Source organism: Ipomoea nil, unplaced genomic scaffold (genome assembly GCF_001879475.1).
Source record: "Ipomoea nil cultivar Tokyo-kokei standard unplaced genomic scaffold, Asagao_1.1 scaffold0317, whole genome shotgun sequence".
NCBI classification, from domain to species: Eukaryota; Viridiplantae; Streptophyta; class Magnoliopsida; order Solanales; family Convolvulaceae; genus Ipomoea; species Ipomoea nil.
In genome coordinates this window covers 4232253-4376431 of record NW_017616745.1, presented here as the reverse complement: position 1 = coordinate 4376431, position 144179 = coordinate 4232253, and the positions used below count along the sequence as shown (strand labels likewise).

Here is a 144179-nt window from a genome sequence, read left to right as displayed (position 1 = left end):
ACATCGTGATTTGAAACCAAGCAACGTACTTTTAGACAAAGATATGAACTCAAAAATATCCGACTTTGGCTTGGCAAGGATTTTTATGGTTGATCAGACTCAAGGAAATACAAGTAGAGTTATCGGAACATAGTAAGTTTTATATATGTAGTGATGACTAGCATGAACTTAGGTTCTGTTATTCCAGTTGATTCAATTCATCATCTTAATTAGGAATTGAAGCACCATTAATCATTAACTCTAGCTTGGTGAAGAAAGTTAGAAGAGTATATAGTGTAGTTTTTATTATATCTGATTCTTTATTTATGCTTTGGTTTTGCAGTGGGTACATGTCTCCCGAATACGTTGTGCATGGCTTGTATTCTGTGAAGTCAGACGTTTACAGTTTCGGAGTTTTACTCTTGGAGATTATAACTGGAAAGAAAAATAGTTCTTTCTCCTGCTCCACGGAATCATCATCAACTGGAGCTCAAGATCTTATTAGCTATGTAAGTATATTAGAAACTCCATAACAAAAACTGAAATCTTAGTTGAATTTATTTGAATGTTACTATGTAGGCTTGGAAACATTGGAGGGAGGACACAACAGTAGACATGGTGGATCGAAGTCTTGGAGGTTTATATTCAAGGAATGAAGTGATCCAATGTATCCATGTTGGTTTGTTGTGTGTTCAAGAAAATGTGGATGAAAGGCCAACAATGGCGAATGTTGTGTTGATGCTACATAGTCATTCTGCTACAAGGAGGGCACCTAATCCGCCTGCTACATTTTCCGATGAGATGACGATTTCGGCAGGACAGGAAGCGGACCAGTCAACCAACAAGTCACCGCCATTGTCGTCGGTGAACGAAGTTTCCATATCAGACCTCTATCCAAGATAGTTCCGGAACTTAACAGTGGAAGTTTTCCTATTATTGGACCTAGGGTTCTACGTACATTGTAACGTATATCATGAATAAATGTTCGTTTTAATATATTGAAGGTTCATTATTTGTAAATTGAAGGTTCATTATTTGTGCATTATCAAATAATGAAATTTCACTACACATATAATGTATCTTTAAAAAATAAACTTTTAGTGTATTAATTAAAAATGTATTTTTAGTATATATTTAAAAAAATATATGTACCTTATGTCACTAGTCTACCTTACGATGTAGATCATTGTCTATGGTACGTATAATAAATTGATCGTTTATTTGAGTACGTGTTGTCTTTCAGTTGACAAAAAGAATTGGTATGCCCGTTCATAATAAAGGGAAAATGATATTTTTTCTTATTATCCTCTCAATTATTTTAAAAGTGATATTTTTTATATTTCTATGTTAAATGAACTTTTGAATTGTTAAAAAAGGGCAAAATAGATATTTAAAATCACTTTCTTTTTCTAACAAATTATTGTTTATATGTGAGAATCAAAATAAATTAAATGTGAAAAGGAATAAACATCATTTACAAATATTATAATTATAATTTTAAATAAATGCTAGCTACAGAATTAAGACTTAAAACATAAATAATTTATTATTGCTAAATTTGTGTTTAAGTCATGATAGGGAATATACTCCGATTTTGACTTCCCTATACGACCGTGCCCTCGTTTTGTAGTCGAGTCGGGGTCATATGATTCGGGTCATGGTCAAAGTGAGCAGGTAAACTCTTGGGCCTATATAAAAGGCATTAGGGCATCCTCAATAGTTAGGATTTTGATGTGGTTTTTGAGGAGTTTTTGTAAGTGTGATTAGGAAAGAGAAAATGAGATGGAAATAAAAAAGGAAAAAAAAAAGCTAAATTTAAAAAAGAAAATAGTCAAAGCTTTAATTAACGCGCCCAACTGGCACGTGCACTGCACACGCCAGACTGGGCGCTACTTGGCCTTCACGCAGCCTTGGCTACAATTCTTTATTTAATATAATGGACCCCACCACTGACAAAATTCACTAAATAACAGAACACTAATCCTTCTCTCTCGTATTTCTCTCTCATCCACCTTGTCTTTTTTTTTTCCTAAAATACCGTGCACAACCCCCCTATTGGCCGGGGTTGCTCTTAGGCCTTTATTGTAGGGGTCTTCTCTCCCTTTCCACGACACTCTCTTTCTTTCTACACTGTCTAATGCTTAATAAAAAAGGGCTTGGAGAGTACTTTTGGGAGTTTTCCTCTCTTCTCTTTAGCTGTTCATACACATGAATACAAGAATCAATTCGTATACACTCCAGATAAGTAGAACAATTTAGTTCTATCAAGTCTTAATTCTATTCCTAGCATTAACTCACTACACCAAATCAGGCATTTAGCGGCGGTTTTTTTTTTTGCGTTTAGCGGCGGTTCCAAACCGCCACTAGTGTGTTTAGCGGCGGTTATTCAATCGTGTCTAAATAGTGTGTCGCGAAGCATTTAGCGGCGGTTTTCAACAACCGCGGGAATTAATGAAAAACTCATTTAGCGACGGTTTTGGGTGCATTTAGCGGCGGTCTTGTAACCGCCGCTAAATAAATAAATAAATAAATAAATATATATATATATATATATATATATATATATATATATATATATATATATATATATATTTATTCGAATAAATTTAGCGACGGTTACAAAACCGCCGCTAAATATATATATTTATTTGAATAAATTTAGCGGCGGTTGTGTAACCGCCACTAAATATATATATTTATTTGAATAAATTTTAGTGGCGGTTAGTAAGTGTTGCTAAATATTTGTCTTGATTTATTTTTTAAAATATTAGAGGCGGTTATTAAGTGTCACTAAATAATTTTTTGTTTTCATAATTAAGTCTCGCTAAATGTTTTATAATTACATTATTATATTTTTATAACTATCATTTAATTATATTTCTTCAAAATCTTTATATTCAAATGCGTATTGCAATCACAAATAAAATCTATGTACCCATTTAATTGAAAAAAATCAATTGTAACTAATATTTATCAAATAATAATATTCAATAGTATTAAAAGAAGTAGCTTCTCAGCTTAGATATTTCTTCCATGGTCTTTAACTGTAATGCATTTTCATTCCCTGACAGTTCAAAACATTATTCTTCAAATGTAGATACAGGCAGCCTTTGGTGGATAGACCAACATAATCTACAATCTCAGTCCTTGACATCTTTAAAACCTCTGGTCATATTTATGAAGTTCTGCATTCACTTTCTCCTCATCCCACATAAACCCCTGGTCATATTTATGAAGTTCTGCATTCACTTTCTCCTCATCCCACATAAACCCTTGAATGTATGTTCTACAAGGAAGATTAAACATATTCAATAATTTAGGATCTTTAATCCATTAGTAAGTTGTGTAAGAAGTTTGCTGGTGAAAGCAACAGAGGTAATCACCTGAACCCACTCAAAATAGCTGACAGTAAATCCACCTGAGTTTGCATAGATGTCTGGTAGAATCACAACTCCTTTCTTTGCTAAAATCTGCAGAATACATTACATTATCTTCATTTATCAATGGGTTTGAAATTCTTATTACACCTTGATCCTACACTACCCAAACACAAAACCAATGATATAACAATGGTGAAAACTTAACAGCAAGATTTTTTTTTTTTTTTTTAAACAGCAAGATTGAATCAATTTCCTAGGTATGCTATCTTAGCAAAAAGGAAGTAAATCGCAAGAAGTGTATCAACTGGCCTACAGACCTCCAAATGCTTAAAGCTACACCTCTAACAAAGCAAACCTCTCAACTTATTTATAAATGCATGTACTTCCAATACATGACACTATTTATCATCAATCACGGAATAAACAAACTTGAGAAGGGAAAATTACTCAGAAACAGTTGGAAGACATATATATATATATATATATATATATATATATATATATATATATATATATATATATATATGATGATGATGCAAGCAGACACATACATACATCTTAATATGGATGGTTGGTTAATAAATTAAAGTTGCAATACTACCTCAGGAGCCATCCAGGGAAAGCTTCCAACATCAGCAGAAAAATCACCTTCCAGACCCTCCTTGGGCTCCCAAAGTCCCCAAGCTTCACACTCTTCTTGCTTTCTGATAGAAAAATATTATCTGCAATCCAATAAGATTAATTAGCTTGATGACTAATAAGCAAAATAGCTAGCAGCAAAAGTTAGGCCCGCAGAAAATTACTTACTGGGCTTCAAGTCGCGATGAATGATGCCATTTTCATGTAAATATGTCATTGCGCGAGAGATTTGTAATGCCATAACATCCTTAGACTTTCTATTTCCAGAAAGCAGATTATTTGCATAATCGAGTGAGTTCTTCTACTCTAGCATACCTACACATCAAATAAAAAACAAATTTCCGTTTGAGTTCAGTTGAAGGGTTAGTGATCTCAAAGAATAAAACAGAAATGAACAAAAAATAAGAAGAAAAATAGTAAAGCTCTAGGAGAGTAAGCATGTTGACCTGTACAATTTAATCATTATCTGCTCTTTCAATTCCGCTATCAACAACAGTGGTTATTTCATCATTTAGTTCTTCTCTTGTTAACTGCAAATTTTCAATCTCATTTAAAACCACAGGATTTTGGTTTTCACGTGAGATTGAAGTACAATCATATACGCTACTGTCTGCATTTTCACCCATGTCAAAAAAGTCTCTTGGTTTGAAAGGTATTGCAACATTCCAATCTTTCTCCAACTCATTAGTGACATAAAACACCATCTGAGCTTGTTCAGCTAACACATATGGTTCATCATCTATACTATCTCCAACATGTATTGTTCTAGAGAAGTTAACTTCGGTGAAGCCATAATGATCTATTCTTGTCCCTCTTGGAGTAGTCGTATCAGCCCATATACACTTAAATAGTGTAACCACAAATTTGCTGTAGTAATTCAGTTCAATGATGTCAACCAATTTTCCATAATAAGCAACATCTCCAAAAACCCCATGAGTATCACGACTACTTGCAACACTTGGAGTTCCAGCAATAACAAATACTCCACTATTTTGAGACTTCAGTCCTTCTTCTCGGTTCACTGTTCGAAATCTTAAACCATTAATGTTATACGAAGAAAATCTTCTAGCATGAGTAAGTGGACCTCTTGCTAAAAACATAATGTCATCTGGCACTTGCTCTTGATTGTCATTATTTAGGATCTAAAACATAATGATATTGTATTAGTAAATTAATTTTGAAGTAAAATATTGATTTGAGGTGAAATTCTTACTCTCTTTGCAAACCAATTGGAAAAATCTCTATTAACTATTTTTTGAATCTCCGCAGAAGATCTCGTCCGCCTTCTTAGTCGTCTCTTCGTTAAAACTGTAAATTCCCTGTATGTGATAACAACACATTTGTAACAATTGAAATAATATGTTATTTCTCACCAAAATACAAAAGTTTGGATGTTACTTACTCAACGTATTTGTCAACATGTTTGCAATTCATTAGCACATATCGATGTGCTTGTTGTTTCTCTATATCAGTTAGTTGGAAAGTTAAAACACTGCCTACTGGTCGACCAATTTGTTTGAAGATATTGCTTTGAATATTTTCAGCATAAAATGGCACATCATCAACACGCCTAGATCGGTTAAACCTTGTTTCAACCCCTTCTAAATACCTTGAGCAAAATGTAAGACATTCTTCAGCAATATAACCTTCAGCTATTGAACCTTCTGGGTTTGCTCGGTTGCGTACAAAAGACTTTAAATGTCCTAAGTGCCTAAATATATAGAAATAAGACATTAGTAGATGCATTTATCGATAATCTAATAAAGAAAACTTTAAATATCCAAAATTTAGTCACCTCTCAATGCTGTACATCCATCGGTATGGAACAGGACCTCCAAGCTTAACCTCATCAACAAGGTGAACAACTAAATGCACCATTACTGTGAAAAGTGATGGTGGAAATATCATTTCCATATGGCATAATGTTAGCACAAGTCGACTTTGAAGGTTATCAAGCTCTTTGACATTTAATACTCTACTACATATTTGTCTGAAAAAAGAACCCAATTCTACCAAAACCATACAAACTTGATCTGGTAATAGATTACGTATGGCAATTGGCAATAGATGTTCCATAAGAATGTGACAATCATGACTTTTCAATCCATGTATCTTGCGATTCTTCAAATCAACACATCTTGAAATATTACTTGAGTAACCATCTGGCAGTAATACACTCTTTAGTGTTGCAAGAAATACATCTTTTTCTATATTTGTCATTGTAAAACAACTTGGAGAGTATTTTCCATTTTCATTAGGCCAAAGGTCATCTCTTATACCCATTGACACTAAATCCATTCGAGCATTTAGATTATCTTTTGATCTTGCAGAGTCATTTAGCAAAGTAAACAACACATTGTCAAAAACATTTTTTTCAATATGCATGACATCAAGGTTGTGGCGCAACAAATTGAATTCCCAATAAGGGAGTTGGAAAAATATACTTCTCTTCTTCCATTGTTGCGTATCACCATCTTCAACTCTTCTCACTCGTGATCTTTTCCCCTTCTCAGTCATTTCTAGGTTTTTCCCAAATGTAATATTGATATCTGCAAGCTGATTCAAAACATCTGAACCTGACAACATCTTTGGCGGACTTCTCAAATCTTTGGTTCCATCAAATTTAGAGTTGTGATGTCTATACCGATGAGAAGACCCTAAGAACCGACGATGACCCATAAAACACCACTTCCTACTATGTGGAAGGCGATTTGGCAAAAAATCAAAGTTGCATGAGGGGCATGCTAGCCCTGTATGTGTATTCCACCCAGATAAGTTACCTAGCCCAGGAAAATCACTAATGGTCCACATTAGAGTTGCATGTAGTTTAAAAAACTGACCCTGTGAAGCATCAAATGTTTCTATTCCAAAACTCCACAACTCATTTAACTCTTTAATCAATGGTTGCATGTAAATATCTATATCATTCCCTGGCATCTTTTTCCCAGGAATAATCATAGACAAAATAAATGAGGTTTGTTTCATACATATCCATGGAGGCAAATTATAAGGAATTAAAATCACAGGCCAAGTGCTATGAGTAGAACTTTGATGTCCAAATGGATTGAAACCATCCGCAGCTAACCCAAGTCTAACATTTCGTGGGTCAGCAGCAAATTCTACATGGACTTCATTAAATCGCTTCCATGATTCAGAGTCTCTAGGATGTCGCATCAACCCATCTCTGTTACTATCCATAGCATGCCATCTCATATTCTCAGCAGTTTTAGAAGACATAAACAACCGTTGCAACCTAGGCTTAAGAGGGAAGTAACGCAACACTTTAGAAGGTTTCTTTTTAAACTTGCTACCACAACGCACATCACCACCATTCTTCCCGTTTGGTTGTTTCCATCTTGAAGTATGACATACTTTGCATGTTTCTGCATCTTTATCATCTCCCCAGTATAGCATGCAATCATTTGGACATGCATGAATGCTAACATAATTAAGACTAAGTCTATTGATGGTTTTTTTTGCCTCATAGAAAGAATCAGGAAGCCTTGCTTGTTCAAAAGCATCTTTTAACAATTCAAAAATCATAGACATTGCTTTATTGCTTATTCCACCCAAGCACTTGATGTGGTACAACTTCAACAAAAATGATAATTTTGAGTACTTGCTACACCCTTCATACAACTCTTGATTTCCATCTTTGAGCAACTCATAAAATATTTTACTGTCTTCACTATCCTCTCTAGGTAATACTCCATCCCCAAGTAGTGTTTGTTGTGATGTTGAAGGTTCATTTATACCATGTGAAATATGTGCAAAAGCATCATGAATGATATTTACTTCAGGATTCTCAATTTGCACATTAGTAGGCACAACATTAGGAGTGCTACTAAAAGTGTCTAAAGATCCCCCTTCACCATGCCAAATCCAATTAACATATCCAGGTACAATCCCATCACAAATTAAATGTTCTTTCACGTCAAATTTATATAACCAATACCTAAATTTACACTTTACACAAGGACACAATATTCTTCCTTCAATACATCTATGCTCAATAGCAAAATCAATTAATTTGTTTACCCCTTCTATATATTCCAAAGTATTTCGCTGCAAATTAACCCAAGATTTATCCATGCATAATCTCTATATGAAGATTTTTCAAACTTTAGTAGTTTAGCATACAAGATCTACAAAGAGAAAGAAAGATGAATTGTCATATGTATAGAATGATGAGACCACATATATGCATATAGAGAGAGAAAGCGGAGGATATATCGAGAGATTAATTTTAGGAATGCATCCTGCTTTCTAATGTGAATTGCTTTATATGTTGTGTTGTGTTGTTCCAACATTGAGATGTGGGTGAAAAGATGGAAATAACCCAAAAAATAAATTAACTTATGATTTAAGATGGTTAATGAAAACAGCCGATAAAATGGTTACTTGCATTTTATCTTATGATTTAAGTTTTGTTGTTAAAATAGCTGCGGTTAGTATAACTGCCACTAAATAAAGAACATGCAGAGAGAATTTACTTCAAAGAATCACAAATAATTAAAAGGAACAATTGCTGAAAAATGGACTACTAACTTGAACAAGGCAACAGATTCATGCTTATATATATATATATATAGAATTTTGATGCCAAAAAGGGAAGGAAACTCACTCAAGAATGTATTCAGGTTCATGCATAAAGTTTTTCAACCCTGCTTCAAACACATTACGTGCCACCTGCATGAATACACAAATTATAAAATACACAAAGGGGCCAAAACATAAAAAGAACCAAAAAAAAAGTTCCAAACCTCATTTAAAACTTAGACACACTAGAATTGAGAATTTGAGGAATTAGTTCACCTTAGCATATATCCTTGTTAAGACAGAATTCAACAGTAATAAAAGAACAGATAATCTTACCATATAACCTTAGTCTGTAGAACAAACACAGATAACTAAAAATGAAAGAGATAAGAAGATAACTTGAGAAGTGGCAATAAAGATGCAATCTTGGATAGCTTTTGTATTCCAAGTCTATAGGCAGTAAAAAACATTAATAACCCCAAAGAAGGAATAATTCAACAGTAAGATTAACAACTATAAGTCTTGTTTAAATCACAATGATACCTGCACTCGAGGCGTTTTTTAATCCTTGCTAGAATAAGATGCAAAGAGTATTAACTGCAAAAGCACACGTACCACAAAAATCAACGCGTTAGCTATGTGTAAAACAGAATAGACATAATTCTTGATATAAGAAGTTTCCTTCTAAAGCAATCTAAGAAAACAATCACCAAGAAACAAAGCAAATTATTATTATTATTTTTACACCCCATGTATAACACTTGATAAGCAAAATATTAAAGTAACTGTAATGTTAGAAAATGACTTTTGTATTCGAACAACATATTAAATAGTTCAGAGTCAGGTCATTTTAAGTAAGAATCAAACTCTACAAATTAAATTAAATATGACTCTAACCGAGTAGAGAGTAGTCTCTAGTATTACCCTATCAAAATTTCATTTTCAATCAAACTGAAAGCAGGGGATGGGTCTAACATTTTTATCCAATAGAATGGCTCATATGTTTATGGTCTACCAAATTAGTATGATAAACAGAAAATGCAAGGCAAGTAGGGAGTTTATTTTCGGCTAATTTCAACTGAAAACATGTTTAATGCTGAACTTTTGTAAAGATAGGAATAGAAAGAGAACTCACCGAGGAATCCTTATGCTTGTGGCTTTTACTTTTATGCTTTTCTCCTGACTTCTCTGAAATGGTATCATCAGTCAGTATGACTATGACTTTCAAACCACACAGCACCAATTCATAGGAGAATAATTTAATTTAAGCATACAGATTATATAGAAGAAAAAACACAATTCCAACCAAATTAGCGAGATTGACACTCAAAATTCAAAAACAAATCGGCAGCTCACTGAAATTTCACGCAAAAGGATAGGAATTCATAGAAATTTGATTTACTACAATTCCTACAAAAAATATATAAAAATACATGCCAATATGATTGGCTTAAGCTGTTTTTGTAGAATTGTACAATTCATGCCAAATGCCAACTCTAAATTAAAATTGCAGTTCCTGCAACAAATACAAATGAAAATTTTCTTTATCAAGTACTTTCAAAGCTCTTGGAAAATGTGAGGAACAACACCCTGTAGACAATATGACAAACACCTTGAATGCAATTGCTACAAAAAAACTAATCTGTTAACAATCCTAAATTAGCATAAGAATTCAAGTTCCAATAGAGAGAATCAATCAAATTGCAAAAAACATTCAAAAAGAAATTTAAAATAATCCTCAAAAGATAAAAATAAATTCATAAATTCTCACACACACTGTTTGAGAACAAAATCAGTGAGAAATTCACAGGAGTCACAAACCTTACAATGACGCCGTGGAGCAAATTAAACAAAGGAGATGCCGACAGGTCGGAGCAGACGGAGGGTCTCTGGCGAGTGGACTGGAATTTTTCCTCCCTTTGCTTCTGCTAAATTAGTGTTCGTTTGTTGTTCTTCTTCCTCGCAGCTGCTCTTCACTCAACGTTGAAAACCCAATATCCTCCTAAATAATATATATCTATATTAGAAATTAGAAATTACTTTTTTTAAAAATATTTTAGCGGCGGTTATGATGAACCGCCGCAAGTAAATGACACTAACAATTAATTATTTAGATTTCTATTTTTGCTACCAATTAGTTATTTAGGTTTCTTATATTAAATTAGCGGCGGTTTCTAAACCGCCTCAAAATAGTCATTTAGAGGCGGTTATGTATAACCGCCACTAAATATATGTCGCTAAATAGTCAGTTTGTTGTAGTGACTTAAAAGAGTTAATGCCATATGCGATTCTTTGAGTATAATTGTTTTGTCATATTTAGCCCTTAAACTTTCAACTTTCAAATTTTAACCAGCTGTGATTCTCTTGGAAGGACCATGAGTGGTTAAAATTTGATAGTTGAAGGACCATGAGTGGTTAACTTGGATCACGAATGGTAATAATTTGAAACTGGAAGGATCACGGGTGATCAATTTGAAAATTATTGACCAAATTAAACGTGAAAAATCACTATATTCGGAGGATCCATATAGTATTAACTGAAAATTGCATGTGAATCTTGAATGCAGGAGAAAACCTAACTGGTTCCTACTTGTTTTTTAGAACGAATTAGCCATCTGTATCTAGTACTGTATTAGGAACATAATAAATAATAAAGCAATTCAAGAAAAGTAAATTGAACCAGAATATGTTCACGCAGTTCGAAAAATCACTCTTACATCTGCGGGGCCACACACAGGTGAAATCCAACTCCACTAGACTTCCATACAAAAGCTATGGCCTAATCTTCAATACCAACAATCATCATCATCTTCTGAGTTGGTATACTTCGTCACCTTTCTTGGACCTGTCTATAAGACTTACACAGTTACACTTCTTGAATAACACCAAACTACAATACAACTTTAACCTAAACAGCCATCTATAATAAATGAGTCTGAAATAATTTAACAGACTTTTAACATTAAAACAGCAGGGCCAATATTAAAACAGCAAGGCAATTATATAAAAACTTCAGGGAGGTTGGCGTGATTTTTCTTTTTTTCTTCTTTTCAGCTTCAAAAATTTCTGAAGATTAGTCTTCTATTTATACTTGAATTCTCTTCACATAATCTTGCATACACTTCCCTTGAATCATGGAGAAAGACCCATCCATATATTCACCCTACAAAATCTCATCTTTGCTTGAACAATTAAAAGCAAAAAATTCATCTCCATATTTAACGGCCCCTGGCATAATTAATTAACCAACTAAAACCTTATTACATTAGACAAATATATTGCCAAGCTAATATATTAATTTACTTACCATCTCTCCGGGCCCTTTGACAATTATTTGTCAAAAACATTCTTTAAGACAAACAAGTAAAATTAATCAACATAATGTTTTTATTTAAAAAAATGCCTTAAGATATGTTGTGTGACATGCAAAGCAACAAATACAATTTTAGTAATTAATTAATTATGCCAAAAACATCTTCACCATTAAGAATATCCATCATCCAATATGCACCCAATCAATCCAATCAATTTGAGATTGTTTCATCATCCAACTAATCAATTCAAGATAATATTCATCAATTAATTAGCACATAGGGCACACGAACAACATCAGACACGGTCATGACCGACCACATAAGAACACATAGAAACAAATATATAAGACATATGAGGAATAGCAAGTTCAGATTCAGACAAAGAAGAAATGTCAACAACAGAAGATTGATAAAATAGTAGAGGTTACCGACGTCCTTGATATTGATGATTTTGTCTTTTTGGCTTCCAAATTTGCAATAACTTGAATTCAAAACTAAAAGTGAGTTTGAAATAATTTAAAGACTTTTAACCAACTAAAACCTTAATTACATTAAACAAATATATTGCCAAGCTAATATATTAATTTACTTACATTAAGTATTCTAACTTAAAATTATAATTATAATATAGCAATATTGTTGTTGTCTAGCCACAACCTCAGACGTTCTCTAGACTAAGGTGTACTAGCCGGGGGCAAACCTACAAGTAAAGTTATACGAACATAATAATTTGGTTAACTAACCTTACAATGTGAACTAGAATCCATGTTAATTATATAAAATGTTTTGAATCGTGGTCCGTAGAGTCGTGATTTTATGGAATAACAATAAATAGTCCTCCACTATAATTGAGTAGGCTATACTTATTCAATAAGGTACAAGAAAGCATTTAAAAGTTGACTGACCTCAAGTCCTCTCAGCTCCTCCCTTCACGCTGTTTCTACTTTCTACGACAATAAATTTAAAAGAAAAAAAAAAAAAAAAACCGACTATGCATCTTCTTCAAGGGATCGGATATATAGTTTATTTTAATAGTGATTATAATTATATACCTCAGAATATGATGATAATGATTTTGTTTTGGTTGTTGATGAACCTCGTCACTAAAGGTAGATCTGATAATTTTGGTATGCGATATCACTGCGTAAACACAACTACTTACACTCCTAACAGCACCTATAGAGCCAACCTTGATTCCCTTCTCTCTAATCTTTATTCCAATGCCACCCGAGACGACAATAATGGTTTCTACCACACCACAGTCGCCGCCGGCGCTTCCAACGCCACCGTGCACGGCTTGTTCTTGTGCCGGGGCGACGTCTCCAAGGAAGACTGCGGCCGCTGCGTAGGAGACGCCCGTAAAACCATATTGGAGAATTGCAGCGATGCCAAGACGGCTATTATTTGGTACGATTATTGCATTTTGCGATACTCGGAGAACTCCATGTTGGGGATAATAGATGTGTCGACTTGGTTTACCGTGAAAAGCAAGGATAATGATACTCGACCAAATGGGTACATGCAGTTGGTCGGAAACATGTTGGATCAGATAATCGCTCGAGCAGCCAGTGGTTCCGACAAGAAATTTGCGGTGTTGTCGGATAGTTTTAGGGTGTATGGTCTTGGACAGTGTACCCCTGACCTTTCTAACGTTGATTGTCAGATATGTTTCAGGAATGTTATTGATATGCTGCCTCGTTGCTGTTTTGGAGCCGTAGGTGCTATAGCGGTTTTCCCAAGCTGTAACGTTAGGTATGACCGCTACCCTTTCTACAATCTCTCCGCCGTGGCAGCACCGCCACCGCCACCACTACCACCGACTATGCTTTCGAATTCCGCTATTAGCAAAGGTAATTGAACTTAGTGTGGTGATTCTTTAAAAATGTTGGGTGGAGATCGATGAATGACTAAGTCTAATACTATGTTTGTACTTGATCTAACAAGTGGTATTAGAGGCAATTCACAGGTTAAGGGAAGAGGGAAATAGAAAAATAAAAAATTCAGAAAATATCTTTCAATTAAAAATTTAGTTGTTTTAAAAAAATTAAAAATTAGTTAAGAGAAAATTGCATTTTTAGTCCATAAATTATAGGATAATTGTAGAATTCGTCCCTAAGTGTTGGTCATACTCATTTTTAGTTCCTAAGTTATTATTAGCGTTGCACTTTTCGTCTCTTTACTAATAAAACATTAGAGGCAAAATCTGCAATTTTAATTTAGTATAACTCATGGACGAAAAGTGTAACGCCAATGATAACTTAGGGACGATAAGTGAGCATGAGCGACGCTCAGAAACGAATTCTACAATTACCTTATAACTTAGGGACGCAAATTGCAATTTTTCCTTTAGTTAATTAGGACTTAGGAAGACATTTTTTGCCAAATTAAGTCTTTTTTTTTCTTTTTATGTTGATGTATTAATATTTTCTTTTAACTTTATTTTTGTAATATCTAAACCCGTGAAAATCTGAAAATAAGTCATTTTTCGAATTTCTAAACAAATTTTAAATGGAAATTTGCACAAATTCTATATTCCAAATTCAGTTTTTTATATAGAAAATTATGAGTAAGGTCCATTTTGATCTATTGATGCAGGGAATAGAAGAAAAGTGACTATTGCAGCCTCTGTTGTGTCAATCACTGGGATATTACTCTTCGTTTTATGCTTCTGTTTCTTGAAAATGAAAAGAACAAAGAAGGCAGCTACTGGTAATATAGTACCAGATTACCAATTGAGTTCCTCATCAATCTGCATGTTCTTGTTAGTAATACAAATCTTTTTGCCATTATGTAGACATGACTGACATTCCAACCAAGGAGTCAGCACAATATGATTTTAGTACAATTCAAGCTATCACAAATTGCTTCTCCCCTGATAACAAGATTGGTGAAGGTGGATACGGTGTTGTTTACAAGGTCAAAGTCTAATATTTTAATGTTCAAGATTATATTTGGGGGTTCATTTTAAACTTATGCATTTAATTGTTTTGTACTGATTATTTTATTTGTGGTGCTCGATCAGGGAAGGCTTCCAAGCGGGCAAGATGTAGCGGTGAAGAGGCTGTCGAGGGGATCAACACAGGGAGTTGAAGAATTCAAAAATGAGGTTGCATTGGTTGCCAAACTTCAACATAGAAATTTAGTAAGGTTGCTGGGATATTGCTTGCACCGAGAAGAGAAGATACTTATTTATGAATTTGTTCCCAACAAAAGTCTTGATTACTTTTTATTTGGTTAGTTTCAAACTCTAAATCTTTCCAATTGGAGATTTTATCGATTGAAGTAGATATATATATCAAAATAATAACATAACTTTGGGACTTAAATTTTGTTAATTATTATGCAGATTCAGAAAAGAAACAACTATTGAATTGGTCCATCCGTTACAAGATCATAGGAGGAATAGCCCGTGGACTCCTTTATCTACATCAAGATTCACATCTCAAAATTATACATCGTGATATGAAAGCAAGCAACGTATTATTAGATGAAAATATGAACTCAAAAATATCAGACTTTGGACTTGCAAGAATTTTTATGGTGGATCAAACTCATGGAAATACAAGTAGAGTTATTGGAACATAGTAAGTTACTTTAATTTTCAGAAATATATGCAATAATATCAATTGTGAATAGCATGCACTTAGATACATACACTATCATTTCAGTTTAATCAATTCATCAACTCAGGTAGTAGCATTAACCATTCTTGCCCAGAAACTTATAACAATAGTACGTTGTTCTTGTTTGATTTGATGTTTTGCAGTGGATATATGTCTCCCGAATATGTTTTGCATGGCTTGTTCTCTGTGAAGTCCGATGTTTTCAGCTTTGGAGTGTTACTCCTGGAGATTATAACCGGAAGGAAAAACAGTTCTTTCTCCATGGATTCAACTGAAGGAGCTCATCAAGATCTTCTTAGCTACGTGAGTATATTAGAAAATTAAATCCACAACAAAAACTAACAATTAATCACTGTTAGTTGAAGCACATACATACATTATATTTTAAACTGGTTAATATAATGTTGCAGGCTTGGAAACATTGGATGGAGGACAGAGCATTAGAGATGGTGGATCAAAGTCTTGGGGGATTGTATTCGAGGAATGAAGTGATCCAATGTATCCATGTTGGGTTGTTGTGTGTCCAAGAAGATGTGGATGAAAGGCCAACAATGGCGAATGTTATGTTGATGCTGAATAGTAATTCCTCAAATAGGAGGATACCTAATCCACCTGCATTTTTCAACGGTAGAAATAATATGATGATTTCTGCAGGACAAGAGGTGGATCAGTCCAGAAAAAAGTCACTCCCATTGTCTGTGAATGAAGCTTCCATTTCAGAGCTGTATCCAAGATAATATAATTAAATATGCATCGATAGATCTTACAAGATCGATTTGTTGTACACCCAAATCAAAGACTTGCCCTAAATTTCTATCCTGTGACATACAAAAATACAAAAATATGATTAATCAATAAAGTTATCCTACGATTCTTACCCAATTCTCGTCTTTCCTAGTGCAAAAATTAATAGGTGTGTTCTAATCCATTTAAGCATCGATCATTAAGAGAGAAAGTCGTTCACATTTAATTTAATTTGTAACACTCACTCCAGCTCACCCGATTAACCGACTTACCTTGATATAGCTCAATTGGTCACTACTGGAAATTATAGAATTTCCGACCACCTGAAAGTGATCTTAAATCAAATCGAAAGTAAAAAGTGGTCGGAAATAGCTATAAAGGTTTTTCCTGACACCAAAAGTGGTCGAAACAAGACTTTCGACTTGATTTAAGATTATTTTCAGGTGATTGGTAATTTCATAATTTTCAGCAGTGGGTGTTGGTGACATACCCCTGGCATAACCCTCTGTTGATGGTGCTAACATCCCCTTGACATAGCCCCTATGGACATGCATGTGTTCTAGTCTATTATCTTTGTACTTATTGTACTAATTGTAAACCGATTTATGGTGGACTTGACCTAATAAAACTATTAGTAATAAATGTTAGAAAAATAACTTGTCATTAAAATTATTGTATTATAAATGAAATTTATATTAATAAATTATTATTTATAAAAATAAATTTTTATAAAAATTGTTGTATTATAAATGAAAATTATATGTATATGTATTTTTTTTTTATTAAATTTAGACTTATTAGTATAAAAAAAATAAATTGTCTGTCACGTTTAGGAACCAAACTCGATATCAAAGTTTCCGTCCACTCCTGTAGATATCAATTCCTATACTAGCTTTAATTTCCACCATAAATGAACAACCTACCTCAGTCTCTTCAAGTCTTCGTCTTTTAAACCATAAAACACGGTATACCAACAATTAATGATACAACTCAGGGGAAGAACGAAATCCTTTGACAAGTATGCATTGAAACACGTTTCGCATAAATAGCTCGATTGGTCCTTAGGTGATAGATTATAGGTAAGCAGGATTAATGTCACGGACTGTTTTTCTGTGACTGTGTTAAGACCTAAAGAATGTGAAAACGGCCAACTGGTTAGCAATGCCATGCAGGTGAAGGAGGCGTCAATAACGTTAAGGGTTGTTCTGCCTTAGAAGGTAAGGTCTGACCGAATTAGGCATGTCAGCCAATTAAGTTTGGGGAGCCTGTGTCGCTAGTCTTGGACTTGACTATGAAGGGAACTGATGCGATTCGAAGGGCACAACTGGTTAGGAGCGGTTGCTACTTCCATGATGAGCCCATGGCACGACGAAACCAGATTGACTCGTATGTGGGTAAAGACTGATCCGCAGGCTGTGAAGAGTCCCAGGATGTCGCACGGACGCTGTGTACTGCGCCGAACTCTATGCGCGTGTCATTAAGCCCTCTATAATTTGACCACCCTGCAGTGGTGATTTATCCCCTTTTATGAACAAATATGCAGTGAAACTATTGTGTTCCCTAATCTTTTATCGAAACACTTTCCTCCAATAACCATTTTTTTTTGAAAACCAATAACCACTTAATTAAGCCACACTAAGATTAATTTTGTTCGTGTAAGATATAATCTATTCAATTCTGAGACTAATTATAAGAGTAATTCTGTCCGTACCAAATAAGATTCGCGACATCTCATCTTGTGAATACTTAATCAAATACTGTCTGCACGGACTTAGCTCACTGATTCAATAGACAGTATTTAGAAGAGACAGTAATCCTGGTTGCTGAACCATTAAGTCAGGGTAATTTACATACTCTCAAATGTTCTATAGATCAGGGTGTGAGACCCTTAGAATTGAAGGTTCAACCTAAACTCCTGTCTACTCCTTCCTTCACGCTGTTCCTACTATACGACAATAAATAAAACAACCTACTGCTACTACTATACATATGTACTTATGTTGCTGTGATATACATACGTATACACCATCACGCAATACAATGATCACAATTTGGTTTTTCTTGTTGATGAGCTTCATCACCATCACCATCACCAAAGGTAGCTCTTCTCTTGATCTAAGACATCGCTGCCCAGATAGACTTTATTACACTCCTAACAGCCCCTACAAAGCCAACCTTGACCTTCTTCTCTCTAATCTCTATTCCAATGCCACCCGAGACAACGGTTTCTACTACACCACCGTCGGCCCTGGCGGCGCTTCCAACGACACCGTGTACGGCTCGTTCTTGTGCCGGGGCGACGTCTCCCCGGACGTTTGCCGCAACTGCATTGGAGATGCCCGTAAAGAGATACTAGAGATTTGCACCAATGGAACGACGGCTATGATTTGGTTCGATAACTGCATGTTGCGTTACTCGGAGACGTCCATGTTGGGGAAGTTCGACCAGACGACATGGTTCACGATGAATAACAAGGATAACGATACTCAACCAAATGCGTACATGCGGTTGGTGGGGAAAATGTTGGACGAGATAACCACTCGGGCTTCCACTGGCTCCGACAAGAAATTTGCTGTTTTAGAAGCTAATTTTAGTGTGTTTGAGACGGTGTATGCTCTTGGACAGTGTACTCCTGACCTTTCTAACGTTGACTGTCAAATATGTTTCAGAAGTGCTATTGCATTGCTGCCTCGTTGCTGTAATGGCGCCGTGGGTGCTAGAGCTGTGTACCCTAACTGTTACGTTAGGTACGAGCTTTACCCTTTCTACAATCTCTCGGCCGTGGCCGCACCGGCGCCCCCTCCTATCCATCCTCCTCCTCCTACTATGCTTCCCAATTCCGCTAGCAGCAAAGGTAAACTTGATATAATTTGGTGATTTTTTATACCCTTTACTAGCACTGCTGGAAATTATGAAATTTTCGACCACCTGAAATTGATCTTATATCAAATCGAAAGCAAAAAAATGGTCGGAAATAGTAGCAAAGTTTTTCTGGATACCAAAAGTGGTCGGAACAAGACTTTCGACTTGATTTAAGATCATTTTCAGGTGGTCAGAAATTTCATAATTCCCAGCAGTGTAACCTCTGCCTAACAATTCCTGCAGCTAAAACTCAAACTCGAATCCGTGACTTAGTTCTAATACCACTTGTTAGAATCAAGTAGCTTGTTAGAATCAAGTAGCGCATTATATTCGATCTAAGCTATAAGTTTTGGTGATAAGCACTTGTTCTAACAAGTGGCATCAGAATCGGATCCCAGATTTTAATAGTCCAAGCAAGAATTAAAAGGGTACATTGTGCAGTTATGGGAGTTGAAATTGTTGTGCGGAGGCAACTATTTTTTTTTTTTTTTTTTTTTTTGAATAACGAAGGAAACCAACAACTACTATTTTAGGGTGTGCACATTGAATATAGTATATACAGCTGGTAACACTTACAAGAAATTTGTACAAATTCTGCAATCCATAATCTTGCTAATTGTTAGAGTGTATCTGTGATTGAGGATTAATTATAATTTCCGTTTTCAAGGTTAATAGAAAATTATTAAGGTCCATTTGGATATATTCATGCAGGGAATAAAGGAAAATCTTCTGGAAAAGTGATTATTGCAGCCTCTGTAGGGTCAATCACTGGGATATTGCTCTTCGTTTTATGCTTCTGTTTCTTGAAAAAGAGAAGAGCTAAGAAGGCCCTTTCAGTGAAGGAGACAATTGCTGGTAATATAGCACCAGATTGCATGTGCTTATTATCCATTGTTCTTATTAGTAATACATATTAATTAAATCCGTTTGCCATTTATAAATCATGTAGACATGACTGAGATTCCAACAGAGGAGTCGGTACAATATGAGTTCAGTACTATTGAAGCTATCACAAATTGCTTCTCTCCGGATAATAAGATTGGTGAAGGTGGATATGGTGCTGTTTACAAGGTATAGTTTGATTTTGTCTTTTAATGTGCAAGACAACAATTTAGACTTATAAATTTTAATTGTTTACTGACTATGACCCTGTTTGGTAAATGACGATACTCAGGGAAGGCTTCCCAACGGACAAGAGGTAGCGGTGAAGAGGCTATCAAAAAGTTCAACACAAGGAGTTGCAGAATTCAAGAATGAGGTTGCATTGGTTGCCAAGCTTCTACATAGAAATTTAGTAAGGGTGTTGGGGTTTTGCTTGCAGGGAGAAGAAAAGATACTTATCTATGAGTTTGTTCCCAACAAAAGTCTTGACTACTTTTTATTTGGTTAGTTTCTGACTAGAAATTAAAATAGAGATATTAGAATAATAACTTGAATTTTTTGGGTTTAATAAATTAAGTTTGTTAATCATTATTATGCAGATCCAGTGAAGAAGCAACAATTGAATTGGCCCACTCGTTATAAGATCATAGAAGGAATAGCTCGTGGACTCCTTTATCTTCATGAGGATTCATATCTCAAAATTATACACCGTGATTTGAAAGCAAGCAACGTGTTATTAGACGAAGATATGAACTCAAAAATATCTGACTTTGGCCTGGCAAAGATTTTTATGATTGATCAAACTCAAGAAAATACAAGTAGAGTTATCGGAACATAGTAAGTTTTAATTCTCACATATGTTTGTAATCTAAATTGTTTATTCAACTCACATCTCAGGAAGTTCCATTAACCATTATATTCTTGCTAAAGAAGCTTAGAGTAGTAGTTGTTCTTGTTTGATTAATTACATCCTATATTTATGCTATGGTTGTTATGTTACAGTGGGTACATGGCTCCCGAATATGTTATGCGTGGCTTGTTCTCTGTGAAGTCAGATGTTTTCAGTTTCGGAGTTTTACTCTTAGAGATTATAACCGGAATGAAAAATAGTTCTTTCCCCAGCTACATGGAATCATCTGGACCTCAAGATCTTCCTAGCTATGTGAGTATATATATTAAAAAATTCATCATAACAAAAACTGAAAATATCTGTTTTAATTTGAAGCACAAACATTTTATACTGGGTTGAGCATGGAATTGGTTAATGTTGCAGGCTTGGAAGCATTGGAGGGAGGGCAGACCCTTAGACATGGTGGATCAAAGTCTTGGAGGATTGTATTCGAGGAATGAAGTGATTCAATGTATCCATGTTGGGCTGTTGTGTGTCCAAGAAGAGGTGGATGATAGGCCAACAATGGCGAATGTAGTGCTGATGCTAAATAGTTATTCTGCTACAAGGAGGACACCTAATCCACCTGCATTTTTCACCGGTTTAAGTCAGATTTTGGCAGGACAAGAGGCGGTTCAATCCAGAAACAAGCCAAAACCATTGTCATTGAATCAAGTTTCCACTTCGGAGCTCTATCCTAGATAATTTTAGGCTGAAATATTTTTTTTTTTATACATTAAGTTTATTTTTAGCCTACGCCAGACTACTTATAAGTTCTCATAACTCAAGAGTGGTTAGAAGAGATAAATCGCAAGTCATAAAGAATCCATCTCCACCTTTTTATCAAAATATAAATATTAAATTAAGTGATCGACCACTTAAGCTATTCAAGGAATCGACTGAAATAGTTCTTTCCTGATTGATTTGTTGTACACCAAATCAACGCTATTGTCAGTGTCAATGTCAAAGTCTTCCTAAAGATGGGGTACTTGTTTAACGACAAAGTCTTCCTTCAAACTTTCTAAGTTAGTGGGACCCATTTCTTTCAAGATTGGTTTATTGTTTATACTTATATATAATTCAATCTATCTTTCTTTAATTTGCGATTATGAAATTTGAATTTAATTTGTCAAATCAATAATAGTTTATAACTTTACCGCACGTACAAATGAATCATTCTTGGAGAGTTATAATTCAAGAGTTCAGGAATGAGGTTAATCTGATGTAGTTGCCAAGTTTTGACATAGAAATTTGGTTTTAGACTTTTGAGATTTTACAATGAAGGAGAAGAAAATAAACTCATTCATGAATTTGTGCCCAAAAAAAATGTTAAAAGAGAGATTTATAGTGTACGTTAATTTGTGTATGTTATCAAACTATAATATTTATTTATAATTGAGTAATTTTGTAATGATACATTTATAATGTATCTTAATTTCTAAGATTTATAATGTGCACGTGTCAAGTGTAATTATTAGAACTCTACTTTTTTGTTTCCCAAGAGTTCATTTGTGCTGATGATGGAGCTCTCGGAGGCAGCTCCACCGGTCCTACGGCGATGGCAGCGCAACGTGGTGGCAGATTTGGTGGCCAGCAGTCATTGCAGGGTTGTGGTGCCCGTCGCGGCCGTGGACATAGGCAGTGTGGCGATCGACCTTATGTGTCGCGGTGCCAAATTTGCAACACTCAAGGTCATACGGTTAGTTGCAACCTGTTTTCAACAGTACAATTAGTATAAAGACTGACCTCATGTTACAATTGAGGGACACTGATGAAGTGACTTGAGTTGATGAAGAAAAGAGCTGAGAGCTGCTGCTGTTTTTTCTTAAGCTTTTCCCTTCAGGGGTTTTTTTGTCTTTTCCATCACAATTAGTTATAACCGTTTCTTTTGCCTTTGTTGTAATAAAAGGAGCTCTTGGCTCTAAATGTACTGTGAGACTTCATTCCAGATTACACACTTCTCTCTTCTTCCAATCACATTCTCTCTGTTTCTTCACCTTCAATGTAGCTTCAACCTTTTCATCATGGTATCAGAGCTACGCCGGAGCTACGCCGCAGTGGTGGAAACTAATGCCGCTGGAAACGACCGATCGATGGAGAACGCAGGAAGTTCTCCGAACCAGACGACCGCAAGTCCAAATCAACGCGGCGAGGAATTTGATGATCCCCTATATCTGCACGCAACGGAGAATCCAAATTTGAGCCTGGTTTCGCCGCCGTTAACTGAATTGAATTACGCCTCTTGGAGTAGGGCAATGAGAATTGCTCTGGAAGTGAAGAATAAGCTTGGTTTTGTTACAGGAGAGATTCCAATCCCTAATGAATCCGATTCCAGAATTACCTCATGGAGGAGGTGCAATCGTATTGTGTGCTCGTGGATTTTGAAATCAGTGAATCCTAGCATCGCGGACAGCATTATGTATTTCGACAAAGCTTCTGATATTTGGAAGGCACTCCAGAAGAGGTATTCGCAATCGGATTCACACAGAATTTCGGAAATTCAGAGTGAGATTTTTAAGAACGTCCAAGGCAACATGTCCGTGAATGAATATTTTACTAAGTGTAATGCCTTATGGCAGCAAATGAGTTCTCTCAGGCCTTTGTTGCTGTGTGAATGTGAGCCGAGGTGTTCATGTACTTTAATGAGCAGGATGCAAAAACAGAAAGAAGAAGATCAGATAATCAGGTTTCTAGAAGGCCTAAACGAAGAGTATGATAGTATTAAGGCTGGAGTTCTAGTTATGGATCCAATTCCGGAACTAGAGAAGGTGCTCAATATGACATTGAAGATGGAAAGGAAAATCAGAGGGGCAATCAATCAAAAGTGCAATGATATCAGTCAGTCCAATGCTGTCCAAAACCAAGCAGATGAAGAACAATCTGTTGCAGCAGCTACTACTTTCAACAATAAGAAGAAGTTCTTTAATAACAGTGGGAAGAATACACCTAAGTGTACCTATTGTGGTATGACTGGTCATACCATTGAAAAATGTTACAAAAAGCATGGTTTCCCTCCTGGATGGGTGCAAGGCTATAAGTCCAAGAACAAATAGTTTCAGGGAATGCAACAGACCTCAAATGCTTCAAGTGCCTCTGTGAGCCAAGTGGGAGATATTGGTATTTCTCATGATCAATTTCAAAAACTTTTATCTCTTTTGCAGAATCAGAACAAAGGGGATCAGGCTTCAAATACTGCTGCTGTGACAGTGACCACACCTGGAATCAGATCAGAATTCAGAGAATCAAGTGGAATGCATGATGGAGGTAATCTCCATTTTAATTCTCATGTAGGTGCTGTTTTAAACTCAAGCATTATGTGGATTCTAGACTCAGGAGCTACAGATCACATTACTTGCTCCCTAGATTATTTTGAGAACTGTCATAGAGTTTATGGAATATCTGTCAAACTTCCAAATGGTGAGACAGTAAAAGTCACTCACATAGGACAAATCAGACTTGATGAAAACATATTGCTTCAGAATGTGCTGTTTATTCCCTCATTTGCCTTCAACATTGTTTCTGTTAGCAAGTTGACTAAACAATCAGATTGTAAGCTTGTCATAGGGCCTGATTCATGTGCTGTTCAGGGACTACTTGGAATGGTGGATGGTTTTGCTAGACAAAAGGATGGGTTGTACTTAATCAGTAGTCCTCCCATGAAGAAAAGAATTCAAGTTGCTGTTGAGAACACTGAGAGTCAGTGCAACAATTTAACCATTGAGATTTGGCATAATAGACTAGGACATTATCCTATTACCAAAATTCCCTTGTTGAATGGAATAAAACCTGTTTTCATTAATAAACAGTCTGAATTTGTATGTGATGCTTGCCATTTTGGAAAACATAAGAGGTCATCCTTTCCAGTTAGCAGTTCTAGAGCTGAGAAAGTTTTTGATTTATTGCATATGGATGTATGGGGGCCTTTCTCTGTTGCTTCTTTGAAAGGGGAACATTATTTTCTTACTATCATTGATGATCATAGTAGATTCACTTGGCTGCATTTGCTAAAAAATAAAACAGAAGTTAAGTCTAAGTTTCAGGCCTTCTACAACTATGTGTATACTCAATTTGCCACTAAAATCAAGAAAATAAGAACAGATAATGGAACTGAGTTCTTTATGGATGACTTCCTCAATGAAAAGGGTATCATCCACCAGAAATCATGTGTATATACACCCCAACAAAATGGAGTGGCAGAAAGGAAACATCAGCATGTTTTAAATGTGGCTAGGTCTATAAAGTTTCATTCTGGGCTGCTTGACAAATTTTGGGGCCACTGTGTGTTGCATGCATCCTACCTCATTAATAGATTGCCTACTGAAGTGATTGATGGAAACACACCTTTTGAAGTTTTAACTGGAAAACAGATAGACTACCAACAGATGAGATCTTTTGGATGTTTGTGTTTTGGTGCCACTGTCTCATCAGGGAGGACCAAAATGCAATCTAGGGCTAGAAAGTGTGTCTTCCTAGGCTTTCCAGCTGATGTCAAAGGTTACATTCTCTATGACCTCAATGATAAGGTTGTATTCATATCCAGGGATGTTAAGTTTTATGAGCAAACTTACCCTTTTAAGAAACAGGTTCTGGAAATTGCTGCTGAGCCTGATAAGGGTGAGATATTTGCTCCTTCATTGCCCCTTGTCCCCACTTCTCTTGACTCAGAGTTTAATCTCCAAGGGAGGCCTACTAGCTCTAGACACCTTACAGAAGACTTTGTGAACAATGACTCAGAATATTTGAACAATAATGCTGGTGACAGATACAGTGATGAACAGCTTGGTACTGAGAGTTCTGAGTCCACAGCTCATGCACCTACTGAGATGGTCAATGAAACATATGATGAGGCAAATACAAATGTAAGTCCTCCACAGTATTCTGTTGAGCAATTGCAGCCCAGAAGAACAGATAGGCAGAGGAGAGTTCCTGCAAAGTTGCATGATTATTATTGTCACACCATGGTGGGAAATGAACCAAGAACAAGGACATCTCCTCATCCCATTAGGAATTTTGTTTCTTATGACAATTTGCCTCATAACTATAAGTGTTGCATTTCAGCTATTTCTGCCACACAAGAACCACAGTCCTACAGTGAGGCAGTACAACTTGAACCTTGGAGAAAGGCTATGCAATCAGAAATAGAAGCCCTGATTCACAATAATACATGGACCTTGGTGGACTTGCCTCAAGGGAAAACACCAATTGGATGTAGATGGGTGTATAAGATCAAACATAAGGCTGATGGTTCTATAGAAAGGTATAAGGCAAGGTTGGTTGCAAAGGGATACACCCAACAGTTGGGCATTGACTACCTTGAAACTTTCTCACCTGTGGCTAGAATGACCACCATTAAGACATTCTTAGCAGTGGCTGTTGCTAAAGGGTGGGACATCCAACAGCTTGACATCAACAATGCATTCCTACATGGGGACTTGGATGAAGAAGTTTACATGCTATTACCCCCAGGTTTTGAAAGTGATAAGCCCAAACAAGTTTGCAAGTTGCTCAGGTCTTTGTATGGCCTAAGACAAGCCAGTAGACAATGGAACATTAATCTCACAAAAGCTCTTCTGAGTGATGGTTTCCAGCAATCCACAGCTGATCCCTCACTTTTCACTAAAACTTCTCATGATTCTTATTTGGCTTTACTTGTATATGTTGATGATATACTTGTGGCAGACACAAATCCTAATCAGATACAGGCACTGAAGCAGAAGTTGGATGCATCTTTTAAGATAAAGGATCTTGGCAAACTGAGTTATTTCTTGGGGATTGAAACTCTAAGAACTTCCAGTGGTCTCAACTTGTGCCAAAGGAAGTACACCTTAGAGATCCTTGAGGAAAATGGTTTCCTAGATTCTAAACCTGCCAGAACACCTTGTGTGGCAGGACAGAAACTCATCAGCACTGAGGGAGAAACACTTGCCAATCCTGAAGTTTACAGAAAACTAGTTGGCAAACTTTTGTACTTAACCAACACTAGGCCTGGCATTTCTTATTCTGTGCAACAGTTGAGCCAGTTTGTTGATAAACCCAAGGATGTTCATCTCAGTGCAGCTCATAGAGTACTAAGGTACCTTAAAGGGTCCCCAGGAAAAGGCTTGTTTTATCCTTCAAAGTCTCAGATTCAGCTCAAAGGATTTTCTGATTCAGATTGGGCCACATGTGCTGAAAGCAGAAAATCTCTTACAGGGTATTGCATCTACCTTGGGGATTCTCTTATTTCCTGGAAAACTAAAAAGCAAGCTACTGTTTCAAGATCTTCATCGGAGGCTGAATATAGAGCTTTGGCTTCAACAGTTTGTGAGATTCAATGGCTTGTGTACTTGTTGGCTGATTTAGGAGTGAACACTAACAGTCCTATTCATGTTTTTTGTGATAACAAATCTGCCATTGCTATAGGTGAAAATTATGTCTTCCATGAGCAAACAAAGCATATTGAGATCGACTGCCATGTGGTGAGACAAAAAGTGAATGAAAGGGTGATCAAGTTGATGAGTGTTACCTCACAACAGCAGCTTGCAGATGGATTTACTAAAGCCTTGCCTAAGATGTTGTTTGAAGATTTCCATGGTAAGCTAGGCCTTCATGATATTCACGCTCCAGCTTAAGGGGGGGTGATGAAGTGACTTGAGTTGATGAAGAAAAGAGCTGAGAGCTGCTGCTGTTTTTTCTTAAGCTTTTCCCTTCAGGGGTTTTTTTGTCTTTTCCATCACAATTAGTTATAACCGTTTCTTTTGCCTTTGTTGTAATAAAAGGAGCTCTTGGCTCTAAATGTACTGTGAGACTTCATTCCAGATTACACACTTCTCTCTTCTTCCAATCACATTCCCTCTGTTTCTTCACCTTCAATGTAGCTTCAACCTTTTCATCAGACACACTCTAAAACTTTGTATTAAGACTCTTAACAATACAAAACTACTTTTTATAATTATTCCGATAGCTTTTATATCGTTAGTGGCTACAAATTTTCATCGTCACTCAAAAAAAAAAAAAAAAAATTACACATACCTTACTATTTACTCTAAAATTTACTTATATTGACATAATAAATATACTCAAATTATTAAAATGAATAAAGAGTAAATTCCATTTTTAGTCCTCGACTATTGTGGCGTTGCCACATTTACTCCTACTCTTTTAATTTTGCCATATTACATCCTCGACTTTAATTTGATTGCCAATATTGATTCTCCGTTAAAATTTCCGTTAACCTACCGTTAAGAATAAGGTCAATAATGTAATTTAATAACTTGTCTCAAATACATATTAATGTAATATTTTTTATTAAAGTGCTATGTAATTACATCTGTAAAGTTTAAAAATGTAGGACTAATCGCGTGTCTGTTGAATTTTTTTATTCTCATTTTATTGTCAAGGATCTTCGAACGAGGATTTCTCTACTGCGGGGAGTGAACCATAAGGGTGTCTACTATGGACCAGTTGCTTCTCACCCAACAGTACATGCTACGCAGTTGTCCTCTCTGTCTCAGTGGCACCAACAGCTTGGCCATCCGTCTAATAAGGTGTTGCAACGTTGTAATGTTCCAGTCTCTATGTCGTCTCCGCGACAATTCTACTGCTCTTCCTGCAATATTCATAAAAGCCATAAATTGCCCTTCACAAAAAATACCCTTGTTAGCACTAAACCTCTGCAGTTAATCTATACCGATGTATGGGGGCCTACTGGAAAGTCTATTGATGAGTTTTACTATTATTTAATATTTGTAGACCACTTTTCGAAATACATTTGACTATACCCCATGAAGCGTAAGTCAGATGTTTTTACAATAATTACTCAGTTCAAACAATTAGTGAAAAAATTCTTTGGCTTTCCGATTATTTCTATTTACTCAGATAATGGGGGAGAATTTGTAAAACTTATACCGTTTCTGAACACTCATGGTATTTCTCATTTCACCATCCCACCACACACTCCTGAGCATAATGGTGTCGCAGAGCGACGACACATGCATGCATGTTGTTGAAACCGGTTTGGCCCTCCTTCACTCCACATTATATCCCTGTCGTCCTCGTACTGGACCTATGCCTTTCAGGCGGCCTTCTACCTCATCAACCGACTCCCCACACCGGTCTTAGGTAATCAGTCTTCGGTTTATGTCCTGTTTCATCAGTCGCCTAACTATAGTAAGTTACAACCTTTTGGCTGCTTATGTTTCTCGTGGGTGCGTCCTTATAACACCAAGAAGCTATAGTCGAAGTCACGCCCGTGTGTCTTTCTTGGCTACTCCAACACTCAATCGGGTTATAAATGTCTGGATCCTAATTCCAATCGTATTTATGTATCTAGGCATTGATAGATACCCCAGATTAGCCGCCTGGACGGGAAGGTCAGGCAAGGCAGTCGGGTCAAAGTATTGTTCAATACTTAGCGTGAAGGGGATTCCTGGGACCCTTCCCGACCATTATACAAGACGTCCGACGGCGGCAGCTGCTCATCTTTCAGCAACCAATCTCAGCAGTCGGTGTGTCCCCGGACGGGCTCTCGGACGAGGCTCGGTTGGGGGACCAGCCTCAGTAGTCGGCGTGTCTCCGGCTGAATACCCTAGCGGATTCAGATGGACGACCAGGCTGCGAGGGCGGTGTGTCCCCGACCAGGCACCACTTTGAACCCGACCGAGAGACCAAGCTACGTAGGTGGAGTGTCCTCGCCTGGATGCGATGACCCCAGAAGATACTCCATGGCGGCCAGGCATTCCTGACTGGGCGCATACCCAGAAACGAATATCAGCAGATTCTACGGAAGCAGTCTCTGTCTGTTTAAGTAGCTTCCTTAATTAGTCTAGACGGTTTATGGTAATAAGTAGATGGCTGCATCAGCCTTACGTCAGCCCTACCCGTCTCTAGGCTTGACGTTACGTCAACTATACTTACCATATACGAGCCTCGTGCTCATGTATAAATATTCCTCCGGGATCACCATGTATCGGATCGGCACTCTGAAGGGCAAACCCTTTATCGCATTATTCTCTCTTTCTTTTAGATATTCTATCTCTTGTTTTCATCATCTCGTAAACACATCTTTCGGTAGTGTTGGCCTGCCGAACGGCCATCGAGGCTGTGAAAACCAACAGGCATGTTAGACTTTTGCCTCGTGTATTTCCTTATAACGATTTGCAAAAAGCGTCTAGCAGCTCACCATTTGATTTGCATGGTTCCGAATTATGCAATATTTTGTTAAAATCATCCTCTTTGTCTACACAGGTCGAGATCATTCCCCCGGCTGTGCAATCACCCACGCCGACCTTTGTGGCTTCTCCAGGTACGTCTCTCTCTAACATAGTTGACTACCGACAACCTACTCTGGTGGGTGTTGCAACTCCAGTTCCGACTCCAGTTCCAACTCTAGTTCCAACTCCAGTTCCAACTCCAATTCCAACTCCAATTCCAATACCGTCAACTGCGTCCACTTCGTCGTCCCCTACTATTCCACAAAGTGGCCAACATGTAGGCCAATCCGTGTCTGACTCCCAGCCCGTCACCACCTCCGAAATTTCTCAGCAATAGAATAATCTACGTTGTTCTTCCTGGGAGCGTCGTCCTAATCCTAGATATTTTGATTATGTCATTAACCAAATCACGTCACATCCCTTGCCTCCCACTTTAGAACCTTCTACCGTCGCCCAGGCTCTTAAAGGCGCTCGGTGGAGGAAAGTGATGGATGAGGAGTTTGAAGCGCTCCAACGTAACAAAACGTGGCAATTGGTTCCCCGCGAAGCAGCTGTCCCGATTGGCTGCAAGTGGGTCTATCGTGTCAAGCGCAAACCGGATGGGTCGATGGATCGGTATAAAGCACAGCTTGTCGCTAAAGGGTTTTTGCAGACTGCTGGCTGGGATTATTTTGAAACATATAGCCTAGTCATGAAACCAGTGACCATCCGTGTGGTTTTGACTATTGCCTTGAGTAACCGCTAATCCTTGCGTCAGTTAGATATTAATAATGTGTTCCTTCATGGGACATTGCATGAGGAAGTGTTCATGGAGTTGCCACAGGGTTTTGTGGATCCTTCGTTCCCATCCCATGTTTGCAAGCTGACTAAAGCTTTATACGGTCTTAAGCAGGCACCTAGGGCGTGGTACTTGGAGCTCTCACAGTTTTTATTGCATTGTGGTTTTTTGAAGTCACAAGCAGATGCCTCCTTATTTATTTATTCTGCCCAGTAACATCATTATCTATTTCCTGATGTATGTGGATGATATTATCCTAACAGCTAAAGATGCTGCTTGGTTCGATCGGTTTGTTTACACGTTATCCGCTCAGTTTGTTCTTAAAGATCTTGGTTCTTTGCATCATTTCTTGGGTATTGAGGTCGGTCCAACGCCTGGTGGTGTGTTCCTGTCTCAAAGTCAGTATCACGGATATTCTGTTCTGGTTCAAGATGGATGCTGCAATGGCTGTTTCAACACCATTGGTTACCACGGACAAACTGCTTCTTGCGCAATCTGGTACTGTGCTGGGTGATGTCACTCAGTTTTGGCGTCTCCTTGGCTTGTTGCAATAACTTGTCATCACTAGGCCAGATGTGTCCTATGCGGTCGGACCCCTTCGTCTCCGGCTAGCAACAGAGACGAAGGGCTGGAGATGAAGGGGTCCCCTTCGTTTTTGGCCAGACTTTTTTTTTAAAAAAAAAATTTAAAATAATTATTTTATTTTTTTTGAAAACAATTATTTTATTTGAAATTATTAAAATAAATTTAAAAATTATTTTTAAATACAGTACCCGACTGGTCAGGAAATAAAATTAGGAAAACATGCATCCGAAAAGAGGGTCAAAATGCTTAGTATGATAATAAAAAGGGAAAATTGTAAAAAATGCCCCTCTATAATATGCCAATTATCAATGTCACCCCTGAATTATGAGTGGTGTAAATGTTGCCCCTCAGTTATCAAAATGATGCACATATAGCCCCTCCCGTAACGGACCTGTGGTTCCCCACCGCTGTCCATCACTGGTACTTCGAATCGAGGGAGGGAAAAAACAACTAAATTACATATTTACTCCGACTTAACGGTGTCATACACTAACGGGGAACCACATGTCCGTTACGGGAGGGGCTATATGTGCATCGTTTTGATAATTGAGGGACAAAATTTACACCACTTATAATTCAGGAGTGACATTGATAATTGACATATTATAGAGGGACTTTTTTACAATTTTCCCTAATAAAAATAATAAAGTACAAAATAAAACATACACATGGTAATCCAATCCATGCAAAAATTTCAAATTTGAAAATGCAGGTTTATTTCTTTTGACTGAGTGCCAAAAACAAATCTCATAGGGACAAAACAAACAATATCATTCATGCTGAATTTTCAACTGAAAGACAGAAGACTTGTAAATAAAAGGTCCCGCTACCTTAGACAATTACACATCTTAGGGAGACATTGACACTAACATTATTGTTGGAAGGATTATATTTTTTTTGCTTATAACTATCTTGGATACAGCTCTGAAGTAGAAACTTCATTGGCAGACAATGGTAGTGACTTGCTTCTAGACTGATCCGCCTCTTGTCCTGCTGAAATCATCTCAATTCCATCATTGAAAAAAAAAAAACCTTACACAATTACAACACATCTTTGGGACTTTGGGTAGAGTCCACCAAGTATTTTCGTTTTGCTTATAACTATCTTGGATACAACTCTGAAGTGGAAATTTCATTCACAGACAATGGCTGTGACTTGCTTTTAGACTGATCCGCTTCTTGTCTGGCCGAAATCTTCTCAATTCCACCGTTGAAAAATGCAGGTGGATTAGGTGTCTTCATTGATGCAGAAAAACTATTGAGCATCAGCACAACATTCGCCATTGTTGGCCTTTCATCCACCTCCTCTTGGACACACAACAACCCAACATTGATACATTGGATCACTTCATTTCTCGAATACAATCCTCCGAGACTTTGATCCACTATCTCTAATGCTCTGTCTTCCCTCCAATGTTTCCAAGCCTGCAACGTTAATTAGTTTATAATGTGAATATGTGATTCTTATTTAGTTTTTTGATATGGATTTTCTAATATACTCACATAGCTAAGAAGATCTTTAGCTCCAGTTGATTGCATGGATGAAGAATTGTTTCTCTTTCCCGTAATAATCTCTAAAAGTAGAACTCCGAAACTGAAAACATCTGACTTTACAGAGAACAAGCCATGCATAACATACTCGGGAGACATGTAACCACTGCAAAACCATAACATAAATAAATGATATAATCAAACAAGAATGACTTCTAGTTGTTTTATATGTGTTTATGAAGAATAGTACTTCCTCACGTGATGAATTGATACTGAAATGATAAAATCTAAGTGCACGCTATCCACATTAGAAATTTCATACACTTCTGAAAATTAAAAATTAAACTTACTATGTTCCAATAATTTTACTTGTATTTCCCTGAGTTTGATCAACCATAAAAATCCTTGCCAAGCCAAAGTCTGATATTTTTGAGTTCATATCTTCGTCTAATAGAACGTTGCTTGCTTTCAAATCACGATGTATAATTTTGAAACGTGAATCTTCATGTAAGTAAAAGAGTCCACGGGCTATTCCTACAATAATCTTGAAACGAGTGGACCAATTCAATAGTTGCTTCTTCTCTGGATCTGCATAATAATTAACAAATTCAAGTCTTCAAGTTAGATTACGTTACTATTAATTATGATCTCTCAACTTCAAAATTTATACTAACCAAACAAAAAGTAGTCAAGACTTTTGTTGGGAACAAACTCATAGATGAGTATCTTTTCCTCTCTATGCAAGCAAAACCCCAGCAACTTTACTAAGTTTCTATGCAGAAGCTTGGCAACCAATGCAACCTCATTCTTGAATTCAACAGCTCCCTGTCTTGAACTCATTGATAGCCTCTTCACTGCTACCTCTTGTCCGTTGGGAAGCCTTCCCTGAGCAGTACAACGTGAGTACCACCAATACAACAGTCAGTACTAATAAACAATATATAATTAAACTCAAAGTCTAGCTAATCTTGCAAACAAGACAGGATTTGTATGTACTATACCTTGTAAACAACACCATATCCACCTTCACCAATCTTATTATCGGGGGAAAAGTAATTTGTGATAGCTTCAATAGTACCAAAATCATATTGTGCCGACTCAGTTGGAATCTCAGTCATATCTACATGACATATAGATTAAATGACAAACAGATTTGTATTATATTACTAACAAGAACAGATCAATAGACGAACCCAATTGATAATCAGCTAGTTATATTTATATATATTACCAGTTGTTATCTCCTTCACATGAGAATGGGTCTTCTTTTCTCTTTTTATTTTCAAGAAATAGAAGCATAAAACGAAGAGTAATATTATCCCAGTGGCTGACACTACAGAGGCTGCTATAACTTTTGCAGAAGATTTTCCTTTATTCCCTGCATGAATATAAAGAATGTTGAGCATATAGTCATTAATGTGCAATCCAACTATCAGCTTAGGCTTTTAGTTGAGATGGAGCACATGGCTTCAATTTGGTATACCAAAGGTCATGGGTTGGGTTCAAATCTCAACGCCACCCATAAACGATTACGGTCCACGTGTGAGGGGCGTGTTGAGCATATAGCCATTCGACCTTACTCATAACTTTAATTTTTATTTACCTTAGCGTGAAAACTGAAATTAATCCTGACTTACATAGACTCAAACAAGCTAGCTAGCTAGCTAAGGAATGAGCTTCAGGTTACCTTAGCTTGAAAACTGAAATTAATCCTGACTTACATAGACTCAAACAAGCTAGCTAAGGAATGAGCTTCAGGTTTACCTTTGCTACTAGAGGAATTGGGAAGCATAGTCAGTGGTGGAGGAGGCGGGGGGATAGGAGGCTCCGCGGGTGCTTCCAAGGCAGAGAGATTGTAGAAAGGGGAGAGCTCATACCTAACATTACAGCTTGGGTACACAGCTCTACCACCTATGGCTCCATAACACCAAATAGGCAGCAATGCAATAGAACTTCTGAGGCATGTCTGGCAGTCAACGTTAGAAAGGTCGGGGGTACACTGTCCAAGAGCGTACACCTTCTCAAAAACACTAAAATTAGCTTCTAACACTGCAAATTTCTCATCGGAATCACTGGATGCTCGAGTCATTATCTGATCCAACATGTTTCCCACCAATAGCATATACGCATTTGGATCAGTATTGTTATCCGGGTCTCTCATCGTAAACCTGGTCGATTGGTCTAATATCCCGAACATGGACTTCTCCGAGTAACGCAACATACACTTATCGAACCAAATTATAGCCGTCGTTCCATTTGTGCAAAGCTCCAGTATCTCTATACGGGCATCTCCAATGCAGTTTTGGCAAACCTCAGTGGAGACGTCCCCCCGGCAGAAGAACAAGCCGTACACGGTGTCGTCGTTGGAGCCGCTGCCGCCGACTGTGGTGTTGTAGAAACCATTGTGTCGGTTGGCATTGGAATAAAGATTAGAGAGAAGGGAATGAAGGTTGGCTTTATAGGTGCTGTTAGGAGTGTATGTAGTTTCATTTGGGCAGAAATATCGATTACTAAGAAAAGAGCTACCTTTGGTGATGAGGCTCATCAACAAGCAAAACCAAATCATGATCATCATCGTATTGTGGTATCTCAGCAACATATAATAATAATAATAATAATAATAATAATAATAATAATAATAATAATAACATATATCCGGTGAAGAAGATGCATGGTCGATCGTTTGATTTATTGTCGTATTGTAGGAACAGCGTGAAGGAAGGGGTAGACATGATTTTAGGTTGGTCAAATTTTAAGGTGTATTCAATCATGACTTTTGTAGATTTTTAAAATGATTGATTTTAATAAACTTTGATTGACTTTCATAGAGTCATTCAAAACTTTTTAAAACTTTTAGACTCTATAAAAGTCTATATAAAAAACATTCATAAACTTTTATCAACTTTTTAATTCAAAAGTACAAAAATCATTCAAATTCTAAATTGAATTCATCCTTACAAACTTTCAATGATTTCGATTCTTATCATTTATAATTTTCTTACAAAATATATTATAATATATCATTAAATTTTTCTTATTATTATATAATTTTTCACCCACATCAACATTCTCAACATTATTATTTTTATTCATAGTATGCTGAGACTTATATGCTAATTACTTATATATTATTAATAAGAATCAATAATAAAAAAAAACTATTTAATTAAAAATTCATAACAATATTGAACACTAAAATTTATAGTAAAAGAATTGATCTAATACAATATTTAAAAATATAATGACAAGTTGCATAAAAAAATACAATATTAATAATTAATAATATATATATATAAATTATATTTGATATATTGCTAGACATCAATCAAAGAACTATTACTTGCAATAATAGCAATTTGAGACTGCGAGCAACAACAACAAGATGTTATTGCTTGCAGCTCCAAATTGTTGTTGCGAACTTTGCTATTCGTAGTAACCTGTTATTAAAAAAAATTACAAATCTAAACATAAAAAGAATAAAAATAAAAAAATAAACAAGCAATAATGAAGTAAAAATAATATTATTTTGAATTTTTAGAGGAAGATTGTAAAGTTTAGAAGAGAAAAAAAATTAGTAGAGTTTAGGTATGATGAAAATATAGGATAATGAAGAAAAAAATAATTTTATTGAATTTAGATAGGTTTATAAAGTTTAAATAGGGAGAAAAAATAGAGTTTAAATAGAGAGAAAACATTCAGAGTTGGTAGAAAGAAAATTTTGAAATCTTGGGGTTGATGATTGGATTTCAACTATTTATATTTAAGAAGGAAAAGTCTACAAAAGTCTTAAAATTAAAAAGTCTACAAAAGTTCATAACTTTTTGACGGATAGGGGATTGTGTTAGCGAGTTTGACCAGCAGATTGCATTAGCGGTTTATAAAAAGATACCGCCCGATTTTTAAAGACTCTTTAAAAATATTGATTGAATACCGCATAGCTTTTAAAGACTCCTTAAAAGTTTGAATTGAATACCTCCAAACTTTTAAAGTTCGTAAAAGTATTCAAAACTCTATGAAAGCCAAGATTGAATACACCCCCTTAGCTTCCTTGTAATTTATTTAATATTTTAAAAAAAATTAATGAAGACATTACAGTGTAAGCAAAAATGTAACTAAGTCCCTTTAAAAGAACTGCAAACCATTAAGCCTTTTAAAATTGCACAATAATATGCCTCTGAAGCTTATTATAATGATGATTCCCAATCGTTATATCGTGTACCATGGCGCACAATGCATTGTGCGCCCTGCCCTACCCAAAACGACGTTGTTTTGGTGCATTGTCTAAAAAAAAAAAATTCTATTTCGAATATACATAAATTCATAATAGAATACACATAAACTCATAACTGAATAAACATAATCTAATAGGAAAATATTTAGTGTACTCTCATTTTAAACTCCTAACTTGTACTCCCTCTCACATTCTCTTGATGTAGACATTTTTCTCAGACCCACATGATGAAAATAACCAATCTTGATTTGCCACCTTAGAGAGTACAAATGAGGGAGTAGAATTTTGGGAGTCTATGTAGTAGAAATCAATCTAACATGATGCATAATACACAGAAACTCTTAACTAAATACACAGTAACTCTTAACTGAATACACAGAAACTCTTAACTAAATACACAGAAACTCTTAACTGAATACACAGAAACTCATAACACAATACACAGAAACTTTTAACTGAATACACATAATGAGGTTTGGGCCGTTTCGACGGACGGAGTAACGTCACCAATTGAAACACGCGCATTTTGTGCATGGGCACAGATTGCTATGTCCGCCGTGGTGCACGATATAAATTGCCAGTTATTCCTTGTCTGGCTTAAAAGTCATAATTGGAGACCATGTAGAAAGCCCAAAAATGATGAAAGGTCTGGATTTAATATAAAAACTAAAATTTAACAGCAATTATATTGTGGACCACGGTCCATAAATCTTTATGGACTATGGTCCAAAACGACAGACACTATAGTGTATCTAAACTGACATTGTCTCACGTATTATTTTAATTATATTATTATCAAATGAAACTGCAATTAAATTGAAATGAAACTGTAGTTGTGTTGAAATTAAAATTACAGTGTATACAAAATGAAACTGAATAACAATTTCACATATTTGAATGTATATTGTCAAACGAAAGTGTAGTTATATCAAAATGATACTGTAGTTGTGTTGAAATAAAACTGCAGTGTATATTTGATGTCTGGACCATAATGCATTGTGGACCGCCGGCCACAGTATAATTTGCCAAAATTTAACCGGTGGGCTCTAGGAACAGGTCTGGTGGGTTTAGGATTAGGCATGATTTTTTTTTTTTTTTTTTGCGTGTTCCCTGTCTCAGACAATCGTTATACCCTGCACCACGGCGCACATAGCACTGTGCACTCCGCGCCTCCCAAAACGATGTCGTTTTGGGAGGCCCGATAGGGAGTTGACGTGATTATGTGTATTTGTTTATACAATTATGTGTATTTGTTTATACAACTATGTATATTTTTTTTATACAATTATGTGTATTTATTTATACAATTATGTGTATTTTTTATACAGTTATTTAAAACGACGTCATTTTGTATCAGGACGTACAATGTAATGCGCGCCCTGGCACAGATATAAATTGCCTGTCTCAGAACGTAAGCGTGGTTCACGGTTTAAAAAACGAAGACTTGAGGTTGTTTGCTCATTTGTGGTGGAAATTAAAACTATTAAATGATATCGATAGGAGTTGTTGATAATGCGTTTGAAAGGGGTAACGTGTCAGAGAATTCGAAAATAAATGTTGCATAAATTAAATGAGTTAATTATCAAAATGGTCATTTGACTATAGCGAAATTATCAATTTGGTCCTTGACTATTTTTTTTAACCAATTAAGTTTGGTTGGTGGGTTTTGCCCATAGGAATGAGTATGAAAATGATTGTTGTTGTTTGGTTGATAGGTTTTAAGAACACTACTATGGGTTTCGAATATCCCATCAATTGAAAAACTCATACCCAAATAAAATAAGGGTTTCATTCCCTTATACATTCTCAAGCACTACTATTAGTAACCATTCTCATTCCACCCTATTACCAAACATGTTAAATACTTCCACCAAAACCCATTACCATTACCAAGTATTTGATACCCATTCCGATTCTGATTCCTATGTGCGAACCAAACACACCCTAAATTTCTCAACTTTAAAATTTTTAACCAATTTGGTCCTCCGTTCATTTGACTGTTAGTCAACCGTTAACTTGGGACCAAATTGGTAATTTCGCTATTGTCAAGGGACCATTTTGGTAATTAACTTTAGGGGTAGGTAATTCGGTTTAGTTTTCTCGAATCGAACCGTACTGAACTAGTTTGGTTCGGTAATATACCGAACAAGTGAACGGTATTGGATTCTTGTATAACGAACGGTTCAATAAATAACCGATCCGAATTGTTCGGTAAAAAATTGAACTGAACGGAATACCGTTTGATTTTTTTTAAATATAATAATAATAAAAAATAAATCCAAGCCTCTTGTTGTTTGCTCTGCCGTTCAACTCATGAGGAGCACGCCTCAATCTACCAGCCCACACCAACACATGTAGATAATACTGCGCGCCCTTATATTTATCCCGATATTCTCGGGCGGGCAGCCTTTACCGCTGGCCATGACCGGCGACTGGCCGCCGGCCACCTCAAGCTACGGCACGGCCAGCGGGGGTGGTGCGCCCCCAAGCATGTCAACAACGGCTCCCTTTCCTGAGGGGGTGCGAGGCGGTGCATTGCGGTGTTCGGAATGGTGTGGTATGGTGTGGTGGAGTAAGGTATGACATTGGGGTTGAGAATCGACCCTTCCGGCTAGCGCATGGCCAGCGATGTGAGTCTAGCGGACTCCCCATGGCATGACGTGACTAGCGGGGACCATGCGCACCATCGGCGCCCCCCGCGGACCATTGGCAACGTCACTGGCTAGGGGTGGTAGTGAGAGGTAAGGAGGGGTGGTAGAGAAGGTGGGAGAGAGGGTGGAGACGTGAGTGAAGGCATGAGGCATGCATGGGACACGTGGAAGACAGATGCGGAAGGATAGTTGATGTTGTACACTTGTCAGCAATCCAGAAGGTCATGCATACTATATAAGGCATCCTTCCCTCCCTTCAAGGGAGGCAACGAAAACATGATAGACACCCTAGTCTAGTGGTCTCTAGTCTATACTCTCACCCAGCCACCTGGGTTCGATTACCATCAGTAGCATAGTTAGCTATAGCCCACCCCGTGGGACTTATTCTTTGTATTTGGGCCTGTATATTAGGCTTTGTACGTAATATTTTGGGCTTAGCGCCCCGGGTAATAAAGTCACTCTTTTCCTACCCACCGTTCTATACCTCTATACCCGGTTTATGGTGGATCCGATCCTAATAAAACCACACACACACACACACACACACACACACACACACACACACACACACACACACACACACACACACACACACACACACACACACACACACACACACACACACACACACACACACACACACACACACACACACACACACACACACACACACACACACACATATATATATATATATATATATATATATATATATATATATATATATATTTTGAGTCTAGTGAGACCACCCCAATCAGGTGAGATCATGAGATTCCATCTCATCCATTGATAAAGTTTCAATTGATGGATATGATTGAAAGTCAAACAACAATTAAATAAGGATAGATTTGAAAGACAAGGATGAAAGAGTAATTGTATTTTGGTTTTTAATTTTGGTTATATTTAAAATAGAATCTTACCAGATTATTAGGGAACCTATCAATAGTAATATTTAATTATATTTTGTACATTTGTAATTTTAAATTATGGAAAATTTTACGGTGGTGTGTGCGTGGGTGTGGAATGGTGTGTGCGTTTTACTGTAACAGGGCTCGTACACCATGGCGTACTGGTTTTTTTCATAAAATTATGCGTTTTGGTATGTGCGTATCGTGATACACGCATGTACATGTGTATATGTGTATACATGAAGAATATATGTATGTGTGTGTGTGTGTGTGTGTGTGTGTGTGTGTGTGTGTGTGTATACTAGTTTTTTACGCGCATTGTGCGATTGGGATAATGCCCAATGTTTTTCTTAAATAAGTATTTTAAAGTATATCAAGCAAGATTATATTAGAATTGTTCATGCATAGATAATTGAATGTTGAATTTGCGTATTTAAATTGGTAATTCTAAGTTTACAAATGCAAGATAATATAGTCAAGATTGATTATAATTGTCAATAAAATAATTGTATGGGTATGGTTGAAACCAAATACGGGACATAAGGGAGAGCAAATAAAAATTAAAGTATAAAATATTAAATATATACTAATATTGTTTGATCAGGGATTTCGGCAGTAGGATTTGTGGTTAGAGTTCTATTAAGACTTTAATATTGGAAATAGATTATGTTGTAGTTATAATTCTATATTAGACTTTAATATTAGAATTAGACTAACGGTACTTAATGAAAAAGTTAACCGATCGGATAATCATATAATTAAGGATAAATTAGAAAATCTCAAAGAAAAAAAAATATTAAAATCTGAACTATTCATTTGATTTAATAATTTGACGGTCATTTTTTCTACCCAATGTTTGTTATTAAATAAACATTTGAAAGTATATAAATGCAAGATTATATATGAGAAGTTCAACATAAGTAATTCAATGTCTAATTTGTTTATTTAAATATGTACTTCATAGTATATGAATACAATGTAATATAGGAGATTCATTATAATTATTACTAAACTTTTTTTAAATAGTAATTAACCAAGTATTTTTGTTGCAAAGGGTTCTAATATATTTAATGAATGCACATATATACAAGATTAATGAATGAATCAACGGTACCCATCCTTTAGGTGTTTTGCTCAGTGTTCATTTAATTCAACCATTATTGATGAATAAATTATTATGGATAAAGAAATTCCTAATTTAAGGAATTTAGATGTAGTAAAAATTAAAAATTTTTAATTATAATGTAACCCAAAGATATTGGATGATTAGTAATGTATGATGTAACCCAAAGATCAAAATGCTAAAGAAAGTGTTTTGGTTATTCAACAGTTTGAAGCAACAATTTGTTCCAAACCACTAAAAATATAAACATTGCAATTTACAATATTTTCACTTAACGTTTTTGAGAATAATTTCCTCAAAACACATCTATATTTAAAAAAAAAAAATTATTATTAAAACAATTAATAATAATAATAATAATAATAATAATAATAATAATAATAATAATAATAATAATAATAATAATAATAATATTATTATTATTATTATTATTATTATTATTATTATTATTATTATTATTATTATTATTATTATTATTATTATTATTATTATTATTATTATTATTATTATTATTATTATTATTATTATTATTATTATACCCTTAGGTCATTTTAAATGTTAATTTAAACAGCTAATTTTTTCAAATGTCTTTTTACCAACCGTTGATAAAATTCGCTTGTCAAATCCGCTAACGCTAACCGCTATTCCCCTAATGTCAAACAAGGACATTGTGAGATAGTTTCTCACTTCAATTTGTTGTGTGATTTGAATACTCTCTTTGTCAACAAATCCCTCAAGTGGTTAATATAATTGGTTTTATTAATTTAAATTTTTTAATGGGATTAATAAAATACTTGGTAAATAAATATATAGCATTATTTTGTATTATAACTTTGATATTTAATGAAAAAATAGTGCACAAAAAATATAATAGACAATGTAGTGAATATAATCAATTGATGAATTTGAATGTAAAGAGAATTTTTACATTGGAGAAAAATAAAGACAATATAACTAATGAAATTATTTCTCTTAATTTTTTTTTTTTTTTGAAAGTTATTTCTCTTAATTAATTTATTGATAATGAATAATTTTTTTTAATAAAGACATTATAGCGAATATAATCCGTACCTCCAGCCGATAGCCGTAGCCAGAGGACTAATCCATCGTCCCTACTGTCAGCACACTAAGTGGTAGGGGACAACCTCATACTTAAGGGACGAGGTGCTGAACCACCACCCTAACCATGTTGGTTGAATATAATCAATTGATGAATTTGAATTTTGAATGTAAATAATTTTTATATTGGAGAAAAATAAAGACAATATAACTAATGACATTATTTCTCTTATTTAATTTATTGATAATGAATAATTTTTTTTGAATAAAGGTATTAGACACATAATTCTAAATTAAAGAAATGCATATGTATTATTTTTTTGTTGTAGTTACTAAATTATTATTTAATTTAATAAGAGTAAAATAGAGTATTAATTATGCCAACTTTGATTGGGATGTGGTTCGAACCTAAGACCTTTCTTATTGAAATCAATGAGTAAGTTAACGGCGAACTAACAGAAATTAACGGAAAAGATAATATTTAACGGAAAAGTTAACGGATAATCATATTTATTAAGGATAAATTAGGAAATCTCAAGGAAAAATTAAAATCTGATCAATCTGAGCCATTCATTTGATTAAAAAATTTGACCGCCATTTTTTCTACCCATTATAGGCCTAACTCTCTTGGGCTCTTATTAGTATATATATATATATAGTAGATAATTTATTGATAATGAATAATTTTTTTAATAAAGACATTGTAGGGACAATGTAGCGAATATAATCGATTGATGAATTTGAATTTTGAATGTAAAGAACTTTTATATTGGAGAAAAATAAAGACAATATAACTAATGAAATTATTTCTCTTATTTAATTTATTGATAATGAATTTTTTTTTTTTAGTAAAGGTATTAGACACATAATTCTAAATTAAAGAAATGCATATGTATTATTTTTTGTTGTAGTTACTAAATTATTATTTTAATTTAATAAGAGTAAAATAGAGAACTAATTATGCCAACTTTGATTGGGATGTGGTTCGAACCTAAGACCTTTCTTATTGATATCAATGAGTAAGTTAACGGTGAAATAACAGAAATTAACCGAAAGGATAATATTTAACGGAAAAGTTAACGGATAATCATATTCATTAAGGATAAATTAGGAAATCTCAAGGAATAATTAAAATATGATCAATCTGGGCCATTCATTTGATTGAAAAATTTGACCGCCATTTTTTCTACCCATTATAGGCCTAACTCTCTTGGGCTCTTATTAGTATATATATATATATAGTAGATAATTTATTGATAATGAATAATTTTTTTAATAAAGACATTGTAGGACAATGTAGCGAATATAATCGATTGATGAAATTGAATTTTGAATGTAAAGAATTTTTATATTGGAGAAAAATAAAGACAATATAACTAATGACATTATTTCTCTTATTTAATTTATTGATAATGAATAAATTTTTTTTTTTTGAATAAAGGTATTAGACACATAATACTAAATTAAAGAAATGTATATGTATTATTTTTTGTTGTAGTTACTAAATTATTATTTATAATTTAATAAGAGTAAAATGGAGTACTAATTATGCCAATTTTGATTGGGATGTGGTTCGAATCTAAGACCTTTCTTTTTTTAAATCAATAAGTTAACGGTGAACTAACATAAATTAACGGAAAAGATAATATTTAACGGAAAAGTTAACGGATAATCATATTCATTAAGGATAAATTAGGAAATCTCAAGGAAAAATTAAAATCTGATCAATCTGAGTCATTCATTTGATTAAAAAATTTGACCGCCATTTTTTCTACCCATTATAGGCCTAACTCTCTTGGACTCTTATTAGTATTGTAGATAATTTATTGATAATGAATAATTTTTTTAATAAAGACATTGTAGGACAATGTAGCGAATATAATCGATTGATGAATTTGATTTTTGAATGTAAAGAATTTTTATATTGGAGAAAAATAAAGACAATATAACTAATGACATTATTTCTCTTATTTAATTTATTGATAATGAATATATTTTTTTTGAATAAAGGTATTAGACACATAATTCTAAATTAAAGAAATGCATATGTATTATTTTTTGTTGTAGTTACTAAATTATTATTTAATTTAATAAAAGTAAAATAGAGTACTAATTATGCCAACTTTGATTGGGATATGGTTCGAACCTAAAACCTTTCTTATTGAAATCAATGAATAAGTTAACGGCGAACTAATAGAAATTAACGGAAAAGATAATATTTAACGGAAAAGTTAACGGATAATCATATTCATTAAGGATAAATTAGGAAATCTCAAGGAAAAATTAAAATCTGATTAATCTGAGCCATTCATTTGATTAAAAAATTTGACCGCCATTTTTTCTACCCATTATAGGCCTAACTCTCTTGGGCTCTTATATATATATATATATATATATATATAGTCCGGATCAGGTGAGGACCTAATCTTAGGTGAGGACGTGAGGACGTGAGGACTAATCTAGACCATTAAATCAGAATGATGTATGATTGAGATTAAAAGAAACAAATCACACGGATTAAGAAAACAAATCCCTTTAAAATATTAAAATATATAAATTTAGGGTAAATTAGTCTTATTAAAAGATGTGCATTCCTATACAAAATGTTGTGCATTCCTATACTGAGTGTTGTGCATCAATAAGTTCATTATTGTGCATTCGAACCCCGCCAAAAAATCATACAGTGAACATCCAATGTTCTACGATGCATTGAACTATGTGCTATAATGCACAACTCCCTAGCCTATAGTGCACAACTTACAACACTAGGTTGCACAATCAGCCCACACGAATGCACAATCGTACTACCCAGGCATTTATACATATACACGACAATCCAAATATAGACAATATTATACTCAAAAGAACAAGCAAAAAAAAAAATAAAAAATACTAATTAGTTTGCATGGGCGAACACTCAATCAATGATGAAGAAATCGCGGCTCCAAATTGCAACGGTGATGATCCAAAAAAATAGGAAACCAATTTGGCCAAGGATTATACTTGCGTTCACACTTACAAAAATAGAAAAAGACACTATTATCCCACTTTAACAAAAAAGATCAATCCATGTCATCTCAAGAACTCAAATCTGGACCATCCAAATAAAAAACAAACGCACAAGATTAGTCCTCACGTCCTCACCTAAGATTAGGTCCTCACCTGATCCGGATTATATATATATATATATATATATATATATATATGATGTAGCAGAAATAAGATGTGAGCTCGGGTGTGTTATGTCTTCCTCAGGGGATTGGGGGATATGACACGCAATATGCAATCACAAGAAACTAGGCACTAGCATATGGAAATCAACAAGAAGCTAAGCAAACTACATGTTTAAGGAAATGATAAGACTAACACATATACACAAAGATAAACACAAAATAAAGAAATATGACTCAAGCTAGGGAGCATTATCATCTAGATGCTTTAACAACCAAAGGGATTAGGGAGAACAAGTAACCAAGGAATCAAGCGGGATTAACAACCAAACACTTATTAAACAAACACAAAAGGCTCAACGGGGACAACTAGCAGTAAACACATGTGTAAAGGGTAGGCTTGAAAGGCTCGGGCTAAACAAAAATGGTTTAAATCATTTCTAAACATGCAAATCTTAGTCTTCACTTGGAGAGTAATGAGGCAAGTTTTAGCAAAACAACCATGACCGGAATCTCACATAAACCTTCACTAGTAATGCACAACACACTAGATCAAGAATTTATTCAATTATTAAGTGGTTAACAAGGTTATTGGCAAGAGAATAGATCAATCATGAGTTACCCCTTGGCTCATCAATCACAAGTTGAATTGCAACAAGTTTCACCAAAACAAACCACCAACCAACAAAGAGGAAGTAATCACAACTTTAAGCAAAGAAAGACAATTTACCAAACATTATGCACAATGAGTCATCCAAGCAAAGTTTTAAAAATTTTTAAAAATTTCCCAACTTTTGTCCTCCCCCCACACTCAGAAATTACATCGTCCTCAATGTAAAAGACAACAAAGATCAAAGGGGAAAGGATACCACAATAAGCACAATGCGCACAATCTCTATTATCTACACAAGGTAAAGCATTATACACAATTAAAGAAAGTAGAGAAGATAGATGCGACTCTCCTAATGAATCTTCTTATGCCAAAGAATCATCATGAAGCCTTCTTGGAATTGAGCATACTCCTTAGTGTCATTCGTAGAGTCAAGACCATATAGACATAAAAGCACAAGTGAAAGCAAGAAATATCAAAAATAAAAGTGTAAAGATAAAAATAAAAAAGAAAGTAAAGTACAATAAAATGAAAGATAACAGGTGGTGCCTCCCATGAAGCGCTAAGTTTAACGTCGCTAGCTTGACTCAACCTCTCAAAATCAACCATCAAGGGATTGAAGGAGAAAAATTCCCATCTTTCTATCAACTTTTACTTCCAAGTATGTTTTCAAGTGATGCTCATCAATAAATTCCTTGGAGCTCAAGTTCATCACTTCAAAGTTTAAGACATTATGCTCATCCAAATCAAACTCCAAGAATATTTCTTCCTCAAAGCCATTTTTAATCCATAAGTCCACCAATGATTTCTTCCTAAACCTTGGATCAAGATAGTAGCCATGAACTTGATCCTTTTCTTGATCTTCACTTTTCTCCCCTTCATCATGTTCCTCATCTTTGGCAAAGTAGGGAGAATCTATATATATATATATATATATATATATATATATATATATATATATATATATATATATATATATATATATATATATATATATATATATATATATATATATATTATTGAAAACCATGTGTTAACATTGAAAGTTGGATTATCTGTAATGTTGTTGCGAAATATAGATCATTTAATAGTCTTATGTAATGGTACGAGATCGGTTATTACATGATTGTCTGAACATGTTATTAGTGCAATAATAATGACTGGTGACAATGTTGGGAGTTCGGTATTAATACCTAGAATGTTTACGACTCCATCAAATACAAGATTGCCTTTGAAATTTTAAATGAGATAATTGTCATTGATGTTGTCATATACCATGACAATAAATAAAAGTCAAGTTCACACACTATCTCATGTTGGGTTGCTATTGAAGAAATCAATGTTTATACACAGACAATTTCATGTGATTGCGCAAAGTTAGCAATCCTAAAGATCTAAAGATTTTAATTTGTAATGATTTTTATAAGAGATGTATTTCAAGTTTTTCAACAACTAATGTTGTTAATTATAATGTTTTTAATGATTTTTAAATAAAATGTTAATATTTCAACTCAATATTTTTTTCGTTGGTCTTGCAATATCTCTTAATAACTAACCTATTACAATGTTATATGTATAGTTTATTATCATATATTCAATCAGTTTGTTTATTAAAATAACATTTTAAATTAAAATATAATTTATAGACCATACATCACACCGGTACAATACTAGTGTGTGTGTGTGTATATATATATATATATATATATATATATATATATATATATATATATATATATATATATATATATATATATATATATATATATATATATATATATATATAGATTTTGGATCAGGTGAGGTACCTAATTAAAATGAGGTTCGGTGAGGGTCGATCTTGGGCGTTGGTTTTTGGTTTTGTGCGGATATGATTAGAGGCAAGATCAAGCTTATAATGAGATGATTTGTTTACTTTGGGGGTATTAATGTAATTAGCCATGAGTCATTATTGTGTTGCCGTTTTTATATTAATGCGCTGATTCGGTGTCTCTTCGTTTCTTCTCCGCTAGTCATGGTAGAGATCTTTCGCTGCTTCTCGTCCGGCTCTTTTCTTCTCCGTCACTGCGTTCGCCGTCCGCTGCCGCTAGAAATCGGTTGGGAAGGCGTCTTCGGTGCCATCTAATGGCTGGTTCTACCAGCACTCGTTCGAAGCGACGGAGAACTGCTTCGTCTGGTTCCCGTTCAAGTATTTCGAATTTCCTATTTTTTTTTAGCTTTGATTGCTTCGATTTTTTGTTGTTGTTGTTGTTGTTTAATTTTGTTTGTTTTTGCGTTTTCCGGCATATGTGTTTTTGCGTTTGGGGGAGGCGGGTTTTACCTGCTTCTAGGTTGTTTTTTTTTGGGTTCGCCCAGTTTGATTGGGGAGGGGGGGATGCGACTAATTTTGCCTGCTCTTAGGATTTTTTTTGGGCTCCCCGTTTTTGAATTCTGATTTTTTTCGGTGGGGGCACTGGCGATGTGTTTGCATGGTCGTGGTTCGGCGTTTTTTTGTAGGGTGGGTAGGGTCTGGGGGGTGATGGGTGATTTGGTGGGTAGGGTTCTAGCTCATAGTTTTTTTTTTTGTTTTTTTTTTTGTTTTGTTTTAGGTGGGTAGCGTTCGGTGTACACGGGTGGGGTGTTTCAATCTGCCGGGGGTTGGTTGGTTGACTGTTGCGGACTGCCGGGGAGTTTGTGGTGGGGCGGTGTGGTGGTGATGCTGGCATACCATCTTTCGGACTGGCGGCGGGGGGTGGGGTGGATGATACGGTTTTGTTTGTTGCGATTTTTTTTTCTTTGGTGTTAGTTTGTATCTATTAACCAGAAACGCACAGACATCTTAGTCATATGCTACTGTACCTGGTAGAGTTTCGGGGTGTTAGTGCTAGGGGGGTTTAAGGGGGGGGGGGTGGGGGGAGGGTGGTCCGATATGCTAATGTAATAATGGGTAGTGGTGTGTGCGTTATATTAGTCCAACATGTGCAATCTTCATGATTTATTTACATTGTGGTCAAACTTATTGTAATATATATTTATTATTTATTTTTTCTGTAGTTTAATTTTTTGTTTATTTAATTGGTTGAAACTTTGTTATTCCTACTGATATGAAACTGAAGATTATGCTATAGGTGTTGAGTCTAAATTGGTAATCTTTTGTTTAGATAATGTCATTTTGTATTTTGTTATGTGTGGTAGTAGTTTAATTTGGATGTAATTTGCCATCAAAATTCTGAATGTAGTTTTTTATGGTTTATTATAACATGTAATCTTCTAGTGCTATGTGCATTACATTGGTTGGGTGTGTGTGAATTACTGTCCGGTATTTTTTGCATCATTGTTGTAAGTAAATATTAGTTCTTTTCGTTAGTTGTTTTTTTTTCTTTAAATTCGTTTGACCTCTTTCATTGGTGTAGTTTTTTTTCAACAATATTATTTTAGGTCCATTCTGCCAGTTACATACTTCATGTTTGTTTGTCTTGTTTGTTTATAATGAAATTCTCAGTGTGGTGTGTCCTGCTGTGATATGGTGCTTTCGTTTATTTATCTTTGTTTGTATGTAAAATGTTATTTCCCGTTTTTGTTGGTTATGTTTTTAAATGTTATTGTTGGTAGAATAGGCAATACCTGGTCTGCGCATTAGTCATCTTGGTTTTTTGTTTCTAATTTAGCGTGTGCAGTGTAATGTTATAATGTGTGCGTATAGTATTACCTTCCTTGTGGTTTTAATTCAGTTTTCTCCTCTCTTTCTTGACCAAAATAGGCGTCTTGTTTTGGTGTTTGCTTTTTTTAGGGATCAATTCTGAGGTCTTTGTACCCTCACCTGGTGCAGACTCGCCTAATACTCAAGTAGATCCACCAGCCCCTCCGTTACGGTGTTTACTCCTGCTCAAGGAGATCCGCCTTTTGGGGGTTGCACAAGCTGGTTCCGGGGGTAATGATGTAGGTAACTTCCCAGATATGAAAACTCGTGCATCTCCGAAGCATTTAGTTGCAGAGCTGAAGCGATTTAATGCGTTTCAACGGAAAGCCGTGAATCAAATTGGGCTAGGGGAATTCAGCAACTGCAGCATAGTTCTTATAGAACTTAATCCCATCTTCAAGTGTTCCGAATATATTTATTATTTATTTTTTCTGTAGTTTAATTTTTTGTTTATTTAATTGGTTGAAACTTTGTTATTCCCCCAGTAATACCTTAGCTCCTTGGATCTCGAATTACATGAAAAACATTTTACACCTCCAATTCACCAATTTACCAAAACGCACACGCCACATCAGTAACACGCACATACCATTACAAGAAGACGCACAGACTACATTTCCAAACGCACAGACCCCCCAATAGTACTTCCGTGACGCCCCAAAAATAACAAACCACTTCTACCCATTCAGTTAACTTCTTCCATATCCGGGAAAACAACATGCATTCAACCATACCCCCAATAATACTTTAGATCCTTGGATCTCAAATTACAGAAAAATCAATATAAACCTCCAATTCACCAAAACGCACACGCCACAACAGTAACACGCACACACCATTACAAGAAGACGCACATACCACAATTCCAAACGCACAGACCCCCCCCCCCCCCCCCCCAATAGTACATCGGCTTTACTTCTGTGGGCAGCTTCAGCTATTATGGCCAGCCGCCAACCCGCATGTTTTGAAAGTACGCTTCTTTTTGAATTGCTCAATAATTGCCACCTCCTTGGCTGATTTCATTCGCTTGCCAGACCCTTTGGTTTTCGCGACTAGGTGGGGGGGGGGGGGTACACTTTAATCGTGTCTGGCTTTGAAACTCCACAATATGCTTCCATAACTGCCCGTTTCGCGTTCCTTTCTGCCCTGTTGACTTCTTTATCGCACAGTGTTGCTTCCAATTCTTCAATCACATTTGTAATCTGTTGCATTTTTTCACCATTACCTCTAGCCATGCCTAAACATCTGTAAATTGTGTTTATAACTTTCCCTTCCACGGTGGTATTATGTGCGTTGTTGTTCGCCCCTATTTGTCTCCCTACCCCCGTACCTTTTTCTATATGTTTCACCGCCTCTTTGGTCCATCTTGGAGTAATATGTTGTGGAGGTATGTGGTCGATCCGTTCATCTTTTAATACTACAAATACATGTCGACATAGCAGCCCGATCCTTGTGTATAATCGACATGTGCAGCTTGTATTATTGCTCCCATCCTCAACTATGACGTTGTATCTTTTATTGGTCCCGTCTTCGACCACATATGTCTTTACCCCCTCAGCTTCGGTGTACGATCTCACCCGGCATGTAGACCAACCCTCACATATTTCTTTTTATACATCAGAGAAAACGGTCAATGTGTACACCGTTGCTGCATCTCGCTCTATGCGCAAGAGGGTCTTGAGAGGTGGTGTTTGCCCGTTGCAAGCTGCGCTAAGTTCCAGATGTTTGTCGCGTTGTTTCCGAACTGTACTTTCAAAACGTTTGAAGAATTCAACAAGACATAAATGCTTATTAGTATTACTCTGAAAAATTCTATTCTCAGCTTCTGAACGTGAAGTCGTACGCAATAGGCCCCCCATAAACACATTTTCAAAAAACGGAGGCACCCATGACGCACGCTCATCATACATACGTTTCAACCAACGATTTTCGAGTAGGCCATACTTCTAAATAACTTCATGCCACGCGCTCTCGAATCCTATGGTCGTTGCTTCCTCGTTCCACACAACGGCATTCAACGCACGCCGGAACTCCTCGTTCTTCGCTAATGTATTACCCACATTATCACCAACCTTAGTCATAATATGCCACATACAGTAACGGTGGCGAGTCCCCGGGAATTCCGTTTCAATCGCAACCTTCATAGCTGGATCTTGATCAGTTATTACTATAGGTGGTGTACTTCCCATAGCATTCTTGAAGTTTCTAAGGATCCAACTATACGATTCCACTGCACGTCCTCTTTATCAATTAGTCCCGCAGCAAATGTCACGCATCTCTTATGGTTGTCTATACCTGTGAATGGGACGAACACGAGATTGTACCTGCGACCACCAACAAGCATCAATTAACCAACATGCAAGTGTCACAACACCACACATACTGTTACTTGCACATACTTTTCAAATTCAATGCTCATTTAACAATTAATTTCTTATATTTCCATTTCTAAATGTAGTTGCACTGCCACGTTTGGTATGCATGCACATTAGATATACAAATGTCTACAGTTACTACATAACATGCACCATAAATAACATACACCATACATAACATGCACCATTACGCACAGACACCTACCAATATACTACTACATAACATGCACCATATATAATCACCGCAAAACTCACACGTAGACACTTTTTTATTTTTGATCGACGTGTTTACAAAAGCATAGTAGTCATATGTACCTGTTAGTTTTGTATGTTGCATCGAATGACACCACATCTCCAAAAGCCCCATAGTGCATTCTTGCCCGCCTATCCGCCCAAAACACCCGAGCTAATTGGTCTTTCTCGTTCACATCGTACTCAAAATACATATCTACGCAATCATTTTTCTTCTCTAGGTATTGGGATATAACTATCTGTATATCTTTCTCTTTCATGTACGCCAAAAGCTCTCTCCTGTAATTCTTGAAGTCTTGTTGTGTAGCCGCAACATTCTCGGGCCCACCAACCATCTCGGCGTATATATCAAAACTCTTGCTTGCCCCAACGTTTACCTTTCCGCAGTTTGTTATGAATTCCTGATGTCCGATGTCTATTTTTCTATTCACTTTCATGAATCTTTTGTATTTCTCCTCGCACAGGACGTGTGTGTGTGTCTGTCTACAAATGTCTTTACCACATACTTCCCCTCTTTATTCAACGTCAATACGAGTCTAGCAGGGCATCCTACTCTGTTCGTGTTCCTCCGGCGCTTCTGTTTTGTTGTTCCTTCCTCGATAGTCTCTTTACCTTTTGTCTCTTTATACCCTTCCCGTGAACATACCACTTGTTTTTTCATAATTTGGCCGTATCTGTTTCTTTTATCGGAACTGCGACGCACATCAAATCCAACTATGCCAGCGTAGTTCATATAGAACGTGATCCCATCTTCCATTGTGTCGAATTTCTGTCCTTCAAATGGGTTCAAGCTTGCGTCACATTCAGGTATCCAAGTTTGCGTACCACCAGGCGACACATCCATAACACAATCGTCTCCATTATCCATTTCTTCATTGCTTACAGCAACACCCACTCCTGGGAAAACTGTTACATATATATGTATATTCAGAGTTTAGTACATGATAAATTTTAATCCACACACACTTCTAAATTATGTTGCCGTACGCACACAAATTACCACTGCGTTTCATACCCATTAAAATGATATCTCTTGTTTTCGATTACTATATAATTTTCTGCACCCTTTACACATTTCTTCACGAACATACCATCTTCTGTTCTGGTTTTTCTGGTTTAGGTAGTTTTAACGAATTCAACCAACAAAATCGGCCATTACGCACATACCGGACCTCACACTCGCACAAACGCCACTCCTTCCTACCAATTCCCACGAGTTTACATAAACTGTTCTCAGTCATTAGATTATTACCACATGCAAACACCCATTCATCTTTTCACCATACCAAAATATGTATACATGCTGTTGGAATTTTTTATTAACCTTCTGCTAAAAAATGTACACATGCGGTGTTCATATAGAAAAATGACTTATAAACCACTTCACATTACATTGCCAACATAAGATGTTGCATAAGCCCTCTCAAATTCATGCTCCCACACCCTGACGTATTACGCGGATATTTCCCTTTGCAATTAAAATTACTCTTACTGTTGCTATCCTAATATACAATACACGCAATCACCTAATCAACTACTCGCACACACCACACAAACCACAAACACCCGTGCGTTACACTCCGGCCACAACATGACTTTGTTTACGATGTTGCACATGCCATAACGTACGCACGCACAAGCTTTTCAAAAAACCAAATTTTAAAACAGCAAAAACGGCACACATACCGGATGTCGCAAACGCCATGCACACGTCCCCAACCAGGCTTCTTCACCGTTTAAGCTTTGAATGCACAAGCCACCTCTGTCTTTTCCTATCTCCGGTCAGTGCGTACCGTGAAACATATAGGAATGCTAGGATTTTAAATGGTATGATTACTACTTACCATTCTTAAGCAGGCTACATAATAATATATTAATATTCTTCCCAAAAATAAATACAACTACACAATTACGTGAATCTCCCTATGCTTATAATCTGACCATAATTAGTTGCTCAATATCTTTTAATCTTAGCCATTAAATTTAAATGGGTGAATGGTGGTGATGGGATCTCATTATCTCATTTTAATTAGGTGCCTCATGGGAACCAAAGCCTATATATATATATATATATATATATATATATATATATATATATATATATATCACCATGTTAACCATATATGAGAAGATCCCTTTTCTAGAAAACTTTTAGCTGTGTTTTATTTCTTAGTTTCCAAATCTTGATACATCTATGATCATTACTGGATTCTCCATTCTAGATCTATTCATGTAAATTATCCATGCAATGCACAAACAAAATTTGTCGTTCGAAAACACCATAAATCAATTATGAACTTGTGTTCGTTTGTACATTATATAAAATGAAAGACCATACACAACGAAATTAAAGTTATATATATACATATACATATATATATATATATATATATATATATATATATATATATATATATATTTATTTATTTATTTATTTATGAAAATTGTTCTGCCCATATAGATTATCCAAAAGCTAAGCCCATTTATATCAATCATTATTGTGTGGACCATGGTTCATACAAATTGTGTGAACCATATTTTATCTACTATAAAATAATGTACATTCAATACAAAAATAATGTACATTCAGTACAAAAATAATGTACATTTTATTCAGGGGATGTACATTATTTTTGTTCTGAGTGTACATTATATTGTATAATGTACGTTCAGTACAAAAATAATGTATATTTAATATATTAAAAATGTACTTTTTGTTATGGTACACATAACATTGTGTAGACCATGGTCTACACAATAATTTGCCCATTTATATACATATGAATCAAATTGTCAATCACAACATGTTAAGCCCAAACTATTTACCTGGCCCATCCCTATATACATAGCAAATTATATCATGCACTGCGCGTCAGACACTATAGTGTGTCTAAATCGACACTGTCAAAACGACGTCGTTTTATTTAATGAAAAGAAATAGAATCTTCGCAAAAAATAACTCTGTTTTTCAGTTTCATTTTGTATTCACTGCAGTTTCAGTTCAACACAACTACAGTTTCATTCAATATTTAATTATTTATACACTCAAATATGTGAAAATGTTATTTAATTTTATTTTATATACACTATAATTTCATTAAAACGCAATTACATGATCATTTCAATATAATTACAGCTTCATTGTACAATATACCCTCAAATATGTGAAATGTTATTCAGTTTCATTATATATATATACTGTAGTTTCATTTCACCACAACTACATTATCATTTTGATATAACTGTAGTTTCATTTGATAATATAAAAATAATACGTGAGACAGTATCGGTTTAGACACACTGTAGTGGTGACGGGCGGTGCATGATATAACAACCGTATATACATAAAGATCCAACGCTGCACACCTTCACAGATGCATCGTTTCTGGAAAGCTCTTACCTTGTATTCTACTACTCAGTTTCCAGTTCTAGATTCACCGTTGTTCAGCCTAATTTTACTCGAAACACAAGCTTCCACATACATACATATGCAAATATATACATTCTATTTCCTACTACGCATAATCTTTACCGATTATTTTCCAGATCTACACCTTTGTGTCTTACATCTCACTTTGCTCGGTCTAACTAAGTTCATTTCTTACCCTCTAGAATTATTTTCTATACTACACATTTCTCCAGCTATAAGATCAAACTCCTGCATGTTTAGATAAGAAGCTGATCTGAAAATTTCAATAGAAGGGACTCTTGATCCCGCAACACCACACACAAATCAAATTAGCTCTAGTAGGTACTTCGATTAGCATTTCTTTAATCACAATTTTCACTAATTAAGCAAGGTATATAACTGTAATTTAACAAAATTTTCACTAATTAAGCCAGGTATATAACTGTAATTTGACGATTTGTATCTGTTTTGTTTTTATTCTATGTATGCGTCGAAGGAAGATATAATGAGTAACCTTACTTTGCATCTTCTATGAGAAAATCGATAAGCTTGGGAAGCATGCCTGCAACTATATGTTAATAGGAGAATATATCTCAAGAATCCGACTCATAACATCGACATAAACCACCCAAAAAAATCTATAACAATGTGACTTGTACAAAATAAAAATGCCGAAAATCTATAGGAAAAACAATGACTCTTAAACACCAAAATGTATAGATACAAAATTATAGTATCACAATGTGACGGGAGCAAAGATAATACATCTCCAGGTATTTTGCCCACAACTCAGCTGTTACAAACAGAGAATAAATTTAGATTACATAGAAAACTAAAACATACAGATTAACTTTTTGTCATGGAACCATGACAATTAATAAATTTTTAATACAATACACATTGTCTTCCTGAAATTTATTTTGATACTTAGTTAGACACACGCTCTACAAAAATATGAGCATGCAAAAAGCTTCTCTGCTATAATGTACAAAATGTATAATAGAAGAGACATTTGATGAAAAAATGTATGTATATGCAATTGTTGAGTATGAAAGAAGACAGATTTGATCCCAGAAACAGTTGGCAAAAAGTTCCATATTTTAAAATATTGCTAGGCAAAGCATAAAGATAAAATCTGTCAATGACTCACACATTGCATTTGATGGATTGCTGCTTCTTTACACTACTGACATTAATGCTTTTTCGTAATGACTGATTAAATGTTTTGTTAGCTGAAACAACCAAAAAAGGGAGAAAACCAACCGTAAAGTAACCATCAGACAATATCGTTTATTAAAAAAAAAATGATTAAAAATCTTACTAAAAAAAAGAACAAACACTAATTAAATGTTTTGTTAGCTGAAATAACCATAAGAAGGAGAAAACCAAGAGTGATGTAGCCATCAGAAAATACCATTTGTTTAAAAAATATGATAAAAAAATCTTAATAAAAGAAAAAAAAAAAAAAAGAACAAACACTAACCAGTTTGATTGAGACTGTAACTCAGCAAAGTCTTCATCTTCTTCTTGGGATTCCAACTTTGAGGTTAGACCTTTGTCTTGATTATAAAGCAATTCAGGACAATGAGCATCTACTAATGCTCTCGATCATTGAGAATTTTCATAGTATACTCTGTTTATATGAATGAAAAAAAAAACAGAAAATTAAATAAGAAACCATTACTATGCATACCACTTGAATCTTGATCATGGATAACACACTTTTTATACTTGATTGATTCAATGCCTCTTCTTTCTGGAATTTCATATGTACACACGCATCAATCTTTGATAGCATTGCTGGTTTTCGAAGGAGAGATGTTACGGGCAAGAATGTAGAGAGGTGTTTTATAGCACTGCTGGTTTGCGAAGGAATGATGCTTGAAATTTGTATTTGTATTGTGATAATAATATCTTTAATTTTAAGTGTTTGTATTTGATATCAACTGAGGTGTTTTATAGTTGTATATGAACTTTGCTATTGAAGGTAATTAATGCAAAAACTTTGGATACCAAACTTTTGGATTCCCGATCTACAATCTTTGGTTATCTGATTTCTTATAATTTATAGGAAATTGGATAACCAAAGGTTGTAGATCGAGAATCCAGAAGTCTATCATTCTTATTTTTTTAAAGCAGACGTTTCTTACTGGTATTTAATACTATCAAAACTCTGTTTGAGCGGAAAGTTTTGGCTCTATTGTGTATCTCGAGGTGTGTAGTTTTTTTATATAGTAATATAAGATATATAAATATACTCACACACGCACAACAGTGTGCTTTTGCACTGTGAAAACTGAAAACCAACAATTCAAATTCCATATGAATTTGGTGAATCATGCATACATAACCATTCGAATGGTCAATGGTTTATATACATGATACATCACGGACGTATATACATTCCGTATGAGAGCCGAAGAGTGAGCAGAAAAGTTAACAGAAGAGTGAATTGACTCTTCTAACTTTTCTGTCTTACTTTGTGGTTTTAACTCTTCGTAAAGTAAATCTTAGAGATTTTTCTTTCCCCTCAAAATCTTACCAGGATGTTTTTCTCTCTCTTCATTCTCCAAATATTAAATAATATTTAATAAAATTCCTCTAAATTTAAAATAATTTCCAAATTACTCCGTATTATTTAAGTTTAGTATTCCTTACGTCCAATTTTATATGTCTGGTAAAGTTAAAGAGGTTTGATTAAAGTTATTTTAATTCAATTTTTTATAATATTAAGTTTTGTATTAGTATACAAAATGTATATATTTAGAAACTTCACTAAAAGTACTATTAAAAACAAAAAATTAAATTTTAAAATAAGTAAAAAATACTAAAAAAATAAACAAAGAATAAAGAGTTAGTTTGATTAATGAATACAACTCAAGAAAATAATGGAGTGCAACAAAATATCTCGGATACTCAAGCACCATCTGAACCTATGATTTATGTTCAACTACCCTATATCCCTGAAATGGATCAGCAAAATGCATTCGAACCCGATCTTAGATGGTTAAGAGATCATCCCCCTGATCAAGTAATTGGGAACATTCAAGGAGTAAGAACAAGAGCCTCTCTGCATGAAAACATGATGGCTTGCTTTCTATCACAAATAGAACCAAAATCCATAGAAGAAACTTTAAATGATCCTGACTGGGTAATAGCGATGCAAGAAGAGCTTCATCAATTTGAACGAAATGACGTGTGGGAACTTGTCTTGAGACCAACACATCAAAATGTCATTGGAACCAAATGGGTCTTCAGGAACAAAATGAGTGAAAATTGACTCATTGTTAGGAACAAAGCACGTCTTGTTGCTAAATGATACTGTCAAGAAGAATGAATTGATTTTGATGAAACCTTCGTCCCCGTAGCTAGACTTGAAGCCATACGAATATTTCTTGCATATGCGGCTTACAAAGACTTCAAAGTTTATCAAATGGATGTCAAAAGTGTGTTCCTAAATGGACTTCTTGAAGAAGAAGTATATGTTGAGCAACCACCTGGCTTTGCGATTGACTGTGGACAAGAAAAAGTCTATCATCTCAAAAAGGCACTATATGGATTAAAACAAGCTCCACGAACTTGGTATGATACACTCTCACACTTTCTTATTAACTGTGGTTTCACGAAAGGAGCCGTAGATAAGACGCTCTTTCGTATCAAAGATAATGATTATATTCTCTTAGTTCAAATCTATGTTGATGACATCATTTTCGGGAGCACGAATCCTGTTTTATGTGAAAGGTTCTCAACCCTCATGCAAGGCAAATTTGAAATGAGCATGATGGGAGAACTAAACTATTTTCTGGGGTTGCAAGTAAAGCAATGCTCAGATGGAATTTTTATTAGTCAAGCTAAATACACTAAGGATCTAATCCGAAAGTTCGGTATTGATGGAAAAGCATCCGTCAAGATCCCTATGAGCACATATCTTAGAATGGATATTGATAATGAAGGAAAAGACGTTGATCAGAAGAACTTTCGTGGAATTATTGGATCACTTCTATACCTAACGGCAAGCAGACCTGACATTTCGTTTGCTGTTGGGGTATGCGCTAGATTTCAAGCTAAACCAAAAGAAAGTCACTTAAGTGCAACCAAAAAGATCTTGAGATACCTTAAAGGGACACAAAGCGTTGGACTTTGGTACCCGAAAGAAGGATCCTTTGATCTTGTTGGATATTCGGATGCCGATTTTGCTGGATGTCGAATTGATCGAAAAAGCACCTCAGGAACTTGCCAGTTCCTAGGGGGAAGACTTGTGTCTTGGTTTAGTAAAAAGCAACACTCCATTGCTACCAGTTAAAGGATTATGGCATAAATGCACGAGAAGTGAGCATCAAATGTGATAACACTAGTGCAATTGCCATCACACACAATCCTGTTTTACATTCACGAACTAAACACATTGATATTAAATATCATTTCATTCGTGATCATGTTGAGAGAAAAGATATATCTCTTGATTATGTTAATACTGATGATCAGCTTGCAGATATTCTCACAAAACCCTTGAGTGAAGCAAGATTCTCTACTCTAAGACATGAAATCGGGATGATTGAGATGGCATAAAATTTGGGAATCAAATCTGCAAAGATTCTCACAATATTCTTATAGAATCTCCTCAATATACTCATCATAAAGATTTGGTTCTTTCTCACACGCAAGATCTCTATAAAAAGGGAGAACATACTATCACCAAATCCACACTAACCCACCTTTTGAGTAAGAAATCTAGATTTTGTCTTTGATTGTGCAGAAATGAGTACAGGAAGTGAAGCAAAAACGACAATCACAGAAAAGATAAAAGATGAGACTGAAATCTTTCATGATCCTCTAGTTGATGAAGAGGCATTAAACAAATTTCTAGCAAGCTCACAACATATCCAAAATCTCATGTGTGAACCAACGGAGCAAGAATCACGTGAATCATTTCACTCTGTTGGCAACTCCATAGGATATGCAAAGGAGGACAGTGTGCTAGAAAGAAGCGTCAGTTTTGATTATTCACCATCAAGCACTCCTCCAAAAATGCCTTCACCACTTAAGTCCACAGCGAGCAGCAAGAAGAAAATGACCTAAGAATTACTCTGGGTCACTATGATAAGCTGTGGATCTAACTATCATGAATAAATTTCATATTTTCATGGAGTGATTTATTTATTTTTAAATGAAAAAGGCTGTCACGAAACTTTTTGATTACTTCCTTAACACAAAAACTAGTGGTGTCATCTATAATCTTTTAAACAGATCTGCACGCAACCTCTACATCTATAAATTGGAACCTCCTTCCATGAACTTTACTCACACACTCAGTCTATTAGTAAGTAAATCTTGCAGGTATGAACAAGGGGAAAGGAAAGATGGATGAGGCCGAGAAACGGGCAATTCGGCGTGATCACCACCTTCAGGAAGCAAGAAAACTAACAAATGCCACAATCATGAAACTAGTGGAAGATGGTGATAGGGTCCACGTAACATTCTCCATGCCAAACTCGGCCACCCCGAAAGAAAGAGAGATTATGGACAATACTATCAACGAATCTCTGGCCAAGAAAGCCATATGTCTAGAACAGGCAAAACGTTTGGCAAACGAAAGGAAGATAGTTTTGAACAATGCTAACAAGCACCCATCTCACCCACCCACCTTTCGTTGGTATCCAGTTCCTGAGGCTCCACAAAGGAATGAGAATTCTTATGAAGACTTCACTCTAGTTCACTCTCAGTCACCAACTAACTCAACTACGCCCACTCTCTCTCTAGAGGAACTGGACGAATATGCGAACAAGGCAAATCTGCCTGATGTGACTGATGAGTTGACTCGTCTGGAGCTTCACGTGCCTTATCGTTTTCTTTGAATAATGTTTGTTTTATCTGTATGGCTTGGGGTACTTCTGCATGATTCCTTTTAATTAAATTATCTATCTTTATTGCCATTACTAATTGTTCTTTTGACCATGAAACTTTAATGTCAGAATATTCCTTTCGGGTCAAAGATGGAATTATCTCATAAAGCATTATCTCTTAAACGTCTCAAACATGATAATGAATGCATGGATCTAAATGCTAATTGGTTCTACAGAAACCATAGACTCTCCTAATGGTTAACCGTTGGATCAAACATTGATCACCATCTTATCTTGCTATAAAAGGAGGTCATTGGTTCTACTTAAAAGCATCTCTCACTTCTCAGCAATGGCCCCTAAAGTTTCAATCACCAGGAAAGCATCAAGGAGAACCCGAGCTCGTCCAGAAGAAGACGAACAAGGCAATCATCATCTCGGCAACAATCCTATTAATCCTCTGGATATCTCATCTGACTCAGAAAGTGAGGACTTTGATGAACTCATCAAAAGAAGTGCTGATGAAGATGCCAGATCCTTTGATCCCAACGAGGAACCCCCTTTAATTGTTAAAAAGGGCTTTTTGTCACTGGACACCTGGAACAACCCCTCTATGGACAAAGATCTTCGGGAGTTCTATCGAACCTATGATTGCAAGACTGAGCTTGTAGGGTACATTGAAGGAGAATCTGATGAGGAAATGCACCTTTCCGATGGACCATCCCGTCCAATTGCCCCTACAACAAAGAAAATTCCTAAGGGGACCAAGGGCGAAACTAGTAAGACAAGGAAAGGAAAGGCGAAGAAATGAAAATTTCGTTGTTATATGTTCAATAATCGTCCTTAATTCTGCATTCCAGTTAATCTATGTTTCGTGCATTTATTAATGAAGATTTTCTGGCATGAAACTCTGACTGTCTGATATTTGCACGCCTTGGAATCATCTCACTGACCTTGAAATTATGATATTCTTGAAAATATCCATTCAAAGTCTTCTACGACATTAATGGTCAGTTGAAGAAATATATGGTTATTAATTACAGCATTGAATGCTGCGGGCAGTTTCGCATCGATATCCCTTCACATTATACCTATAAAAGGAGGATATATCTCACTCTTCTCTACCATCACTATCTTAAAAAATGGCTCCTAAAAAGCCTTTACAAGGGGATATTCTCGGAAAAAAATAGAACTCGCCAGGAAAATTAGAGAAGAACAGGGAGACCTATACCCTGGTAACAGTCTTCAAGCACCCTTAGAGGTCTCCTCCGATACCGAATCATCATCTCAGTATGATGAGATGGCTGGCTACATTGTTGAGGAACCCGAGGAAGCTCCTCCGGAAGAGGAAGTCCCTCAACAAGAGAAAACCCCTGCTGATCTGCCCAACAAGTACTATGACAAAGACTATGTCAACTATCTCAAGGAAGAGATCAAATCTGAGGATAAAGAAGAACCCACTTCGTCTTCGGACTCTAACTTTCTGCGTACCGGAAAATGATACAAGAGAATGTGGGCAGAACTCAAGAAGCCGAAAGCTGAACCTCGTGAGCATGAGGAAGTTGAGAGGAAGAAAAATTGATCCGTTAATTATGTATTTCTTTTATGTATCAACCTCGTTTTTGAATTAATAATATGATCTCGGTCTTTATTTCTTATTCGGGCTTGCATACGTGTTGAACGAAACTTTAGTTGTTTCGTTTGCACTTTCACCGAAATATCTCTGACCACGTTGCTTTTCTTGGAAATGAGTATATTCTTTTAAGCGTGCTGGTTATTTCAATGACCCGTCATTCGAGATCACATCTTTTGATGAAAGTATCATCTATATAAAGGCCTATCTTGGAAAACATGGTTTCACTCCTCTCAATTAATATTATCATGTATAAAGGGAAAGAAATGTGTCTCACAATAGGGAGTCTGTCCAAGAAAGATCGATCTAAGAGAGATCTTCGTTATGAACTCAACAACTCACTGCTAGAAGGATCATCCTCAAATGATGGATCAACCAAGGCCTCGAGCATCTCTCACTTTCTCTCATTTGTAAAGCTTGCACTGCAACTAAAATCTGAGGAAAAATTTATGGCCATTCATGATGCTGCTGAAGCTCGAGTCAAGGCTGAATTAGATGAAATGGAAAAGAGAGGTCTTTCACGAGATGCAATGGGAACAGACCACGAGACTATTGTGAATGAAGTCTTCGCGTTTGAGGTTCTCAAGAAAGACTACATTGAGAATGCCAGAAAGCAGAAGGATGCCAAGGAGTGAGAACTTGTGCACGAGAGATGTAGTAACAGTGTCTAATATCTATGTCTCGTGTAATAAACATCTCTCGGGTTGTGTCATGTATTCTCGTTATATGTTCCATATAGGTTCACGAGACTTTATTTGTCTCATGGATCTTTCGTTGTGGTAAGTGCAATCTATCATGTTTCGGTTTTCAGTCATATTCGAGAAGATACAAATCATAAAAGATCATCTGAACTGTTAAAACTCTTCATAATGGACATCGTGTGGCCGAGAAAGATGGTCCACTACCCCATGATCTTTGTCAGGTGAACTGACGCGCATTTAATGCATGCATAGGCACTCAAGTGCTTTTCTCTCTCCTCATTTAATGAGGAATGATCAAAACTGATCTGAGCATGATCTTATCATATCTCCATAACCAGATCAGTTACCTATTTTGAAGAAGTGGAACCGGATATTTTTGAAATTCAAATAATCCATCACTAAAATGGGTCACCCGTTCCTTGTATACCCGAGACCCAAGAAAACCCTACATAAACCCTCTTCATACTACACTTCATCCCTTTCATTCACTCTCCATCTCAAATCTGCCTTTACACTCTTATTGAATCCAAAACATCTCAAATGGCGAAGTCATCCATAGCTACCCCCTCTGATGCTGAACCAGAAGTGCCACCCACACTGGAGATACCTATTTTTCCCACAGATAATACCGCTTTTATTGAATCCCGGACTCCTTTCATTGCCGGTGGAAGCATGTGGGATGCGCATAGGTTCCTGAAGTATGTCATTGATCGAGACTTCGGAGAAAAGATCTTCGCCTTGCTCAAGGAAACTGGTTTGTACAAGTTTGCTGTACATTTGTACTCTTTTTGGTTTCCTACGGATGTCGCACAATTTTATATGAATGCTACTGTTTCTACGGATGCACTCACCATAACCTCGAGAGTCAACAATCACGTTGTAACAATCACGTCGGAAGATATTAGAGCTGCTTATGAATTCCCTCAGAGAGACGAGTCGTACAAGCCCAATCTTGCATTCTATCACTATGATCAGGATGATTTCTATGCCTCTATCAAGAACAAGCAAGGTCCAACTGCAATCACATGGCCTTTGAAGAAAAAGTGGTTCCGTTTCGATTACGAATTCACGGTGGACATCTTCAATAAGCTTGTCGAACACAAGACATCGGGGACAGCCGATGTAACAAAAGAAAAGCTCAAAATGCTGCACGCATTTCTCCATGAACACAAGGTGGACTGGTCGAAGATAATTTTCAATAACCTCCTACAAGTCATTACATTCAATAGAAAAAGCCCTGGAGATATTACGAAGAAAATGGGCTATGGGTTTTTGGTAAGTCACCTCCTTACAATAAAAAGAATTCCTATGAGGCCAGGAATCAAGCCTGGACCTAAAGCGTGTCACATGCAGCACAAGCCCACTGGCTATGATAAGCAGAAAGCTTTGGAACTGAGTATTCCATTGGAGCTGGTCAAAGCTAAACGAAAGTCCAAAAAGGTGAAGGATTCAGAGGATGATCAGCGTAAGCCTAAACGACAGAAGAGGGAGAAAAGCTCGTTTCGTATTGAGACGAAAGAAGCTGCTGTTGAGGAACCACCTTCTACTCCAATAATAAATCCAGAAGAGACGATAACCCAGACTCCACCTGTTCTATCAGCGGATCCAGTTATTGTGGAAGACTCTTCTGACGATGATAATCTTGTTCTCTCCGTTCTCTGACAAAAGGGACAATTTAGGTCTCCAGTTAAAGAAAAATCAAGTACACCTCTTTCAGCGAAGGCAGATACAATGACGAATGAAGCGCCTTCCAAGGGGGAAGACAAGATGACGGAAGTATCTTCTCAGGGGGAAGATAAGACGAAGGAAGTATCTTCCCAGGGGGAAGATAAGACGAAAGCAGCTCCTTCACAAAAGGAAGATGAGACAAAATCGAAAACAGCTTCCTCCAGGAAGAAAACAAAGGCGAAAGATGTATCATTCAAGGGGGAAGCAAAATCAAAATCGTCCAAGAAACGAAAGCATAGATCTTCCTCAGAACCACAAGATCCCATCTCTCCGAAAAGCCTCCAACCACAAGAACCCATTTCAGCAGAGCGAACATCTCCACGTTCGACACAAGAACCTGTTGTCATGGAAACGGAGGTCCATCACTTAAGTCTCCCACAAGAACCTGGCTTGCCAGAAGAGACGAGAGAAGTGATTGACAACACGAATGTTGCTGCCGTCCCTCCTACCGAAAGTTCCCTCCCACAAGAACCTACCCTTGCAGAGTAGGTATCAGGTATTCTGACACAAGAACCTGCATTGGTAGTTGAGGACAATCAGGTGATCCCTGATAAGGCTGTTGATCCGAAAGTTGTTGTAACACCACCAGAAGCTGTGTCTATCCCTCCAACAAAAGATCAACTGCTTCGAGAAGCTATGGAGCTTGATTACAACAGAGTCATGCAATGGCAGAAATGCCGCACATCCTCAATAGATACTCTGCTTGAAACAACCGAAGCAATGAAGGAAGAAGAGAAATTTTCCTTAGAGTGGGTTGGCACGAAAGATGTCTATGAAGAACTACGTCTCGAGACAATTCGACAAGTATACTCTTATAAAGTGTCCAATCGCACTCTCGGAAAAGATAAGGCACCCCTCTGCATCGAGCTCAACAAACCTCTCTTGGATCCAGCCTTTGTTGAAGAAATGAAGGAGCTTCGTTATGCAATGCTCCTATCCAAAATCAAGACTGACTTAGAAAAATCGCATCAGAATGATCCAACTTGCGATGTCAGTGGATCAAAGGACGAAAATGGCAAAGAAATCAATGATGAATCTGATGAAAAAAAGGAGGAAGAAAAGGAAGATGAAGAAGATGACAATACTGATGATGCTGATGCAGATGATGAAAATGATGATGATGATGACGGTGCTGATGATGATGACAATCAAAACGGGGGTAACACGAACTATGACAATGATTCCCCCCTCTTAATCAACCCGGACCACAACACAACAGTACTCGAAGAATCTTCATCACACAACTCATCCTCTCGAAGTGATGACAAAAGGGAAGCATCACTAAAGGATGACGAAGTTTAAAATGCTCAACCTGAAGACTTGTCTTGTGCCATAGTCCCCCATGTTCAACCTATGGACGAAACTCCTATCAAGAGAGAAGACACAACTGCTCGTGAGGACAAACTGGATGCCTCACCAATCGTGATAAGCTCAGCCAGTGGTGGCATAAAGGAAGCACCACTGCAAACGGAACAAACGGATACCTCTCCAACAAATATCGAAGAAGAATCTCCACCTGTGTCCCCACATCACGTTATGAACCTTATGAGGGAAACTGTGCACACAGCCGAACTTATTCATCGAGAATATTTAACTCTTCGGCGAAGGGACACCCAAACCATGGATGACTTATCTAAGAAGGTGGACCAACTGATGACTGCTCAAGCACAGTCTCGCTCTCCACCACAAGAACAACCTCAACCACCACCACAAGCTCCACCCGAACCACAATCTAATGATCTCTTGGCAAAGGAACTTCATGAACTTCACACATCTGTCAACAAGGTGGCAAGGCAACAACACGAACTCAAGCATTCGCATTATAGCCTCAAGGAGCGTGTTGATTTAGCTTGCACGAAGATGGAGACTGCACATGACAATGCATATCAAATGGGCCAGTACTTGTTTCAAATTCTCGGATATGTGCAAGATACCTTGATTGCAGTCAACAAGCTATCTACTCCTCCTGCTGCTTGTGCCGATGATGCCAAAAAGGGGGAAAAGAGGAACCCTGATGATAAGGATGATGATCATCCTGGGGACAACACGAGAAATCGCTTTCCATCTGTTGCACAAAGAGACTCTGAAAGGAGAAGCACGAACCCTCCGCCTCCACCTTCTCGTGATCATCAACCTTCTCAATCAAGACATCACTCATCTCGTGGTCATCAACAGTCACAATCCCAACACCATTCTATCAAGCCTCGCCAATCTCTCGGCTCTGAGTCCAAATACATTTTTAATGGTCTGTCGAAGAGACAAAGAACGAGCCTAAGACAAAGGCTTATGAAAGATAGAAAAGTTACAATGGATGGCGTGGGAAACTTTGTGGATTTCATACCATATGAAGAAGGGAGTGGGAAACGTTTTGAGGGTTGCAACGTTCCTGTCTGGATGAAGACAAAGGACAATCACACAAGACAACATCATATAAGCTCTCAAATCGAAAGGATCAAAAGGATGAACAAAGAGCTATGGGAAAAACATGAGGAAGAAGTTCGTAGAAGAGAACAAGAACTTCAGGAAAGAGAGCGGGTAAAAGAGCTGATTAAAGATCTCACGAAAGTAACCAGAAACTCTGAACATGGAGTTATCTACAATGCAGCTTTCAAAGTACATGTCGAATCTGGAAAAAGCTATACAGAAGGGATGAATTCTTTCGAACTCATCTCGTGGTGGAAGTTAGGAATTGTTGAGGGAGCAAACATTCTTGAAGCCTACAACAACTACATAAGCCTCAACATAAAGGGAAAATATGAAGATCTAATTAGGGAGAATCAAATCAAAGTTTTCAGAGAACGAATCAATGAAGAGATTGACACCGATAGAATGCTCAAGGAGCAAAAGGAAAGAGACACTCGTGAATACAAGGAGGTCAAGCAGCAGAAGACGAAACTTTTAGAAATGTAAGATGTTTACTTTCTGTCTTCCTTAAAACTTCTGTAAGTTTATCTATCTATATGAAAACTTTAGTTGTTACACATCTCGTGTTACTTGTCTAAGTTTCTTGTCAGTGTCTTGTTTGTTACTTGTATTTATCTAGAAATGACTTGTAAACTCTCGGTAATGGCTGTTTTGAAATAAAGAATCCTTTATAGGACATTTATCAGCCTTATAAGAAGAGTATAGGTTTTGGCAGCATCAAAAAGGGGGAAATTGTTAGAAACACTTGTATTAGGATTTTGGTGATACCAATGTAACCTAGAATGTAGACCCCTAACCTTCGTTATTTTTAATCGCTGCTTTCGTTCTAGACGAAAGTTGTCATAACTCGCACTGTAATTCGTGTTAAGCTAGACAAACACACGAAAACGAGTTATGTTCTTTAGTTAGGGCTATCAAGACGAAAAGAGACACAAAGCACGAAGACTGAAGCATCAACAACGAAAGTTCATCCAAGGTTATCAATCACCTCGTAAAGACAGCTATCATTATAACAATTCATCAAGACATTCATTCTCTTCAACAACAAGAAGAATGTCACTACTGTCTGAGTTGACTAACCATCCTAGGAACAAAAGGACCTCAACATGTGGGATACGCATACCAAGGAGCATTAAATGAAGTTGTACCATCCTTGAAGCTAAAATACAAAACCCTAAGGCTATCCATGCCCTCAACGGTTACATGGTACAAACCACATTAATGGAGCATTTAATGCAACAAGCTCCCCGGTCCTTACCCACTGGATAATAGGTTTGAAATTTCATCTCCCTCCAACGGATGAAATTTCCCTCACCTATATAAACCCACCTTCATCAACTAAGAAGGTGCTGGTTCTTTTCACTCGACAATATTCTCAAGCAAAAAGCTCTTAAGCAATCTCAAAGTTATCACCAAGCTTTTTTGCGAACCAGTGTCAAGGCGTGAAGATATTTGAAGAAGCTCATTATTTCTCATCTTCCACCTTGAATAAGTCTTGCATTTTAAAAGAAGTGATCATCCTCCATTCAATCAAGACTTCACCACGTTGGAGAAATCAGAATTCATTTTCTACCAACCTCAACTCTGAAGAAGACGTTGATAGAGGCGGAGTAAACTCGCGGAGTTGAAAAACCTGCAGGAAGCTGTCCGGCTTAGTGATCAAGGAAGCTTCTTGTGTATTTGTACTAATGAGTGATAGTGCAAACCTTCCATAAGTTGTGGAAGAAGAGTGGAAGTAGGCAAAGTTGGCCGAACCACTATAAAACTCTCGTCTCCCTATCTCTTTACTTTCCACGATTTACTTTTTACATCATATCATCATTCGCGTTCAAACCGAAAGCTTCATAAAAACGTCAAATTGTGCAAAGTATTTAAAACTAACTCAATATTTCCGCTGCGCTGTAACGCCGAAATGTTGTTACTTGCAAAAATCTGAAAAGAGTCTATTCACCCCCCCCCCCCCCCCCTCTAGACTCTCGTTATAACCCTACCGGGACCAACAAACTTCACAACTTCCAAATTATTATTTAAGTTTAGTATTCCTTACGTCCAATTTTATATGTCTGGTTCAGTTAACGAGGTTTGATTAAAGTTATTTTAATTTAATTTTTCATAATATTTAGTTTAGTATTAATATACAAAATGTATATATTTAGAAACTTCACTAAAAGTACTATTACAAACAAAAAATTAAATTTTAAAATAAGTAAAAAATACTAAAAAAATAAACAAAGAATAAAGAGTTAGTTTGATTAATGAATAATAAGTAGGACATGAGGAATACCATGTTTGAAATTCTCAAACACACATTTACTATATAAATATCTAACATTTTATGTTGTATATAATTATAATCGCTATTACAATACCATCCTTGAAGAAGATGCATATATGGTAGGTTGTTTTATGTATTGCCGTATTGTAGTAACAGCGTGAAGGAAGGAGTTGAGTCTAGTAATGACTTAAAATATACTCCCATTGATTTAATGTTCTTTTTTCAATAATGTTCTGAGTTAGCGATCGATATGAATTAGAATGAAGTTAACTAAGAACATTCACTATAGAGTCTTTTTTCAAGTTATTTTAGAATGAACTCTTCCCAAATAAGGAGCAAAATTGATGTGGGAAGGAGTTATTTCAAAAAGAATTCTCCTGCAAAACAAGAAATAATGTCAAAATATAAAGAAAAAAAATAAATAAAAAACACGTTTTGCGCACTGCACGCGCCTAGTGGCGCGTTGTGCTCGCCAGACTTTCCTTTTCACTTTTTTTTTTTTTAAATTCAGTTTTGTTTATTTTTTTATTTTTTTTCTCTTCCCTCTCACATTCTCTTTCCTAATCACTCTTACGTTCTCCCAGTGATAAGGATGCTCTAAGCAAATAGGCCATGATCTGAAAAATCTCTAGAAGCTAGCGTTGACTCAAGTTATGGAGTTGTATAAGCTTACGTGTTTTACGGTTTAACAAATGAAGACTCAATCTCTTCAAAAAAAAAAAAAAAAAAAAAAAAAAAAAAAAAAAACTCAAAGAGACTGAGAGGGTGTTTGTTCATTTGTGGTGGGAAGTAAAGCTATGAATTGATGTATGACAGGAGTGGAACCTCTGATAGATAATGCGTTATTTATTTTTTAAAATTCTGTGAGAGTTATTATATCTGGAGTCTGGACATATCAATTCTTTTTTGTAACTAAAAGACAAAAGACTTAGTAAAGGCTGCATCAGACAAAGACTTTCGTGGACATGTCAATTCTTTTTTACACCCCCACGTACCTTGGGATCAGAAGACTTTTGACATTGTCAATAATTTTTTTTTTTTTTTAATGCTCCCGTGTTACGTACTGATATTTAGTACGCAACGGAAGAAACCTTTCGAGCAGGCTTCTGGCTCCAATTCGTAATCGAGTTACGGTAACTCCAAAAGAAAAAATAATATAACGAAAGAGAATGAAGAACTCTTCAATATAAATGACTAAAATAACAATATATTTCTCTCCTCCTCCATATTCATATACAATGGTCTATTTATACTAATTTACTAATACCTATAATAATTAACCTACTAAAATTATACTAACTATACAAGGTAATGATATATTGTGAACAATATTAACTCTCCCACTAATTAAGTTGTATCATCCTAATTAGTAGACTCTATTAATTGTAGTATCTGTGCAAACATATTTTTCACAGAGCTGACACACAAAATCAGCAACGTCTCTCCTGAGATTCGATCTCATGACCTCCCACATAAAAAATGTTACTACATGCCATCTGATCTGAGCACAAGGTGCTTAGCTGAAAGACTAATTCCATAGTTTTTTTTTTTGTTTTTTTTTTTTTTCGCACAAACGGACGAACGACGTCACTTAGCATTAAACTCTCTTTGTTTTTTAAACCACGAAACACGCTAACTCGGGAGGTAATAATATCTCTGATGTGATAAAATATGTCACAATAATTATTCAAACATCTAATTACCACATCATGTAGTGACGGCTTATGAGGGATAAATATAGTAGTGCGTAACATATATTCATAAATTTGATAATCAGAACACAATTTAAATAGCCAATATCTTGGGATTTACTTCCTTCCTCCCTCCTAGAAACTGTATATGACGGCCCTTGAATGCGTCAACCTCAACTCCCGTCTACTCCTTCCTTCACGCACGCTGCTCCCAGGGCCCAGGCCAGGCAACGACCATAAACAAATAAAAATGACGACTTTGCATCTTCTTCATTCACTGAATATATAGTCGATTGCAATAGTGATTATTATATGTTTGAAGCTGTGGTATATCATATACGTACGTACACCACAATATGACGATCATGATTTGGTTTTGCTTGCTGATGAGCCTCATTACCAGAAGTAGCTCTGAAATTGGACAATGTTGGTGCCCAAATACAACTTCTTACACACCTAACAGCACCTATAAAGCCAACCTTGATGTTCTTCTCTCTAATCTTTATTCCAATGCCACCCGAGACGATGGCTTCTACCACACCACAGTCGGCCGCAGCGGTTCCAACGACACCGTGTACGGTTTGTTCTTCTGCCGGGGCGACGTCTCCGCGGACGTTTGCCGCAACTGCGTTGGAGATGCCCGTAAAAGGATATTGGTGGATTGCACTAACGGAACAACGGCAATGTTTTGGTACGATAACTGCATGTTGCGTTACTCCGAGAAACCCATGTTGGGGATATTAGACGAATCCAACTATTTCGCAATAAAAGACGACAATATCGCTACTCAACCAAGTGCGTACATGCAGTTGGTGGGAAGCATGTTCGATCAGATAGTGAGTCGAGCATCCAGTGGTTCCAACAAGAAATTTGCAGTGCAAGTTGCTAATTTTAGTGTGTTTGAGACGGTGTACGCTCTTGGACAGTGTACTCCTGACCTTTCTAACGTTGACTGTCAGATTTGCTTTAGAAATGTCATTGATATGCTGCCTCGTTACTGTTATGGAGCCGTAGGTGCTAGAGCTGCGTACCCAAGTTGTTACATTAGGTATGAGATCTACCCTTTCTACAATCTCCCCGCCATGGCACCACCGGCACCGGCACCGGCACCGTCTCCTCCTCCTCCTCTTCTTTCGCCAAATATGCTTCCCAATTCCGCTAGCAGCAAAGGTACGTAAACTTCTTCTGCTGATTCTTTACCAAATTCCTTTATGAGTGAGTTAAATTTCGATCTATTCGTGCAGGGGAAAAAGGAAAATCTTCTGCAAAAGTTATTATTATTATTATTGCAGTCTCTGTAGTGTCAGTCGTCACTGCGATGCTACTCTTCGTTTTATGCTTCTATTTCTTAAAAATGAAAAGAGCAACGAAGTCCCAATCTGTTGTAAAAGAGACTACTTCTGGTAATGAAGTACCAGATTGTTTAATTTGTCATTCTCATAAATTTTTCTCTATATGTTCTTGTTAGTATTACTAATCCGTTTAATTGCCATTTATCTATTTGTGTAGCCATGACTGAAATTCCAACAGTAGAGTCGGTACAATATGATTTTAGTACTATTAAATCTATCACAAATTGCTTCTCCCCTGCAAATAAGATTGGTGAAGGTGGATATGGTGTTGTTTACAAGGTACAAATAAAGTCTTTCAATGTGAAAGATTGAATAACGTTCATTTTGGTCACTTGTTGGCTGATTATTTTATTACTGGTGCTCAGGGAAGGCTTCCCAACGGGCAAGAGGTAGCAGTTAAGAGGTTGTCCAGGACTTCAACGCAGGGAGCTGTAGAATTCAAGAATGAGGTTGCTTTGGTTGCCAAGCTTCTGCATCGAAATTTAGTAAAGCTGTTGGGGTTTTGCTTGGAGGGAGAAGAAAAGATACTCATTTATGAATTTGTTCCCAACAAAAGTCTTGACTATTTTTTATTTGGTTAGTTATATTGGGAGAAAGTTTCTCTTTCTAATCAGGATTTTATTGAAGTTTTGAGAGATCAAAATAGTAACCTGACTTGAGGGCTTAATTCTGTTAATTATTATGCAGATCCATCGAAGAAGCAGCTATTGAATTGGTTTACTCGTTTCAAGATTATATTAGGAATAGCCCGTGGACTCCTTTATCTTCATGAAGATTCACTTCTCAAAATTATACATCGTGATTTGAAAGCTAGTAATGTGTTATTAGATGAAGATATGAACTCAAAAATATCAGATTTTGGTTTGGCAAGGATTTTTATGGTTGATCAAACTCAAGGAAATACAAGTAGAGTTATTGGGACATAGTAAGTTTTAATTTCGCAAGTGTGAAATTTTAAATGCGGATAGTATTGCATGCACTTTGATTTTGTCATCTCTGGAAGTACTACCATTCTTCATAAACACATTTAAAACAGCTAGTAGCTAGTCATTCTTGTTTGATTAGACCCTTTATTTATGTTATGGTTTTACAGTGGGTACATGTCTCCCGAATATGTTATGCATGGCTTGTTCTCTGTAAAGATAGATGTTTTCAGTTTCGGAGTTCTACTTTTGGAGATTATAACGGGAAAGAGAAACAATTCTTTGTTCATGCAATCAACTGGAGCTAAAGATCTACTTAGCTATGTGAGTATATTAGAAAATCTATATCAAAAAACTAAATAAGAATCACATTTTAAACTAATTAAACGTTGCAGGCTTGGAAACATTGGAGGGAGGACAGAGCATTAGAGATGGTTGATCAAAGTCTTGGAGGATTGTATTCTAGAAATGAAGTGATCCAATGTATCCATGTTGGGTTGTTGTGTGTCCAAGAAGATGTGGATGAAAGGCCAACAATGGCGAATGTTGTGCTGATGCTCAATAGTTTTTCTGCATCAATGAAGACACCTAATCCACCTGCATTTTTCAACGGTGGAATTGAGAAGATTTCGGCCAGACAAGAAGCGGATCAGTCTAAAAGCAAGTCACAGCCATTGTCTGTGAATGAAATTTCCACTTCAGAGTTGTATCCAAGATAGTTATAAGCAAAACGAAAATACTTGGTGTACTCTACCCAAAGTCCCAAAGATGTGTTGTAATTGTGTAAGGTTTTTTTTTTTTTCCTAAGTCAATGGGACCTATAACCTATTATTTGTTGGATATTGGTGAATAAATCGATACACAAAAAAAATATAAAATATATATATTTATACGAAAATGGAATTTAATTTGTAGAAAATTAATTCCAACCAATTTTTGGTACAAAACCAAAATATATATATATATATATATATATATATATATATATATATATATCAACAAAATAGGGATTTATTTTATAAAATAATCTCATCACAACTAGTACGGAACTAGTATAAGGGATTTAATCCTTATGAGATTAATCCTACCACTTGGTATGAAACCAATCGTAATAATATCAACAGTCACAAACTTAATAAGATCGCTGAGTTTGAGCCGAACGTCTTCGGCCTACTTCCGGGCCCTATCGGCCTCCTCGACGGCCTTCTTAGCCTCCCCCTCGGCTGCCTTGAGCTTCTTCTTCAGCTCTCTCACTTCCCGCTTTAGGGAATCAACCTCCGTGGTGGCCTTTTCTCGATAGTAAAGGGCAGTGAGAATGCGGGTTAGCTGCAGAAAAGCCAGGTTAAGCCCATTGACCTAGCTCGAATGCGAAAATACTAATTAAAAGGCTAAAGTGATAGGTTACATGTACCAGGTCCTGAGCTCCTCGCTCGGAGATCTGTTCCGGAGTCCAACCAGCCATGTCATGATCAGATGGAAAAGCGGTGTTGATCCTCGCCAGGAGGGTATTCGGGGGCTCCCCGCCGATCAGAGCGTTCATCAGAGGTGTCTGGCCGGGAGGGCTCTGCCGCCGAGCGCGCTTCAATGGAGCCATCTCCTCCGCGGTCGGCTCCCCGACCTTCTCCTTACCCCGTTTGAGAGGGGGGGGGGGGGTCTTGACAATCTGAAGATCCGACCCCGCGCTAGCGGTCGGGACGGCCTTGTCCACCTGGACAGTCGCGTCCAAAAGGCACTGCGACCGTGACGTCCCGCTCTGTGACACCGGTTGCCGGCGTTCCCGAGGTGCCGACCTTCTTCCCTCAAAAGGCTGCCTTCGGTCGAGGCGCTCGGTTAGCTGAGTGTGTGGTCGGAAAGCTCTAGGTCATCTTCATACCTGCGAAGGCGAGACAAAAAATCGTTAGATGCCCGACCAAGTGAGACTTGCTGAGTTTACCCTAAAAGCCATGGATTTCCCGCCCCGAACCTTCTGCTCCAGGAACAGGCACGGGTGGGGGGACCGCGACGGTCACGTCGACCGATTGAGGGATGTACTTCTCCCGGAGGTTGTATCTCAGAGGCTGAAGCCGAGCGTTGGCATACTCCTCAGGACAGCGGAAGACCCAGAACTCATAGTACTCCAAGGAGATCTTCGCGGTCGTCGACCGCAAGGCCGCAATCGCTTCAGGCTACTTGGTCGACGTAAAGTGAGTTGACTACGTCCGCTCGACCGAAAGATGCCACGGGTATTTTATGGAGACGATCCGGTCTTTCCACCCGCGACTGTAGGCCGGAAGCCGTTGAATGCTGCAGTGGTGAGTGCGAGATTAAGCCATCAAAAAACTGCCTCCATGCGTGGGTGCGAGAGGTTGAACCGAGTAGAGGTAGTTGAAGAGCTCCATGGAGCTGGCAAGGCCATGTTGATTGCAGATCTGCGGGAAGCACACTATGATACGGTGCGTGTTGGGGCAGATCTGACCGGGCACTATGTCGTAGTAGCCGAGGAAAACGAGTAGAAAGGGGGTGAAAGGGAAGGTTTGGGGGGTTTTCAGGGAATCCAAATGCATCCCGAGCTATAAACCCTCGATTCGCTCTTTCACATTCCCATTGAGTGCCAATCGTTATACTGTGAACCTGAGCCTTCTCCTATATAGGGGTTGGTTCCTATAAGAACCAACCTCCTTGTGAGAATTGTGCACTAATGTACACTGTTGATTTCAAAAAATGAATAGTTAGACAATGGTTATGAGGGTTACCTTCGTAACCCTCATAAACCTCATAACCCTCATAATCGTAACCCTCATAGAACAAATTCTGTAGCTAGAACAAATTAGTAGTTATGTAACGGCAAATTATTGTGTGGACCATAACAAAAAGTACATTTTTAATACACTAAATGTACATTATTTTTGTACTGAATGTACATTATACAATATAATGTACACTCAGAACAAAAATAATGTACATCCCCTGAATACAATGTACATTATTTTTGTATTGAATGTACATTATTTTTATACTGAATGTACATTATTTTACAGTAGACAAAATATGGTCCATACAACTTGTATGGACCATGGTCCACAAAATAATGATTGTTATGTAACACAACATATTACCACCTAAATCACATTTGAAAATAAGTAAATATATAACATGTGTATGTGTTTAGCGTTGTCAATTTCTGTGTCTTATGTTACGTAATTGTGTACCTGAAATATATTATTAACTATGTATAAATATAAGCAACGGAAAACTAAGAATCCGTTAAAATTTAAATATCAAAATGACGTCGTTTTGATTCAGGATTCAAAATGTTATGTGGATCTGGATCCACGATATAAAATGCCGTTGAGTGCACTGTGGGGGACGTGTTTGGTGGGCTATGGCAGCAAGGCTGGTGGTGTAATTAAATGGTCCAAGAATGTGTAGGAGTATGACAGGTAGCATACATACAAGTAGAGTTGGAGTGTATGTCTCAATTCTTGCCCGACTATGAAATAATTGCCTGGATTGTAAGAGTCTAGTTAGGGTGAGAGTATGAATATGGATGACGACTACATACTACACCATATTTGGTTCAAAGATTGAATTTTAAGGAAATAGGAATGATATTTCATGTGGAATGAAATATAATAAAATTTGTATTTCAATATTATTTTAGTGTTTGGTTTATTAAAGGCGGAATAGAAATAGAATATATATTTAAAATACATAAATACTTTTATACAAAATATATCATAATAATAACAATAATAATAATAATAATAATAATAATAATATTATTATTATTATTATTATTATTATTATTATTATTATTACACATATTTATATTAAAAATAGTTATTAATTAAGGACACTTTAGATATAAACAAAGATATATGTGTATATATGCATAATAATAATAATTAAAATAAAAATAATATATTATTATTATTAATGAATTTATGTATATACTTCAATAAATATAATGTATTATATAAATGCATATTGACTTCATGTGAACCCGTCTATATAATATGTGAGTGATTTTTTTTTTTGAATGATACTGACTATATTACAATGTAATATCTGTTCATAAACTACTTTCTCAACCTAATGAAGCACAAAGAGCATCCAAAGGCCCGAACCCACGACTTTCCATATGAGAGTCCAACCTTGGTGCCATTAGATGTTACGTATTGAAATTTAGTACGCAACGGAAGAAACCTTTCGAGTAGGCTTCTGGCTCCTAACCGTATTCGAGTCACGGCAAACTCCAATTTCAGACTTCGAGCGTGTGTGGGCTCGAAGAAGAATAGTTAAAATAGAAGAATCACAACATATTTCTCTAACAGGACATTTGGTTGGAGAGAGGGAATTACGTGGGAAAGGAATTGCAATTTCATGGGAGATGAATTACTGGAAATAAAGTGGGAATTTAAAATCCAGTGTTTGGCTTACAGGAATAGAATTACTGGGAATTTCAATTTCAATGTTTGGTATACATGGGAATTGAAAGAGAATAAGTAGTATAAAGTCAAAAATGTCCATTGTTGTTGTTAGGCATTAATTTTAGGTTAAAAAAAGGAATGAGTAATTTTGACTCATCACTGTCTTTTTTTCTTCCTAAAATCCCAGTAATTAAAATCCCGGGGTGGGGGGGGGGGGGGGGGGGGGGACATGGGATTTTAATTCCATGAAAATGGGAGAATTGCAATTCCATGGAATTACAATTCCTTTCAACCAAACAAGGGAATTTTGTGGCCTTTGGAATTAGGTGAGATTTAAGTGGGAAGGGAATTTAAATTCCCTTCAACCAAACACTCTGTGACTGGTTCCCGGTATTCATATACAATGGACCTATTTATACTAAATTACTAACACATATAATAATTAAGTTACTACAATTATTCTAACTATACAAGGTAATAATATATTCTAATAGACATAATTTTCTTATACTAATATTTAGTCAATTATACTCTAATTACATATGATTCATTCCTTGTAGACCCTCCACTAATTAAACCACCAATTATTTCTTTCCTTTGATGCGTATCATTAGACAACAAGGTCTTGGCAATATGTGAGTGATTTAATTGAAGGAGACTTGAGTTATTTTCAAATTTTAATATTTAATTCAGTATTAATGTATAAATTTATATATTTAAGAGCTAAATCTAACGTACTATTAAAAAAAAATAGTTTACTTCAAAATTTGTAATAAAATATTAAAGAAAATATTAAAAGAAATAAGAATTGAATTAACCATTAAATAATAAGTATGACGGATAAAATAAGTTGAGATAATTTTTTTTTTTTTAATTTCAATACGTCACGCATTTAGACCTTAGAACTCGTATGGTAGATGAGTGAGACAATTAGGAATAGAACTACTATTTGCCAGACGGACAGTCACGAGTGCCGACAACGAATGGACGACGAACTTTATCTTAAACCAATCAAAACATATTAAGTCAATAAATAGGAAAAAATTTACATCAAAAAAAAAAGGAAAAAATAAAAATAAAAAGTGAAAGTGTACATAGTATTTATCTTGTCATAGAATTTCCAGTACGTCACGTTTACGAAACAAACGGCGTTATCAGAGTTCCAATCATGTCTTTAATTTCCACCACAAATGAAATGAACAAACAAACAACCCTGTCTCTTCTGAGTCTTCGTTTGTAAGACACTTAAAACACGCAAATTAATACAACTCAGGGTCTTATGGGAATGAGAGAATTGGAGTGTAATTGAATGATAAGGATTCATTCATCCTTAATTAAGTCTCAAGAGTTTGATTATTGATTTTGTATATGAAGTAACTTTAAATCTTAAACTCTGATACACTAAAAAAATTCAAGATTATTTCAAGTAATCAGCCAGTTTCACTCATAGATCAGAGAAAATTTAAGTATCTAGTTAAACTAAACGTGTCTTTGGGCTAAATCCTTTTGTGCAAGTCAATTTCATTCTAACTCATTTGTACTCATCATGCCTATCAAGTAATACTCTTAATAATTAAAAAAATCTGACCAACCACAACTCGATCAACTCCTCTCTTATCTAGTCCTTTCTTCACGCTATTACCCGCCACTACAATAAATAAAACGACCATATATAGTGATTATTATATAGATGTTGCTGTGATATAACACAATACGACGATGTTCATGATTTGGTTTTGGTTGCTGATGAGCCTCATTGACATCACCAAAGGTTCTTATCTTAGTATTCAATATATGTGCGCAAATAGAATTTATTCTTACACTCCTAACAGCACCTATAAAGCCAACCTTGATGTTCTCCTCTCTAATCTTTATTCCAATGCCACCCGAGAAAATGGTTTTTACCACACCACAGTCGGTGACGGGAGTTCCAATGACACCGTGCACGGCTTGTTCTTGTGCCGGGGCGACCTCTCCCCCTACGATTGCCGCAACTGCATCGGAGATGCCTGTAAAGAGATATTGGAGCTTTGCACCAATGGAACGAAGGCTACTATTTGGTTCGATGAGTGCATGTTGCGTTACTCGCAGAACTCCATGTTTGGGATATTAGACACATCAATTTGGTTCAAATTGACAAACGTGGGTAACAACGATACACAACCAAATGGGTTCATTCAGTTGGTGGGAAACATGTTGGAGCAGTTAATCCCTCCAGCATTATCCAGTGGCTCCGACAAGAAATTTGCAGTGTTGGAAGCTAATTTTAGCGTGTTTGAGACGGTGTACGCTCTTGGGCAGTGTACTCCAGACCTTTCTAACGATGACTGTCAGATATGCCTCAGAAAAGCTATTTCATTGCTGTCTCGTTACTGTTTTGGAGCCTTAGGTGCTAGAGCTTTGTTCCCGAGTTGTAACGTTAGGTATGAGATCTTCCCTTTCTACAATCCCTCCGCCTTGGAAACAACGGCATCCACTATAGTTCCCAATTCCGCTATCACCAAAGGTGAACTTGATGGTACGGTGATTCTTAACACCTGCTTAGTGCATTTTTTCACAAGTTTCTCATTTCACTGCTGAAAATTTTTTATTTTCCGATTATTTAAAAAAATGATCGAAAAGTGACATTTTTTAAATTTGTTATCGAAGGATTATGGTGGAGAAATAGGTCAGAATTTATGACCACCTTTACTTTGTGGTCGGTATTTCAAAAAAATTTAAACTGAGTTGAGAATTTCTATCCATCATTCTAGTAGTTGATTTTTCCGACCACTTCATAAAATTGGTTGCTATTTCCGACCACCTTTTCGGTGGTCGGAAATAGCAACAAAGGTTTTTCCGTATACCAACCGTGGTCGGAACAAGGGCTCCCGACTTGATTTAAAATCACTTTCAGGTAGTCAGAAATTGCTTAATTTCCAGCAGTGTTTTTCTTTTCCCCATTAGAAAAATGATAGAAAAACAAAATGATGTTTAGTAAATAGCTAATAGCTGTTAGTTGATTGTGTTAGTGGGTTTGACTAGTTGATAATATTAGCTGATTGTAGAAAAGTGTTTGGTAAATTAACTTTAGTTGATAGCTGATTACATGCAAAAAATAATTTTCTCAAAAAAAAATTAATGAAAAAGCTACTTTTGAGCAACTTTAATTTTTGAATTTTAGTATTTTGGAGTAATAAGTTGTTATGGAAATTAAATTTAATTAATCGAACACTCATATTGATTGTTTAACTAAGTGAAACAGTTGTGATCAACTAAGGGCCAGAGTGATGAGTAATTTGGTTCATTTCAATCTATTCAATTCGTGCAGGGAATAAAGGAAAATCTTCTGCAAAAGTGATTATTTTTGCAGCCTCAGTAACTGTGATACTACTCTTCGTTTTATGCTTCTATTCCTTGAAAATGAGAAGAGCAATAAACAAGTCCCATTCTAATGTGAAGGAGAAAACTAGTGGTAAAATAGTAGCAGCTGACCGATTATAGTTATAATATATTGCTTGTGATTATCAGATCAATTGAGTTCCTCTATCTGTTCTTGTTTGCCATCCGTTTATATATCATGTAGGTATGAATGAGATTCCGATTGAGCAGTCGACACAATATGATTTTAGTATCGTTCAAGCTGTCACAAATTACTTTTCCCCTGATAATAAAATTGGTGAAGGTGGATATGGTGCCGTTTACAAAGTAAAATCTTTCAATCTGCATCATTGGATTTTCATTTTAGACACTTATGAATTTTAATTGTCAAGTGATAATGATACATATTATATATTGGTGGTGTTCAGGGAATGCTTCCCAACGGGCAAGAGGTAGCAGTGAAGAGGTTGTCAAAGAATTCTACACAAGGAAGTGAAGAATTCAAGAATGAGATTGCATTGGTTGCCAAGCTTCAGCATAGAAATTTAGTAAAGCTGCTAGGGTTTTGTTTGCAGGGAGAAGAAAAGATACTCATCTATGAATTTGTTCTTAACAAGAGTCTTGATTACTTTTTGTTTGGTTAGTTTCAAATTGAAAAATGACTTCTTTTTTTAATCAAGATTTTATTGACGTATAAAGATCAAACTAATAACCTGACTTGAGGGCTAGCTTAAATTCTAGTAATTAATATTATGCAGATCCAGAGAAGAAGTATCTATTGAATTGGTTCACTCGTTATAAGATCATAGGAGGAATTGCCCGTGGAATCCTTTATCTTCATGAAGATTCACATCTCAAAATCATACATCGTGATTTGAAAGCAAGCAACGTGCTATTAGATGGAGATATGAATTCAAAAATATCCGACTTTGGCCTAGCAAGAATTTTTATGTTTGATCAAACTCATGGAAATACAAGTAGAGTTATTGGAACATAGTAAGTTTTAACCATTAATTCTTTCTAAAGAAACTTACTACAGTAACCGTTCTTGTTTTGATTAGATCCTTTGTTTATGTTATGATTTTGCAGTGGTTACATGTCTCCGGAATATGTTTTGCATGGTTTGTTCTCAGTGAAGTCAGATATTTTCAGTTTTGGAGTCCTACTCTTGGAAATTATAACCGGAAAGAAAAATAATTCTTTGTCCATGAACTCAACTGGAACGGAAGATCTTCTTAGCTATGTGAGTACCAAAAAAAAAAAAAAAAAAAAATCCATAAGAAACACTAAAAAACACTATTAAAGCACATTTTATAGTGGTTTGAGAATTGAACTGGCTTGGTTAATGTTGCAGGCTTGGAAACATTGGAGGGAGGGCAAAGCATTAGACATGGTGGACCAAAGTCTTGGAGGATTGTATTCCAAAAATGAAGTGATCCAATGTATCCATGTTGGGTTGTTGTGTGTCCAAGAAGAGGTGGAAGATAGGCCAACAATGGCGAATGTTGTGCTGATGCTCAATAGTCATTCTGCTACAAGGAATGCACCTAATCCACCTGCATTTTTCAACGGTTTCAGTCAGATGATTTCGGCAGGAGAAGAGGCGGACCAGTCCAGAAGCAAGCCACAATCATTGTCCGAGAATGAAGTATCCACATCAGAGTTGTATCCTAGATAATTTTAAGAAGATCCTATGCGACCTACTTGATAAAAAAATTGTTGGCAACAATTAAACTTAACCTTTAAATATAAGAATTATGCTCCGCGGCTCCATCCACTCAGCTACTCTCTTAATTAGGGCTGCTTTATTAATATTTGATTCATATACTTTGAACTAGGTTTTTGAGAAAATTTCAATTTTGGTCATATGATTATAGGGGCTTGTTAATTTCAGCACTTAACTTTTAAAAGTGTCAATTTAGTACCTTGACTATGTAATTTTTGTCAATTTTGGTCACTCCGGTCAAATTGCCGGCCAAATTTCACTGAAAAATTTTAATAGTTGAAATAGTGAGGGTATTTTAGTCATTTCACATCTCTTTTCTTCTTCTCCGACGAGTCTACCCTGTTTCGGTTGTTTCCGGCGAGTTCTCCTGGCTTTGAAAGTACAGGCGAAGCGGCTCAAGGCCACTTTTAAAACCAAAACAAATCTAAACGCTACTTTTGCGAGCTTCACGGAATCAATGACCAAAGCATTTTGACTGGTAGCCTCCTTAGACTAGACACCACCGACGTTGGGGAACTATCGTGAAGGACCAAATTAAAGGTCCTGCAGCCATTCTAGCATTTTCTTCCGGCCAATGGAGGTGTCGGCGAACGTGGAGAGCACAAGTCCGCCGACCAGGCAACCGGGGAAGTACGAGGTGGCCGGCAAGTCGGTGATATTATCCCCGGCGCACTCCAAGGACCACTCGGAAACCACAGAGGTGTTCGACGGACTCCATGCGGCCGCCCAATGCTATTCCAGTTGTCGGAGAAGAAAGAGATGTTGTTCTCACCGTGGCCGTCGTCCTCACCGCGGTCTTGTTAATCCCCCTCTTTGGCCGGAAATGTTGGCCTCCAATGCCAAAGCTCCGCTCTGCTTGAGATTGAGAAGAAAGAAAGAAAAGATTTGGCCGGAAACACCTCGTTGGAGAAGAAAGGAAAAAGGTAAAATTACTAAAATACCCTCATTATTTTACCTATTAAAAATTTTCGGCGAAATTTAGCCGGCAATTTGGTCAGACTGACTAAAATTGACAAAAATTACATACTCAAGGTACTAAATTGACACTTTTGAAAGTTAAGTGCTGAAATTAACAAAGCCGATATAGTCATATGACCAAAATTGAAATTTTCTCTAAAATAAAATTATTAGTTGTAAGTATTTATTTTTTGGGGGGGGAGTTAATTTCACCAGAGATCCCTTGTCTTTGGTGACAATTCTAAATTTAGTCTCAGACTATCGTTTTTGTCATTTAACATCCCAGACTATTGTTTTTTGGACACTTTTAGTCCTTTTCATGACTTTTCTTATTTTTACTTTTTAGTAAGTGCATTTTTGTCTCTTCATATTTTTCTTTTGTTATTTTTCTGATTTCAACCGGTTTAATTGGTTTAGGACTCTATTAAATTAAAAATCGATTGGAAAATATGTACTAAAAATCAGAGCTTACCTAAAATTCTAAACCAATTACTATCGACTACGACTAGTATCAGTTCAATATACTTTTTGTACCCACCACCGGAGTTCAATCCTATAACCTTCCCTCAAAGAGAGTCACTAAAGTGTCAACGGAACACAAAGTCCGCGCTTGCTCGCTAGTTATAATATAAATTGGCATGGCATGGATAAAAAATCATTGTTTATTAAATATTGTTGACCAACTAGTCCACCATGCAAAATGCCAAAAGTCTTGTTCGTATGAATGGGGCAGCGGACGTCACGGGGAATCTGAAGGATTTGTGTTTGGACTCTTTAATTTTCAGATTCAAAAATCAAAATTCCTGTCTTGTCTCTCTCAATTCCCTATTGTATTTTGTTTAATTATATTCTTAAAATTAGTCTGTCCCTCAATATTTAACTTATATGACATTAAACTTGGGTCAAAGTCACGATATTAATTGTCATAAAATTCAGTACAAAATCTATACTATATATAGAAATTTCAAACACTTCGAACACGTTATTACAACGTAATTCAGTGGAAGAACGAAATCCTTCGATAAGTAAGTTAAACTAAGACTGATCAATGAGCACATCCATACAAGTTTTCTTCTTTCAAGTCTGATAGGTGATGCCATTGTCTTTTTCTTTTTGTTTTTTTTTTTGTTATTTTTTTAAGACTGAAAGTGGGTTTACAAAAATTGAAAAGTTTTAAAAATTCCGACGCCCCACCTTACCAAATTGGCAAGGTGGGGGGCGGAGGGTCTATTTTTGATGATGATAATAATTATTATTATTAAATAAAAATTTGTGTGAGACCGGTTCTGTTTTGCAGGGTTTATTTAGGAGCTTATAGCTTATTTTAAGCTACTAATAAGATAAGTTATAAGCTTTATTTGGTATAATATTCCTAAAATAAGCTAATAGCTTAAAATAATAGCTTATTTTGAAAAGTTACCTTAGATAGCGTTTCAAGAATGAGCTAGTTGCTTTTTGAATTTTTTTCAATCTTTATTCTTATTATTTTAAACAAATGGCATCTTTTACCCCTCCCAATTAAAATCCTTTTTGACTTTTCTCTTCTCCTATATTTTTATTTCAATATGTTTGGTTGTGATTTTATTTTGACATTTGTGTGTTTGAACATTAATTTTTGTATGAACTAATTTTATGAACTATAAACATTTTGTTTTACTTTATATATTTTCAAAATGTTAAATTTTAATATGTAAGCAAACCTATTTTAATTTAAAACTATTTAAACTTTATGAAGATGTCCATTTTAGTATTTTTACATTTATAAGCTTATCAAAAAGCTAATTTTATCAAACACTTTTAAGCATAATCAGCTAGCTTAACAGCTATTCAATTTTCAGCTTCTAGCTTTTCAGCTTTCAGCTACCTTTTTAGCTAGGTTTTTTCCAAACATAGCCACCGTCTCACAGATCCTTGTTCGTGGCTCGTGAGACGGGTCGGATCAGGTCAAGATCAAATCTAATACTTATACTGCAAAATATAATACTAATGAGGAATAAAATTTTATTATTTATATAGAAAATTTGATGTCAGATTTTGAGGACGTTGTTGAACCGTTACATGACCATGTGCCCTCAAACAATGGTGAGTTCATATTAAATGTATTAGGAAAAAAAAGATCTGGTCTTTGGACGACACTAAACTACATTATTATGTTAAATACAAACTAATAGTTATTATTATTTTTAGATTATTATTTTGATATCGGTGATCCAGATTATGTTTGCGAACATTGTAATTCATTTTTTTTTGTACAATGAACAGGTCATATAATTCTCCAAAATACTCTGCATGTTGTGTCAATGGTAAAATAAAGTTGTCATTCATGACAAAGCCTCCTCAAAAGTTGTATGATCTATTCTCAGGTCGGATTAATACTAAAGAAACCGGTTTTTGTACACGGTCAGTTGTACGTAGCTGCATCTCGGGTTAACAATCCAGACGGTCTCAAAATATTGATAGTAAAAGACTCAAGTTCAACTACTACATCAACCACTAATGTTGTATATCATGAAGTTTTCAATAATTTGTAATTTTGTAATGTAGTCTTTTTATAGTACCATCACCTTGCAACTATTTGTAACATACCATTTTCATATGGTTTTTGTTGAATTCCCAAATATATTTCATTTATATGTTATAAATTTTAACCGCATTAGTTCACACAATTTGTAACATAACATACACACAATTAATACTTTTTAATTTACATCCCGTGCATCGCACGGGTCAAATACTAGTTTAAAGAAAAATATAATATTTTTACATTTTGATTTAAAAGTGAGAAAATGACACTTTTTCTCCGTAGTTATATACTTATAACACTTTTTCCCCCTGAATTATTTATGTAAGCACATTAGCCCCCCTCAATTATTCTAAAAGTGGTGATTTTTCCACCTAATATATTAAATTGACATTTCTATCCTTAAAGTAAACATTTTATTTATTTTACTTCTCCAACAAATTATTGCGTATACGTAGGGATGGTCACGGTTCGGTTCGAACTGAACCGAACACTATATCAATCGAATTAAAAGTTTCCGGTTATGATTCAGATCTAGAACCAATATTTGGATTTCAATTTACTAAAATTATGAATCAAAAAAACTGGATCCTGAACCGTGAACCGGCGGTTCCGGATCCGGTTCGCGATTTTGAACCGTCTTTATTTTAAATTTTTATTTTTTTTTATTTTAAAATAGTCTAAATTGAACAATAAATGTAGTTTATTTTTTCTATTCGGAACATGAACCGGCGTTCCGGTTTGCGATTTTAATAAATTCTAAATATCAAATTTCGATTCTAAATTGTAATTGGAATATTTCAGTTTGGTTGTTATAGTGTCTGTTTGGTTTGAACCAAAATATGGTCATAATTTGTTGGACAAGAAAAATAAATGAAATATTTATTTTAAGGGTAAATATGTCCATTTAACATTTTAGGGGAAAAACAACCCCTTGAATAATTCAGGAAAAAAAAGTGCTATAAGTATATAACTCAGGGGAAAAAAAAATGCTATTTTCCCTTTAAAAGTATTACATTTTCCCTTATAAGTAACAAACATTTGTCAACAATACTTATAAGGGAAAATGTAATACTTTTGATGAAAAATATAATACTTTTAAATCAAAATATAAAAATATTACAATTGTCATCAAAAGTATATATATATATATATATATATATATATATATATATATATATATATATATATATATATTACATTTTTCCTTATAAATAACAAACATTTTATTCCTAATTAGTATTTCATTTTGCAGTATAAGTATTACATTTTCATATTGACCCAATCTGACTTGTCTCTCAGATAAAGATTTATGACATGGTCTCACACAAGTATGACTCTTATTATTATTATTATTATTTTGTAAAAATAAATTGAAATTGTAGAGATATAAAAAAACGGTGAGAAAGTTACAAATATAATAATATGTGGATTCATATTTTGAAATGAGAGAGCAATATACAAATATGGGTAGCTGATCGAAAGTCTCTTCCCATTGGACAGTAGCTTAGATGGTAAAATCCAATATCCTATAATTTCACCAACTATTACATAAGTATAAATAAATAAAGCTATTGCTAGTAAACTCTGTTCTAAATTTCTAATTCATACCATCATATTAAGGGAGTACAGTATATTTTAAAACTTGCCAACCGCAACTCCTCTCTACTCCTTCCTTCACGTTACGCTGCGCTGTTCCTACGACAATAAATAAAACAACCCACCATATATGCATATATCTTCTTCATTCACGACATATATACTTGATTGTCCATAATAAATTTTATTATATGTTCTTCTACTGTGATATCCCTCTGCTCATAATTAATATGATGATGATCATGATTTGGTTTTGCTTGTTTATGAGCTTCATCGCAAAAGCTCGAAGCTCTGATCTTGTCTGGCATTTTTACTGCAAAAACACAACTTCTTACACTCCTAACAGCACCTACAAAGCCAACCTTGATTCTCTTCTCTCCAATCTTTATTCCAACGCCACCCAAGACAATGGCTTCTACCACGCCACAGTCGCCGGCAGCCGTCCCGGCGACACCGTGCACGGCTTGTTCTTGTGCCGGGGCGACGTCTCCGCCCACGACTGCCAGACCTGCGTCGGAGAAGCTCGTGAAATGGTGTTTGTGTTCTGCGACTCCGAAAAGACGGCTATGATTTGGTTCGCTAACTGCATGTTGCGTTACTCGGAGAACCCCGTGCTGGGGATAATGGACGACCAGTCGACCCAGTTCGCCATGAGAAACCCGTTTAACGATACTTATAAACCAGACGAGTTGATGAAGGTGGTCGGAAACATGTTGGATCAGATAACCGCTCGAGCGTCCATTGGTTCCGGCAAGAAATTTGCGGTGTTACAAACCAATTTTAGCGCCACCGCGGAGAGGGTGTACGCTCTTGGACAGTGTACTCCGGACCTTTCTAAGGTTGACTGTAAGATATGTCTCAGAAATGTTGTTAAATATATGCGTCTATGCTGTTTTGGAAACCAAGGTGCTACGGTTCTGTTCCCAAGCTGTAACATTAGGTATGAGCTTTACCCTTTTTACTTTCTCTCCCCCTCGGCCGCACCGCCGCCGCCACCACCGCCTATCCATCATCCTCCTCAAACACCTATAGTTCCCAGTTCTGCTATCAGCAAAGGTAAACTGCTCTTGTTCTAGTCATTCATTAACAAACTATTAGAGCAATCCCAGCCAAATTGATCGGGCTGTTGACTTGATAATCATAATATTACAAGTTAGACTCTCAGTGAAATCTGTCTACTGACCTTCTTGATTTAGGTCAACAAAGTTAACCCAACACACACCCTGTTATAGTGGCAGCGGGTTTCTCTTGTTAGTCAAAAACAAACAAAAAAAAAAAATTAACCTTTACAAATTATTGAATGCAGTATATATATATATATAGCAACACAATGGAAAATATATTTGTTTGTGTGCAGGGAATAAAGGAAAATCATCTGCAAAAGTGATTGTAGCCTCTGTAGTGTCAGTCACTGGCATAATATTACTCTTCGCTTTAAGCTTCTGTTTCTTGAAAATGAAGAGAGCAAAGAAGTCCCATTCTGATGTAAAGAAGACTACTTCTGGTAATGCAGTACCATATTGGTTGTGATCTGATTATCATCAATTTTCCTTTATCTGTTCTTTAATTTGTTAGCTAGTAATACTAATTATATATTTGTGTAGGCATGAGTGAAATTCCAATAGAGGAGTCAGTACAATATGAATTTAGTACTATTGAAGCTATCACAAATTGCTTCTCCGCTGATAATAAGATTGGGGAAGGTGGATATGGTGCTGTTTACAAGGTACGCAAAGTCTAGTGGTCTTTTAATGTGTAATGTTACATTGGATAAATGTTGTTCATTTTAGCTAGACTTATGAAATTTATACATTGGTGGTGCGCAGGGAAGGCTTCCCAACGGGCAAGAAGTAGCGGTGAAGAGGCTGTCTAGCGGTTCAACACAAGGAGATGGAGAATTCAAGAATGAGGTTGCATTGATTGCCAAGCTTCAACATAGAAATTTAGTAAAGCTGATGGGATTTTGCTTAGAAAGAGAAGAAAAGATACTCGTTTATGAATTTGTTCCCAACAAAAGTCTTGATTACTTTTTATTCGGTAAGTATCAACTTTAGATTAAAATAATAATATTATGACTTAAGTCCTACTTAAATTTTGTTAATTATTATGCAGATCCAGAGAAGAAACAACTATTGAATTGGCCAACTCGTTACAAAATCATAGGAGGAATAGCCCGTGGGCTCCTTTATCTTCATCAAGATTCACATCTTAAAGTCATACATCGTGATTTGAAAGCAAGCAATGTACTATTAGACAGAGATATGGATCCAAAAATAAGCGACTTTGGCCTGGCAAGAATTTTAATGATAGATCAAACCCAAGGAAGTACAAGTAGAATCATCGGAACATAGTAAGTTTTAATTTTCACACACATCACACATGCACTTAGATTCTAGCTAACAAATTTAGAGTAGTAATTGTTTAATTAGCTTGTTTGATTCAATCCTTTATTTATGATTTTGCAGTGGATACATGTCTCCCGAGTATGTTATGCATGGCATGTTCTCTGTGAAATCAGATGTTTATAGCTTCGGAGTTCTACTCTTGGAGATTGTAACTGGGAAGAAAACTACTTCTTTCCCTAGCTCCACAGAATCAGCTGGAGCTGCTCAAGATCTTATTGGCTATGTGAGTATATATATTTGAAAATGTCTGTTAAAGCATATTTGATATATAATGGCTTAACCATGGAGATGGTTAATGTTGCAGGCATGGAAACATTGGAAGGAGGATACATCTGTAGAGATGGTGGATCAAAGCCTTGGAGGATTGTATTCGAGAAATGAAGTGATTCAATGTATCCATGTTGGGTTATTGTGTGTCCAAGAAGATGTGGATGCAAGGCCAATAATGGCGAATGTTGTGCTGATGTTGAATAGTAATTCTGCTACGAGGAGGACACCTAATCCGCCTATAATTTTCGAGTGTGGAAGTGAAACAACCACGCTTTCACCAGCTCAATAAATGGATCAGTAGTCCAGAAGAAATTAAATCTCAATGAATTGAAGCTTCCATTTCAGAGTTGTATCCCAAATAATTACATAGAAATAATTATTTCAAGATAGATTTGTGTATCGGCCTCATCACCAAAGGTCGACCTAATGCCCTATCAATAACATTATATTTTTATAAAAATTAAAATCAAATCTCAGTTGATGTAGCAATGATAGTGTGATTGGTGTATGATATGATAATAGTGATGGTATTGCAAGATATTGGAGTGTTTGGTAAATATAGATGTATTCACTTGGATTGGACAAACCGACTAACTTTGTACTCACTCCGTTAATACAATCTCATCTCCTATTCTCTATTTCAATAGTGTAATTCTAGGTTTGTAATTTTGGTCTAGTTTACATTCTCACATGATAATCTTGATAATAACAATAATTATACCTCTTATTCCTTACATTATTAATATTCGATCCATATACAACTTTGAGGTAATTTTCAAATTTGACTAAAAGTTTGAAATCTATTTTTATCAAGTATCATACTTTATAAAATATATAGTAAGTTTAAATTTTTTTTTTTTTGAGGAAAAAAAAAAAAAAAAAACTTGCTAGTTGTAAGTTGGGCAGTTGGCATGACTTAGGTGAATTGATTGATGATTAAATATAGTTGACCAAATGGTGAATAATGTCAAAAGTCTTCTTCGTATGAATGGGGCAGCGTACGTCGCGGGTAAGCTCAAAGAGATGTTTTAAGTCATTATTAGACTCATAAAAATTACTATAAAATTTGACCAACCTTAACTCTTGTCTACTCCTTCCTTCACGCTAGGGCTGTTCCTACTACAATACATAAAACAGCCTATTCCATATATTCATCTTCTTCACTGCATATATAGTTTATTGTATATGTTTTTGTTTATATATCAAGTTTCTTAACTTATGTCAGATTACTTTTAAGTCCCCAGAATTTCTATCCCTCGCCAGCTCCACCGTCAATATCTAGGTCTTCCTAATCAGTCAAGATCTCTTAATGACCTCTAAGTTCCAGGGAAATTCGAAACCCTACACTACCGCTAGAGCAAGACTTTAAGGTGATCGAAATTGAGCTAGTCCAACGAGCTTTGAACCCCACTGCTGGAACAAGACTTTAGGGTGATTGGTCGAATCAACTGAGCTAGTCTAACGAGCTTTAAAAACCCTACACAGTTGCCACTTTAGAGTGATTGGTCGAACCAACTGAGCTAGTCCAACGTGTTTTGAAACCCACACTGCTGCCGGAACCAAGACTTTAGGGTGCCGGTCAGATCAACTGAGCTAGCCAAACGGACATTTATTGTTATATGTTGCTGTAGTGTGATGTGCCTCAGCTTATATGAAGATGATCATGATTTGGTTTTGCTTGTTGATGTGCATCATCGCCAAAGGTAGCTCTCTTAAAGTTATGAATTATGACTGCCGAAATACAACTTCTTACACCCCTAACAGCACCTACAAAGCCAACCTTGATTCTCTTCTCTCCAATCTTCATTCCAACGCCACCCGAGACAATGGTTTCTACCACGCCACAGTTGGCGGCAGCCGCCGTTCCAACGACACCGTGCACGGCTTGTTCCTGTGCCGGGGCGACGTCTCCACCGACGATTGCCGGAGCTGCATCGGAGAGGCCCGTATAAAGATATTGGAGCTTTGCACCAATGAAACGACGGCTATTGTTTGGTACGATAACTGTTTGTTGCGTTACTCAGAGACGTCCATGTTGGGGATATTAGACCAATCGACCTGGTACGAAATGAGTAACCCGAAAAACGAAACTGAAGTGCCAAATCAGTTCATGGAGTTGGTCGGAAACATGTTTGATCAGATAATCACTCCGGTATCCAGTGGCTCCGACAAGAAATTTGCAGTGTTGCAAACTAATTTTAGCGTGGAGAGTATTTTTCTCTTTGAGACGGTGTATGTTCTTGGACAGTGTACGCCGGACCTCTCTACCGTTGACTGTCAGATATGCTTCAGAAACGCCATTAATGAACTGCCTTATTGCTGTTATGGAGCCTTGGGTGCTAGAGCTGTGTACCCAAGCTGTAGCGTTAGGTATGAGCTCTATGCTTTCTACAATGTCTCCGCCGTGGCATCGCCGCCACCGCGGCCTCCCATCCATCCTCCTTCCCCTCCTCTTCTACCATCTGTGCTTCCCAATTCCACTACCAGTAAAGGTAAACCTGATGATGATAATTTTCTGACTTTCAATCAAATTATTTTACAAAAATTATTTTTTTGAAAATATTTTCCTAATTTTCAAAACAAACCCAAATTTGCCAAATTCTGTAATCCATAATCACTGCTGAAAATTATGGAATTTTCAACCACCTGAAAATGATCTTGTATCAAGTTGAAAGCAAAAAGTGGTCGGAGATAGCAACAAAAATTTTTCCGGATACCAAAAGTGGTCGGAACAAGACTTTCGACTTGATTTAAGATCATTTTCAGGTGGTCGGAAATTCCATATTTTTCAGTAGTGAATCTTGCTTAGTTTGTTTAAGTGTATCTGTTAGTGAGGATTAATTCATGCAGGGAATAGAGGAAAATCTTCTGCAAAAGTGATTGCAGCCTCTGTAGTGTCAGTCACTGGGATATTACTCTTCGTTTCATGCTTTTGTTTCTTCAAAATGAAAAGAGCGAAGAAGTCCATTTATCGTGTGAAGAAGACTACTTCTGGTAATGAGTACTATATATGTTACATGTGATTACTGTTAATTTATTATCATCAATTTTCGACAATCTGTTCTTGTTAGCAATACTAATCCGTTTAATTATCTTTTATGTATTTGTGTAGGCATGACTGAAATTCCAATAGAGGAATCAGTCCAATATGATTTTGGTACTATTCAAGCTATAACAAATTATTTTTCTCCGGATAATAAGATTGGTGAAGGTGGATGTAGTTCTGTTTACAAGGTACAAATCTTGTCTTACAATGTGTAATATTATATTCAACGTTCATTTTAGATGCTTGAGTTGTGAATTTTTACTATTCATTGATTGTATATATTTCTGGTGTTAAGGGAAGGTTTCCCAATGGACAAGAAGTAGCGGTGAAGAGATTGTCAAGGAGTTCAAGACAAGGAGCTGTTGAATTCAAGAATGAGGTTGCATTGGTTGCCAAGCTTTTACATAGAAATTTAGTAAAATTGTTAGGGTTTTGCTTGCAGGGAGAAGAAAAGATACTCGTCTATGAATTTGTTCCTAACAAAAGCCTTGACTACTTTTTGTTTGGTTAGTTTTAAATATGGGAATACCTTCCCTTTCTCTTATGATTTTATTGAAGTTGAGAGATCAAAATAACAACCTAACTTGAGGGCTTAAATATAATTTTGTTAATTGTTATGCAGATCCAGAGAAGAAGCGTTTATTGAATTGGTCCACTCGCTTCAAGATCATAGTAGGAATAGCTCGTGGACTCCTTTATCTTCATGAAGATTCGCGTCTCAAAATTATACATCGAGATTTAAAAGCAAGCAATGTGCTCTTAGACGGAGATATGAACTCAAAAATATCTGACTTTGGCTTGGCAAGAGTTTTTATGACAGATCAGACCCAAGGAAATACGGATAGAGTTATAGGAACATAGTAAGTTTTAATTTCCAGAGGTGCATGTACTCTTACTAAACAAATTTAGAACAATTAGAACTCATTCTTGTTTGATTAGATCTTTTATTTATGTTATGGTTTTGCAGTGGCTACATGTCTCCCGAGTATGTTAAGCATGGCTTATTCTCCGTAAAATCAGATGTTTTCAGCTTCGGAGTTATACTCTTGGAGATTATAACTGGAAAGAGAAACAATTCTTTGTCCATGAAATCAACTGGAGCTAAAGATCTTCTTAGCTATGTGAGTAAATTAGAAATCCACAACAAAAACTAACAATCACTGTTATGTTATGAAGCATGCACATATTAAAGTATTAAAGTGGTGAATATAATGTTGCAGGCTTGGAAACATTGGAGGGAGGACAGACCACTAGAGATGGTGGATCAAAGTCTTAGAGGTTTGTATTCGAGAGATGAAGTGATCCAATGTATCAACGTTGGGTTGTTGTGTGTCCAAGAAGATGTGGATGAAAGACCAACAATGGCGAATGTTGTGTTGATGCTGAATAGCTTTTCTGTTACAAGGAGAACACCGTCTAATCCGCCTGCATTTTTCAATGCTGGAATTGAGAGGATTTGGGTTGGAGAAACAGTAGTGGATCAGTCCATGAATGAAGTTTCGATTTCAGATTTGTATCCCAGATAATAATTCTATCTTTCAACATTAATTTGTAGTACATCCATTTCAACACTAAAAAGTACGTTTGGTAGTCCGACATTTCATTTGCTGGCGATAATAGCTATGTTTGACAATATAATTTTATTTCTTCTTGCTTCCGCGTCAATGTCAAAGTCGATCTTCTTCCTAGGGCTGTAATCAACGAGTAATACTACACAACTTTCAATTTCTATTTCGTTTTTTATTTGGCAGAAGTGTCAAATTGACCCTTCTACTCCTTTGTAGTGCTCAATTTACACCTTCATCTAAAATATGTTGCAATTAGGCACATTAACTTCTTAAAATTATTGAAATAGCATTTTTTACAGGTTTGAGTCCGGTTGCCAGTCAAAATGAATGACATGAAATTTAATGAAAAAAAAAAAACAAATTTGTGGTGACACCTCCACCACCGCCTTCATCATCAACACCCACCAGAATAAATGGCGACCCCGCCTTCATCATCAACACACCCACCATTTGTTGTTATCTGAGCAAGCATTTTCTAATCAAATTAAGTATACAATGATGTTGAGATTAATAAGAACAAGAAAAATAATAATGGCAGTAAAGGATAAAGAAGACAAGATTTACGTGGTTCGGCAATGTGCCTACATCCACAGGAGTGAAAGTATTCTCTTATTATTTGTGATGGTGTACAAGGTGATGAGATACATTGATTATATTTATAGGCATATAATCTCCCTTTCACTCCTATTCCTTATATGAGACAAACTCATATTCCTAATCCTTTTATGAGACAAACACAACAAATCTCCACCTTGGCGAATATGCTCTCTAGGAGAAAAAGATAACTCAACAAATCTCCACCTTGGCGAATAAGCCCTTTAGGAGAAAATACTTATCTAACCATCTCCACCTTCGCAAATAAGCCCTTTAGGAGAAAAAACTCATCTCATAGTCTCCCTGGATTAGGACCACCATGTTCATTTAACATCTGGAAACACCCAACAAGTCCAAACAATGTTTGAACTTGTCACTAGTAACTGCCTTTGTCAACATGTCTGCTGCATTCTCACTTGTATGAATTTTCTGCAACAAAATCTCACCAGAAGCAACCAACTCTCTGACCTTATGAAACCTTACATCAATATGTTTGGTTCTGGCATGGTATACTTGATTTTTAGCTAAGAAAATGGCACTTTGATTGTCACAGTGTAATTGAACTCCATCTTGCTCAATACCCAACTCCTTAATCAAACCTGAAAGCCACAAAGCCTCTTTAGCTGCCTCAGTCACAGCCATGTATTCTGCTTCAGTTGTAGACAAAGCTACAATAGATTGAACTGATGATCTCCAGCAAATAGGACCACCCCCAAGAGTAAAAACATACCCTGTTGTAGAACGTCTATTATCCATGTCACCAGCATAATCAGAATCCACATATCCCATGAGTACATGCTCATTCTGTTGACTTCCAAATACAATACCATGCTCCATAGTGCCCCTTAAGTACCGGAGAATCCATTTAACTGCTTCCCAATGCTGCTTCCCAGGTTTAGACATGTACTTACTAACTTGGCTAACAGCATGAGCCAAATCAGGTCGAGTACAAACCATTGCATACATTAAACAACCAACTGCACTAGCATAAGGAACCTTTGCCATATTTTCAATGTCACTAACTGTTTGGGGACACTGACTGGATGAGAGTTTAAAATGATTAGCCAAAGGGGTACTAACCGGTTTAGACTTACTCATCCCAAACCTGTCAAGAATTTTCTCTATATAACTCTGTTGAGTTAGCCACAAATTTCTTGCACCTCTATCCCTGTGAATTTCCATGCCAAGAATTTTCTGTGCAACTCCTAAGTCTTTCATATCAAATTCCTAACCCAACAACACTTTCAATGCAGTAATATCATTCATACTCTTAACAGCAATCAACATATCATCCACATACAGTAACAGAAAAATAAAAGAACCATCACCAAGGCTTTTAACATAGACACAACAATCATACTCACAACGTGTATAGCCAATTTGAATCATGTAAGCATCGAACCGCTTGTACCATTGCCGTGGAGCCTGTTTCAGCCCATACAAAGACCTCTTGAGTCCACAAACCAGATGCTCACCTCCGGGTTTAACAAACCCTTCAGGTTGCTTCATGTAAATTTTCTCATCTAGATCACCATATAGAAAAGCAGTTTTCACATCCATTTGTTCCAAATGCAAATCCCAAATGGCTACCAAAGCAAGTACTAATCTTATAGAAGTATGTCTAACAACAGGAGAGAAAACCTCATCATAATCTATCCCCTTCTGTTGAGAAAACCCCTTCGCAACTAACCTAGCCTTAAACCTTTCCCCTTCTTTTTCTGATACTGGTAGCTTCTTCCTATAGACCCACTTGCATCCTATAGCCTTTTTTCCTTGAGGAAGTTGAGCTAACTCCCAAGTATGATTATGATGTAAAGACTCCATCTCCTCAATCATACCTGCCATCCATTTATCTTTCTCCTGGCTAGAAATAGCCTCTTGAAAGGTAACTGGATCATTATTAGAAACAAGAAGTGCAAAAGAAACCATATCCTCAAACCCATACCTACTAGGTGGTTTGACATTGGTGCGTCTCGGTTTATCTCTAGCCAAATTGTAATCTTGTAAATTTTCTGAACTCGAACCTGCTGCAGATGTAGGATCTGCAACTTCTTGAGTCTCAATCGTAGGTTGATTAACTACTTTCTCACTCAAAGGTACACGATCCATATCCACTTCTACTGTGCTAGAACCATCAACTAGTGTATCTTCTTTCTTTGGCTGGAACATGAAATTCTCATCAAACACTGCATCTCTGCTAATCACCACCTTTTTGGTTGCAGGATCCCAAAACTTATATCCTTTTACACCTTTCTTGTAACCCAAAAAGATGCACTTCTTCGACTTGGGATCTAACTTTGATCTCTCATCACCTGGAATAAGAACATAGCTAGGACAACCAAAAACTCGTAAGTGATCAAAACTTACAGGATTACCTAACCAAACCTCCTCAGGAACCTTGCCACCAAGTGATGTCCGTGGTGATCTATTGATCAAGTAACATGCCATGTTCACTGCTTCTGCCCAAAAACACTTAGAGAGCCCAGCATTCAATCTGAGACACCTTGCTCTCTCAGCAATGGTTCTATTCAGCCGCTCAGCAACACCATTCTGTTGTGGTGTTTTACGCACTGTATAGTGCCTTTGAATTCCATGTTCTGCATAGAATTTCTGAAATTCTTTCTCAGTATATTCTGTCCCGTTGTCAGACCTCAGGTACTTGATTTTTCTTCCAGTCTGGTTCTCAACCTCAGCTTTCCACAACTTAAATTTCTCAAACACTTCAGATTTATGTTTCAAGAAATACACCCAGACTTTCCTAGAAAAATCGTCAGTAAATGTAACATAATATCGAGAGCCACCCATTGAAGGTTCCCTGGTAGGTCCCCAAACAACAGAATGCACATAATCCAGAATCCCTTTAGTTTTATGCTGCCCAGTAGAAAAACTGACTCTAGTCTGTTTCCCAAGGACACAGAACTCACAGAAATCTAGCTTACAACATTTAACTCCTTTTAACAAATTCCTTTTGTGCAAATCAGATAGACCACGTTCACCAAGGTGACCTAAACGTAAATGCCACAACCTAGTAGTATCATCACTAGACTCAATAGAATGTGTTCCACCTACAACAGTACTACCCAACAACCTATAAATGTTCCCTGTGGTCCTTTTCCCTTTCATCACAGTTAAAGCACCCTTACTAATTTTAATGGTTTCCTTATCACTCTCAGACTTATGAATAAAACCATTAGCATGCAAACTGCCAAGAGAAATCAGGTTCTTAGTTAATCCCGGTATATGTCTGACATCATGCAAAGTTCTGACAATACCATCATACATCTGGATGTTAACATCACCAATACCTATGATATTATGACATCTATCATCACCCAGAAAAACAGAACCGAAAGTACCTGACTTATAGGTTGTGAACCACTCCCTGTTAGGTGTAATATGATAAGAGCATCCTGAGTCTAGAATCCAAGCATCTGACAACTTACTCGATGAAACTGCTAGAACATCACCTTCACTATAATCTGAGTCATCAGCATGCACCACGTTCGCCGCCTCTTGTTGTTTTTTCAACTTTGGACAATCTCTCTTTATGTGCCCAATCTCATAACACTTATAGCACCGGATTTTCCTGCTATTTTTGGACTTAGACCTAGAGTTTCTCCTCCCAGAATTACCCATCTCTTGTTTCCTTCCACAATCCTGACCCTCTTTAGCATACAAACTTTCACCAACAGACGATCCACTCTGCAAGCGCTTATTATGAGCCTGCAGGGCCGCAGAGATCTCGTTGTATTTAATCGTGCTTTTCCCGTATGTTAGAGTAGTCACTAGATGTTCAAAAGAAAAAAGGTAATGAACATAGCAAGATCATCGCCTTGTCTTCATCTTCAATCTTGACATCAAGCCTGGCCAGATCTGAGATTATCTGGTTGAAGACATTAATATGATGCACCAAGTCTGAACCCTCCTCCATCTTAAGCCCATAAAGCCTTTGCTTTAGATACAGTTTGTTCGTTAGAGATTTTTCCATGAACTGAGTTTCCAATTTATCCCAAATTTCTTTTGGGGCTTCCAGGGCCATAACGTGATACACAATTCCATCGTCTAGGCATAACCGAATGGTTCCTGCCGCACGCTCCTTCAAATCTTCCCAATCTTCCTCTTCCAGATTAGCTGGCTTATCCGCCTTCAAAGTTTTCAGAAGACCCTGTTGTGCCAACAAATCCTTTACCCTAGATTGCCACAACCCAAAATTCCCTGTACCATCAAATTTTGATACCTCGAATTTTGTGTTTGAACTGGTCATCTCAACAGTGCTCTGATACCAATTTGTTGAGATTAATAAGAACAAGAAAAATAATAATGGCAGTAAAGGATAAAGAAGACAAGATTTACGTGGTTCGGCAATGTGCCTACATCCACAGGAGTGAAAGTATTCTCTTATTATTTGTGATGGTGTACAAGGTGATGCGATACATTGATTATATTTATAGGCATATAATCTCCCTTTCACTCCTATTCCTTATATGAGACAAACTCATATTCCTAATCCTTATATGAGACAAACACAACAAATGACTATCGCTATTTTCTTCTTCATCAGTTTTTTGTTCCTGCTATTTCTTTAAAACCAGTAAAGACCCACAATTTTCCATGTTCTTAGCTTCATATTACCAAAAGGGGAAATACATAAAAGAAAAAATACTCTCACATGCAGGGCAATGGTGAAATCTCAAAACGCCACAGTTCCTAAACCAGCAAACTCAAAATCTGAAGAAATAAACCATTTGACACAAGAAAAACACCCAACCCAGAGATGGGAGATTAGAGAGTTCAAGTTCAGTGAGAGATAAGGGAAGGTGGGATTGGGGGAAGAAAGTGAATTTTCTTCAAAAAAAAATCACTTTTCCGTAGCTGTGAGGCAAAATACCCACTGCGATGTTCATCGTAGCGTCCCTGGAGCAATAGAGTATGGGGGCATGAGATCGAGATTCGAGTTGGAATCGACGCCAGCAGCGACTTCATCATCAACACACCCACCAGAATCAACGGCGGCCCCCCACCGCCCACGCCAAAATCGACGCCAGTAGCGACGTGAAGAAGAACACCAGGAGGAAATAACACCCCGCCGTTAACGCCGTCCGCCCGCCTTCCCATATCCAAGTTGTCGACTCGATGACGGCGGTAGAAGACGAGCTCGAGCAACGGCCGCCGCAACGACGGCGACGATGAGAGTAGCGGTTATTATATTAGAGGAATCCGCAGCGGCGACGGCGGCGGTTTTAAGGATTTGCGACAGCCATAATGAATTGCGAAGCTCCGACGCGTCGGCGGTAGTGATAGATGCTGGAGGAGAGGCTGTGATAGACGGAGTTGCAGAAGACATTGAAGCTGTTGGATGAGGATGCAGAGGAGTCGAGGAAGACGCTGCACTGAGAAATAAATTTTAGGAAAAATCAGGTTTTTAATTACTAATTCAGATTTGGCCTAATTGTTTTTCTTATTTTTATTATTGTAATGCCATATAATCAATGACATGTAATTGTAACCGTGCCACGTCATCAAAAATGGATGGTAACCTACAAAAAAGTCTAATTGAACAAAATTAGAGGGTAAGTGTGCCTAATTACAACATATTTTAGATGAAGGTGTAAATTGAGTATTACAGAGGAGTAGATGGGCGGGCCTATTTGACACTTCTGCCTTTTTATTTTATATTCATGTGACGTACGTGTTTGATTTATCGATCTACAGAAAAGAGTGGTCAATAATTTTTATTACATTTTTTTGTCTGTCAATAAAATCATGATATAAGTGATGCAAATTTTTGTTGACAAAATTGCATAATTATCATATCATTGACTCATCAAGAGGAATGCGTTTATAATCTAAGAAACAATGATTTTATGGTAAATCCATTTTTTTATGATCAAAGGAAACTAGGAAAGGATCACAAATTTATTTTCTTATATATCGTCACATTTTTAAGATGCAAGAGGCTGGATTTGGTCCTTCAATAGCCTCCGACTAACAATTTTTTAGTCGCCAATTGCTGGACTTGACCATTCAGCGGCCTCTGCTAAAATCTATAGTTAACTTATTATGTACCTAATACAATTAACTGCATGTATATAATCTGAATGTCTTTTTTGATATGGGCCACATGTTAGATAATAAATTTAGACTAACATGAACTGTAGTAAACGAGTAACCTGCCTCGTTGCAGCGGAAGCTTTAGGATCGCCCGAATATCCCCAGCCATAGTTGTTGGTATTGTCTCTGGGATGGTAAACCTGCAGAATGGACATTAGTGTTTTGTCTACCACTTCTCTCCCGAATACGTGATGGTGCGTGTCCTGAACCCGGGAGCTGTGGGAGGACTATTTTGCTTAGAAGCCTACATGCCATCAACATAGGCAGATATTCAGTTAAAGCTTAACTGAATATCCTGAGTTGCATAACAGATTAAGTCACTAATTGACTCAATCTCCTACTTGCACCACAGCCGCCCAATAATACAATATATTATAATATATTGTATTTAGGGAAAATACTTACATTCTCCCACTTGGTGCAAGTACTGGCACAACCTTCATTAAAGAACAAAATACAAGAACCATAGTAATACGTCATCTACTAATCAAGTGAGTAATATCTACTATGATCACATGCATTTAAATTCTCTAACTTAGGTTCTTTATGAACAAACCCTACGTTTATTCTTAGTCCCTTAATGGATGTTTCTCAAAATATATTATGTGCACAACTGAAGGAAGAAACCATCCAAATTCACTGCATGATCTCCAAAATCTTAGAAGCATGCCTTAAGTGGAGATCTCTTAATGTTAGCATAATGCTAACTATATTCTATGACTTGTTTATAAGTTAACATAAACACTACCTCTAACGGCTAAGAGCTTGGAGTTGACACGTCTGTCACTCCCACTCATTAAGATAGCCCAAAAGATAGTCAAGTCACAGAAACATTCAAATGACATAAACCATAAGGTCTAAGTCAATAATTTGGAATCTTAAACATACACCAACTTTCCAAATAATCTCAAGGTTCACCTCGAAATTAATTGAACACTACGAGTCTTATTATGTCTTACAAAATTGTTTTGAGCCTTACAAACCAAAAATGGCCCAGGATCAATTTTGAAGAAACTAAAGACTCTGTTAATTGCTAAAGAATTTATTAATTGGCAGTGCACCACAAGTTAAATGTTTTCGTTCTAATAAATTCATTAATATTGTTACAACATTTTCATAAATATGTTGTACAACCAAACGTTCAATGAAATGAACTTATGAATTATAAGAACAAAAGACTAAATTAATACTTGTGGAAACTTTTGGACTTATTGCTAGACACACAATCCAATTTGGAATGTATGAAAACAACTAAATCCATCAACTTTAGTGGAGTATCTTAATGATCTTTCCTAAATGATCACTCCCACTGATTAAGATATTCTTTAGCCAAATTAATGATATAACACTCATAATTGATTTGACCAACTAAATAATGAAGATATAATTCTCCACCATTAGTTGGGCATACTAAATAATCAATATTTGGTTCCAATTATAGTCCAACTAAATGAATAATTAATGAGGACAAGATTCTCCACCATAGTTGGACATACTAAAATAATAAAATACGCCTTCCAAAACCAAGTTGGAATTCGGCTCAGAAGATATATTTTATTATTGGAATCCAAAAGAGGTATATCATACCACGTAACTTACTATAGTTAGTCCAAATAACCAAGTAAGCTTCGTGAAAAATAATTAATAAAAGGTGTATCTAAATTTTGGGAAGTGACTAAATACATGTTTTGCCAATGCAAACCATGAAACTTAGAATTATAATTGAACTAAATTTATAAATTCTAAGAAATTGGGATAAAGTTATTATCTAATGGGTTGATGAATTTATTTGACATAAAACTTGCCTGTGAGCTAAAGTTTTAATTCTATTAAATTCAATTAAACACTTATGATAGTATTTTATCTCAATTACTAAATGGCCAGAAGAATCTAGTGACATAAAACTTGCCTGTGGGCTAAAGTTTTACTCAATAAGATCCAACTGAAATTTTATGATGAAACAATTAGCAAATGAGTTGAAGAATCAAGTGACATAAAAATTGCCTGTGGGCTAAAGTTTCAATTCAATTAGATTCATTACAACCATACAATTATCAAATAGGTTGAAGAACCAAGTGACATAAAACTTGCATGTAGGCTGAAGCTTTAATTCAATTAGATTCATTACAACCATTATGACAAAAAAAAACTTAAGAGATCATGTTCCTTATCTTAATCCCTGTGGGCAAATTAAGATATATGACCTAAAGTTTACATCATAAAATTAAGCTTCATGATAGAGGTGAATCTTTATTCCTATCATCACTGATAAACCTACTAAACTACATCCCGATACATAATTGCCTGTGGGCTAAATTATGATCATAGTTCAGTATTTCATCCTAATTAATCATACAAATATAACGAAATTGCCTGTGGGCAAAATTCCATCATATTACATACAATTAATCACAATTGATATGTCTAAAACTTTATATGACCCTAACATCTCAATATATAATTTTAACTGATTAAGGATGCTGTGGCTACTCCCCAACTAATTAAAATTATAAGATCACTAGACATTTATCAAATTTTATGTGACCCAACAACTCAATATATAATTTTAACTAATTAAGGATGCTGTGGCTACTCCCCAACTAATTAAAATTATAGGACCACTAGGCATTTATCATTGCCATCTTTATGTGATTTGAACTTTAGACAATTTTTAGTAAATTAAAGATGCTGTGGCTACTCTTTAATTAATCTAGAAATTGTAATCACTTGGCAAAGGGGAAGTTAAAGCCTAACAAACGAATTAAACTAACACATGATAGCCAATTATTAGGTATACTCCCAGGAAAGTTGGTCGAGACGAAGCTCGGTTAAATACCAACTCCTTAGACAGAGTAGCGTCGCAAGGGGACTAGTAGCAACAAGGCTTTTAAGCCAGGGCCATAGAACTAGTATTCCTCCCCAAGAAACTTCCCTAAGTCATGTGTTCTCATGTTTGAAGTAAAATCGTTTGAGAGATCTATTCAATTGTAGATTCACTTATGGATAAGGCTTTAAATTGATGAACTAAATTAGCGGACTAAACGTGCTTAAATTCAGGCACTACCGCAGCTAAAGTTTATGCATAGGTCCAACTTAATAAGGAACTAATATAATTCCATCCTAAAGTATGCATTTCTAAAGGCATAGTAAATCTAAAGGCATAATAAATTGCATAATCTAAAATAAAATATTATGCTTAGAACAGATATGCATAAAATTAAATAATAAACTCATATATTCCAAATAAATTGCATAACTGAAAACAATTTTAATATGAGCAATAACCTGAAGTATACAATTAATATTCAAAACAAGTATGACTTCTAACCAAAAGAAATCCAAAATTTGAATAATAATATAATAGATGTATACTTTGAAAGGTTAAAAACTATAAGCCCACGTGAAAAAGTTTTAATTGCATAAAATCAAATTTGTGAGAAGCAGGCTGAATTCACAAATATCAAGCCATAGTATATGTTTATTCGTAAATAAAAAACTCACAAATTCTAATTGCATAATTAAACTTAATATTATGCACTTAATGCATGTGATTGAATGCATAAAACAATTTAAAGAGTATGAAAAACACCAAATGTGTATTCAATTATTCATACTTAACTAAATGTGGGCAATGACATCTAAAATCATAATTCAAATACTAAATAAATTATGTGATAGATTGCCAAGAAAACATGTTTTTCCAAAATTTTGAATTGATTAAAAAATCACTCTCCAAAACTCAATTAATAATATTATTAATGGCATAAAATTGCAAATAAACCAAAAGGGCAATAAATAGCCATTAACAATATTATTATGTTAATTTGGAGACTAAATATGAAAAAACAATAGTTAAAATTGTTAACCTTTAAATCATTTCGGATATAACTTCAAAATTTAATACAACTTAAGTCCGAAAAATAAATGCCACAAATCTATTTGGAAACAATTCATGACTTAATAACATAAAAATAATGTTATCATTAATTAAAATATTAACAGTAATAAGGAGCATTATAATCACTGTTAACATTTATAATGACAAACATGGTCATACATATCTTAATGTTTCCATATTCTTAAGGATAAAATGTGACTAGTTCAAAATGGTTAACAGCTATAACAGTAGTTACCGATAATAAGAAACTGTAATTAATGATTTGCGTACCTTAATGATGCAAACTGCACCTATCGATAGCACTAACAGCGATAGCGAAGAAAGCCTCCAAAAATCTCCCATCTTCACGGAGAGTTTAGTTGAATCGCCCAATGGTACGTAACAGTTTATTGGTAACACTTAATTACCATTATTAATAATAATGGAAAAATGAAGTGACATGAGTAATCTTACCAATGTACCAAATATAGTAGATTACCATGAATGAATAATTATTATGAAAGATAATAAATGAGATTAGCCCCTAAATTTAATAATATTAATTAATAATGTAAATTAATAATAATTACAATAAATGTAAAACTGTAATTAAGGGATGCTAAATACTAATCTCAATTTACCACATAATAATTAATCAAGACTGTAATGAGTCGGAGACTAAAATTAAGGTATAACCAAATTACCTATAATGTAAAGGCAACATAACTATGTACATTGCTTACCATTAAGAAAACAGAATATTATTGTTAAGGCCCTGAAAACTATTAATAGATTAAAAACATAATTAACTTAAATAATAGTTATAATTATTAATGGCCAAAACAATAATTATAAGTCTTAATGACTTCAAATGGTAATTGTAATCCTTAGATACTTAATGACTCAAAATCAGACAATGATAATAATTATAGCACAAAATTACTTAAGTCAGGCCCATAAACATTCGTCCCAAGTTAATTATAACATGAATGATAAATGCTCTAATATGAAAATAGATCCAAACATTATATTATTACCAACGATAAATACCGTTAACAAAATACGGTAGTTAGTAATAATTGAAACTTAATAAACACGCTATAATCAAAATAAAAAAGAATGTGCTACAATTATTATTAAAATATCAATCAAATAATAGTAGGATCCACACTGACCAAGATAGGTCCTAAATAGCTTGTTCAAAATAGGTTTTAAAGTCCTAAGTGAAAATTAGGACTAAAATATGCTCAAAATTAAATGAGAAAACCAAACAAACCGCCTTAATAGGCTATAATGTCCAAAATTAGCCTAAGGATCCAAAATTGAATGATATTTAATATGAAGACTACGAATTAATAATATGCTATATCCAATCTTAATATATGCTTTTTCTAAATGTACAATTATAATGAAATAATTTATAAATATACAAAACATGATTGGATTTTTGCAAATTAATATATTATTAACTCATAAGTACTAAATAAATTGCAATAATTTAAGCAATTTAATGTGCATATCAATATTAAATTAAAATTCAAGCAAGCAAATTCAATACTTAATATTTGCTCAAAATGAATAATAATTTAATTATGACAAGAATTCAAGAATTACTATAATTGTATTAATAATGGCAATAATTTAATCACAAATAATGCCATAATTAATTTCAATTTGAAATTTTTAATGCCAACATTTAAGAAAATAAAAACTAAAAGGCATTATTATTTCAAAAAAAAAACAAGCAATTACTAAATATTTACCATTTGCCAAAATAATATACAATATTAATTAAGGTCAAATTAATATGATAATATTAATCCTAATATATTACCATGCCAAAATTAATATGTATAAAACTAAATAAGGCAAATAAATATATGGTAAATAAAAAGAAGGAAATTGCTTTTGAATTAAACAGGCCGTACCAGGAGTCTTCTACTCTTCTTCTTCCTACGAACCAGGCGTACCAGGGAGAGAAAGACGACACCAAGGTAGTAGTGCCGCTTTAAGGGGAAGCGATATAGCAACGGTTTTGCCGGGAAGCCAAGCCCGCCTCCGCTGGACCACCACGTCGCAACGCTAGTCCGGCGACGCCCTGAATTTGTAGTGGCGAGGATGAAGGCTTCTCTACTGCAGCACCGATGAAGAATAAAAAGCAACGGTAGACCGGGATGCATCCATGGATGACGCCACCATGGCAGCCAGTGCCTCCCTCCATCACCAGCCAGAACCACAACGCCCCATAGCGCCGTTCATCCAGCGGCGAAGCTCACAGCGGAGATCGGAAAAACGACAGCCTTACGCCGGAAATCCGTGCCGTGCCGCCTTCGCCATCGCGCCGTCTCTCTACATCGATGGTCCGTCGACGCCGCAACTAAAAAACGCGGAGACCACGGTGCTGCCTCGCCAAAAACAACAAAAAAAACCAGCGGTACAAATCTCCCAAAAATATGTACTGTAATATGCTTAGGCAAGCATGGAAAAAAAAACTTTGTTGTTTTCCAGAAAACAAAAAAAAACAAATATATTTTCAAAATATATATTCTTTACTAATTAATCAACTAGGCAGAGATTAATAGGGCTCTGATACCAAATGTTAGATAATAAATTTAGACTAACATGAACTGTAGTAAACGAGTAACCTGCCTCGTTGCAGCGGAAGCTTTAGGATCGCCCGAATATCCCCAGCCATAGTTGTTGGTATTGTCTCTGGGATGGTAAACCTGCAGAATGGACATTAGTGTTTTGTCTACCACTTCTCTCCCGAATACGTGATGGTGCGTGTCCTGAACCCGGGAGCTGTGGGAGGAGGACTATTTTGCTTAGAAGCCTACATGCCATCAACATAGGCAGATATTCAGTTAAAGCTTAACTGAATATCCTGAGTTGCATAACAGATTAAGTCACTAATTGACTCAATCTCCTACTTGCACCACAGCCACCCAATAATACAATATATTATAATATATTGTATTTAGGGAAAATACTTACACCACAATGCAAAGTGGACCATGGTCCATGACATAATAATTGACCACAAGTTTGACTCGTAATGGGACCATGTTCCATGGCATAACAATGCAAGGTGGACCATGCTCATGGTATAATGATTGATAATGGGGACAACCCGAGCTAAGTTAGTGTTGGATAAAGGGCTTGTAATTTGTAATACATTTGAGATACAACAATAATACAGAATATAACAGGGAACAAAAACTGGATCATTTGATATCTTCGGGCGTGTAATCACTTTCCTATAAGCTTTAAATCTCCCTCTATAAAAGCAACAAGGTTCAAGATTTAATCTTATGAGATACAAGAAGATGAATGAAATACTCAAGTTGCTTTGTTTGAGAATTTCCTGAAGAACTGTAAGACTGTGAAAATCTCAGTTTAATGCAAGTTTTTGCATTTAAAATATGTCTCACCTTTCAGATGCTTCTCCAAACTAATTATAGATGAAAAAATATATCTGTTTGGAGAAGTTGCATGGAAGTTGCTGTGAGTTAAAACTTAACTTCCATAAGATAAGATATATCCTGAATGATATATCCATCACTGGAGAAATTATTAAATTTATTTTGAGTCAGTAACTGTATGCAAAATTATATATATATATATATATATATATATATATATATATATATATATATATATATATATATATATATACATATATATATATATATATATATATACATATATACATATATATATATATATACATATATATATATATATATATATATATATATATATATATATATATATATTCCTTACACATGAAATCATGCAAAGGATAAATATAAATAATATATATACATATATGTAGTTCAATAATCTCAAGCATACAACTACATATACCAAGCATGTTAAATGTAACTTTGAAGCATAGCTTCAAAATGCATAAAACCATACGCATGAAAAAATCCAAACATGCATTAATACTCTCAAGCATATAGTTATATATCTCAAGCATATAGCTATATATCACAAGCATATAGCTATATATCTCAAGCATATAGCTATATAAAACTCAAGCATATAGCTATATATTCCAAGCATATAGCTATATATCACAAGCATTTAGCTATATAAATTTCTCCCAGTATTTTAATTAACTTTCTACTAAACTAAAATAATATTTACAACTCCACAACTCCAAATATTATTTAAGCTTTCATGGTAGTTCATCTGAAACATTAATCTTCATTACTATATAAATTTTCAATAGTTAGTCAGGTTGTTAGTTTAGTGACCACAAAGTTTCAAGTTCAACTTCTAATGAGAACAGTCTGATCTATTGATCTTCTTGGTTAGAGTCGAAAATTACCATTCACATAAATTAGTTAGCGAGGAATAATAGTGTTCTTGTATCTCAAAAGTATGTGATCTAATTTTTATGTAATTATTCGGTGTTGTGGGGTATTATAAATAATCACATCTAACGTTAGAGGTAAGAATTTTAAATCATGAAGTAATTATTAATCATGATGAACTTGTAAAATTATAAGGATATGTATGTTTATATATACACACAGTTGTAATTATTTCAATTGTTATACCAAATACAAGGGTTCACCTTACACTGTGGATTCTGATTCAAAAATTATGTGTCTAAAATTAACATATTATTTGTCTTCAGTGAATAAATTATGTGCTTGTAAATAAATTAAAAGAACAAAATATATAAATTACAGACACATAATATATTAACTACATTTTATGTAACTATCGTTAACATATTATGTGCTTGTAATTAATATATTAACTACCTTTAATTTATTACAAGCACATAATCAGTGAACTATAATATTACTTTGAATCATGGTTCATAATGTAAGATAGACCTAATCCATAGTATAATTTGTGTACGTATTTAAGGTGGTCCAATTTGGACTAGATCGAATTAAGATTATACGCAAATTATGCTGTGCATTGTGGACACGAGTCCAAAGCGACGTCGTTTTCAGGGAAAACGCGGCATTTCAGTTTTTAAAAAAATTGATTTTGTCTCGACGTTAACGCCGTTAACGACATTATTCGTTTGTAGCATTATGAATGTACAGTTATTGAATTATGAATGTACAGTTATGGAATTATGAATGTAAGTTATAGAATTATGAACACAGAGCTATGACATTATGAACTTACAATTATGAACATATAGTGATAAAATTATGAACATAGAGCTTCGAAAATTATGAATGTACAGTTATGGAATTATGAATGTACAGTTATGGAATTATGAATGTACAGTTAGGGAATTATGAATGTAGAGTTATGGAATTATGAACACAGAGCTCTGACATTATGAACATATAGTGATAAAAATTATGAATATAGTGTTGGATCTCAGCGCTGCACTATGCTTACTTCCCAGGGGGTCACCCCCTCCCAGCACCTGCCGCAACCTTTGATCACCAAGCCCAGTTACGCAGCATGCTTGACTCGGTCCTTAGCCTACAAGCCCACCATCCCCTCTTGGGATTGGACTTGGCCCGACCTACGGCCACATCCCACCTGGGACTGGACTCGGCTTTCGCCTACCAATTGTTGAATCTCAGCGCTGCACTATACTTACTTCCCAGGGTCACCCATCCCGGGATTGCTGGAAGTCAAGCACGCTTAACCACAGAGTTCTATGGTACCTGGTTGCCATATCCTACTTAAAACCAATTGGTGATAGGTAGGTTGACATTAACCATTTAACCACATCTCTCCATGGTAAGCCACAGCGTCACGTCCCGAATCGAGCAGGGGCTGAACTCGGTCAACCAGGCCGACGCCTAACATATAGAGCTCTAAAATTGTGAATATAGAGCTTCGAAAATTATGAATTTGCAGTTATTGAATTATGAATGTATAGTTACGGAATTATGAATGTACAATTATGGGAGTATGAATGAACAGTTATGGAATTATGAACACAGGGCTTTGACATTATGAACTTACAATTATGCACATATAGTGATAAAATTATGAACATATACTCCTATAACGAACATATAGTTATGGAATTGTGGCGAGGAAGGCCTATTCAGAGTCAGGTTGTGGAGAATGGTTTGATGTCCCACCAACTTTTCTTGTAAATGTCTTATCGATGATTTAATGCATTAATCTTTGATCTTAAAAAAAAATATATCAATTCGAAATTTCTCTGTATATAAAAGAGGACAATAAAATTTTTCCAGTAATTAAATATCTTTTCTTTTCACATATAAATTTTACCATGGCGGGGCCGGGCATCATGCCTTACTAACCTACTCAATGGCTAAGATATTTATTTGACCAATATTTAATGTTATAAAATAATTAAATATAATAAAAAAAATTTATAATACAAATATACAATAGAGAATTGAGAGAGACAAGACTGGAATTCAGAATTTGGAAAAATTGAAGACTCCAACGTCCAAACACAACTCCTTCAGCTTACCCGCGACGTACGTTGCCCCATTCGTACGAAGAATACTTTTGACAGTATGCATGGTTGACTCTACTTATTCAGACAACTTATTAAGTAGACCCAGGTCCACCTTGCAAGATGGACCCGGATCAAAAATACATAATTTATATATTGAATATTAACAATTTTTATATAATAAATGTTCACAATTTATATACTGAATGTTTACAATTGTATATACTAAATATTCACAATTTTAATTATGAACATTCAATATATAAATGGTGTATTTTGACCCGAGTCCACCTTGTAAGGTAAATTCGGTCCATGGCATAACTATTGACTTATTCACCAATTGGTCAACTATATTTAATCATCAATGAATTGACCTAAGTCATCCGACCACCTAAAAGTGATCTTAAATCAAGTCGAAAGCAAAAAGTGGTCGGAAATAGCAACAAAGGTTTTTCCGGATACCAAAAGTGGTCGGAACAAGACTTTCGACTTGATTTAAGATCACTTTCATAGAAAATTCCATAATTTCCAGTAATGAAAATTACACTATCGAAATAGAGAATAGGAGATGAGATTGTTTTAGCGGAGTGAGTACAAAGTTAGTCGATTTGTCCAATCCCGGTTAGAACAGTCAGACTCGTTGATATAATAGTACAACAAACTATATAGAAGTTGTGCAAAATAGGATTTTAATGGACATTGGTTGGTTCATTGAGGTTGCTTCTGGACTGATCCATTTATTGAGCTGGTTGTTTCACTTCCACACTCGAATATTATAGGCGGATTAGGTGTCCTCCTCGTAGTAGAATTACTATTCAACATAAGCACAACATTCGCCATTGTTGGCCTTGCATCCACATCTTCTTGGACACACAATAACCCAACATGGATACATTGAATCACTTCATTTCTCGAATACAATCCTCCAAGACTTTGATCCACCATGTCTACTGATGTGTCCTCCTTCCAATGTTTCCATGCCTGCAACAATAACCAGCTCCATGGTTAAGCCATTATATATCAAATATGCTTTTAACAGAGATTTTCAAATATATATATATACTCACATAGCCAATAAGATCTTGAGCAGCTCCAGCTGATTCTGTTGAGCTAGGGAAAGAAGTAGTTTTCTTTCCAGTTACGATCTCTAAAAGTAGAACACCGAAGCTGTAAACATCTGATTTCTCAGAGAACATGCCATGCATAACATACTCGGGAGACATGTACCCACTGCAAAATCATAAATAAAGGATTGAGTCAAACAACTACTACTCTAAATTTGTTAGCTAGAATCTAAGTGCATGTGTGAAAATTAAAACTTACTATGTTCCGATGATTCTACTTGTACTTCCTTGGGTTTGATCTATCATTAAAATCCTTGCTAGGCCAAAGTCACTTATTTTTGGATCCATATCTCTGTCTAATAGTACATTGCTTGCTTTCAAATCACGATGTATGATTTTAAGATGTGAATCTTGATGAAGATAAAGGAGCCCACGGGCTATTCCACCTATGATCTTGTAACGAGTTGGCCAATTCAATAGTTGTTTCTTCTCTGGATCTGCATAATAATTAAAAATTTAAGTAGGACTTAAGTCATAATATTATTATTTTAATTTAAAGTTGAAACTTACCGAATAAAAAGTAGTCAAGACTTTTGTTGGGAACAAATTCATAAACCAATATCTTTTCTTCTCTTTCTAAGCAAAACCCCATCAGTTTTACTAAATTTCTATGTTGAAGCTTGGCAATCAATGCAACCTCATTCTTGAATTCTCCATCTCCTTGTGTTGAACCGCTAGACAGCCTCTTCACCGCTACCTCTTGCCCGTTGGGAAGCCTTCCCTGCGCACCACCAATGTATAAATTTCATAAGTCTAGCTAAAATGAACGACATTTATCCAATGTAACATTACACATTAAAAGACCACTAGACTTCGTACCTTGTAAACAGCACCATATCCACCTTCCCCAATCTTATTATCAGCGGAGAAGCAATTTGTGATAGCTTCAATAGTACTAAATTCATATTGTACTGACTCCTCTATTGGAATTTCACTCATGCCTACACAAATATATAATTAGTATTACTAGCTAACAAATTAAAGAACAGATAAGAGGAAAATTGATGATAGTCAGATCACAAGCAATCTGGTACTGCTGCATTACCAGAAGTAGTCTTCTTTATAGCAGAATGGGACTTCTTTGCTCTCTTCATTTTCAAGAAACAGAAGCTTAAAGCTAAGAGTAATATTATGCCAGTCACTGCTGACACTACAGATGCTACAATCACTTTTGCAGATGATTTTCCTTTATTCCCTGCACACAAACAAATAATGTTCCATTGTGTTGCTATGTATACATACTGCATTCAATAATTTGTAAAAGTTAATTTTTATTGTTTTTTATTGTTTATTTTTGACTAACAAGAGAAATCCGCAGCCACTATAAGAGGGTGTGTGCTGAGTAAACTCTGTTAACCTAAACTAAGAAGGTCAGTAGAAAGTTTTCACTGCGAGCCTGGTAATCTTATTGTTACCAAGTCAATCGCCCAACCAATTTGACTGGGATTGCTCTAATAGTTTGTTTAGGAATGACCAGAACAAGAGTAGTTTAATTACCTTTGCTGATAGCAGAACTGGGAACTATAGTTGTTGTTTGAGGAGGATGATGGATAGGCGGCGGTGGCGGCGGTGCCGCCGAGGGGGGGAGAAAGTAGAAAGGGTAAAGCTCATACCTAATGTTACAGCTCGGGAACAGAACCGTAGCACCTTGGTTTCCAAAACAACATAGACGCATATATTTAACAACATTTCTGAGACATATCTTACAGTCAACCTTAGAAAGGTCCGGAGTACACTGTCCAAGAGCGTACACCCTCTCCGCGGCGGCGCTAAAATTGGTTTGTAACACCGCAAATTTCTCACCGGAACCAATGGACGCTCGAGCGGTTATCTGATCCAACATGTTTCCGACCACCTTCATCAACTCGTCTGGTTTAGTATCGTTAAAGGGGTTTCTCATGGCGAACTGGGTCGACTGGTCGTCCATTATCCCCAGCACGGGGTTCTCCGAGTAACGCAACATGCAGTTAGCGAACCAAATCATGGCCGTCTTTTCGGAGTCGCAGAACACAAACACCATTTCACGAGCTTCTCCGACGCAGGTCTGGCAGTCGTGGGCGGAGACGTCGCCCCGGCACAAGACCAAGCCGTGCACGGTGTCGCCGGGACGGCTGCCGGCGACTGTGGCGTGGTAGAAGCCATTGTCTCGGGTGGCGTTGGAATAAAGATTGGAGAGAAGAGAATCGAGGTTGGCTTTGTAGGTGCTGTTAGGAGTGTAAGAAGTTGTGTTTTTGCAGTAAAAATGCCAGACAAGATCAGAGCTTCGAGCTTTGGCGATGAAGCTCATCAACAAGCAAAACCTGCAAATCATGATCATCATCGTATTAATTGTGAGGGGTATCACAGTAGAAGAACATATAATAAAATTTATTACGGACAATTTTGTATATATGCCGTGAAGAAGATATATGCATATATGGTGGGTTGTTTTATTTATTGTCGGAGGAACAGCTTAACGTGAAGGAAGGAGTAGAGAGGAGTTGCGGTTGGCAAGTTTTAAAATATACTCCCTAAATATGATGGTATGAATTAGAATAGGATTACCGGCATGGACAGCTTAACTGGTCAGAGGTGAAAATTTGAAAGAATGATCAGGGATTGAGTCTCAGCAGGGGAAGTGTGGGAGCACCCTCTCAAAGTGATGGGGTTTCTTGTGGTTCATGTTCAGTTGAGATACCATGAATAACATCCTCCCAGATGCTCTGTCCGGTTGGGGTTCAACATTTTAGAAGAATGAATTAGAATCGAGTTTATTTTGAACAGAAGAATAGAGTTTAATTACTAGCAAATAAGAATTAGAATTCAGGCATATCACTGAGTTAGAGTTAGCAGTGAGTGTATAACGGTATTTATTTATACTAGTAGATAGGATGTATGTTGGACTTCTGTAAACCCTGCGGAAAGACTTTTAGCCATCCACATTCCAAATTGCTCTCATTTTACTCAGTAAAATATGAATTCTACTAGCAGCATATAGTTATATTTGCAATTTTAATTTCTCACTATTTTTTTTTTATATCTTTACAATTGTAACTTATTTTTACATAATAATAATAATAATAATAATAATAATAATAATAATAATAATAAATCCCTGCAAACCACTTCGGCCTATTGAGGATGCTCTAAAGCAATCCCTGGATCCCCCTATTGAGGATGCTCTAAAGCATCGAGATTTTTGCACCTTTTAATTTTGCAATCCCTGCAAACTAGGGGTGTTCAATCGGTTAACCAAAACGGTTAACCGAACCGAATTAACCGAAGTTTTTTTTTCCTTTAACCGTTAACTGAACCGAAGTTTGCTCTACCGAATTCACCGGACCGAAATTTTTATCGGTTAATCGGTCGGTTAACCGAACTTTTTAAAGCTAAAATTTAAAATTCTAAAAATAACACCTAAAATAATAAATCCAATTAAAATAAAATACATATCATAATAAATTCATAGCAAAATATACAAAAACATTAATTATAAACTCCAAACATCTATAACTTCACATTAGTATTTATATTTATATTATTATTTATATATATATTAAAAACTTCGGTTAATTGTTCGGTTAATTCGGTTAACCGACCTTTCGAACCGAAAAAATTCGGTTCGAAAACGGTTAACCAAACTTTGTCGGTTCAGTCGGTTAACCGAAAATTATCCGAAGTTTGCACACTCCTGCTGCAAACCACTTCAACCTTAGAAACTAAGGGTCCGTTTGGAAAGTAGGAAAATGAATTTTGGAAAATGTTTTTCGAAAAATGAGTCTTTTTCCGGAAAACATTTTGTTTTCTCATGTTTGGCTGCATAGCAGAAAACTGTCTTTGTATGTTTGGTTGATTTTCTGAAAAATGATATAGAATTGTATAATTAAACATTTTATATAATTAATTATTTTGTTTAAAATATAAAAAAATTATAATAATATTATAAATAATAATAAATTTTTTTAAAATCACATAATATTATTTATTAAAAGAAAAAAAAAAACAAAAAAACGACGAAAACCAGAAAATTCTGGTTTTCGCCGTTCTCTCTGGTTTCCGGCCAGAAACCAGAGAAAAGCTCTCTGGTTTCTGGCCGGAAACCAGAGCGTAGCTCTCTCTAGTTTCTGGCTGGAAACCAGAGAGCACTGCCATCTGGTGTGTGGCCGAAAATCAGAGAGCACTGGTTTTAGACATTAATATATTATATTGAAAGAAGAAAACTTAGCTTGCAGGGATGCGCTTACTCTTACGGGGCGTTTGGTTGGAGGGAGTGAATTACGTGGGAAAGAAATTGCAATTTCATGGGAGATGAATTACTGAGAATAAAGTGGAAATTTAAATTCCAGTTTTTGGTTTATAGGAATAAAATTACTGAGAATTTCAATTCCAATGTTTGGTATACATGAGAATTGAAAGAGGATAAGTAGTATAAAGTCTAAAATGTCAATTGTTGTTGTTGTCAGGCATCAATTTTAGGTTTAAAAGGGGGAGGGGTAATTTTGTCTCATCATCAAAATGAAGGGGAATTACAATTCCTTCCAATCAAACTAAGAAATTTAATAGCCTTTAAAATTAGGTGGGAATTAAGTGAAAATGAAATTTAAATTTCCTCAAACCAAGCGACATGTTAGTTTAACTTACTTGTCCAAAGGATTTCGTTCTCCCCCTAAATTACATTGTAATAGCGTGTTTGAAGAGTTCGGAATTGTTATATAAAGTAAATATTGTACTGAATTTCATGACAATTTATATCGTGACTTTGACGATATTGAGGGATATAATAATTTTAAGAATATAATTAAAGAAAATACAATAGGGAATTAAGAGAGACAAGACTGGAATTTTGATTTTTGAATCTGAAAATTAAAGTCCAAACACAAATCCTCTCCCCGTGACCTCCGCTGCCCCATTCATACGTAAAAGACTTTTGGCATTTTGCATGGCATGCCAATTGCCATGCCAACTAACAAGTAGCGTTTTTTTCTTACCACACAAATTAACCACTCAAAGGTATATTTAGTCCAATCTACTTTAACTACATGTTTGGTTTACGTGGATGATTTTGAAGGAATAGTAAATAAAGGTATTCAATAAGAAATGAAATAGATAAAGAAATGAATATAAAGACACAAGGGTCAAATAGGGCAAATTATTGTCCATGGTCCACACAGTGTTATGTGGATCATAACAAAAAATACATTTTTAATATACTGAATGTACATTATTTTTGTACTGAATGTACATTATACAATATAATGTATATTCAGTACAATATAATGTACATCTCCTGAATACAATGTACATTATTTTTGTACTGAATATACATTATTTTACAATATACAAAATATGGTTCACACAATAATGATTGGTCAAATAGGCTCATATACTACTAGCTAATGCTTAATTAACTTTTGGATTAAAATAAGATCTAATTTCACACTTAAACTTCCTAAATTTTTTGCTTTTATCATTTTTTTTTTTCAGGAGGTTTTGTTTGGTTGAAAGTTAAGAAATTATATTTTTTAGATTTGCTTCATTTTCTTAAAAATGAACATATTATTTTTTATGAATGTTCGCTGCCTCATTCATACGAAGAAGACTTTTGGCATTATGCATTCTTCCAAAAGGTTGAACCCCAACCCTAAGAGCCTTTTGGCATTATGCATGGTTGACTAGTTGGTCAACAATATTTAATAAAAAATGATTTTTTACCTATGTCATGCCAACTTACAATTAGCTAAAAACATCTTGTGCTCAGCCAGCATCTTTGTAACTCTCCTTTAAGGAAGGTAACAAGATTAAACCCGGTGGTAGGTACAAAAATTATATTAAACTGATATTAGTGGATAGTACTAAAAAAAAAAAAAAAAAAAAAAAAAAAAAAAAAAAAAAAAAACTTACAACTAGCAATTTAATTTTATGCAAAAGTTCAAAACCGAGTTCAAAGTATATGAATCAAATATTAATAAAGCAGCTCAGTGGATGGAGCCCCAGAACATAATTCTTATATTTGAAGGTTAAGTTACATTCTTGCCAACAATTTTTCTATCCAATAGGTGGCATAGGATCTTCTTAAAATTATCTAGGATACAACTCTGATGTAGAAACTTAATTCTCAGACAATGGTTGTGGCTTGCTTCTGGATTGGTCCGTCTCTTCTCCTGCCGAAATCATCTGACTGAAACCGTTGAAAAATGCAGGTGGATTAGGTGTATTCCTTGTAGCAGAATGACTATTGAGCATCAGCACAACATTCGCCATTGTTGGCCTATCTTCCACCTCTTCTTGGACACACAACAACCCAACATGGATACATTGGATCACTTCATTTCTAGAATACAAACCTCCAAGACTTTGATCCACCATGTCTAATGCTTTGCCCTCCATCCAATGTTTCCAAGCCTGCAACATTAACCAAGCCAGTTCAATTCTCAAACCAGTATATATAAAATGTGCTTTAATAGTGTTTTTTTAGTGTTTCTTATGGATTTTTTTTTTTTTTTTTTGGTACTCACATAGCTAAGAAGATCTTGCGTTCCAGTTGAGTGCATGGACAAAGAACTGTTTTTCTTTCCGGTTATAATTTCCAAGAGTAGGACTCCAAAACTGAAAACATCTGACTTCACTGAAAACAAGCCATGCAAAACATATTCCGGAGACATGTATCCACTGCAAAATCATAACATAAATAAAGGATCGAATCAAAACAAGAACGGTTACTGTTGTAAGTTTCTTTAGCTAGAATTAATGGTTAATGGTACTTCCTGAGATTGATGAATGTGTGTGTGAAAACTAAAACTTACTATGTTCCGATAACTCTACTTGTATTTCCATGAGTTTGATCAAACATAAAAATTCTTGCTAGGCCAAAGTCGGATATCTTTGAATTCATATCTCCGTCTAATAGCACGTTGCTTGCTTTCAAATCACGATGTATGATTTTGAGATGTGAATCTTCATGAAGATAAAGTATTCCACGTGCTATTCCTCCTATGATCTTATAACGAATGAACCAATTCAATAGGTGCTTCTTCTCTGGATCTGCATAGTATTAATTAATAATAGAATTTAAGCCCTCAAGTCAGGTTATTAGTTTGATCTTTATACATCAATGAATAAAATCTTGATTGAAAAAAAAAAAAAAAAAAGCCACTTTCATATTTAAAACTAACCAAACAAAAAGTAATCAAGACTCTTATTGGGAACAAATTCATAGATGAGTATCTTTTCTTCTCCCTGCAAACAAAACCCTAGCAGCTTTACTAAATTTCTATGCTGAAGCTTGGCAACCAATGCAACCTCATTCTTGAATTCTTCACTTCCTTGTGTTGAATTCTTTGACAACCTCTTCACTGCTACCTCTTGCCCGTTTGGAAGCCTTCCCTGAACACCACCAATATATAATATGTATCATTATCAATCAACAATTAAAATTTATTAGTGTCTAAAATGAAAATCCATTAATGATATATATGATGCAGATTGAAAGACTGGGTAGATAGATCAGATTTTACCTTGTAAACGGCACCATATCCCCCTTTACCAATTTTATTATCAGGGGAGAAGTAATTTGTGACAGCTTGAATGGTACTAAAATCATATTGTGTCGACTGCTCAGTTGGAATATCAGTCATACCTGCTACATACATGATATATAAATGGATGGCAAGAACAGATAGAGGAACTCAATTGATCTGATAATCACAAGCAATATATATATATATATATATATATATATATATATATATATATAACCGGTCAGCTGCCGCATATGCTACTATATATTTTACCACTAGTTTTCTCCTTCACATTAGAATGTGACTTGTTTGCTCTTCTCATTTTCAAGAAATAGAAGCATAAAACGAAGAGTAGTATCCCAATGGCTGACACTATAGAGGCTGCAATAATAATAATAATCACTTTTGCAGAAGATTTTCCTTTATTCCCTGCACGAATTGAATAGATTGAAATGAACCAAATTACTCATCACTCTGACCTTGTTTGGTAACATAGTTAATTAGTTTATTCGTCAATTTTGGCTTATTTGACCACTATTAGCTGTTTGACTTGGTTAAACAATCAATATGAATCTTATTGCTCCAAAATGCTAAAATTTAAAAAATTGTTCAAAATAACTTTTTCTATTAGCTTTTTGAGAAAAGTCATTTTGCATGTAATTAGCTATTAGTTAATTTACCAAACATTTTTCTACAATTAGGCAATCAGCTAATGTTATCAATTAGAACTAGTCAAACCCACTAACCCAATCAACTAACAACTATCAGCCAAACAGCCTTCTGTTTTTCTATCATTTTTCTAATGGGGAAAAGAAAAATGAGAAAAACTGTAGAAAAATGCACTAAGCAGGTTTTAAGAATCACCGTACCATCAAGTTTACCTTTGGTGGTAGCGGAATTGGGAACTATAGTGGGTGCCGCCGGTGTTCTCAAGGCGGAGAGATGGTAGAAAGCGAAGATCTCATACCTAACGTTACAATTTGGGAACACAGCTCTAGCACCTAAGGCTCCAAAACAGTAACGAGACAGCATTGAAATAGCATTTGTGAGGCAAATCTGACAGTCATCGTTAGAAAGGTCAGGAGTACACTGTCCAAGAGCGTACACCGTCTCAAACACGCTAAAATTTGCTTCTAATACTGCAAATTTCTTGTTTCCGGTGGATAACGCCGCCGGAGTGATTAACTGACCCATCATGTTTTGCACCAACTGAATGAACCCATTTGGTTGGGTATCGTTGTCACCCTTGCTTGTCACTGTGAAGTAGGTTGATGTGTCTAATATCCCAAACATGGACTTGTGCGAGTAACGCAACATGCACTCATCGAACCAAATAATCGCCGGCGTTGCGCCGCCGCAAAGCTCCAATATCTCCTCACGGGCATCTCCAATGCAGTTGCGGCAAGCGTAGGGGGGGAGGTCGCCCCGGCACAAGAACAAGCCGTGCAGGGTGTCGTTGGAACTCCCGTCGCCGACTGTGGTGTGGTAGAAGCCATTGTCTCGGGTGGCATTGGAATAAAGATTAGAGAGAAGAAGGTCAAGGTTGGCTCTATAGGTGCTGTTAGGAAGAGTGTAATAAGAAGAAATTATTTTTGGGCAATTAATTCTTAGACTAAGATAAGGGATACCTTTGGTGATGTCAATGAAGCTCATCAACAACCAAAACCAAATCATGACCATCATCGTATAGTGAGCAACATATAATAATCACTATATATATATATGGTCGTTTTATTTGTTGTCGTGGCGGGGAATAGCGTGAAGAAAGGAGTAGATAAGAGAGGAGTTGATCGAGTTGTGGTTGCTCAGATTTTTATAATTATTACGAGTACTCCTGACTATGTTTTTATTAAGGAAAATTCTTGGTGTACTCCCATTTTATACTCTCAACTTGTACTCCCTCTCACATGTTTTTGATGTAGACATTTTTCTTTGGACCCACATGTTGAAAATAATCAATCCTGACTTGCCACATCAGAGAGTACAAATGAGGGAGTAGAATTTGGGAGTTCATGTAGTAAAACTCTTTTATTACCAGAAATGGTCCTAACTGGCAATTATGGACACGACCAGTTAACACGACACGAAAATAACAGATTAGTGTTTAGCCTTAATGTGTCCCGGGTCATTAACGGGTTGACCCGTTAAGGACCCGTTATGTTTCGTGTCTTAACAGGTCAACCCGTTAAACCTATTAAGAACCCGTTTAACCCGTTAATATTATCGTGTTAACCCGTTAACACGAACCCGTTTACCAAACATGTTTATAACTCGCTAAAAATCATTGTCATTTATGTAAGAACCATTGTCATTATTGAGATTACAAAAGATATTATGAACATGACTAATGATGAATTTATTACATGATGAATTGAACTATAGGTTTTATTTCGTTTTTATAGAACGTAACTTTAAATTTTAGTTTTTAAAAAATATTAATAGAAATAGCGGGTTTAAACGGGTTTTGTGTCATATCGTGTTGACACGACTTGAAACCTGTTAACAAAACGTGTCTATCGTGTCAACCCGTTAACAAATCGTGTTCATGTTCGTGTTAAAAATTTGAACCCGTTAACCATAACGTGTTGTGTCCGTGTTTAGCCTTATCGTGTCGACCCGTTAACGGACCCGTATACACGAATTGCTAGGTCTATCCTAACCATTAAACGTCCGTTAATTCGAGACTAAATTAGTAATTTTGCTATAGTCAAGGGACTATTTCGGTAATTAACTTTCAGAGAAAATGGTGTATGTGATGAAAAGAAACGGCATATGTTTCGCGTCGTTCTACACCGTCCGCAAAAAGTAACTTTGATTGTATAACATATTCAGTTTCATTTTGTATACACTGCAATTTAATTTCAACACAACTACGATTTCATTTGGATATAAGTATATAACTACAGTTTCATTCGACATTAAACACTCAAATATGTAAAACTGTTATTCAATTTCATTTTATATACACTATAGTTTCATTACAATACAACTACATTATCATTTCGATATAACTACAGTTTCATTGCAAAATATACACTCAAATATGTAAAATGTTATTCAGTTTCATTTTATATACACTGCAATTTTATTTCAACACAACTACAATATCATTTCAATATAACTACAGTTTCGCTGGATAATATACATTCAAATATGTGAAATTGTTATTCAGTTTCATTTTGCATACACTGCAGTTTTATTTCAACACAACTACAGTTTCATTTCAATTCAGTTGCAATTTTATTTGATAATATAAAAACAATATGTAGACAGTTTCATTTTAAATACACTGTAGTTTCATTTGGTAACTAACACACCAAAAATACGCGCTCCATTATTAAGATATAACAGCTACCATTTCTTTACTTAAAAAAACGGCACCGTTTTTGAACTATGGTTCACAAAATTTTGTGGACCATGGTCCACGATATAACTACTGCTGAATTGATATCGACGGCCGATAGGATTGGAACTCTGATCTGATAACGCCGTTTGTTGCGGAAAAGTGACGTGCTATGTACTATTTCAACTCCTTTTTATTTCTATTTTTCCTATTTATTGACTTAATAATATGTTTTGATTGGTTTAAGATAAAGCTCGTGGTCCATTCGTTGTCGGCACTCGTGACTGACTGACTGTCGGTCTGGCAGCAAGTAGTTCCGTTCCTAATTGTCTAATCTCACTGGTCTAAATGAGTGACGTATTGGAAATTTAAAAATTTTATTCCTTAACTTATTTTATCCGCCATAATTATTATTTAATGATTAATTCAATTCATATTTCTTTCGATATTTTCTTTATATATATACAATGACAATTGAATGAGCTCATATCACCAGTTAAAAATCAATGAAAAGGAGAAAATTTATAGTAACATTTTTTGTAATTCTGTACACTACGCGGTGGTCTGTGATGCACCATCACGTGGCTGAAAATCAAGAAAAAAGCGGTGACATGTATATTTCTATGGTGCACTAAGTAGTGGTATGTGTTGCACTAAGCATTGTTGTGTGGTGCACTAAGTCATGGTTTGTGGTACACCACCAAGTGGCTAAAAAATGCAGTAGGTTCGATTACACGTTTAGTATTGTTAGACTAACGGGTCTATTGAATTCGTTGATATATCTCGTGACCAAATGAGTTGACACCCCCTTGAGTGGTGCAATAAGGGTTGTCTGTGGTGCACATAGTAATACTTGATGGTGCCTTGGACTCAAAGCACCACCAAGCACATTCAAATGACCAACATATCATTGACATTATTATCAAAATGACACCGCATTTTTTCTATTTTTATTGATTTTCAGCCGTAGATATGATCTCATCCAACGACCACGATATGTTATATATATGTGTGTGTGTGTGTGTGTGTGTGTGTGTGTGTGTGTGTGTGTGTGTGAACAATCTCATATTCCAGTGCAATCAAAGTACATATGAGGTCCATGTGCTATAGTGTTTTGTTCAGTTTAGTCCTTTTACTTTTATTTTATTCAATTTAGTCCATGTACTTTAAAAAATGATGCAATTAAGGACAATAGTTAACGGTGTTAATATTATCGTTAACTTAGCTTATGTGGCGCTGAAATCATCACTACTAAATCATGATATTTATATTCTAACTCATATGTGGCGCTGAAATCATCACTACTAAATATTTAAAATCAATTATTTTACCACCAATATATTACATTAATATGTCAAAAATAAATAATTACAAGCATGATGACATCAAGTGTTCAAATCTCATTGGAGCATGGTTGTAATTACTTATTTAATGTAATATATTGGCGGTAAAAATAATTAATTTTAAATATTTATAAAGTAATATATGAGTTGGAATATAAATATAATGATGTGACAATGATGATGTCAGCATCATGTAAGCTAAGTTAACTGTTATATTAACACCGTTAACTATTGCCTTTAATTGCACCACTTTATAAAGTACAGAGACTAAATTGAACAAATAAAAGTAGACGGACTAAATTGAACAAAACACTATAGTAGAAGGATCTCATAAGTACGGGAGAGGAATTCTCATTTGATCATATATATATAGGTTAAAGTTCCAGTGCGGGTGAATGCTTCCCGTGCGGTTGTGCAGGTGATTAATGTGCGCGAGTTTTGTACTTAATGTGCGTGAGTCTTGTGCTTAATGTGCGTGAGTTTTGTACTTAATGTGCGTGAGTCTTGTGTGTAATGTGCGTGAGTTTTGTGCTTAATGTGCGTGAGTGTGTACTTAATGTGAGTTGTTGTGTGAGTTGTTGTTGAAACTTTAAAGTGCATGGGTTTTACGCTTAATGTGTGTGAGTTTTGTGCTTAATGTGCTTGAGTCGTGTGCTTAAGGTGCGTGAGTTTTGTACTTAATGTGCGTGAGTGTGTACTTAATGTGAGTTGTTTTTAAAACTTAAGGTGCGTGTGTTTTTGTGATTAACATGCGTCACGCTTGTGCTTTACATGCGTGAGACTTGTACTTAACATGGGTGAGGCTTGTGCTTAACATGTGTGAAGTTTGTGTGCTTAATGAGCGTGTGTTGTGTACTTTAAGTGCGTCGGATTAGTGCTTAACGTGCGTCCACTCGCACAATCGCACGGAAAGCCTCAAATGCACCTGATTCCTTTTATATATATATATATATATATATATATATATATATATATATATATATATTTATTTATTTATATTTATATCTATATTTATATATTTATTAAAGACTCCAAATAAACAAAAGGTCTTGGGCGCTGCCCGCGTCGTCCGCTGCCCCAATTCAAACGAAGAGGAATTTTATGATTTTGTCTGGTTGATTCAGAAAATATAAACATACCTTTAGGGTTGGGGATTCAGCCTTTTGGGGTAAGAAAATATAAACATACCCGAAAACTAGCTTAAAGCATAAGAATTACTTAATAAATAATAATAATAATGCAATAAATTGAAAGGATGAACAATATTGTTATGGGAATATTGCGTCTACATTATAGGAATATAGCCCATATTTATAGGGGGTTAATATTATGTACTTGATCCTCTCGAACCCTAATATGACAGGTAAGTAGTGGATTATCAAATTTGGGATAAGCTTGAGAAGACGGCAAATTATTCTATGCATCTATATGCAGTTATGCATCATGCATGGTGCATACGGATGCAAAAACGATGTCGTTTTGCCAATGTTGCAAAAATCGCGCCTAGGCGCCATTGCGCGGCCGCGAAGAAGGCCGAAATCGGCCATCTCCGCGGCTGGCCGCCTAGCCGACTGAACCGGCGCCTGAACCGGCGCTTTTATTTTATTTTATTTATTTATTTTTTTTTACGAAAAGTTCGGGAATGCATAACTTTTGACGAGAATGCATAACTTTTGACTCGGTTGTCTGTTTTGGACAAATTTTTTTTTCAAATCGCGTATTTTTTCGAGATCTATCCACCGCAAACGCCGAAGGCGGTTTGGTCCACTAATTTCTCAAAAAAAAATGATTCTTTAGCTCTTAATTTTAGTTTTTTTATGTATTTAGATGGTTTAAACAATCTTTTGAACAATTTTACAACCACTTTTGTAAATAGTTTCTAAGAAATAACTATGAAAACCTTATGTTTTAGTACTAAATTTTAAAAAATTTTAATTTTAAAATTTTTTTTAATTAAAAAAATTAAAAATAAATTTAAAAAAAAAAAAAAATCGGCGCCTAGGGGGCGCCTAGCGTGTTTTGCAACATTGCGTTTTGCATTAAAATGCACGTTCTACTTAAAAAAAAAAAAAAACAGTTTCGATTCCTAACAACATGATGTTATTCATTTTTTAGTTCATTCATTTTGGATTTTTAGTTATGAAATTCTGGATGTATAGTTATGCAATTCTGGATATGTAGTTATGAAGTTATGGATGTGTAGTTATGCAATTCGGGATGTATACTTATGAAGTTATGGATGTTTAGTTATGTAATTCTGGATTTATAGTTATGAAATTATAGTTATGTAAGTTAGACGTCAAAACGACGACGTTTTTGCATCCGTATGCACCATGCCTGGTGTATACGGATGCACAGCATAACGCTCATGAGAAGACAACATAATACCATTAAGAATTTGGGTTGTATAGCATTGAAATCCCATATCTGTAAGTCTGGAACCCAATACTCCCCAATAGTGTGTAAGAGTTTTAGATACCCTACGAGTAGTGTCATATGGATTTGGACTGGTAGAGTAATACTCATTCATATTTGGTACATGTTTGGTAGTTTAAATGTATTCGAATTTAGATTCAAGATGTAACATTTCCATTATGTCACAATTAAGTAGTGCAAGTTAATAGGCCATTTATGGCCATAATATTGTGGTTTGAAACGGAAGTAACGGTTTCCGTTACTTAACCTCTAATGATGGCACGTAGGTTATATATGTGTATGGTCCTCCCACTGCTCCTGTGACTTGACACTACACCATCTAGTTGTACAGGAGACAAAGTGGTAGACGAAATCCTAAAATTCTTTACTGCTCTTCAAACAATGCAACGTGGATTACAACTATGGCTGGAGATTCTTGATCATATGCTTCCGCTATAAGGTTAGATTACATGTATTATTTGTGTATTTCTAACATTTGGTATCAGAGCCTCTTATCAATCTCTTAGTTGAATGGATTGCATGATATACATATTTTAGATCTAGTATATGTGCTTTCCTTTTTACAAAATATTGCAGTTGGCATGTACATAAAGAATGCTGATTTGTTTATGCTACAAGAAGTACTATCCTAAATTGTGATGGATGTGTTCCTTTTAAAATGAAATTAAAGGTTATTTTTGAAATAATCTCTACGGAACATTGTATACAATTTGTATATCTTGTACAAAGTTTTTCCATCATTTATGGGGAAGGCTTTAGTAGGAGTGCATATGAAGTTACTAATTTCTTATTTGTTAAATAGATATCAAATATGTATTTATTTGAGATACATGCTTCCCGTACGAATATTTATTTATTTATTATTTTTAAAAAAAAATACCTTCCATTTTTATGAATGCTGGAATAGTTTCTGTTGTTTGACTTGCCGGATCTGTCCACCGTCAGAGCTACTCAATGAGTGCCTTTAGGAGCAGTGGTGCAGTCTAACAGCACCATGGGAGCTGCGACACGGTGATTAGATGAGGAAGGTGTTGGCCATGGTGGTGGTCATCACCGTCTATGTTTAACAACGAAAGACGCGGACCGTGCGTCTGTGAGTCATTAAGTCACCAGGGCACCGTTGGATGCTGTTCAACGACTTCCATGGTTGAATGCCGATCTAGATGTTTCTTTTTGTTGCATAATTGTTTTTAGCCTTTAAAGTTGATGCCTAAGATATTAAGAAAATAGTCTAGTGATATTATAATTTTGATTAATTAAGTAATAGCCACGGTATCTTTGATTAATTGAAATTTTGTGAGATCACATACAGTAGACGTATTGATTGTGATTAATTATATGATATAATAAAATTTAGCCCACAGGCAATTTTGTTATGTTTATATAATTAATTAGGGTAAAAACACCAAACTATGATCATAATTTAGCCCACAGGCAATTATGCATCGGAATATAGTTTTGGTGAGTTTTATCATTATAGATAGGAAGGTAAATTTATTTAACATATGGTTTTAATATAAATAAATTGGCGTCTTCTATCATAAAGTTATGATATATGTACATATTCAAAAGTATTTTTATGTGTACATTTTGTGGTATTAGTCTAGTTTCTTTTATGTGTATTTATTATGTATGGAAGAAATTTGGATTAATAGCTTGGTACATTAATATTCTTTTGTGTACAAATATCAAGTGATCAATACAATTTCATAACTGAAATTATTAAGTTATTTTGATCACTTTGTGACTAATTACATAAAGTATAATAAAATCTACCCACAGGAATTTTATTATATTAATGTAAATAGTCAAGATAAAATATTAAATCATATTTCTTAATTTACCCACAGGGATTAAGAAAAGGAACATGGTTTGATAGTTTTATCATAAAGTTGTAGATGAATCTAATTGAATAAAACTTCAGTCCACAGGCAAGTTTTATGTCACTAGATTCTTCTATCCCCTTTGATAATAATTTTATCATAAAGTTTTAGTTGAGTCTAATTGAACAAAACTTTAGCCCACAGGCAAGTTTTGTGTCACTAGATTCTTCTATTTGATTATCATAAAGTCTCAGTTGAGTCTAATTGAATAAATCTTTAGCCTACAGGCAAGTTTTATGTCACTGGATTCTTCTGTTTAAATTGATGATCAAGATAAAATTTTATTATACCAATTTTAGAATTTATAACTTTAAGGCTAGTTATAATTCTATGTCACATGGGTTGCATTGGCAACACATGTATTTTGTTAAACTCCAAAACTTTAGTAACTTGAAATTGTTACTGTATGTGGCTTACTTGATTTTTCAGCCCAACCACAATAAAGCTTTTGAATTTGGACTTGATATACTTTTGGATCCTTATATTGGAATTGTACATATCTAGCCAAATTTCAACTAAGGGTCCGTTTGGAAAGCAGGAAAATGACTTCTGGAAAATGTTTTCTGGAAAATGAGTCATTTTCCAGAAAGCAAGTCATTTTCCGGTGTTTGGCTGCACAACAGAAAATTATTTTTGTGTGTTTAGTTCGTTTTCCAGAAAATGTGCAAAAAATGACAAAAGCCAAAAGAAAATAATATTCATTATTATTAAACACTAAAATAATAAGTAATACATTACAATTATAAACATATTATTTGACAACTGTCCACTGTCCAAACTTCATCTTCCCAAAATTGACTTCATTTCTTCCCAAAATTGATTTCCAGTGTAGATACAAATCTTTAACCACCAAGCTCTGTCTATTTCTCTTTATTCTCCCAGCGCCTTAATAGCAGATCCCGCAACCTCAATCTCCCTGTTTCTTTTTTCTAGACTAGTAGCGATGGGGTTAGCGGTGGTGACCTACGTCCGACTAGGCAGAGCAACGGCGGACCTGGATTTCTTCCTCTGTCTTCTTCTCCGACGAGTCCTCCGTCTCCGGCGTACTCTTTGCAGCGGCGAGCAAAGCATCTCCGCCAGTGCAAGAATCCAATGGCGTCTCTTATTTTCCGGCGAAGTAGTCCGCGTGGCAGCAACGACGAGCAGATCGACGGCGGTGGCGTTAGTCTCCGGCAATGCAGCTTCCCCTTTTGCCCTTTCTAGCGTTGATGGAGGTTGTAGCGTCTCTGGCCATAGAGAAAAAAAGAGTGGAAAATGACTTTCCCCCAAAAAAAGGGGAAGTCATTTTCCTGAAAAGATGGCTTATTTTCCATTGACTTCAAGTCATTTTCCTTTGACTCATCTTTTCCTTGCCTAACCAAACACCAAAAACCCGGAAAATGATTTCCAGAAATCATTTTCCGGGTTTCCAAACACACCTTAAAGCAATTTAATTTGTTTAAATAGTTGGAAATTGTGTCTGTTACATGTACATATTTAACATGTCCAACTATGGTGGAGAATTATAATCCTTGTTAAATTAGTTGGACTTGAGGATCATTAGTGTGTATATCATTTATGCTCAAGAATAACTTTATTAGTGAGAGTAATGGTTTGATCAGTGGGAGTGATCATTTAAAAGATCAATAAGATGTCCCATTTGATCAGTGGGAGTGATCATTTGGAAAGATCATTAAAGATGTCTCACTTCAAGATTGCTCCACTTCAAGGATAAGACACCTTGCCTTGTTATTATAAAATCAATAGTTCAATTTGTTGAACTAGCTACAAGTTGTGCAACATATTTCTGAAAATGTTGTAACAACATTAATAGTTTTTATTATAACAATGACATTAAGTTTATGGTGAACTATCACGAGTTAGATTCTTTAGCATTTATTGGAGTCTTTCGTCTCATCAAATTGATCCTGGGCCATTAAGATTTAAAAGGTTCAAGATTCAATGTTGAGAGACATAAAGCATGCAAAGACTCATGATGTTGGTTCATATAGATGAATCTTGAGGGTTTTTTGTTTTTATGATGATACAATATTTTTGTTGTTTTATAAAGTTACATTAATAAATCCTCGGTATTGCTCTATGACATGAAAGTTGGGCTTCCTTCCTTTGTTTTGGAGATCATTTATAAGGTGTATGTTTAAAGTTCCGTTTGTGGGCTTAGACTCATGAATTTGTTATCTAAGTCGTTGGAATATGGACTACTCAATTATTATCTTTGGCTAAGATTAATGAGAGTAGGAGTGGCAGACGTGTCAACTCTGAAAACTTAGCTGTCAGCAATAATATTAAAGATAATGAGTTAGTCATGTAATATATTAGCATTTTGCTAATAGTTTCGGATCCCTACTTAAAGCATGCTTATAAGAATTTTAGGGATCATACATGGTACGTAGAACTTATTATGTGACTATATTGTACGTACATTTATGTTGTCACTTCTATTTAATAATTTGGATGGTTTCTCCTATGGTTATGCGCATATTTATTTGAGAAACATCCCTAAGGTTGGACCAAGAATAAACGTAGGGTTTATTCATAAAGGACCTGAGTTGGGAATCAAAATGCATGTGATGCATAGATGGTATTACTCACACTTTAATTTAGAGGACATACCACTATGATTCATGTTTTTTGATCTTCAACAAAGGTTGTGCCAATACTTGCACCAAGTGGAAAATTGTAACATTTTCCATTAATATTGTACAAATGAAGTTGTGCAAGTTTATTAGGCCAAATTTAGCCATTGCGGCAATAATTAGTTTTTGATAACTAATTATAATCAAGAATGAACATAAGGTTTATTCATTAAGTTTTATACCACATAAGGTACTTAGAGAAGAAGTTACATTGTAATCATAAGTGGATACTACTCTGATTAAGAGGAACTATCTCTATGGTTCATGTTTTTGCTTCTTTGAGTTAATACTTGCACCAAGTGGGAGAATGTAACATTTTCATTATGTCACCATTAAGTAGTGCAAGTTAATAGGTCATTTATGGCCATAATGTTGTGGTTTGAAACGGAAGTAGCGGTTTCCGTTACTTAACCTATAATGATGGCGCGTAGGTTATATATATGTGTATGGTCCTCCCACTGCTCCTGTGACTTGACACTACACCATCTAGTTGTACAGGAGACCAAGTGGTAGACAAAATCCTAAAATTCTTTACTGCTCTTCAAACAATGCAACGTGGATTACAACTATGGCTGGAGATTCTTGATCATATGCTTCCGCTATAAGGTTAGATTACATGTATTATTTGTGTATTTCTAACACAAGAATGTCTAAATTAAGTATTTTGATTTATAGAAAAATTCGCAACCGCTAATTGAAGATATGATATGAATGAAACCTGTCTTGTGACTTTAACGGACAAATAAACAAGTTAAGTTACTATCCATTCAAACCAAGAAAGTCAATAAACTGGCTCCATCGAATCAAACTTAATTTTTTTTTTATTACTAAGTCAACTGTCCAACCAACTTGGTCACCTCTTCTAAATGGTAGCTACCATATATACTAGTTGTCTGTTGTCATCCATATTCCTACTCTCACCCTAACTAGACTCCTACAATCTAGGCAATTATTTCAGTCGGACAAGAATTGAGACATGCACTCAAACCAATCATATGATATGTAATGGTCCAGCCTTGCTGCCATAGCCCACCAAACACGTCCTCTTTGCTCCACAGTGTACTCAACGTCCCAAAGGCAGGAAATTTCGGCAATAACAGAGACAAAAATATCCATGAGTGGAAGTCACAAACGAACTGTGTAAGGTTGGAAAATTAGTTAAAATTGGGGTTTAAAGTGGTTATTATGTGGTCCAATTTTTAGTGGAGTCTACTCTCGATTTGATTCTCGTTAAATTGGTGAAAATAGGTTTGGAAAGGCTTGTAAATGACATTTGTCCACAATGAGATATATATATATATATATATATATATATATATATATATATATATATATATATATGTGTGTGTGTGTGTGTGTGTGTGTGTGTAACTGGGGAAGGGTTCAGGTGCATGTATAGTTCTCCTTGCAGTTGTGCGGTTAGATCTGAGTAGTTGATCAAATCCAGATCAACGGCTCAAATCAATGAAAATTAAAAAAAAAATGTGTTTCTTGAAGAAAGAAGCATAAGTTAAAAATGATGCACTTTAAGTGATTGAAACACGCACCTTAAGTGTTAGAACAATGCACCTTAAGTGTTAAAATGACGCACCTTAAGTATTAACATCGCGCACCTTCAGTTTATAACACTGACGCACCTTAAACATACGAATCACGCACCTTAAACACACAGTCCACACACCTTAAGCACAAAACTCACGCACCTTAATCACAAAACCCACGCACCTTAAGTTTCAAACACAACCCACGCACTTTAAGCACACAACCCCCACGCACCTTAAGCACAAAAGCACAAAACCCACACACCTTAAATTTGACCTAGATGCAAAAATTACCAAATTGACACCACGTTTTTTTTTTTTTTTTTTTTTTTTTTTTTTTTTTTTTTTAATTTTGATAATCCTGGACGTTGATTTAAGGAAGATCAATGACTCAAATTTAACCGCACAACCGCACCAAAGACTGTCAACCGCACCAGAACCTAATTCTATATAACTGAACCACAAAACACATTTCACTCAATTAATCTATTTAAATAATTGCCACACATTGCATATTATAAAGCTTAGAAATTAAGATACATTATAAATATATCATTATATTAATTACTAAATTACTCAATTAGGATTTAGGAATAAATATTATAGTTTGATAACATTCACAAATTAACATACACTATAAATCTCTCTAACAGTTTGTACGTTGGGCACAAATTCGTTCAGTATATTTACTCCCCTCCATTGTAAAATTTCAAGAGTCTAACCAAATTTCTCTGTCAAAATCTAGCAACTCATCAACCTCATTCCTAAGAGTCTTGAATTGTAACTCTCCAATAATGATTCATTTGTACGTGCTGTACAGTTGTTATAAATCTCTATCTCTATATATATTAAAGCAAAATGATTAGGGAAAATTTTTTCCCTTCAAAGTGTGAAAGTATTTATTGTATTCACATTACTTTATAAATTCATCATTTATTGTATTCACATTACTTTATAAATTCATGTAATTTTTCGTGTAATTTTAATTATAAATCAAATCAACATCAACATAATTATTAAATTAGTCAACATAACATGTCTATAACATTATCACAAAAAAAAACATGTCTATATCATTAATTTATAAAATATAAAATATATTACATATTATATATTATAAATTATATATTATATATTATATATTATATATTATATCTCTATCTCTTCTCTTCTCTATCTCTATATATATTAAAGCAAAATGATTAGGGAAAAAATTTCCCTAATCATAATCATCATAAATAATTAAATAAAGATGAAAAGAAAATCAAAGTGAATAATAAGCAAAAAGATTTTAGTGGATAGGAGAATAATTCACAAAATTAATTTGAGTAATAATTGTTGATCCATAATTGAGAATTAACATTGCAATAATTATGTTATGTTTCTAACATTAATTGATTAGAGATAAATTTAAAATTTAAAATCAATATTTACATGAACATCTACACCTACTTCAACACTATAAATAAATCATCATCCACAAGACCACAACCAATTAATACTACAATTATGTTTTGGTCGTGTCTGGAATTGGGAGGATGGTTGTGGCTAGAATAGGGAGAAGAATATTTCTGGGAGTTTAGATCTCTTATAGAGCTTTATACCATGCGATATGAGAAAGATGAATCAAGAAATGCGCAGTAGACATGAAGAAAAAGATGAGGATAAAAATCATACTTTGCTTCTGAACCTGAGGCTTCGATTCTTGGAGTTGTTCTTTCTTGGAAGCAGAGACAACTGTTAGCCGTAGCTCATGAATACGAAGAAGAAGAAATAGCTTACGTAAAAAGACGATTTTTCCCTCATGAATAAAAAATTTAAAAAGGTTTAAGTTTTTCCGGCCAATTCCCACCGGTGATTTGGCCGGAAGGACCAAATATGCTAAAAAAACATAATTAAAGGACTAAATTGTTAATTTTAAAAGTCATGGAGCGAAATTAACACGCCCCTTATAATCATAAGATCAAAAGTATAATTTACTCATTTGTTAAATTAATAATAATCCGTGCATCGCACGGGACACTTACTAGTTATTATTAATTTGGCAAATAAAATTCAAATTTCATTATCGCAAATTAAAGAAAGATAGATTGAATCTCTATCTCTATATATATATATATATATATATATATATATATATATATATATATATATATATATATTAAAGCAAATTATGTATTAAAGCAAAATGATGGTTATTTTGGCACTAAAATTATTTTAGTTCAAATTATAACTTCCTAATTTATTTTAGAAATACTATTTTGTGAATGAAAGGGATGATTATGCTTTTAATATATTAGTTACACCTTTATGCATGGTAATGTTGATGTGATGATTTATACTATATATTATTGTGAGTAATTTCAATAAAGTAGGTAGATATTTATGTATTATATAATTATGGACAGATTATTAATATATATGTATGTTCGTGAATATTTGAAAGAATGATAAGTGTATATGGTAGTATGTGTAATCATCTCCTAATAATCTTTAATCTTCCTAACCGTTTTCATAATCACCATTACAGCCACCCTCATTTCCTTTTCAAATTTGCTATCTATGTCTATCATTAAATAATAGTAATTCATATATATATATATATATATATATATATATATATATATATATAGGCTCCGGATCCCATGAGGTCACATAGATAAATGAGTTGACGAGATCTAATCATATCCATTAGATCATTGCATATTAAAGGCTTAGATTGAAGTAGATTTTGTATGCATTTTATGTAGTAGTCTATGCATAAGGGTGATTAAGTAATTGTAATATAATAGATATTTATGGTTATAAATAAATTGGAATATATTCCATGATTAGCAACTGATTTGTGGGAAAGAATTATTTACTAACGGTATTATATTATTATTGATACGCTGGTGACCATCTGACTGCAAGCATTCGCCAAACAACATCAACGTGCAAGGATTGTTTGACATAACGGCCACAGTGATGGTGCTACCGGACACAGGTATGTGCATCTGTTTGCGAACTTTTTTATGCGTTAATAGTGGTGTGCGTATATTATTATGGGTCTGTGCGTCGGGATGCATTTGTGTGCAAGTTAGTGCATTTCAAAGCGTGGGTGTCTAATGAGTGCATGAAGGAGGCGTTTACTTAGAATATTTTTATGAAGGAGGTGTTTTGGGTTCTGTGTATTGTTTTTTTTTCCTTGTTTATGTGTTTTTGTATTTTACCGGCGTGGTGGTGTTGTTGGGGGTGTTGTTTTGGTTGATGGGGTGTTGTGTTAATCGGATGGTTCACGGGGTTATTTAATTTTTTTTCCCGGAGATGTTTGTTTTTTTTTTTTTTTTTTTTAATCCCCGACTTGTAATTCGTTAGTGAGGTCTGCGATATATAATGATGGAGTGTGCAAATGTCGTTTGTTGTTTTCAAGAAGGTTGTGGTGGTTATTATTATTATTATTATTTTTTGTGGTGCTGTATGTTTTGATATCATTTTTTGGCTGGAGTTTGTAAATCTGTTATTTGGAGATATCTTGACGAATACATTTACGAATTAGAGCATACAGTATATGTGTTCAATGTGGAACAAATATGTTCCTTGTGAAATAGTGGTTTAATTACACTGCATATCATTTTCTTTGTGCAGTGTTGAAATCTCACGCAAATTCGTTTGATTTTTAAAAATTGTTTCATCCTTTGCGTCTGATTTACTAAGCCAGGTGTAGTTATGAAAATGGTTGTTGGGCGTATGTTTTACGGCTTGTGCATCGGAGGGTCGTAACATGTGCAAGTTATGCCTTTGGTTAGTGCAATGCAGATAATTAGTATGTGCAATGGATTACAAACCCATACGTATAGACTAATTATTTTGATGCTGATCAGATTACTTGTTGTTTACTATGAGTATGTTAACGAAACATATGCTACAGGTGTGTGCAGTGCAGAGGACATTGATGCAAACGAATCAGAAACGGATTGTAGAATGGATATTAGCCCGGGAGGTACGAAATATTGGTATACAGAATGCGACCGTAGCCTGAAACCATTTGAAGGTCAAATGTTTAGTACACTGGAAGATGGAATCCAATTTTATACGATGTATGCCGCAACAACCGAATTTGATGTGCGTCGAAGTTCGGATAAAAAGAACAATTTTGGTATTGTTCTGAAAAAGGATGTTGTGTGTTCGCGGCAAGGACAGCACCCCCACATGGCAACACCTCCACATGGCAACCCCAAAGTGGCATGGACAGCACCCTCTGTGACAGTCAGTAGTTCACCATTGTCCAAACGCACAGACATGTTGGAAGGATCAAACTGATCTAACAGCCACCGACTCAACCGCTTGGGGAAATCTTCCACCTCAAATTTCAAAAAATCCCCCAATCCAATCTGCTTCACTGCTTTACGTTGGCAAGCACTGAAATGTTTAAATCGAGACACCAAATGTCTAGGTGATCCGCGAGTATTAAGAGACGGAATAACCACCTCCGCGACCGGAAAAACTGGCGGAGACCCACTTTGCACCCCGGCAGGCGGTGCCTGAACTTGAACAGTGGTCGGCACCACAACGGGGTGGACTAGTTGACCTCGATGCTCAACAGACGAACCCACAACAGGCGGGGATTCAAACGCCTCTCCATCGTTTGCTACAATGAAAACAACGAGACAAGAGGTAACGCAACAGACATAAAATATGAAAGAGTATCCAAACAGGCCAACAATACCACAAAGCAGTGTTTTTAAAAAAAAAATCACACAGACAGGCGTGTAACAAAAAAAAAATACTACAGTACAAAAGATATAAAAACAAAGTGTATCAAGAATTCTAAATTGGTGTTATATGCACAGACCTAAACACCGTACTGCATGGAGTGGACACACACCAGTTTTCAAAAAATGCACACAGACTACGGAAAATATAATAGATGTATAAATATTAATAACTGTGCGTTTCACTATTTTTGTTATATTAAAAAAAAATGTGTTTGGTTATATTAGAATTAGAATTTAAATAGGAAATCAAATTTGATGAGACCTACCGATGCGGCAATGCATACTTTAATTTAAAACATCACAGCATATCATACTTTTTAATATAACAAAAATAGTGAAACGCACAGTGAAAAACAAAAACATATATAACTGGGAAATAAACACTACCGAAGTCCTGATATAAACAAAAATGGTAATTGCACACCCCGACCTGATATAATGCACAATCTCATCCTCCCTAAAAATATACACTTAATATAGGAAGCTAAGCAGAATTTTTTTCCTACTAAACAACAAAAAAAGCATAAACCACATTGCCTCTATGATACACTTTTCCTACTTTATTATGAATTTAGACTAAAACTAACCTTTCTAATCAGAATACAAAACAAATGGAATAAATATCAAAAGATACGCAATAAAAATGCAAATGAATTTACATATAAACACAATCAATTCCAAAATTGCAAGCTACAAAATGCTGTACTCAACTACAAGTGCCGAACTCGATGAAGAACAAAATTAAGGAAAACAAAAAGAAATAAAACAAAAATAGCAATAGCAAATTGATGAACAGAGATGAATTAGTCAAACATAGAAAACACCAGAATACACAAGTACACGAATTAGAGTGTCAAAATGGTTATTGCATACGCCGACATGATATAATGCACAAACTCACACACCCGGACCCAAAAAAAAATAAAACCAGATGAACCATCCTCCGCCCGGAAAGCCTAAAAAACCAGTATGCAAAAAACATGCAAATGAATTTACATATAAACACAATCAATATTTGATATAAACACATACAAACACAAAAGCTGTACTTTGCATGTTTCGTAATTCCCCCCAGTTTTACACAAACCAGTATTTTGCATGTTTCATATTTCCCAAACTCACACACCCAGACCCAAAAAAAAAAAAAAAAAAAAAAAAAAAAAAAAAAAAAAAACAGATGAACCATCCTCCGCCCGGAAAGCCTAAAAAACCAGTATGCAAAAAAAATGCAAATGAATTTACATATAAACACAATCAATATTTGATATAAACACATACAAACACAAAGCCCCCCCCCCCCCCCCCCCCCCCCCCAGTTTTACACAAACCAGTATTTTGCATGTTTCATATTTCCCCCCAGTTTTACACAAAAAAAAAAAAAAAAAAAAAAAAAAAAAAACCAGTAAACCCAAACCGGAAATGCCACAACAAAGAATATGTTTATTGCACAAACCGGCGTAATATAACGCACAAACTCACCCCCACCCGGAAACTTAAAAGCCGACAACAACACCCGCGGTGAACCATCCTCCCCACCCGGAACCCCTACACAAGCAGTAATTTGCATGTTCCGTATTCCACCCGCAGATTAACACCAAAAAAAAAAAAAACACCCCTAGTAAACCCGCATACCCCCACCACCGGCAACAAAAGAACCGCCACCCCCAAAACTATTAAACCGCCTAACCCCACAGAAAAAAAAATAAAATAAAAATAAAAACGCCCCTAAAACCCTAAAAAAAGAGCAAATCACCCCACCCCAAACAACACAGCTTCCCGCCGCCCACATGCAACAACCTCCCCGACCCCATATGCACAAGCCAAACCGAACACACACACATCAGATGGGATACCTGGAATGCGAGCAGAAGATCCACGCCTCAGACGCTTGGGTTGGCGTTATGAAGACCCTACCATTCTCGTCGCCGGAGATTGTGTTGGAGGAGAGAGTGCCGTCAACCGAAGGCAGCAGGAGCGACACCGGAGACGCGAAGAAAAACAATTGGGAGAGGAACGGACGGACAAGGCAATAGATGAGACGCAAAGTAATATAAATTTAATCAACACATAAAATCCCATAATTAGTGGTGCACAAGCCCATAAAATCTGCTATCAATTATTACACCCTAATAAAGACACCATCTAAAAGACAACAACACCCCCATATGCACAAACATCAGACGCACGTGGCCTCCAAATCAGACTAATCTCATCCATCCAAAAAAATAAATAAACGTACCAGATCAAGCCTCACCACCTTGCCTGACAAATGTAACCTCACCAGATTCAATATATATATATATATATATATATATATATATATATATATATATATATATATAAGAGCGCTCATATGCGGCGGGGTCTTACGGTGCGGCGGTGCGGTCAAATTCCAGAATACACCAACAGTGTTAACAATATGCACCAACAGTGTAATAAAAACACACCCCAATGAAATGTAATAAAACATCACAAAATACACCACAGACTCAAAAAAACACACCATATAACTCACCACCCCCAATGGTGTATTTCCGAACAGTGTATGGTGTTTTTACTCACACCTAATGGTGTGTGTTTGGTGATGCAGGGCTCTGTTTACTCTGTTTTGTGTGGTGTATTTCCTAACGTTGATGGTGCATATTTGGTGAACTATTGGTGTTGCCGCACCGTAAGAAATAACCGCACCGTAAGACACTGCCGCACCTGAACCCGCCTATATATATATATATATATATATATATATATATATATATATATATATATATATATATATATATATATATATATATATATATATATATATATATAGGATGCACTCAGGTGCGAATAAGTGCCCAGGAAGGAATATGCGAACGAATCAGCGCGCGACACGTGTCCAGATCTAATAACTTAAAAAAAATGCGGTGGCATTTTCGTAAATAATTGAACATCGAAGTGCAAGTAAAATCACTTACAAGTGCACCTACTTTCACCTATAAGTGCATGTAATTTTGCCTTGTTAGCATTCACTTTCCGCAAACATTCATGCACCTGGGTGTGCTTATAACTATATGTGCAACTACTTATAACTATAGGTGCACCTACTTTCACCTATAAGTGCATGTAATTTTGCCTAGTTAACATTCATTGGTCTGAGTTCAGCGGGTAGTAATACCCCTGAAAACCACTCGCAAACATTCATACACCTAGGTGCAACTACTTATAACTATCTGTGCAACTACTTAGAACTATAGGTGCAACTACTTAGAACTATAGGTGCAACTAAGTATTGACGCTCAGTGTAAATTTTTACTTGCACCTATAATACATTTTACATGCACTTGTAATACATTTTACTTGCACTTCGATGTTCAATTATTTACGAAAATGCCACCGCGTTTTTTAAAAAAAAATTAGTGTTTCTCATCCATTAGATCTGGACATGTGGATGGACAGAATTCATTCCTATTTCGCGCCTGGACGAAGCATTCGCACCTGAGTGCGATTCTATATATATATATATATATATATATATATATATATATATATATATATATATATATATATATATATACACGCGACACCCTATAATATTCTTATTAGAAGACACATATCTCACTTACATGCTTTGTCTTCCAACAATGCCAGGAATCATACTAATTACTCCATTATTCCATCATCTTCTGCTTTTCCTTTTTTCTATCACTGCACATGAACTATACACAAACGCAGTTGTCTCTCGCACCCCTCTTTTATATACACACTAACGTATAAGCTACATCTCTCTCACCCCTCTCACGCTCTCTCTCTCCCATGATTTCTTTTCTCTTTCTCCAAC

At 35.6% G+C, this 144179-nt stretch overlaps 11 protein-coding genes across 15 annotated transcripts in view; 8 read left to right on the top strand and 3 right to left on the bottom strand.

Annotated features, from left to right (window-relative positions):
• Positions 1–993, top strand: part of LOC109170145 (cysteine-rich receptor-like protein kinase 25) — a 3603-nt gene extending 2610 nt beyond the window's left edge. Inside the window, exons 5-7 of the mRNA XM_019319133.1 lie at positions 1–132; positions 323–488; positions 559–993. The exon at positions 1–132 is cut by the window's left edge and continues 106 nt beyond it. Of these exons, the coding sequence (XP_019174678.1) occupies positions 1–132; positions 323–488; positions 559–882 (622 nt within the window). The 3' untranslated portion in view covers positions 883–993. The remainder of the gene's footprint in view (positions 133–322; positions 489–558) is intronic.
• Positions 994–5789: 4796 nt separating this feature from the next.
• Positions 5790–7547, bottom strand: LOC109166223. The gene has a single exon (XM_019315131.1). The coding sequence runs from the start codon at positions 7545–7547 to the stop codon at positions 5790–5792; it is 1758 nt and encodes a 585-aa protein (XP_019170676.1).
• Positions 7548–12881: 5334 nt separating this feature from the next.
• Positions 12882–16219, top strand: LOC109170254 (putative receptor-like protein kinase At4g00960). 2 transcript variants are annotated; one of them, XM_019319287.1, is made up of 7 exons: positions 12882–13701; positions 14447–14560; positions 14646–14767; positions 14874–15084; positions 15198–15435; positions 15618–15777; positions 15885–16219. In XM_019319287.1, the coding sequence occupies exons 1-7, from the start codon at positions 12912–12914 to the stop codon at positions 16209–16211; spliced, it is 1962 nt and encodes a 653-aa protein (XP_019174832.1). In that variant the 5' UTR covers positions 12882–12911; the 3' UTR covers positions 16212–16219. The 2 variants fall into 2 exon arrangements, with proteins under 2 accessions (XP_019174832.1, XP_019174839.1); XM_019319294.1 differs by lacking the exon at positions 14447–14560.
• Positions 16220–18224: 2005 nt separating this feature from the next.
• On the top strand, positions 18225–21634 carry LOC109170217 (putative receptor-like protein kinase At4g00960). Its single transcript, XM_019319230.1, has 7 exons — positions 18225–19072; positions 19792–19935; positions 20030–20151; positions 20255–20465; positions 20562–20799; positions 20965–21124; positions 21236–21634. The coding sequence occupies exons 1-7, from the start codon at positions 18259–18261 to the stop codon at positions 21554–21556; spliced, it is 2010 nt and encodes a 669-aa protein (XP_019174775.1). The 5' UTR covers positions 18225–18258; the 3' UTR covers positions 21557–21634.
• Positions 21635–29533: 7899 nt separating this feature from the next.
• On the top strand, positions 29534–30379 carry LOC109166206 (anti-sigma-I factor RsgI2-like). Its single transcript, XM_019315109.1, has 2 exons — positions 29534–29626; positions 30077–30379. Exons 1-2 carry the CDS (start codon positions 29534–29536, stop codon positions 30377–30379), a joined length of 396 nt encoding a protein of 131 aa, XP_019170654.1.
• A 2048-nt stretch (positions 30380–32427) lies between these two features.
• On the bottom strand, positions 32428–124163 carry LOC109170226 (putative receptor-like protein kinase At4g00960). Of its 2 annotated transcripts, none has more exons than XM_019319241.1 (7): positions 123302–124163; positions 122694–122849; positions 122418–122539; positions 122076–122286; positions 121707–121944; positions 121419–121572; positions 32428–32830 (listed from the first exon to the last, which is right to left on the bottom strand). In XM_019319241.1, exons 1-7 carry the CDS (start codon positions 124101–124103, stop codon positions 32507–32509), a joined length of 2007 nt encoding a protein of 668 aa, XP_019174786.1. In that variant the 5' UTR covers positions 124104–124163; the 3' UTR covers positions 32428–32506. The 2 variants fall into 2 exon arrangements, with proteins under 2 accessions (XP_019174786.1, XP_019174795.1); XM_019319250.1 differs by lacking the exon at positions 32428–32830 and adding an exon at positions 120874–121305.
• LOC109170299 (cysteine-rich receptor-like protein kinase 10) lies at positions 73855–75689 on the top strand. Its single transcript, XM_019319350.1, has 6 exons — positions 73855–74058; positions 74165–74286; positions 74373–74583; positions 74695–74932; positions 75101–75254; positions 75326–75689. The coding sequence occupies exons 1-6, from the start codon at positions 73974–73976 to the stop codon at positions 75647–75649; spliced, it is 1134 nt and encodes a 377-aa protein (XP_019174895.1). The 5' UTR covers positions 73855–73973; the 3' UTR covers positions 75650–75689.
• LOC109170308 (cysteine-rich receptor-like protein kinase 5) lies at positions 82823–84531 on the top strand. Its single transcript, XM_019319362.1, has 5 exons — positions 82823–83026; positions 83128–83338; positions 83458–83695; positions 83789–83942; positions 84054–84531. The coding sequence occupies exons 1-5, from the start codon at positions 82907–82909 to the stop codon at positions 84375–84377; spliced, it is 1047 nt and encodes a 348-aa protein (XP_019174907.1). The 5' UTR covers positions 82823–82906; the 3' UTR covers positions 84378–84531.
• LOC109170268 (cysteine-rich receptor-like protein kinase 25) lies at positions 89716–92470 on the top strand. Its single transcript, XM_019319304.1, has 7 exons — positions 89716–90558; positions 90860–91006; positions 91107–91228; positions 91329–91539; positions 91615–91852; positions 91968–92130; positions 92212–92470. The coding sequence occupies exons 1-7, from the start codon at positions 89733–89735 to the stop codon at positions 92464–92466; spliced, it is 1962 nt and encodes a 653-aa protein (XP_019174849.1). The 5' UTR covers positions 89716–89732; the 3' UTR covers positions 92467–92470.
• LOC109170177 (cysteine-rich receptor-like protein kinase 25) lies at positions 93721–96794 on the top strand. Of its 3 annotated transcripts, none has more exons than XM_019319171.1 (7): positions 93721–94669; positions 95028–95171; positions 95290–95411; positions 95519–95729; positions 95846–96083; positions 96191–96344; positions 96444–96794. In XM_019319171.1, the coding sequence occupies exons 1-7, from the start codon at positions 93829–93831 to the stop codon at positions 96747–96749; spliced, it is 2016 nt and encodes a 671-aa protein (XP_019174716.1). In that variant the 5' UTR covers positions 93721–93828; the 3' UTR covers positions 96750–96794. The 3 variants fall into 3 exon arrangements, with proteins under 3 accessions (XP_019174716.1, XP_019174708.1, XP_019174726.1); XM_019319163.1 differs by having other exon boundaries at positions 95022–95171; XM_019319181.1 differs by lacking the exon at positions 95028–95171.
• LOC109170245 (cysteine-rich receptor-like protein kinase 25) lies at positions 114356–117389 on the bottom strand. The gene is made up of 7 exons (XM_019319274.1): positions 116422–117389; positions 115970–116119; positions 115744–115865; positions 115435–115645; positions 115124–115361; positions 114868–115030; positions 114356–114781 (listed from the first exon to the last, which is right to left on the bottom strand). Exons 1-7 carry the CDS (start codon positions 117242–117244, stop codon positions 114509–114511), a joined length of 1980 nt encoding a protein of 659 aa, XP_019174819.1. The 5' UTR covers positions 117245–117389; the 3' UTR covers positions 114356–114508.
• Positions 124164–144179: the final 20016 nt, after the last annotated feature.

Coding starts and splice junctions, on each gene's coding strand:
- LOC109166223 (XM_019315131.1), bottom strand. CDS start 7,547: ATGTCTATGATTTTTGAATTGTTAAAAGATGCTTTTGAACAAGCAAGG.
- LOC109170254 (XM_019319287.1), top strand. CDS start 12,912: ATGATGATAATGATTTTGTTTTGGTTGTTGATGAACCTCGTCACTAAA. Junction 13,702..14,446: donor GAATTCCGCTATTAGCAAAG/GTAATTGAACTT, acceptor CTATTGATGCAG/GGAATAGAAGAAAAGTGACT. Junction 15,778..15,884: donor ATCAAGATCTTCTTAGCTAC/GTGAGTATATTA, acceptor ATAATGTTGCAG/GCTTGGAAACATTGGATGGA.
- LOC109170217 (XM_019319230.1), top strand. CDS start 18,259: ATGATCACAATTTGGTTTTTCTTGTTGATGAGCTTCATCACCATCACC. Junction 19,936..20,029: donor AGTGAAGGAGACAATTGCTG/GTAATATAGCAC, acceptor TAAATCATGTAG/ACATGACTGAGATTCCAACA. Junction 20,466..20,561: donor TCTTGACTACTTTTTATTTG/GTTAGTTTCTGA, acceptor ATTATTATGCAG/ATCCAGTGAAGAAGCAACAA.
- LOC109166206 (XM_019315109.1), top strand. CDS start 29,534: ATGACCCCAGAAGATACTCCATGGCGGCCAGGCATTCCTGACTGGGCG. Junction 29,627..30,076: donor ATTCTACGGAAGCAGTCTCT/GTCTGTTTAAGT, acceptor TTGTCTACACAG/GTCGAGATCATTCCCCCGGC.
- LOC109170299 (XM_019319350.1), top strand. CDS start 73,974: ATGCTACTCTTCGTTTTATGCTTCTATTTCTTAAAAATGAAAAGAGCA. Junction 74,287..74,372: donor GATATGGTGTTGTTTACAAG/GTACAAATAAAG, acceptor ACTGGTGCTCAG/GGAAGGCTTCCCAACGGGCA. Junction 74,584..74,694: donor TCTTGACTATTTTTTATTTG/GTTAGTTATATT, acceptor ATTATTATGCAG/ATCCATCGAAGAAGCAGCTA.
- LOC109170308 (XM_019319362.1), top strand. CDS start 82,907: ATGAATGAGATTCCGATTGAGCAGTCGACACAATATGATTTTAGTATC. Junction 83,027..83,127: donor GATATGGTGCCGTTTACAAA/GTAAAATCTTTC, acceptor GGTGGTGTTCAG/GGAATGCTTCCCAACGGGCA. Junction 83,696..83,788: donor AGTAGAGTTATTGGAACATA/GTAAGTTTTAAC, acceptor ATGATTTTGCAG/TGGTTACATGTCTCCGGAAT.
- LOC109170268 (XM_019319304.1), top strand. CDS start 89,733: ATGATGATGATCATGATTTGGTTTTGCTTGTTTATGAGCTTCATCGCA. Junction 91,007..91,106: donor TGTAAAGAAGACTACTTCTG/GTAATGCAGTAC, acceptor ATATTTGTGTAG/GCATGAGTGAAATTCCAATA. Junction 91,229..91,328: donor GATATGGTGCTGTTTACAAG/GTACGCAAAGTC, acceptor GGTGGTGCGCAG/GGAAGGCTTCCCAACGGGCA.
- LOC109170177 (XM_019319163.1), top strand. CDS start 93,829: ATGAAGATGATCATGATTTGGTTTTGCTTGTTGATGTGCATCATCGCC. Junction 95,412..95,518: donor GATGTAGTTCTGTTTACAAG/GTACAAATCTTG, acceptor TCTGGTGTTAAG/GGAAGGTTTCCCAATGGACA. Junction 96,345..96,443: donor CTAAAGATCTTCTTAGCTAT/GTGAGTAAATTA, acceptor ATAATGTTGCAG/GCTTGGAAACATTGGAGGGA.
- LOC109170245 (XM_019319274.1), bottom strand. CDS start 117,244: ATGATGATCATGATTTGCAGGTTTTGCTTGTTGATGAGCTTCATCGCC. Junction 115,646..115,743: donor GATATGGTGCTGTTTACAAG/GTACGAAGTCTA, acceptor GGTGGTGCGCAG/GGAAGGCTTCCCAACGGGCA. Junction 114,782..114,867: donor CTCAAGATCTTATTGGCTAT/GTGAGTATATAT, acceptor TTATTGTTGCAG/GCATGGAAACATTGGAAGGA.
- LOC109170226 (XM_019319241.1), bottom strand. CDS start 124,103: ATGATGGTCATGATTTGGTTTTGGTTGTTGATGAGCTTCATTGACATC. Junction 122,850..123,301: donor CAATTCCGCTACCACCAAAG/GTAAACTTGATG, acceptor CAATTCGTGCAG/GGAATAAAGGAAAATCTTCT. Junction 122,540..122,693: donor TGTGAAGGAGAAAACTAGTG/GTAAAATATATA, acceptor TGTATGTAGCAG/GTATGACTGATATTCCAACT.